The sequence below is a fragment of the Anser anser genome, assembly GCF_964211835.1.
Source record: "Anser anser genome assembly, chromosome: 12".
NCBI lineage: Eukaryota > Metazoa > Chordata > Aves > Anseriformes > Anatidae > Anser > Anser anser.
This window is the reverse complement of record NC_139733.1, coordinates 19,761,270-19,893,019: the sequence shown is the minus strand read 5'-3', so window position 1 is coordinate 19,893,019 and position 131,750 is coordinate 19,761,270. Positions and strand designations below refer to the sequence as shown.

Genomic DNA, 131,750 nt, shown 5'->3' with positions numbered 1-131,750 from the left:
TAATCATTTTTCCCCTTTCTGTGGCTGCAGAAACGGCGAAAGCTCAGTGCAGAAGATTTTAGTGAGAGCCCTTGGGAGTTCCTTCTGGTGTCTTGTGCTAACAACCTCCCACGAGTAAAATTAATAGAACTTAATTGAGGGCCTAATTATATTTTTTGTGACATAAAAATGCAGGTATTTTGTAAGCATTTTTTTTCCGCTGCTAGGAAGCAAGCTGATGTAAAATTGCTGTTCTCTTTCTAGTTCATTTGTTGTTTTCCCCACCTGAGAGGGCAGACATTTGGTGTAACTGTGCCAGTCCAAATGCCAAGCTGAAATTTGGAAACCAAGTTGATGGGTAAAATGCAAAGAAAAAGCCTTACTCCAGAGGTGTGGGTGCTGTCAATTCTCCCCCCTCTCCAACCCCCAAGGAATACGAGACAGTTACTAAACCAAAAGCAACCTGGATTTTTTCGTGTGTGCTGGGGGAAGTGTATGCTACAGCCAGAGGTCGCTTTAAAAAAAAAAAAAAACTCCATGCAAACACACTCTTAAATGCTTTTAACCTCAGCTGGAAATGAGTCAAAACGCTTGGTGCCAAGAATAAGAAGAAGCAGGAAAGGTAGCGCTTGTCGTACAGACCCGAGGAGCGCTGGCTTGCCCTGCCAGGCGAGCGCGTGGAGGAGCAGCCTGGCCGCCAGGAGCGGAGGCTCCCGGCCCTGTGGGCTGGCAGCGATGGCACGGGGAAGGCTGGGGCTGAGCCGTGGCACGGGGAAGGCTGGGGCTGAGCCGTGCTGGTGCCGCTGGCTTGGGTAGCACAGGCTGGGCCAGCCCGTCGTGGGACGACGTCTGCGTGGAGCCGTGGAAAGGCAGCAGCCGGCTGCAGCAGCGAGGGCACCGAGTCCTTAAGGTATGTGCTGAGCTTAGCGTCGTGCTCAAAGGCTTTACTTCGCTACCTGTAGGGGATGCAAACTTTAATCTGAACGTACCTCCCTTACACAAGGGGGGAAAAAAAGTCTGGAGAGGGCTGTGGCAGCGGCGGCAGGCCGGTGCCTGCTCTCGAAGCACCAGATGCACGGCCCGCGGCCCGCAGCAGCTTTGGTGTTTGTCACCGTGGGAGTTTCCAGGGGCCGAAGCGAGAGGTTTGTCTACGAAAGCCGTGACAGAGGTGACAGATGGCTGTTTCTGGCCCAGCTCTGTCGAGGCATTAGGTTAGGTGGAAGTGCTGAGTGCTGTCGGGCCAGCAAAGTGCCGTGAGACAGGGGTTGTGCTTGGATCCTGAGCGCGGGCAAGCTCCTTGCCTCCTCACAAAGAGCTGCATCAGAAGAAATCACCCTTGGCACAGTGGAGCTACTGCCCAAATTTCCTTTTTTTTTACAAGCCCCCAAAACCCCAGTTCCTCATTATTTTAATACCCACACGCCAGCTGGGAGGAGGGGCTGGGGGTGCTGCTGGCAGCAGCGCGGTGCAGCCCGGCTGGGGAACGCGGTGCTGGGTCCTGCGGGAGGGCAGGGCAGCGAGGTCCTGCTGCGCCGCTGGCCCTGGATGTGGTTCCTCTGAGGCTAAATGTGAGCCTTCAGGCAAGTGTCTTGGCTCGCACAGGGCCTGCTGCCGCCCCGCTGGTGTGGTTGGGTAGGTGGAAACCCGAGGCTCCAGTACTTCAAAGGCAGCGGTGTGAGACTTCGCCTGTGATTCACAAACTGGGAGGAAATAAAAAGAAGAAAAAGCTAGTATATAATTTTCATCCAAGAATCCATGTTTTGCAGACCTTTTTTTCTTCTTTTGTCCTGCGCTTCCTTCTCATCACCCCCATAAAAAGAAAAAAAACATGGTACGGATCACATGTAATGCATGTCTTGTTTGAGATTTTTCTTCAGTCTCCTTTTCCTTGGCATTCAGGGAAATTCAAAGAAGGTTTGGTTGACCATCTCACGTTTTTTCCTTTGGGCCTGCTGCCCGGTTCGTGGAGTCCCTGAATGGCCCCGAAGGGATGCACGGGGAGGACGGGTGCTCCCCAGCAGCTGGGTTTGGCAGCCGGGGTGCCGGGGCCGGCAGACTTTCCTTGTGTGCGATCTGCAGTGCTTCAAGCCTGTTCGTGGCTTTTGCAGCTGTAATAAGGACAGGGAAACCTCAGGTTTTTCTGCCTTTCCTTTTCTCTGTTGTTCCTTTCTGTAGTACTTAGGTACGTAAGCCCTGCTCGTTGTCTTCGCTGCTGGTTGGTGCGGTGAGGGTTTGTTGGGTTTTGGTCCTGCTGGAGGGCTGCTGGGTCCTGTAAGCAGCCCTTTTCTAGCCAGGGTTGAGGCCAGTGCTGATCCTGTCTGAACCTGTTTAACAGGAAGACTTTAGGAGCGTCTGCAGCGTTTTCTTTTTGCTTGTTTGTGTACCTCGGCAGAGAATAAGATGCGCCCAGAAATCACCAGTAACATCAAACAGCGACCTCAGAAATCCCAAACTCAAAGCATTTCAGGTCACACCAGCAATTATCCCGCTTGCAAACTCTTACAGGATAGCGTGGAAGCTTGCAGTAGCACAGAGCAATCTGTACCTAACTCTGGTCTTCATTTAATATGAAGCTAGGAACTAATTGTGTAAATCTTGTAGCACAACTCTGGCACATCTATTCTGAAGTCCCCTGTCGCTCCTCGAACAGGGACTGCTGTCCCCAGAGCAGGGACATCAGCTCCTGGCAGCGCAGGAAGCACCGAGGCATGAGAGGTGCACGCCTCTAGGTGAGGAATTGAGAGATAAATTCTTCTTCGTCTGCACACCGAAAAACAAGTCTCCACCACGCCGGTTTATTCTTTCCAGGACCCTGAAAATTTCACGACTTTCTTACACCTCCATTTTTCCCCCAACTCCTTACATTTGGAGTTGTCAAAACTGGTCCAGCTTAAAAGGATGTTCCAGCACCCGAATCACCTCCCTTTACAGAATCATTGTGAGGAGGACTTAAACGGGCAGGTTAAATACGGTTAAATACAGTTACGGTGTGAAAATCCGCATTGTTCTGCTTTCCCTGCTCTGGCAATCCTCCTTTCCTCCCGCCAGCAGGTGAGTCAGAGACGTTCAAGGCGTGTAATGCCGATAGCACTCGCTTAAACGCCGTGAAATTCTCGGTGTAACGCGCGCTCGATAACAGCACATCAAAAGCTTTTAGGAAGCATTAATTGGCCACAGCTACTGGAGCTGGCCGGAGCAGAGGGAGGAGGTTCGAGGTGTCTCATGGGCTGCTGTAAGCTCCTTGAGGAAAACGAGCCTGGGAGCTGAATTTGGGCAGAAAATACCCGCGTGGCAAGGAGCAGGCTGGTGTGCTGCAGGAACAGCACGCTGCTGCCCGGGTGAGAGGAACAGGAATGAATAAACGTGTGTCTGGTCAGCCCCGAAATGCGGTCCTGGGGCTTGAAGCGGACTTTGCAGGAGGAATTTTCAGTGTTTGCGTGTGTGTTTTGGGAGAGATTAAAGCCTGGAGCGGCGCATGGAGCCACTGAGGTTTTAATTCTACCTTCCTCTGCACGCTAATAGCTAATACGTATAATCTATTACATATAATCATATACATTAGATTTTAAATGGGCTGTAGGGGTGTTCTGCGTGGCAGGTTAATGGGGTGGTGGGTTTACAAGCATGACCTGCACCAAGCTGTCCCTGATGGGGGTTTCCCACATCCCACCCACCCTGTCTGTCCTTCGGGTGGGTCCAGCAGCGGGCGGGCTGCACCCCGCTCACCACGTGCCTTAATTCCCAGGGTGGCTTGTAAAACTGAGCAAGAAAAACACAGTTCTCGGTTAAATTCATTTCTTTCCGATCCGAGAAGGACAAAATTAGAGTCAGGAGGAACCCTGCGTGCCACTGAGGGGTGGCACATGGTGACTGGACACAGCCTGGTCAGGGCTCGATGCTGCTGCTGCTGTCGGAGAGGGTTGATTTTTTTTTTTACCATCCTGATTTGTCCCAGATGTGATGAGATGTTAATACCTTGCTGGGTACTAACTGGGGTGGAACCAGCGCTGGGAGGAGACGGGGCCGCCCTGCTCCAGCCCCAGCTCTGCTGCTGGGAGATGCTCATGGGCCACGGAGGGAGAAGATGCATTCGGCTCCAGGGCATCTTCCAAAACTTAAAATTTTCTTGCGTTTGCACGTGACTGTGGGAACCCTCTGAAATCTCCACATCTCAGCGCACAGGGAAAGGTTTTGGCATTTGCCAAGGGCTAGGGCCCCATCCAGCCACTGCAAGCTAGAGGGGCTGCACCAGCATCGGGGCTCCGTGACGGCAGCGGGAGGCAGCCGGCGGGGTGCCAGGGCTCGGGGGCAGCCCTCGTAGTGCCCTGTGGTGGCTGCCTCCGCCTCCGTGCTGCTCCCACCCAGCTGGGCCCTTCTGCTCGGGGTTCACGGCACGGAGAGGAGCCTGGGATCAGTGGCTGTGGCCTGGGGACAGCCCCGCCGGCCACCCTCGATGGTCACCGTGCCGGCCCTTACGCTCCTTTCCTGCCTCGTTTGCCCCCCAGCGCAGCACCGGCCTCAGGACCCCTAAGGGCACATCCACCCACTCGCCATCGTCCTGTAATGATGCCAGGCGGCGCTTCCCTCCTGTGCCAAGCTATAAATCCTGCAGATTTACATGCCACGAGGCTTCATAAATCAAAAGCGTCAGCGAAAGGCGATGAGTTGGAACAGCGGGGAGGCGCCCGGAGTTCCCCTGCCTGCGGAGCTGGGAGGGGGCCGGGGCAGGCAGGAGCTGTGTGCATGGTTTGGAGCCAGCAGAGCAGTGTTCGTGGGCACTGCTGGCACCCGGCGAGCCCTCTTGTCCAGACCCTGGTGCCCTGAGCAGGGTGTATGGGGCTTACCAAGCCCTCCAGCCAGCGCAGAGAAGTTCCTTGCCTGAAGGGCTGCGGACGAGGGGCCCCTTTCCTCGTGATTTTTGGCCAGTGCAAGCGACAGGCCCTGGGAGCCTTGCAGCACGTCCCGGGCTGCTCTGCCCGAGCGGGAGGCAGAGCTCAGCCCAGCAGCTCTGGTGTGTGCGATCCTGCCATTAAATGGATTTTAAAAAAAATAATAAATACAATAAACAGTGGTGCTCTTACCTCAGGCGATCCATTAGGAGTGTGATTTAGTGCAGGGAGGGCTATAAAGGCAGTTGGTAAATCTTCTGTGCAGCACAAATAACATTCCTGGTGGGGGAAAAGGGCCCCTGATGATGGAGCAGGGAGGGGGCCCCTGGCTCTAATTGTGGCATCCAGGAGAAGGTGATGTAAAATGAAAAACCCAAATCTTCTAAACCTTAGGAAGGGCCTCATCCCCTTAAATTATCAGGCGAAGCCCTCATTCAACGCTACTTTGAAGGAAATCAACTGGCAGTGCTATTCACTGCGACGGAGGGCTCAGCACTGGGCTCCGTGTGATTATGGCACCTTCTGAAGAGCTCTCTTGTATTTCCATTGAAAGCTCCTATTTTTATCCTCCTCCAGTCCCACAGGGTATTTCCAAGTGGGAGGCAGCGCGGAGAACGGCAGATCTTAGCTCTGCTCCGTGCAACGAGGACTGCAAAAAGAAGAAGGGGCAAGGACTGAAAGAGCTCCCAGCTGGTTTTGGTGCCGCAGCGGGACGCGGGGGTCCCCGGGGGGCTGCCGTGGGGCGGGTGGGACGTGTCCAACCCTGCGGGGCAGAACGTGGCAGTGGGATGGGGACAGCCAACGCTGAGGTGTGAAGAGCTTCAAGTCTTGGAGCCTAATGCCCCGTAACACCGTTGCTTTGGTTTGGGAACCAAACACGTTTGGTTTGGTTTGGATTTGTCCGTGCAGAGCTGGGTGCCACAAGGCAGCGTTTGCCTCGTGCTCGTTCCCTTCTGCAGCCCCGGGTTGCGCTCTCGTACGTGCCCACCTTCCCCAGAGCTGAGCTCGGTGCTGGCACACGCAGCGCGGTCCTGTGCCGGGCAGCAGCAGCCAGCTTTGCTCGAACACGAAATATAAATCAGAGATCAAGTGAGTTACTGTGCCATGCCGCTGCTTGGGCAATGGGGAGCCTTTAAATCAATCAGCCCCCAAATAAATAAATAAGCGTGCAGCAGACATGCTGGAGTGCGTGTCTGATTCCTATCAGAGGCAGTAATTTAAGTCAGACGGCTTCTTTGCGTTACCTGGGCTGCTGGAGTCACAGGAGAGAGAAAGCAAAAAATTTCTGCGAGCTTTCGCTATTGTTGCCAAAGAAACCACCTCATTTGGGTGCCACGTGTGCAGCAAATCCGGTTCCATCCGTCTGGATGCTGAGGGCCGAAGGAAAGGGCGCTGGGGAAGGAGGCCTGCAGAGCACAGCCGCCGCGCCGAGCACGATGCTGGCTGCAGGAGGAAGGGTCGGCGGGGCCAGGACAGGCTCTGTCTCTGCCAGGACAGGGCCTCATCCAGCTGCACATCCACACGAGCATCCCCGAGGCTGCAGGGACACCCAGGGGGGCCAAGGATGCTGCTCACCCTCAAGGGGCTGCCCAGGGGAGCAGCTACATGTGAATTGCTCCGAAAAAGCCCTGGAGCTACAGCTTAAAACATCTTATTTCTTTTCCTTTCAGCTCGCGCAGCCGCTCGGGAGGGAAGTGTTCAAAGCTTTCACCTTTCTGGGAGGCTGCTGGCTCCGGAGGGCTGCCCCAGGCTGAGGAGCTGCCGTGGGCTCTGGGACATCAGCAGCACCGGCCGGGCACCCTGTGGTGCTTGCAGGCGAGCACAGAGGGCAGGGAGCAGTCGGTGGGTGCCTGGGATGTTCTCCTGCTGCCCGGCGCTGGGGAGAGCTCCGACACCAGCCCTGAATTTGGGAGGTTGTTCTCTTTTCCAGGACAGCTTTCATCGCCCACAGGTGGGATGGGGCTCCCTGCCCAGCCTGTAAGGCTGGAGGTGCACCGTGCGTTTGGATTTCAGCAGCACTTTGAGATGCCCTGCCCTCGCGTACCTGCTACGAGGCCACCGGCGTGGCATGGCAGGGCTTCCCTTCGCACCATCCGAGCTGTCCGAGGTGGGTCTGGCAGTGTCCTGCCGGGCTGCCGTCACTGTGCTGGCAGCCTCCTCTTCCCCACGTTCCCCCAGGACCTTAATGAGGCCGAACCTTGGACCAACAAAGCCGATGTTTTCCCAGCACCTCGCGACGGAAGATAAAGTAACTGCAAAGCTGGGACTTTGCCTGCGTTCCCAAAGCTTTAGCCCTGGGCAGCACTGAGCACGGGGAGGTTTCCTTCCAAAGCTCCGTCGTGACCCCAAACAAATAAAGGCCCGTCGGTTGCATCCGGTCAGCACCTAACCCCGTGTCCTCCTGCCTTAGCACGGCCCCTGTAACAGCCAGGGCTGTGGGTACAAATTGTGGTGTGCGGAGCGCAGCGGGGCCACCTCTCAGGCCTGCAGCCCCGCTGCTCTCCTCCTGCTGCCCTGCATCCCTGCCCTGTGCCGCCGCGTAAATCCTTCCTCGCAAATCATTGACCCGAGAGGTCATAAAAGTTCCTTTACGGTCTGTCAAGACAAACTAGATTCTTTACGTGCACCCTAAGTCAGCACAGTAAAACTTTTATGATGTTTTTAATAACAAGAGCTACTGCACATGAACAGCAACTAATTTTTAAGGCCCCGGTATTTCAGCTGAGATGGGTTTTTTCCCCCTCTGAGCTGGAAAAACACTTAGGTCAGTGCTTTCAGAAGTCCATGTCTGAAGCTAACTTCTTTGCCAGAACTTCTGCAAACACCGAGCACCCTCGGAAAGCAACTTCCGAAAACCAGGCCGCGTGTCTGGGAGCATCTGTGCAAACAGAGACGTTGAGCTCCGGGTTCCCGTCTTAAAAACATTCGGGACTCGATCTGTCCTGTGATGTTAGGACTTTAAGTCTTTGCAAAAGGAAATCCTTGTGCAGTCGCAAAGTTGTTGTAGGGGCTCAGCGTGTGTTTATTTAGTAAGGCAGTCGGTGCAGGTGAGCAGCAAGCCTGCCTGCTGCGGAGCGGGGCGCAGACGGCCGGACCTCCCGGGGCACGCCGGCACCCGCCGCCGCCAGCCCTGCCGAGGCTGGGCTTTGCAGAGCAGGGGGAATTAATCTGGCTGCTCGGAGAGGTGCTGCTTCAGTGGCTGGGTTGGCTCCTGGCAGAGCAGAGCCCGTGGGATTTGCTGACCTGGCCAGGGGGAGTTGTTTGTGCTTTGGGCACGTCGGCGTGAAGCCAAGCGAGGGCGGCCAGCACGGCTTCCCAGCGTCAAGAGCAGCAGGGGACGGGGGACGTGCCGCTCGGGTTTCCTTTGCAGCAGTTCCGTCACCCGTAGATCATCTGCTTATTCTGGGTTTGTTTGTTTTAAAAACCTTTCCGGCAGCAGGTGGGAGGGAAAGCCTTCCCTTGGGTTCAGTCCCTCCCCGTGGGCAGCCAGTGTCTCTTCCAGCCCCGGGGCTTTGGGGTTTTCTGCACGGTGTCGGGAGGGTTTCTTGCTCCAGAACAACGCCAGCTTCGGCCAAATCCCGTGGGCTCAGCCAGCCCCATCAGCAGTCCCGTGTGGTTACTGCTCCAGCTCAAATCCCCCCGGGGAGCTCCCCTGCACCCTCAACAAACACAGGGGGTGTCTCAGGGGCAGCGGGGCGCTACCCAGAGCCAGGACCCTGGGATTGGGGGGGACCCTCCTGCTCCCAACCCCGCAGTTTGCTATGAGGTGATGCATTTCTCTCTGTGCTCAGCCAGGTGCAGCGGGGCTCTGGGGGAGCACTTTGGGGGCTGCAGCACGGAACTGCCCCGGGATCCGTGCAGGATTTGACCCTCCCTCCGGTGGGAGCAGCGAGGCTGCCGGCGTGGCGGCTCAGCGCTGCGAAAGCCAGCGAAGGCTGCGAATGCTCAGGGGAGCTGCAGGGAGGAACTGTTGCTGTCGATCTGTTAATTAAGATTAATGTGCTAGCTGATAAGGATGACTCTGCGCCAATTGCTATTATAAGCCAAGATCCTGCGAGGCAGCGAAGGGTGCGCGCCTGCTTCCTCAGCAGCGGGAGGCCCCAGCCGCCGCGCCTGGGGCTCGCAGCACAGAAAGGGGCCCTGGGCAGCAGAAAGAGGGGCGCTGCAGTAAAAAAAGGGGGTGCTGCAGCAGAAAGCAGGGTGCTGAGCTGCTCTCCCAGCGCTTCAGTGCCTCCTGAGCTCCCTCTCTGCTGGCGGGGTGCTCGGGGGCTTGCTCGGGTGCTGTCGTGGCAGAACAGAGTCTGTATTTTTGGATGGCGTCAAGGCAGAGCTTTGTATCCTCCTGCCCCAAAGAGCAGAGGGGAAAGGAGGTATGACATTTAAGGTGTGTGTGCGTGTTCCTGCCCTCTACCCCGGGTCTCTCGGGCTGGATGTGCCCCTGCAGGGAGGCGCCGTGGCTCAGGGTTGTTCAGCGCCGCTGTGACTGCCCGTGGTGCATCCCCGAGCTCTGGTTCTGGGCTTGCCGAGGAGCTCACTCTGGAGTCCCTTACCCACTGCTCTGGCTTAACAGCCCTCTTCTCCTTGTTTTCTGTGTCTGGCAGCAGCTGAATTCAGGGCTGGAAGCTTGTGTAGTCCCCAGCCACCCTGAGCCAACGCCAGCACAGTTGTTAGAGCCCCTGACTGACGTTTTTGCACAGCCTGGGTTTATTAACAGAAGGTAAAATTAGCGGAGGGCTGCCCGGATCCCAGCTGGGTTCCTCCCAGCACTGTCCTGGTGTTCCCCACAGAAACCCCTGGCACCAGCCCTAATGAGGAAGTGCTAATTAACCTGGAGCCTCCCCACCACCTGTAAAATTTAAGGGGGTATAAGGAAAAGCTATTTTCCTTTTTATTTTTTCTTTTTTTGTGGATTTAGGAACGTGATCTACTCCTGGAGCCTTGCTGGAGCTGAGTGCTCCCCCGCACCACCCCATGACCAGTTTCCCCATGTGGGTGCTGCTGGGCAGCCCCATCCCAAGGCGCCGCGCCGCTCCCCAGCTTCGAAGCCGAGCCGAAGCCCTCTCGACCTCCGTGGCCGAAGTCGTGTTCAGCGCAAATTCATCCCAGTCCCACATGCGGAACTAGATAACCTTATCACCGCATCCTGCACAGATCAGTAACTCTGCATGGCTGTCAGCTCCTTTCAGCCGGCCGTAATTGCCTAGCAACGTCGCGCTGTCTCTTTGGAGGCAGCCTAATTCGGTTTCTGGTCATCCATACCAGAGCCCCGCGCAGGCATCTGGCAAAGCGGGGGGCAGACGGGCACGGAGAGCGGCCGGAGCAGCGGGCACCGCGATGGGCAGGCAGCTCTAAGGTCTTCCTGAGCAGTCTGAGATCCTGGTTAAGCTGTATCCCCGCGGCTGTGCCACCATTTATCCATTTATTCCAAGGAATAAAATGGGATTTAGGCAAGGGCAGGCATCTGGCGTTGTGCCTCCCTGCCCAAACCCGACCCGCAGCGAGCGACGCCAGCTGTGGAGGGGTTTACCCGTATCTGCCGCTGCGTCTGGAGGTGCCTTACAGCAAGGGCCAGCAGCAGGCCTGGTGCTGGGAACTGTCAGCGGAAAGTCTGAGCACCGCTGTGTTGTGGGGCAGCCTTGGCTCAGGACGGGTTACAAAACCTTCCTTCTGGCATTTACTGACCAGGGAGCGTTTGGCTGCTGGATCTGAACTCTGGCCTTCAGCTGTGTTCCCATGTAGAAACCACGCGTAAGAAGCAGTGAGTCTCTTTAAGATAAATTAAATGCTAATGCTGATTTAGGAAGGGTTTATGGGAGGTAGCCCGTGGCTCGGGCTGGCAATGCAGAGGTGGAAAACCGAGGCTGGGTGAAGGAACAGGGGCCACAGCTGCTGTCCTGGCCCCCTCCCTGCGGTGTTGGGAAATGGGTGCCTGGATCTGCAGGGTGCTGAGCTTCTCCTAACAGTGCCAAGCACTGCCCAGCTCCCTGGGGGTCGGCTGGAGCTGAGCGTGAGTATCTTATGGTGCTGGGGATGTTAAAATGTAAGTACAGGTAATTACATGTAGATAGGTGAGAGCCCTGTACTGCCACGGAAATGCCGCCGTTGAGCTCGATGATTTCCGCTGGGGATGGCTGGGCTCGTGCTGCAGACTTCTGCAGGTCTGAGATTTCCCCAGAGCTGTTGGAGCCGCAGGTTCGGAGCCAGCCTCCCACCCAGCCCAGCCGTGCCTGTGAGTTTAAACCTGGACCCAGACACCAGGTCTTGGTGGGGGGCAGCGGTGGAGGCTTTTTCTTTGGGCTCATCCCAAACTGAGACCTCCAACCCCACCGGCGCAGCTGCCGCGGTTCGGTCTCGTTGCACCGGGCTCCTGCCCTGCCCCGGACCCTCACGGAGCACCCGGGGGGCATGGGGCCGGTTTTAGATCTCACCATCACAGCCTCGCCTTCAAGAATTACTACTACTATTATTTCCAAGGAAACAAGGACTCACGCTCGTATCTTTTATGTGATTTCTCACATCCGGAGGTTTTCACGTGACTTTGCTGCCTATTTTTAGCTCCTCAAACATCTCTGCCAGGATGAAAGCTTTAAAGAAAACCCACCCTCGAAACTGATGAAGCGGGCATTTGCGTTAATGCTAAATTTGTGACTGCAGCCCCCCCCCGGTCCCTAAACAAACGTGCCCATGGACAGAAAGCGCAAAGCAAGGCTGCAGCTGACTGTTGCCTTGTTTGCTCTCACCTCCTCCAGGTCCTCCTACAAGACATGTAAGAGCCTCCTACCCCCATTTCGCAGGTGAAGTGTTAGTCTAACAGGAACAGCAAGGCGGGGTTTCCCCCAGAGCTGCTCTCTGGTGGGTTCGTGGGAGGAGAAGAGCCCCAGCCCCGCTGGCTGCAGCGCTCCTGCCCTCCCTCCTGCCCCTTCGGGCACCCACGGGCTCGGCTGACGAAGCCCAGATATCCGTGCCCTGCAGAAGTCCGGTCTCCTCTGTTGCATGCCGTGCAGCTGGCAGGATGCATCCCTAATCACCTTGCTGAGCCAGGCCTGCAGGGGCCATGCTTTGGGCCAGCGGTCCCCAGATCCGCCTGGCTCGAGCAGTTGCGTCCAGCTATTAGAGCGAGTGGAAAACTCGTTCCCGTTTGCACAAACTTTCAGTTCTGCTTTTGTCAAATTCGGCTTTGTTAACGCTTTCTGAGCTGCCTCCTCAATTACCGCAGCTGGCAGTGAAACGTCGGGACAGCCTTCCGGGTGCGGGAACCTTCCCGATGCCTCTCACCGCCACCAAACGGGGCTGGGCGCGCGGCACTGACGCCCTCCCCGCTGCCACACAGCTACACACAGCTGGCGCAGCCCCGCCGCGAATATGGCAAATTTATCCCAGATGAGTCAGGGCTAAATTTGCTCTCCTTTCGCAAGCTCGTCCCCGCCACACGCAGCCCGTGGCTGCGGACAGCTGCCGCTGCGGGGCTTCATCCGAAAAATCACGTCCGCGCCGTGCCCCAGGCTGGGAGCCCCGGGGGGACCCCGGTGCTGGGGGGCATTCGGTAGCCAGGTGGGGGCTGCAGGGATCCAGGGGAGAGGATGGAGCTGCAGCAGCAGCAGGTGGAGGATTTGTGGGGCCTCTCGGTGTCTGCTTTGCTTTTAAACAGCGGTCCCCAGGGCAGAGTGCTTCTGGCAGGCAGCTCCGCGGGCTGGGGCTGAGCACAGCGGCACCCACCTGCCTCCAGCGTCTCGTTAGCGGTGCTGCTGATAAATGTGCTCCGGGCAGTCCCTGCCGAGCCCTGTCTCTGTCTCATTGCCTTTCTGCTCAGGCCGTCGGGTGGTGGGAGCTGTCTTCATCGTGGGGGGCCTGGGGTCCCCCACCCCCTTGATCGGGGCCAGCCCCTCACAGGGAAAGGGCAGCCCTATTATCCGGGCCCTGTGGATGGATTTACCTTTTCACTCCAAAGTTACGAAGCTGTGGAGACCCCGTGGCCCCATGCCACGTGCTGCCCTGCCGAGGTGACAGCTAATTGAGACGTGACAGCCGGCAAAACAAACCCAGCCGTGCCTCGGTGCGGCTGGCAGAACTGGGTAACAGCTGGAGTCCTGTGGCTGTGGGAGGCTCCGGGGAGCTGTGTTCCAACCAGGGGAGGCCGTAAATCCTCACGAGGCACCTGATCCACAGGGAGACGTGCTGAGGGACCGCTGTGTGACTGCCCCTGTCCACCCGAGAACCCGTGCACGCAGCAGCCCCCGCTGTGTGCTGCTCCCACCCCGCGGCGTGCTGTCGTGGTGCCACCGGCGACAAACGAGCCCCATCGTGGCACTTGTCCTTCTGCAATCCCCGGGGACCCCGTGCTGTGCCGGCAGCTGCTGCAGCCCCATGAGGCGGTGGCCGAGGTGCACGGCATGTCTCGCAGCGCTCGGTCCTGTGTTTGTGTCTGTGCACATGTGTGCCTGTGCACGTGGTGCCTGCAAGAGCTCTTCACTTGGTCTTGCTCTTAAAATACGTTTCTGTGCTTTGGGAGGGTGCTGAGAGCACACCACAGCGTCCCTGCCAAGAAGAAGCCCGAAGTCATGGTCTCTTGGGTTGGGAGATGGCATCTTCTGCGGCTGGGCCTCGAGGTCTCCTGCACTGCACCCCTTTTGCCAGGTCTGCATGGGATGGGCTGGCCCAGCCTGCTTTGGTTTTACGGTCGGAAAAGCAGAGATAAGCAGCAAAACACTATGGCAATGAGACGCACAACTGTTGCTCTGTTTTAATCCTTCCACCTCCTATTTGACCCGTCTTTCCTTCCTGGAGGGGAGCACAGGTGACCCATGGAGAGGAGGTCGGTGAGTGCGAAACCCCCTGCACAGCCCCCCCGTGCCCTGTGGGTGAGAAACGGCAGAAGGCATGCGGGGATTCGGGGTTGTTACCTCCAGCGTCCATCCAGCTGGAAACCTGCCTTGGGGTGAAATCCCTGCGGTGCCCAGGTGTCACAGACCTCTGGCTGTGCCCAGGACTGACGCGTGGGACTCGTTTCACCCCAGCCCTCTCGGTGTGGGTGCCCCGTCCCGGGGCTGGCAGCTCGGCGGGGTGCTCGGGGCAGCCCCGCAGATCCCGGTCGTGGGCTCAGCATGGCTGGGAGCTGCCTGCGGCGATGCTGGGCAAAGCGAGTGCTCCCACCCCGGGGCCTGGCCCGGCATCTGGAGGATGCTGAGAACTCGGGGACGTATCCAGTCATCTGAGCCGTTTAATTCTATTACTCGCAAGCTTTGAATAGCTGGTTTAAACACCCTTGACCTTCTGCTACAGAGCAGATCAAAGCAAATCTCTCTGCAGTGATACGCTTTATCTGATTCAAAAGGGAAGCATCCAATGAACTGCTTGTTTTGAAAACATTATTTTACGTTGTGCCCTATTAAATTGTTGACATGTCGCCCTCCAGCTATTTGGCATTAGTTATACTCAAAAGTTATCTACAGCATTAATCTAATTTTGCCTTTCCTCATCTTTATTCCTTGTTCTCCATATTACATTGTATAACAAATCTGTTCAAGGCCCAAATTGTTTCAAGACGGAGCTTGATAAGCCAGTGGAGAGGCCTGCAGAGTGGCATGGGACACGGGCTCCACGTCACAGGCTCCAGGATACCTGGTGGGAAAGGGCCCCCTGTTTGTCTGAACTTTCCTTTTTCCTCTTACGGGCCTGGGCTTGTCCTGGTCCTGAGCTGGACCATGAGGGATTTGAGGCTTGTACCATTGATGTATATATGACTTTTGGGGCTGGTTTTCACCCAGATGGGGCACAGTGAGTGCTGGAGCCCTGTGAGTGCCACAGGACAGCTATAGGCCTTCTACACATTTCAACAACCCCCCTGGGGCTGTGAGGTTTGGGGTTATTGGTGGTAGTTTTCCCCTCATCTGCTCTTTTCCTGAAGCCTGTAAGTGCTGCGGCCTTTCTCTACTGCTCTGAGCGTGCTGGAGATGCTTTTGGTGTGTGAGGTACGGACCCCCAGCCTCGGTTGGTATTGCCTGGCTGCAGTAGCTGCAGGGCTGGGTCAACAGCTGCCCTGAGCCCTCCAGTCCTACTCTTCAGTGACATTTTTGGGGGTTTCTTCTGAAGAAACTGTTTCTTAAGCAAGTGCTGGATCCAAATCGGCATCTTTTTTTTTTGGCGTGAACCCATTAAACCATCGACAGGGAGAAAGAAGTGTTAGTGCCTTGCAGCCATCAAACCTCCGGAGCGGAGGGAGGGCCCTTTGCTGCCACCCCTCCGAGCTGCTCCGGGCCTCGGGGGGTTTTTGTCGTGTACGGAGTCGTATTTGTTGTGTGCTCCTGTGTGATCCACTGCAGGATCTGGTGGACAGTTTGGGAGCAGCGAGGTTTGCTGTGCCAGAAGCATGCTCTCGCTCACTCCCTCGGTGGATGCTCTCACTCTTTGTTTGTGTTGCAATAGTGTCCAGATTGGAACCAGGTGAAAAAAAGTGCTCACAAAGCTCTCGGTGAAAAAAAAGGCTTGATTTAAAAAGTGTTTCATTTTGAGAAGGGAAAGAAAGCCTAAACAATCAGCGTTGTTAAAATTTTCCATCACTATCTTTTTTATGCAATGCCATTTCTTTCAGTGCGTACCAAACCCCTAGCTTTCAACAGCAGTATGGGGCTCCTGGGAAACAGTTTTCATTAGGAGAGCATGGAAAAGCCCCACAGAAACGGACCAGAGGTTTACAAAATGGAAACAACACTTCTCAAGAAGTCTTTTTTCCAAGTTTGTAGTCCTTTCTGGTGGGATTAGAGTGGATCTGCTTTGTGCTGTTCCCTGCATGAATGGAACATGCAGCAACGGAGTCGTCGTCCCCAAAGAGCCGCAGCCGATAGCATCTGTGCATGCAAGTCCCCACATGACAACCCGCTGACTCTGTCAATCCCTTCCAGAGCTTTAGACAAGCATTTGAGCAATTTTCCTAAGACTGAAATATAGATTTATACCTTCTGTTGCTATTAAATTGTCTCATGCATAAAAAAAATAACCCATGACAAGATAAGGAGACTCAAGTTTTTCTAAAACCTTTCTGTGATTTGAAAAACTGACTGAAACCACAACAAACTGAACATGTTTAGCACCATCTCATCTCCTTTTGACATGTCAGCGGTTGAAAATATAGAAGTAATTAAAAGGATTTGCAAAGCTGCTCTTATGCTACAGAGGCTTTTATATGATTTTTATAACGAACTTTGGTATTTGTAATATCGCACCCGGAATCCAAATAAATGTTTGTGGTTTGTCTCTTTTCAGCCCCCAGTATGTTGACTTTGGCCAAACATATTTATCTGTGCAATGCTGGCTATAAAAATGAAAGAAGCAAATGAACAAATATATAGCAAAGCAGAGTAGTCCGTGAGGGAGGTGGGTCCATCTACAGTTCGTAATTTTGAACGAGGGCTGGGGTGGTAATCCACATATATCGCACATAAACAATGTCATTTACCACCACGGTCTGGATCTACAAGGGTTTATAAGGCCTGAAAGCTACAGATAAGCATTTAGTAGGATTTACTGAAGAGCTTTAAATGAGACTCTCAGTTCCTCCTGACTTTCAACAGGACTTAAGTACCTTTTGTGAGTCTCGCTAAATTTTTATCTGAACATTCAGAGGTCTAAATACCTTTTGAAAATCTAGCAGGCCCTCCCCTATTACCATACACACCAAAGTATGATAGCCCGAAGGATGGTGGCAGGATTCCAACCAGCAAAACCAAAAGTGCTTCTTCCCACAGTGTGTCCTCTCTGTGTGGAAATCGCTGCCGCTAGGCTTTGAGGATGGTAAAATTTCAAATGAGTCCTAAAACAATGCCTTTCATTCAGGAAAGAAAACTGCACCAACTTCCAGAAGCACCACAGTGGTGCTCACAGTGACGGAAAGCTTGGGGCTGCTCAGCACCAGGGTTCCCTGGGGAAATCCCACCGTATGCTTGCTCCGTGCTCTGCTGCCGGACCCTGCCGGAGACGGGACACTGGGTTACTGGGGTTACTGCTCCTCCTCGTCTGGAGAGGACAGACATCGGGAGGTAACTTTGAACAGATTCCTGTGTGACCCTGTTTCCTCATGGGAAAGAACAGCACAAGGCTGCCTATACATCTGCTTTTTTAAAGATAAAATCCTTCCTCTGACGTTAAGGGGAAAAAAAATGATGCAGCAGAGACAAGGATGAAGATCAGTTCCAAAACTAACACACAAACAAACAATTAAATAACCCCCCAAACCCAGAAGCTATAGATCATAAGGAGCTGGATCCCCACGTGGCTATTAAACGTGACGGTTCAGATGGTCTCCAGCTCCCCGGGTCTCCCTACACAGCGGAGTGCCAGAAAGCGAGGAGATGCGCGGTAGGGATGGTTCTCCACTCCTCACACTGTCTGTGTTGAGATGACCCATTGCTCTGCTCATGAAGTCTGTCCAAACAGCACCGGCTCAAAGTCTGGCAATTCCTCTACCTGTGGGCTTAGAGGGTTTCCTGAAGGGTTTGCTGGAGCACATCCCCGTAGCAGGGAGCGGAGCAGAGTTTGGGCTCTTACCAGGCTGTGCAAGCAGCCAGCTGCAGGGCTTTTTGGGGAAAAAAAAAAAAAAAAGAAAAAGAAAAAGAAAAAGAAAAGGATTGTGGTAGAGTGCCTGGTTGATTTAGAAGTAAATCTTAGGAAGCGAGAGCAGAGTGCAGCTCCTTACATCTAGCTTTAAAACTAATTGATCGCCTTCCCCAAGCACACAGACCTGTCTTTATTTTGAGTCCTTAAGGAAAGGTTCCCTCAAAGTCACCAGAGACGAATAATCCTTCAGGAGTCACTGCTGACATGGAATTATATTTTCAGTCATTTTTCAGTTGTGTGCGTCTACATCCTGTCACATTAGTTTGCTAACACTTGCAATGTAACAATGAGACAAACAGAGCATTGTGCTGGTCCAAGCCAAACATTCATCTCTGCTTGGCACCGGTTCAACAGGCCTGTCAAAACTCCTTGCGAGCTGGCCAAAGCTCATTAACAGTGGTTGGATGCATATTTAGCATGGAAAAGAGCTTTACCAAGGGCTCTTAGTAATGCGGGGACTGAGCGGGGAGGAAAGAGTGGGGACATACTCCTTGCAGAGTATTTGTACCCAAAGCCGAAGTAAAGGGAAAATGTAAGTATCTGTGGAGTGAACATGTTTCAAGGCAGTGCTTTGTGTGGAGTAGAAGTGAGTTGCAAAATCCCTGGGCCCAACGCCAATCCTAAAGCTGTCTCAGAAGAGGCATCGATGTTATCACTCCTCGATGTGCACGCACGTAGGAGCTTGGTCTCCCTGGAACGGGAGCGGATCTGCTGACTCCAACTTTCCTTCCCAGCCCGCCTGTGGTGGGCTGACAGAGGTTTGGCCGCAGCCATCTCCCACTCCCACTACCCTGGGTTCACTGAAGTCAACGCAAGGATCTGATTTTTGGGTCTCGCACGAGCTCTGGTGAAGCATCCTGGGGTGCTGGCTCGGCACGAGCTCAGCCCCCGGCAGCCTCCCGTACCTGTTGGGGCTGGTGAGGCACTTCCCCAGGAGTGAGGTCATTACGGAGCCCGAACGTTTGTGCTGAGCTCAAGTCAAGAAAAGAACTATCAGGGTGCGAGCGACACTTTCCTACTCATCCAAGATGTTCTCGCGGCCTTACTTTCAGGATTGTCCAGCTTCAGCACATCTTTCCAGCGGATCCTGCAGGAATGTTGCTGATGTTCAAACACAAAATGTCAGATACTAAGGAAATTTACTTCCAAACATGCATACATGAAATGGAGAGAAGAAATCCTTTCCTATTTCATGTGCCCATTTTCATACACCAGTGTCTTAATTAGCCTGAGAGCATCTATTCCTAAATTCCTACCTCCTAAAACTCCTAGCACTGTTCCAGTAAGTTCACTCTTGGACAAGGAACAATGAGAGACAAAAAGCCTACATGCTGCAGGAGAAAAGGAGAAAAAAGAGAAAATCTATTGATCCTTAAAAAACCTTTTATTTCCTTTGCACCGAGGTGATTCTTTATGAAGGTGAATAATTAAGACGATGGAATTGAGAAGATCTTTAAAAAAAGGTGATGAAAGAAGCCATTCATGGACTAATTAACAAAATGCTAGAAGCAAATGTTAACAGTTAACTGATTGAGTATCTCAAGGTGTGGTTCATTTAAACCTAGCACCTGATTGCTTGCTTACTTTAACACTTGCATGCTTGCTTGCAAACAATTGCAGTGTTCACTCTGCTTGTTTTCTTCCTCCCATCTCCCTGGGAGCTCTTGAATGTCCTGAGAGGGAGGGAGTCCAGTAACTTGCATTTGTGCCCACCCTGAGCTGTGCAAACAATTTAGGATTCTCCTGGAGAGGGGTCTCTGCACCAGGGTCTGCCTGTGCCCAGGTGAGTGTTTCCTGAGATCTATTTGGAAGATGCTGAGAGGTTACTGGATTACTTGTTGTAAGTGTTAATCCATTATGGATTGCTGGACTTTAGTGTATATGATTTTAAAATGAAAACCACTTTAATGTCAATACTTAAAGGTGTACAGAACTATCAGAGCTGTTTGCAAAGTCTGCAAAAACTAAATACTCTTGTAAGAGCAGAGAAGGCACCCGGAGCAGGGTTTTCCTTGTCTCACCGGCCTTTGGGTGAGAGCTGTTTTCTCTGCATGCAACCTGCCTGTCCCCTGCCCTGGGGCTGGCTCCTCAGCAGAGCCTTCTCCCACAGAAGATGCCGTAGTGTACAGCTGTAGGCTCCAGCACATCTGTTAAGGATCTGGTGAATGTAGCTAACAGGATTTTTCACCTTAAATGAGGTTTCTGTGAACTAATCTGCGTGTTTTTGTTTGTGGCCCTCCAGGTGATGAGGGAAAACCTAGCTGCAAGGCTTTAATGTCTATTGCACCCTTATCCCAAGGCGCTGAGAGGCCTAATTGTGTGAGATGTTACTCTGTTAAAGCAGCGCTTAGATTTTAAGTAGATTTAGATTTGCAGTTAAAATAACAAAGCGTACCAAAAGGGAAGGTTCCAACCACGTTAGCCTGACTGTGTTGCATATCCTGTGTATTTTTTTATGATGTGAACCCTAATACACACGTTTTACCGAAACCCCCTGACTTTAATATCGGGATGCTTGTAAAAACGCGTTCCATAAAACGTGAGCGAGGCGAGCCTGGCTGGCAGGGGAGCGTGGCTCCGGCGGTGCTGCGGGTCCCCAGCTTGCATCACAGCTGCTGGGGCTCTGGCACCTTGCTTTAGGAAGCCCTGGCACCCACGGGGCTGAGGTACCATCACCCTCCAGCAGGCGGGTTTGCTGCTGCACGGATCTGTGTGCAGATATGACCTTGCTCGGGGCTGCTTCCAGCCCCCTGCAGAAGTGTACCAGAGGTGACTGGGTTTGGCACCTCAGCTCCTTGTCTGTCCTGTTTCACCGCTCTAAAGCACTGCTGGAGCACTGACCGGTGACGTAGGTGGTACTGGTGACAGTCCGATAGTGGTGACGGTAGTGGGCATTCACAGGATAAAGTAACGAGGTATAACAGCACAGGAGCAAAACTTCATCTCTGGCAATAAGATTTGTACTGGGGAAAGGGAATAGCAATATTTTGTTTTAAGAGTCACTATGAAACTTAAGAGTTTCTTAAAATAAATTACCTCGTCCTTCAAAGAGACTGACTTAATTTTATTTTTACTTTTTTAATAATGCAATAATCAATAATAGATTAAATCTCCATTCCCTTACAAATCCTCTTGCACAGTAACAACAGAGGAAAAAAATCTCTGGAGGTATATTAGGAAAAGCAATTTGAACACAAACCTGGATGGAGTGAGTTTCGTTCCAGAGGTAGCAAGAGCATCCACCTGGCCCTTTCCTTTTTACAGGCTGCGTGCTTGATGAAGCCCTGCCTGAAAAACTGTAGCCTGTGAATATTACCCACTCCATTTCTTTTTTTTTTCTTTCCTGCAATAAGCGTGAAGACACATCAGTGCCTGTGAATTAATTTTCACAGGCCCTTTAGCCGCGGAAGCCAACTTGAGGGAGATTTGCTGGCAGCGTGGCACAGCGTGGGGGTGCCCGTGTCCTACGGCAGGGTGGGGGGCAGACCTACAGCCCCGCTGCAGCCTCTGGCTCCAGGGAGCCTGGCGTGTCTTTAAAAAACGATGTGTTTCTCTCTAGCCTCTGGCCATGGCTCATTAAACAGAGAGGTGAGGTACATGGTCAAGTGAGTTATGGCTGGGAGGTGGGGGTGAGCCTGCAGTGAGCAGAGCTCCGTAGCAGGGTGCTGGGGCTGCTGCTCTGCACTGTATCCCCTGCAAGGGCTGGGTGGGATGGGGAGGGGAGCGGGGGCTTTCTGCTCAGCAGGAGGCTCTTCTGGGGTAGTTATCACCAGAACATGTAATGAGCGTGCCTGCTGGGGTGGAACGTGCTATATCTTCTGGAAGCAGAAAATTTTGCTTCTCGTGCCGTCTGACTTGCATCTCTCCTGAGCATTAAGATTAGCTCGGAGAGAAGTGTTTGGGAAGGAAAATTTAAGTGCAAAACTGCTTACTTGGTATTTTTTTTTTAAAGTGCAGGGGAAGGAGGGAGTGTATTTGTGGACCTTGAGATTCTGACACATGATGATGCTAAAGTACATGTGTGATGTTTCTTCCGTTGACATCTTAAAAATGCAAAGTCAGCACTGGCCAGGATGCAGATAAGCGTGGAGCTGATGAATGCTTGCATGGGAGAAGCTTAGCTGGAAACCATATGGGCAATAAAAAGGCTGAGAGCACCGCAAGCAGGTACTTCTGCAGCAAGATCCATGTTAAACAGGGCTCTTGCTGCTTAGCCTTGGTGCAGGGGTAGTGCAGCCTGGCCGTACCCAAAGCAGCTTGGTTAATCCTTGTCTGGCTTGGCTTCAAATTGGCATTCAGTGCTCGTGGCATCTCATAGCGATTGTGTAAGATGCACAAATGATCTGCTGTTAGCCTCTGCCTTGCACAAACCCTGAATGCCCGCTCTGCACTGGAGCAAACGAATAATTGAGAAGGTCGCCGCTGCTCTCCAGGACACGTGCGCTCTCCTGGATGCAGAGGTTGACAAGTTGCATTAAGTGCAGGATGTTTTATTAATCACCAGAGTAAACTAAGACATAAAACCTCCAGAGCTCGCTGGCAGGAAGGCAAGTCACTGCTGCCCCAAGGCTGGAATAATTTATGCTCTTTTCTTTTAATGTACTGCCTTTTCCTGCAACTCCACAAGATTTAAAGCCCTTTGGAAAAGGGTGTGTGTTTGTGCATGGACTCCCAGCTCAGACAGTTCGAGCACCTCCTCTGGAGGGGTCACTGTGGTGTGTATTTGCTGAAGGAGAAGCTGACATCCGTCCCTGGGACACACAGGTTTTATGTAGAAGTGCAGCCAGCTAAGCGCGGAGCAAGGCTGGCCACAGGAGTCAATGAGAGTTTTGCCACTGACCTTGAAGGATCCAGGATTTCACCCCTGACTATACAGTAGCTGATCCAGCCCTTTTGTTTATCCATCTCCTGGAGGAGAGCTTCCCCATAAATCGTGCCTTGAAAGAAAAGAATGGACCTGACCTCGGCGTCCTCCTGGTGCTGGGCCTAGCGAGGCCCGGAGCCTCCTCGGTGCTGAGGGGCGCCCGGTGACTCGCTGCCACCGAGACGCAGGAATTTACAGGTCAGCTTCTACTGCCCGTTTTGACCAGCAGGCCTGTCCGTACGTCGAGGCACCGCTTGACAAAGTGAGAAATTATTTTTAACACGTTTGTACAGGGAGGTAATAGATATGGTAGAGGGAGAGAGGCGTGCTGCCTGCGGGCAGCCCCAGAGCTCCTCGTGGGCAAAGGGGACATTTTGGGGTGCCGAGCCCACCAGGTGTGGGCTGCTGGGGCCGGGACAGCCGTGCCCAGCCCCTGGGGCAGGGCAGGCTCTGCAGAACACCTTACGGACAGCGATCCTCAGTGCCGAGGAGATGGAGAGAGGGCCCCAGCAGCAGGGAAGGCTGCTCCCGCTTTGCCGACGGCGTTCTCGAGCTCTCACAACATCCTCAGAGTTGCTGGAAGTTTTTCCCCCGTTGGGAGCCCCCCGCTGACTTGTGGGCCTCTCGCTGGCAATTTGGGCAGAATCTTCTTTGTTCAACGGCCTCCTGCTGCTCTTTTCTTTCCACATTCCCCCCACCCCCTTTCTCTTTTCTTTAAAAGCTTTATTGCGAAGCAATAAGTCGTTTCCCACCTCCGTGCCTCTCCATTCTCAGACCCCTCTCCTAAGTTACAGGAGCTTTTTCACCTATACATTTAGGTTGACCCCAATAACACTCACTGTTCTCAGCTTATGAAACAACTGGATTGAGAACTGGACAGTAAGGGAATCTGAAACCATAATATTTTATTTCTTTTACTTTTTAACAATCTGTGGTGGTGGGAGTGAGGGCTCTGCCGCTGCCCCTGCAGCATGGGCGCTTGCCATCAGTGCCCTGCGAGGGACTCGTGCTGCTGCATGTGATGGAGGGCTGGGGGCTCCAGTCCTGGTCACCCCTGTCAGGACTGAGAAAATGGTCAGACAGGGCTACTTGAAGTATATGTGTAAAATAAATCCAACCTTGCACATAATATTTTGTCCACTTCTCCATCCAGCAGCTTAGCTCCGTCGGCTGGGTGAGCCCGGCAGCAGTGGGGCTCTCCTGCTCCCAGCTGCTCCTGCCCACGAGTGCCTCATTTTAGAAGCAGACAATGGGTGAAATTAATGATGAAGCCAAGGCTTTCCAAAGGGATGCTTAGTCTGAAAGGAAAAAGCAGCCACACCAGGCTGTTCTCACCTCTGGGCTTTGCTGTCTGCCTAGGGTTTGGTGCAAAGGCATTTATTTCTCAAGGCCCTGGGGGTGAAGGGAAAACAGGCAAGCCATGCGTGGAGGCTGCAGAGGTGCAGGGGTGATGGGAGGTGGGAAAGGAGAGGCGTGCTTCCTCCTTCTGCCCCGTTTCAGGGAGTGCTGTAATAACAAGGTGGCCAAAGCCGACGGGATGGCAGTGGGGCTGGTGTCAGGGTTGCTCACCGTGGTGATCCACGGGTCTCTGTGCTGTGGGCGGGGAAGCACCTTGCTGTAATAGGGCTGTGTGTTAATTTGGGTGGAATAAATGGGCCAGTAGAGTCAAAATCTGAGTGAGTCTCTGCTATGGTGCAGTGCGAAGCAGTTACCTGAGGTCCAGGGCATGAAATCCTAAAAGCTTCACTTGCCTCTTTCCAGAGTAACCATTGCCATTACAAATCATTTGCTCCTTTCACTAAAGCTACAGTGAAAAGAAAATAGGCTTCAAAATTTCAGAGGTAAAGCACGTAAATTGGAGAAGCTAGCTGCAGAAGGTTACAGCAGCGCCCTTTTGGGGCAGTCTTATTAAAATCTCACAGCGTGTCACTTAGGACCAAGCCATACAAGCCTCCAAAAGCAGGAGGGAAGAACTAAGGTAGGCAATGCGGTTTGCACCTATTTAGCAGACCAGAAGCACTGTTGTTATTTCGTCCTTGGTGAGGTCCCATTGCAGACACAGGACTGATGCTCCAGTCTCCTCCAGGCACAGCTCTGGGTGCAGTTACATAGATGCTGATCTTTCTTCTTGAGCTAGTTCAGGCTCCTTCCCATTTGTAGCCTTTAAAGGCAGTTTTCTGCATCAGTCCAAGGTGCACAGATAACCTGCTCAGCGGGAGACGTGGCCCTCCTGGGAAATTTGTGCTGGCTTCAGATAGACCTTAATTTATTTGATAAAAGCAAAAGTGTAAACAACCTAATCTCCCCTTCAGGCCTCACAAGTCCTTCTAATTATTAGCACCAAAAGGAAGCTGAGTTAGGTTCCTCCTCTACCAACCTTGGGAATTATATCCATCTCTAGGTCTCTCATTTATTTATTTATTTATTTTTTTACCAGTACCATGTTTGGGTCTATTTTGGCAATCAATAACAAATCCTTGCTCTTTGCTGGATGCTCCCAATTTGCTGGGGCTGGGAACACCACCGATGACTTCTGATGCTTTGTGGAAGTGTGTCCTGGGACCAGGGATTTTTGGCTCACTGCTTACTGGTTTCTGTGCGTCTTGGGGAAAATAAAGGAGGATGCAAAGAAGGTATGCTGAGAAACTTTTTTTCTAGTGTCCTTTTATTCCTCTTCTTCATACCTCCCAGGAGAAGACTACTTTTTTCTTTCTCTTTTCTACTTTCTCCCTGGCCTCTTTTTATCTCGGAGGCTTTAATATCCAGAACTAAAAAAAAGGAAGTGAATGGAAGAGGTAAATCTCCAAAGTCTGGGCACTACAAAGCTGCTGAGTAAGATGGAGCTGTGTGCAAGTAATTGCAGGGGGATAAAGGAAGCCAGGCCTTGTAGCAGGGCACGGCTATTGGACACATGCTTCCTCTATCTTGTGACACTTCATGATATTCACAGAGTGTTTTGGTAGTCGGCTAGAGCCGTGGGGTGTATAGAAACCAGCTGTGTGAGTTTAGGAAATTCAGTTATCTGGACCCACAGGCTTGTACTTTTCCCCCGATATGAAAGGCTAAAGGTACATTTCCTATTGTACCCGTGGCCAGGCCCTTTTGTTTGCCATCTGTTTTGTCTCCAGAACTACTATGGACTCCTAAAGTCAACACTGGATCCACATTTCACATAGTAGAGGCCTTTTAAAAAGGCGCCTATGGCAAATCGGAGGCTCTTGAGCAACCCTATTGCTCAGGTAGTGACGTTCTTGCCCTGCTCCTGTGCAAAATGCTTCCTCTACAGTACTTGCAAGGACGCTTTCCCCTATCCTTCTTTTCTACTCGCTGCCTGGGCAACTTCCTGCTCTTTTCTCCTCTTTTCTTGCGTGAGCCTTCATTGCATCCCTCAGGTCTGCTTTGGATTTCTTCCTAAATAGTTCTATTTTTTTTCTTTTTAATGTCTATTTTCATCTAAAAGCCCCAATCTAGCTCTTTATAGAAAACACACAGGCAGGTTTCCGCTCTCCATCCTTCTCCAGTGCAAAGTTCAGCCCCCAAAGAGGGAAGCTGACACAAGTTCACGCTTCTCATGGAGCTCAGGGCACAGCAGCGCTCTCTGGGAAGGGTGGAGGCAGCCGTGCCCCTTCTGTGACTTTCCCCTGGTGCGCTTACAAGGCGTGCTGTGGCCTGGGCACAAGCTGAGCGCCCCAGGGGCTTCTCGGGGCCTGGAGATTCAGCATCCCACGTTACTGTCATCTTCCCCTCCCTGCCCCTTTTCTGCCAACCCCTGCTTCTAAATGCAGAGGTTGGTGAGGCAGCGGAGACTGAAGAGTTTACAGATTTTTAGGCAGGCTGAAAGATAGCAGTGATAGGCACCAAGCCTGGCTTAGGTTTAGTGACACAGCTCGGCTGGGACCAAAAGATCCCATAAAACCTAAAGGAAAGATTTCCATCAGCCTTAATGGGCTTTTGGCTTTGACCTGATGTGGAAAGGCTCCCAGTGACTCCAGTGGGATCTATGTGCTGGTTTCACACATTGACAAAGTTAATCTTTTTTTTCAAAACAATAAAAGATATCTTGAAGCACTCTTGTGCCTGGGCTCAAGGCAACTTGTGGCTGACTCCTGCTTTGGCAAAAAGGGCTCAAACTGCAAAGCTCCTTGGAGAATGTGGGTGCTTCAGACGAGGCGAGGTACAGCCCCTTGTCCTGTGCCCATCCTGGCCGGTCCTTTCAGGAGCTGCATTTGTCCGTGGCTGCTGGAAGTGGAGCATTTCCTAATATGTAACTTATTTCAGTGCTGTTCCAGAGGCTGCTGGAATGCAGGAGACTTCCAGAGTATTTTAATAAATACAAAAATTTAAAGCAAGTGCAGACATGCTGGTTCTTGCCAGCTCTCCTTCCTTTCTCATTCAGGGTGTGTGTTGCTTTTATTTTTTTCATGAAGTACCAGCTGAAGAAAGAGCAGAGCAAGATATAACGCGGGTGGGATGGCAAACTCTCTGTCCTGCTCCTAGCTTCGAGCAAGCTCCCCGAATTTTTGGTACCACGTCATTCTGCCCCGCTGCAAGTGACTGGCCGAGCTTTCCCGCAGGAAGCGCCTGTGGGATTAGAGAGCAGAGATTTTGTGCAGAGCGCGTTTGGTTCTCTGATCACCCCCGAATATAAAGGCCGGGTCAGTCACTTGTCAGCGATGCTGGGCATGAGGAGGATGCTCAGGGCCAGGTACCACATGTATGTAGGTTCTCCCTCCTGGAAGAGGGATGAAGCCACAATAACATCCCTGATCCAGAAGCTAATCCATCCCCACGAGACCAGAAACTTATGCTCCAGAGCCACAGAAAGTAGCTTTCCCCCCCCCCACCTTGTCTCAAAGTTAATCCTGCCCAGAGCTGGTTCAGCACAGTCTCGCTTCCCTGGTATCTATAGGCATGGAGACTCAGCCATTCTGACATTTCTGGCTGCGAATCCTGCCCTTAGCAAACACACTTGATGCTGATACAAGGTCTCTTGGCTGCCTGTGCTCATATCCATCTGTCGCGGTGGCACCGTGCCCGCGAGCAAGATGGTGTGCTATATTTACTGGAGCATAGGTGCCAAGCGGACCAGATGTTTCCAGCAGGAACGTGAAGCGGGGAGGCAGGGTCCCTTTTAAAAGCACTGGCTCTCTTGGCAGCGCTGTGGGGCAGCAGCTCGTGGGGGCTCCTCTCCCATCCCTAAGGGCGCTTGCCAGGGGCGAGGCGACGTCGCCCCGGCCATCGCAGCCCGATGCTGAGCCAGCCCTGCGGCTGGTGCCTGCAGCAAGCGTCCTTGGGCTGCCACGGCCTGAGGCAGGAGGGCTCCATCCTCCTGCTGCCCTTGGGAATGGCCGTGCTGGTACCGAGGTGAGGAGAGTGTGTGATGACGCTCGGGGCTGCGTTTGGCAGCCGGGAGCGCAGCCCTCAGCGAGGTCTCAGGAGAGGCAGTAAATAAGATGTTATTTTCCTCTCTGCCTGAGCGATGACTTTCTGCCAGCTGTGTGTGAGCCTTGCTGCAGTGCCTGATCACTGTCCCTTCTCCCCTTGGCTGTGCCAGGTCCAGTGGGGGCGATGGCAGCACCCCAATGGGAAGTGGCTTGTGGCAGTGGTGGCATGCAGGGTGCTGGGAAGGGCTGCTCTTCCACTGGTTGTTCTCGTTTTTCGAGCAAGCATTAAAAAAAAAAAAAAAAAGGCATCAGTATCATTTGTGAGTGTTTTGGGAACCAACTCTTTGGTATCTGCTCTCACCAGCTACAGAAAAATCAGCCCTATAGGATTACTGGCTGCTTAAACCCAGGAATCAAGAGTGTTTGAAGTTCCTCTCTATTAACAAAACCCCTGGAGTTTTTTTTTCTTGATATCATTGTCAGGGAGATGTTGAGGTTTGAGATAGCCATCCTGTAAGGACGCTGGTTCAGCTATCAGATGGGGATGTGAATGAAATTTGTATGCCTTGAGTTTTTTCCTCCTGCTCGAAGAGTTGAATAAGACAAATCCCAGGTAACTCAAAGAGCAGCTGCCTGTGGTCACTTCCCGGCAGTAATGCCACTCTGCCTCAGAAGAAATGGGAGTCTTCAGGGTTACTTACCGGCAATAGAGAAAAATGCATTTAAAGAATGAGGGAAAAAAAAAAGCTAAAAGTTTAAGCCATTTTTGCAAAAAATCTGTCGGTTCTATATTTATTGTTCTGATTGACTTAAAAACCGAACTGCATCTGTGTTATTCCAATTAAGCAGCTCGGTGCTTCTGTGGTGTCGTAGCGAGCATCTTGTCATGAAGTCGAACTCTGGAAAATAGTTTTTAAGCTCCTGGGACCAAAACCTGTATTTTTATTGCTGTTGGCTGCTGCTGTTTGTGGAAGTTGGAGCAATGACCTGATAATTTGCCAATCACCACGAAACATGCGCTGCTTAACTTTTGTTCTTGGTGTCCCAAGTGAAATCTGCGCTGCTTGAGATGCTTCATGAAATATAGCAAAGCTTTTTAAATTTATGGGGAGTTGTGATAGACCTGGGAAGCTGACGCTGCTGGCTTTCATACAGATGAAGCTGTCTTTTTCTTCAGTGCAAATAGCTGAACTTCGTGCCTCCAGTGTTAGCTAGTGCCAGGACTTATGAGGACAAAGCAAATATGCCGAGCCAACTTCAGAGCTTGCAGCATTTGTTTGTTTTTAAGTAGGGCTGGCCAGAAAACAAAGACTTTGTGATACTACTGTAGGGAGGTCTTGCGTTTTCTTACCTTAAATTTTGAAAGCCTAGGAAACTTAAAAAAAAAATTTTTTTTAATAAAAACTGTTGAGAATTAGAGACCCATCTCCTCCAGACAGCAACCAGCCGCAGAAGCAGAGGTGCTGTGGTGGGAGAGCTGTGACCGGAGCCGGGGTGAGGGTGAGCGTTTGAGCAGTGACGGGTCTTTGGGCATCTCAGCAGCTCTGCTCTGAGCCTTCGCTTCACGCCGGCTACGGGAAATCCTCACCAGAGATGCTGCTAATCTGAGCTGATGCATTCCCCCCAAAATCCCCAGTTTCAAGAGATAAAAACATCACCCGCACGCGTGACTCATCTTTTTAAATTTTTTTTTTCCCCTTTCAAATTGATCGTGGAGCCTGTGTGTACTGCTACTAAGGGAAAGCACCTCGGGCAGCCAAATTGAGGGGGCTTTTGGGGGAAGGAAGGGGCAAAAAGTCCTCAGCGAGTGAGGAGGCTGATGGGCATTGCTGGTCGGGGGCAGACAGACCCTGCTTACTGCACGGGATCCAAGTGTGACCGGCAAGGGGAGAGCTTGGGCGGGCTGGGAGGGCTCAGGAAGGTTTCTGACCTTCCCAAATAGACGAGGAAACCACTCCGTGAGGCTCGCCCCTGTCGGGGGAAGGCTGGAGAGAGGCTAAGGGTGAGAGGGGCTCCTCTCGGCCAAGCTACTGACAACCAGGTACAGCAACTCGGATCCTCGAGGTGTATTTAACGAGATTAAAGTTCCCTGTTTGCTCTCCCTTGCTCTCTTCCAGTCCTAATTAACTCCCGCTTAAGCTCCCCATACCCAGCTGTCGAGCTCCGCAGAGGCTTGGGGTCCCGCGGGTGGGTGCCTGTGGGGTGCCCCTGACCTGAGATGAGGTACAGCGGCACCGCAGCACCTGCCCCCTTGTCTGCTGCTACTGCCATCAGAAGGCAGCATTTCGGAGCAGAGGGAATATTTATGTATATAATATATATGTATATTTTTCCTCTCCCCACCCCTTTGTCTTCAGTGCCTCCCCTCCTCGGGGACTGGGCTCCTCGCTGTGGGGAGCACACCGGCTTGTTTTGGGGTACTTTCCTCTTGTGGCACGGCTGTGGGGATGATCTCTGACGGCAGAGAGGTGCTTTGTGCTGTCACCCTGTGCGCTGTGGGCACACAGGGCCCCCGGTTACCCATCGGGGTGTGGAGCAGCTGCCACACCGGTGTCCCTGGAGCGGGTGGGAGAGGAGCGGTGTCCTCAGGTCGGTGGCAGATGGAGGAGAGGAGGTGATGGAAGAGAAATCACTCGGCTGTCTGTGTCCCCTGTGTCCCTCTGTCCCTCCCAGCAGCCGCTCATCCTCCCGCGGCTGGGACGTCCTGGGCTCTGCCGAAGGAGAAGCCACCTTTGAAGGGTATTTTTAACATCACCTTCCTAAAATGTAAAGGCTAAAATCTCCTGGCAGACAGAGAGCTATTCTTCTCTCTGATGAAGAAACTATTTCCTTGTACATCTGGTTCATATTTTTCTTTAGGTTTCTGCCAGAAACAATTCTGAAAACAAAACGCAGAGCAGAGTGAATGTATACATTCCTGAAGGATTCCTTCACCGCTCCTCTCTGACCCAAACCTACAGCCCTCCTTACCAACCTTTTTCATTTCTTTTTAATTAGTTTTCCTTTCAAAATGTGAAAACATATGGCCTGATTAGCTCTGGAACACTGCTGCCTGCATCATATAAAATGATCTACGTTTAGAAAATAATTACAGTGAATACAACAAGAAAAATATCCTGGTGCAGAAACTGTTTTTTTTTCCTACTTGTTTAAGCCCATTATCTCTCCAGTCAGATTTGTCTGGAAATCCTTATTAATGGCTGCATTACATGATTCTTGCTGCTCCGAAATGTTGTGTTTTTCTCAGAAATCCAGGTTTTAGCCCCCCAGAAGGGGAAGTGGTGCTGTTTGGAGACGTGGTTAGGCTCGGTGCGCAGCCCTGCGGCACCTTTCCTGCGCTGGCTGATGCCGCTGAAGTGCTGTGGACACGGTGCCAGGGCAGCATCAAGGGCGTGCGGCTGGCTGGGTAGGGGGTCAAAAACCAAAAGTAAACCAAAAAAAAAGCAACGGGAGAGAGGTATCCCAGTTCTGCTGTACCTAAACTGCAATAACTGAGAGGGACGGGATGGGAAATGGGTGGGTCGGCACGTCGGAGTGCCGTGAGCACCTGCGCACGGGATGAGCCCCGTGGTGCTGTCACAGCACCGAAGTGCTGCCCCTGTCGCTGCTGTTGGGGAGGAAAAGCCTTTGACAGCCATTGGCCTTCCCTAATTGGGAACAGAGGTTGTGCATTAAGAAAGAAATGTGTAGTCCCAAATTATTTATGTTCCTAGCGGGAGCAGCGCGGTTGCTGCTTTGCAGTCAGCCTCTGCTAGTGTTTTTTTTGCCAAGGTATCCAGAAAATGTCTGAGCTCAGACCACTCATTCTGCAGGCAACCCGACAGCAATGTTTGCAAACATCTTATCGAGGGGGGCTTGTGTCGTTGCTGATACAGAGAAAAAAGTCTGGGTGGGGAGTAGGATCCCCTCTGGCCCCCCCAAAGAGCTCTCTAATTTCTATTGGGGAAGAAATTCGGATTTCTTCAATTTCTAGCTTAGTTTCTTTGCAAAAAGAACGAGTGCAAAACGTCTGGGGGCTTTGTGAAGGCCGTCTGGGCTGATTGCTTTACTGGGAAAAATCTGGTCCTGTTCTAACTCGACCTGAGGAGGGAAGGGTTGGCTCACACGTTGCAGGCAGCACGGCAGCTGCGGGTCCATCCACGGAGCTCAGCGATGCTGCGGGGTGCTGAGCCCAGCCCTGCGAGGACCGGGGACTGCTCCCTGCCTCTCTGCAACTGAGAACCAACTGGTCTGGGCAGTGGGAAAAGAACTAATTTGCCGTTTCGTGTAGTAGCTGGGTCTCATTAGGCTCAGCTGGGCGGACGAGAGGTCAGGGCTCGCCGTGAGAGGGCCGGGAGGACCTGAGCTGCCATCAGCGGGGCCGCGGTTTCAGGTGGGGACGGAGGAGGGCAAGTGGTGGCGGCTGGAGTGTGACCCCACCAGCACGTTTCTGGTCACTTTTTAACCCAATATAGTTGTTTATTCAAACGTGCAAGCGCAGGGAGCTGTGCTCGCAGCAGGAGCGGGGCACTCCTGGCTCGGACACGGTGTGGGGGCTGTGGGACGGGGCTGCCCTCTGCCATGGTGCTGAGCCAGAGCCCGCTGCCCTCATGCAGAGAGCTGCTGCTTTCACGCTCCTCGTCGCTGCTCCCTCGTCCTGCTAAAAAACTGAAATGACTGATTACAAAAATGGGAAAGGATTTAAATCGCTAAAAACAATGCAAAGGGAAGAAAATAGACAAGCTAGCAAGGGAACGGGCTTATCACTTCTTGAGCAAACAAACAAGTGAAAGCTAATTTTCCAAGCCAGCAATTGAATGATTAATGAACCACCTCGTGATTAACCCTTCATCACAAGCTCACCTCCTCCAGATAGCTGCTCTGCATGGCTCTTGCTCTCTTTCACATTGGAATAAAGATGCAGTTTGATGGTCATAAATCTGCAGCTCAGGTTGTATTTCAAAGGACTTTGACATAGCAGGGATATCTGGGGAAGGAAGAAAACATGTTGTAAAGATGTTCCAGATGTACAACGTGCAGCTTTGTCTCAAGCACCACCCGTTTGTATGTTTTTTTCCCAGCACGCCATCAAAATAACCTCTTTGACATAGGAACAACATTTTTAAAAATATGAACTTGTCTTTTTTACTGCATTTTGGTAAATGATTAATTTGCCTTATATTAACTTAAAATGAGCTCATTAAAAGATTTCTTTTTTTTTTCTTTGAAAGCACTGCTCATTATACTATCATTTTAAGTAATTAAATCAGAATAAATGGCTCTGTGAAGCTATTTTAATGTAACATCTAATTATATCTGACCTAGACGCTGAACTATAATCATTAACTACATGAACTGTGTAATGTTCTGCAGACTCTTTAATAATTTATACAGGCTGGATTCAGCTGCGTGGCGTTGTAAGCTGAAGTCATTAGATACCACGCACCTGTAGTCTGCGGGGGGTTGCTGGTCAGAGGCTGATTTTTGGGCTGTTTTTCCCCAGTGCAGCATCAGGCTCGCGGAGCTGCCAGCTTGGTTTGGCCAGGCTGGGTGGCTTCTCCTTTATTTTGTGTACAAGGGTGGAGCACGTGTGTCCTGGGCACGTGTGTCTTGATGTTTCCTTCTGTTGGACTCTCTAATCAAGGTAATACATTTGCACCAGGTGTATTTAAGCTACATTAGACCATAACTTAGACATTTTTCCATGCGTGGCCACAGCACTCAGTTACAAGAAGCTTTGGCTTTTGCTAACAGTACCATTGCTGGTTCCCTTCCACTGAGGCTCAGGCTGTGCCTCCATTTTAAGCAAAATTTTCTCATCTGTTTGCATCCAGACTTCTGTTCCCTGAAAGACTCGCTCTTGTAAGAAGTACTCCTTAAAATAAGCGTGTGGGGGGAAGAAAGATAGGCTTGTGGGGCTCTGAACCTCTCCCTGCCTCAAACAGAAAGAGGGGTTGGGTGCTGCCATTGCCACGGATGGCCCGTCCATCCTTCCGTGTGTCGCCGCCGGGCTGGGCGCCTTGTGGAAGGGGACCACGAGCACCATGTTGCAGCCCATCCAAAAATTGCTGGTGCCACCTATTGGTGGAAAGCTGCCGGCTATAACGTGATTAATAACGTGATTAATGCACGCGGTCGTGCCCTCTGCACCTCGTTTCCCAGCGGGCGGGTGGGTCGAGCCCGTCCTGCTGTGAGTTTTGCCATCGGTGACCGGTGGCAAACGTGGCTCGCGTCCCTCGTGTACCTGCGGCGTGACTCGCAGGGCAGCGAGGTGGTGCGTGGCCCTGGGGGAGTGAGCAGAGAGCTGGGGAGGGCACAGCGAGCAGCCAGGCTTGGAGAAATGGGTGGTTTGGGGTGCGCCCGTGAGCCTGCTTGGCCTAGAGGTGGTGGGTGTTCCTCTGACCGTGGTCAGGACGTTGGGAGAAGGCGGTGCGTTGCAACGCGGAGGTGGCGATGCTCGTGCGGGGCTCAGAGATGGGAAATCACCCCGAGATATCACCCGGAGAGGGATGCGGAGCCTGGGGGATTCTCCAGCCTCGCAACGGAGCTGAGCAAGAGCTGGATCCCTGCCTAGGGCCCTGCTTGCCGCTGCCTTGGTGCGTGAGACCTTTCGCCAAGCCCCGATAGGCAACAAAAAGGCACGCTGGCCTCCTGCCTGGTGCGCTTAAGGAGTTTTATAGCTGTCATACGGCGCAGACCTATATTAGCATCAGGTTTAATGCTCCCGGGAAACATCCAGCCACAGCACTGACATCATGGACTAAAGGCTCCAAAGGTTCACTTGCTTAAGTGGCTATTTGTAACAGAGTCTTTTAATAAAACCTCGTTAAAGGGGAGCTCCTGCCTGAGCCTGGTTTCTGAGACAGCCGGACCAGAGCACCGAGGGCCAGCCTCGCCAGACATTTTGGGAGTGTGGGGGGAGCGAGCAGGCCCTGCAGGGACCCGGTCGGGGCCGGAGAGAAGCACTGGGTATTGTGTGGGGGCTAATTCCTCTTGCTGGTGTTGGAAGGGCTGGTGGGAGGGAGACCAGAAGGGCTCAGGCTCATCCCCTGTTCCTCCTCCCCACCCTCATTGCTGATTGTTTTAGCCCCCAAGCAAGGGGCAGAGGGTGCAGGGTGCTCCCGAATTAAGCTGCAGGGATGTTGGTGCTCCCCCTACGCCGTGTCCCTGAGCCACGGCTTGCAAGGAGCAGCCCTGTGCCACCACCACCACCGATGCTCTCATGGCAGCCTGAACCTGAACCACAGACTGCACACAGGGCTTTCTTATTTTCTCTTGCAGTTTGGCTGAGTCTTTTTTACCTTGTGCTTCAAGAATAATCTGAATTCTAGGGAAGAGGTTTTTTTTAACGCCTGTCTCCTCTGTAATTTTTCTGTCATGCCATGGAGAGGAGCTGCTTGAAAGATTTCAGCAAAGAAATTATTCTCTACTTCAATCCTAGTTTTTTGTTGTTTTTTTAAATACCTAAAAAATTACTCTTTGATGTGAAAATTATATGCACTTAGAGATATGCTAATATGAAAATGATTGGAGAAATGTTGAGCATGGAGAACAGCTCGTTTCCAGGCACTCTCCTTCCCCACCTGCATCTCAGACAACCTCGGTCTCATCCTTTCCCACGCAGGTCTCTGTCTAAAGCCACGTTATTTACGTTGCACAAGCTACTCCTCTTTTAAATAGGTATAAAAGCAGATGCTTTGTGTTTGTGTTAGGGGATTTTTTCCGTTTTCCAAGTGAAGGGTATGCCAGTTTGGTGACTCTTTAGTGTGTGCCTTTGCCAGACAGATGGTGCTGAGGTACCAGCTCGGGCGATGTTTAAGGAAGGGCTGCACTTTCTGGGGGCTGCACGCCCAGCCTGAAGCCCTCATTGGTCACGGCAGAGCTAAAGCCCCTCCACCCCTGGTGCTGAGCAAGTTCAAAGTGGTCCCAAGCTCCCCCTGCTTTTCGTTTTGCATGGATAAAAGCTTGCTGCTGGCTGAGCTAACGCTGCCGGCCTCGGCTGCTGGTTTTGAGGGGCTGCAGCCTGCTCTGGTGTCCGTCTGCTTTCAGACGTGTTCTGCCTGTAGGTCTTTACATATGCAAAATGTGATAAGCTGGGAAGAGCGGGATGACGGTAGAGCAGCAGCTGGGATCGTATCTTCATGCCTTCTTCCCTTGCTGGCTTCAAAAGTAGGATTTGGAGTCCGCAAAAGCAAGGCTGGTATCATCACAGCGAAGGAGGACTTTGTTTGCAGCAGGTGCCCTGCTGGGTGCCCAGTGTGGCAGCTGAGATAGGAAGAGCTTCGCAGGAAGCCTGAGAAGTGGGAAATGCTTTTTGCCTGTGAAGCTACCGAGTCCTGAGGTTTAACGTGCCTCTGCTGGTGTCGCTCCCGTCCTTTAATGTCCCTACTGCATGGGGCCTGTTCCTTGCGGCTGCTGTCCTGGCAGCCACTCAACTCCAGCAAGTCGTGCTGGGGAGAAAACCCCCAAAGCCAGCCCAATATATCGATTTCCCAACTGTTTTGCTGAGCGGCTCCAAATCCATTGGTTACGGTGACGAACTCAAGGCTCCCCAGAGGACGAACCCGAATTCCACCGAAATTTGCCAACCACACTGTGTCACAGCTGCGTCGCCTTGGTGTATTATGTGGTTCCAGATCTGCGCTGAGAGACATTAAAAACCCACATGAAATTTAAAATACGCATTTCAAGAAGTGCAGTGCCTTCCCACGGGGATGGCACCTCAGGAGGGTCCCCAAAAATCGGAGTAGATGACGCAGGCAAGCGGGGTTTCCCTTTAACAGGTGTTAAGGGTGCAGGATACAGAGCCTCGTGGGGCTGGCAGCTTCTGCTCGGAGTTGCGTTACACGTCCATCCGAGTCCAACAAAAGCTGGAATCCAGCAGCTGGGGGTGGACCTGCTCTTCACGCCTGGTTTCCACTGGAACCTCGCTGCAGGTTGGCTGTGTTTCTGGCACGCGCTGAGGGCTCTCAGCTCGCCCCGATCCTGCAGCGTGGCTCAGATCCCCAGCCTGGAGCTTGCCCTTTGCTTTGCATCAGTGTTAAACGGACTGCCTAATCTAAAACTCGCGTGCAGGTTTGAGGGCTTGGGTATAGGCGAAGCTTTTCTGCTTTCTGTCTTAAACTTAAATAACTTGGACACACGTGGGCAGCGTTTTAGTCCTGCCAAGGGGAGGAGAAACATGATTTTTTCCTCCAGCAAGGCCAGTTCTGAACAGGCTTGGCTTATTCCAAGGGGGGAAATAATGCCCTAGGGTAAGGCACTGGAGAAACTGGCCCTATCTATGAAGCCTTATGGTAAATAAATCAATTGTAACAAGCTTTGACTTTCCCATGAACGTGCCAAAGTATGAAGCATGCTTGTACAGGGTTGCGTGAGCGGTTTTGAAAGCTTAGTGTTAGCTGTTGCGTGTAAGCAGTCCTGATCCTAGAATGCCTGGGTTTCACACGGGAATGAAGATATCCTGGCTCTTGGGAGACCATTAGAGGGAAGATATTTTAAGTGTCTAAGATGTGTGTGCTGTGAGTGTATGTAAAACTGCAGGTACTTGGAGCCTGTTACCAGCGCAGCAATGAATCAAAATAAATAAATGCAAATGTCCAGAAGAACAAAAGGAACATTAAACAGGCACTGCCTTCTTTGCTGGGAAACAGCAAAGTTTCAGAGTCCATAAATAAAACCCTTCTCCTAATCTAATAAATGTTCCTGAGGTAACTGGTAGAAATACCGAACTGGTCACTGGGTTGTAAGGGAGCATATTTCACTCCTGCCCAGCAAAAGGACCTGAAGTCTGTGCAGCTGAGCTGATTCATAGCCATTTGTAATGTCCCGGTTATCCCCAGTCGCAGCAGGTTTTGTGCAGCAAGCACTCCACTATGTCAATGTCTTGTTAATATTTTAGGGGGAGCAGAGAACAAACAGATCATAGTTCGCTGATGGTTTTTTTTCCTTTTTTTTTTTTTTTTTTTTTATGGTGAACAGGCTACTGATAACATTGGAAGCCTGCACAGAAATGACTTCTTGATGTGCTCGTCGGTGGAGGACACAAAACTTCCTTTGAACTCGAGAACAGACGAGAGCACCCAGGTGGGTCACTGCCCGCGGCGCGCCGGGATGGATGCTGGGACAACCTCCCAGCTGGTGTAAGCTGTGTTTTGCTGTGATCTGTGCAGAAAAATCAGAAAGGTTTGGTTTGAGCATCCCTGTTATGTCGGGCGTTTCTTCTCATCTTTCTGCCTATGACAAACACAACCTGCGTGACGGTACTTCACAAAATAAACCCAACAGAGAATCCTTGCAGGGTGTCAGGACAGATGATAATAGCCCGTTTCCTCTCAGGGTGTGCTGGGAGGGTCTGCTCCCTTTGCAGCTCGCCCCTTGCTCAGCATCCTTTCCGCTAGCGGGTGGCCACATCTGATGCTCCTTGGCCTGGAGGCGGTGTGTGGCCGTGGGCAACGTGGGTGCTGCTCATGGGCTTTCATCTGAAACCTGCCAGAGGCCCTGCGGGCTGGGTGCTGCTGGGGAGGAAGGATGTGAGAGGGCTTTTGTTTGGTTTGGGTTCTCTTTATGCTGACCTGAAGGAAAGAAGGCTAAATGTGGTGTACGGTCTGTGCTATCGCTCATGAGGATATCCTCTCAGTAATCCGTATCTCCACGGGCCCCGGTATTTTTCCAGGGCAGGATGGTTCCTGGAGTCTCCCTAGATGTGTTTCAGCTGTAGTATTTTAGAATACCGTTGGTGATGTAGGGTTTTTCATATCTACACAGATGAGAAAAGCCTCTTTACCTGAAAGAACCCAAGCGCACAAACAAAACGATGTGATTTCTGAACAGCCCTGCTTTTTAAGGACTTAGAGTCAAATTGTGCTCAAGTGTTGGTGGTTTGCGCTCTGGGAGCTGGGCACCTGGAAAAGGCATTGGCGTGGCGACCGGCTGCGCGAGGTGTCGGTTTTGGCAGGGGGGTCTGGTGCTCTGCGGGGCTCCTCGGAGCCTGCGTTTTCATTTTATTTGGGGAGAAACTCGGCAAATATCTTAAATCTGGAGATGCCACTTCATGTGCAGCCTGTTTTCAGAGCTATGAAGAATAGCAAGCCTGTGCACGTGAAATTTTGATCACACAGCCAGAGGGTTTAGGTGGAGGATTTTAGGAGCAGTGACAGCTCTGTGCTCCGTGCATGTCCGCAGTGCAGGGTGAGCATCCCATGTATGTTTCTCATCCAGCTGCAGCTCCTTTGTGCCATAAATGTTCCCCAGAGCCCTGGGGAGGAGAGGCATGGGTCTGCATCGTGGGCTTGGGGAGAATGGGTGCTGACAGCCTGATTTCTGCATCCGGCCAACGGTCCCTTCCCACGCCGTGCCAAGCCTTGGCGCTCTGCTTTCTCAGCCTTTCAGCACAGAAGTGGTGACATCCAGTGAAGCACTAATGGGGAACAGCATTTGTAGATCGTCAGGGAAAAGATGAAACCCCAGGACTGAGTAGGAGCCTAATTCCCTTATTTCAAATGGTATTTTCTGAGTTAGGTGATAATCAGTAGGCCTTCACCGTTTAATTAAAGGGCTTTGTGAGGCAAATGATGCAGAGAATGTGCAGCCTGGGAGAGGAGCTGGAGGTAAGGGATGCTTGGTGGTGTCCGTGTGGTTTTAAAGTCTGACTGTCTTCCTCAGTGGGAGGAAGGCCCAGTCCCTGTGAGCAAACTGGGCAGTTTCTGTAGCTCCTCTGGAAGTGGGGAGGTTCGGAAGGGGAGGAGTGGATAGGAAGCAGCATCACCAGCCAGCTGGGTAAGGTACACCTAGAGAAGCTAACGGCAGTCGTGCTGCTCCTACCAGTGCAGTGGTAAGCGCAGGCGAGGTTGTGTTGTCTTCAAATATTGATGTGTGACCTCCAGACAGCGCTTTAGAAGTGTACACTGATGCTCTTCATGTTTCATTAAAATCCAGGGGAGCTTTGTCACTACCTTCTATAGGAAAGATGATACTCCAAGATTGGCGCTTGAAGAACTTTTCAGGAGCAGTACTACAAAACAAATGTGTCTCTGTGTGTGTGTGTGTGTATATATATATATATATTTTAAACTCCAACTATTGCAATAATCAGTCGTGTTTTAGAGGAGGCTTCTTTGGTGACGCTTATCTTTCCACATTTGAAAAATGTAGCTTAGTGCAGATTAATTCTGAGTTGACTTTTCATAGTGCCTGCTATAATTTCTGCAGTTCTCCAAAGAGACTTGGCCCCTTGGATTACGAGCCTTCTTGGGTATAAGTTTAATTCTTCAAACTTCTAAGATTGCTACTAACTTTGTCTGGTAAATGGTTTTGGTCCAGATGTGAAACTGAGATAAGGAGAGCCTACATACAGGAAGATCAACCTTCATAAGAGCTTTGTCCCAGAGCTGAACCAGATTATCTGGCTTCCATTTTCTGCCCATGTTTGGGACCTAGGTGAATATAGTAATGTGGGTAATTAGTGTGTACTAGGCAAGGAGGATCATTTGACACTAAGCTTTTACATTAAGATTGCAGGAAGCATGCCTGGACTCTCAGCATGAATGTGATCAGATCCATATGAGGACAGGGATATCAAATTCCCCAGCTTCCCGCAAAAAATGTTGTGATTAATCATGCTGAGAGTTGCAATTAGACCAAATAAAAGCAGCATGTTAAAGGAGCAAAGAAGGAGGTGATGTGAGTGTTATTAATGAGCAGGAGTTTTTGGCTTTGTAGTGTTTTTCAGCAGCGCTTGCCTGAAATGTGTCAAACAAATAGAAGCGAGATAAATGTAGAATCAGCTGGCTGCACGTTACCCACGAGGATTTAAAATGAGGGTTGGGGAGAGGAAGAAAGATCATGATTACCCAAAGGAAAAGGGCTAAATCCATGGAGTGAAATAGTTATTAATGTTAATTGTGGCCATCATTGCACAGATGTGGGAGGCAGTGCCATGTGAGGCTTCGCTTGCACACCGCACTGGAGAAATGGTTGATGGGGATGAATGTTTAAGACCAGCTAAAAAGGAGATGGGTCCATCAGGTCCCCTCTGAGCACTTGTCCTGGTAGCGGTACGGACCTGTGGGAGGTGAGGAGACCGGAGAACCTTCATTAATTGGTAGAACCACACTGGCAAAAAAATATCCTGTGCTGAGCTTGGCCATTATTCATCTTCCACTGGAGCTCCTCCATCAGCAGAATGATGCATCGCTGATTGTGATCTACTGTAAGCTTAATTAAGCTATCGTACAACACCTTTTCTGAGGCTTGCCTGAACTTTGACAGCAACACTTAATCTGGCTTTCTCTTCCTCTTCTTCCGTTGGTTATAATCTTTGCAGTGGGTGGGTTTTATGTTGGTCCTTTCCAGTAAGTTTTATGGCTATACAGCTTTCCTTATCTGTTTTTGTGCTGTGTGCTTGCAGAGATTTATGGGCTGAAGTATTAGATGCGGAGCAGGAAAAGGGGAAATGGAGCTAAAGGTATTAAAATCCTGGAATTCAGGCACTGAAGGAATTAAGTCTTTTAAAGAAATGACAGGAAAACCTGAACTAGAACCAGTAAGTGAAATCCCTGTGCTCTGGCCTCTGAAAAAGAGCAGGCTGGGACTGCAGTCCTGGTCCTGCGGCTCATGCTGAGGAAATAAAGAGACTGTCAGGGAACTACGTGAGAGCTGCGTGCCCTTTGCTGACAGCTACGGCTCTACCCGTGCTTGTAGATCTGGGTTGTGTAGGGCACGGTGATGGCTGCGGGACCCGGTGATACACACAGAGCCCGGTATATCCCCGGTGCTACCGGTGGTGCAGTGTCAGCAAGCTGTACCTCTCCTCTTGCCTCTGCTCCCGTGGCCTTAGGCCACAAAGTCCTGTAACTGCTTCTGTCTCCGGGCACCGGTGAAGAAATAAGGTCGGTCTTTTGGGATGAGCTGTGCCCCCGCCTCAGCTGCAGTGCAGGGCTGGCTCTGGGAAGCGCCTGGCCTGCTTTTACATCCCTGCTGCATCAGCCATGTGAGTGGCTTCCTCCCGCTTCCCTGGCCTCAAGGTCAGGTCGGCTGTTCCTGGTCTAATGGGGTTTTTGTCATATTTATTAGGTGTTTGTGTATGTCTTGCCAGTCAGCCTTTGAAGCCGTCCTCTCCCGTACCTGCGTCTTGTTCATTCATCTGCCCAGTTATTGGCTGTATTTGGGTATTATGTGGATCAGAGTGGTGTAGTTATTAATTTAGGCTTTGGGCTTTTTCATAAGGCTTTAAAAATAAACTTGGATAGTGCAGAACACTGAAGTAAGCAAGGCCTCGGTGTGCTGGCTTGTGGCCCCTTCCCATACAGGCTGTCTTTTAAAAAAAAGTCTTTTAATTATAGAGACCAAGTCCGTGTGCTCATCTCCTGCCTCGAACGTGGGGCTCTGAGCTGTAAAGCCTGGACTTCAGTTCTTAGCTGAAGTAGGCCAACAGCTGTCATCCTCTCTATTTCAGTTAGTGAGGACTTGGGAGAGCTTTGAATATTTGGCTTTTTGTTGCAGCGATCCTATCCCGTGCTATCTGAGCCATTGCCGCTCCTCCTGTCCCCTGGCATAGCCCACGACGTGCTCTGCTGTTTACCTCTGGGGCTGAGTTACCTCTCTCGTCGAGTCCTGCGTGTCTGCCTGTTAATGAGTCTTCCTTCTGCTTAGGTGCAGCCACTTACCTGCCGAAACGCCTCCAAAACGCTCATTTTAACCAAAACAACGTTAATCTGGAGCAGATGCCTAAGTGCATCTTAGAGAAAATTGCTCATGACTGTAGACCTGTCATCGCTCCGCTCACAGGCACATTTTCGCTTGCTCATGTGGTGACCACCTGCCGCTGGTGGCAGCGCGCTGAGGGCCTCACGGCCAGAGCCCAGCCTCTGCCTTTGTTCTCCACCAGGGAGATTTCTTCCCAGGCTCCGGAGCCTCGCTCGTGTGTAGAGGCCGTACAAGCCCATCTCCCCCAAATGTCTTTGTCTGAATGTAGGCCCGAAGCACTCCTTGCTGCCTGAGAAAAGTCTTAAGGCGAGGTTTTGTCAGCTCTGTCCCCAGCGACGCTCGCTGGCTGCCTTACGGCCTCCTCTAAGGAGAGGCAGCTGGCAGCGCGTTGGCGGGCCTGACTCCCGGCCCCGAAGGAGCAGGCGGTTCTTGTGTGGTCCTCAGCTCTGTGCATCTCTCCATGTTCGGCCTCTGACACGGGCCTTCCTCGTGGGCACAGCTCCACTGGCACACACGGGATTTCACCCGGTGTCAAGGAACAGCCTCCAAGGAAGGTGGGACAGTGCAGAGCCCAATGTAATAGCTTGGGAACAGCTCTCGAAGGGTGCACGCAGTCCTCCAGGGCTGGCAACAGATGAGACATGTTGAGAGCTGCTCTTTACAAAAGGAGTTAGCTTTTTTGTTCTCATAAGTCAAGGGAAAGGCCCTGAGGTTTTAATCAATATATTGGTTTTCAGTGCAGGCCCCTCAGGAAAGTGGTACACGCTGTCCCCAGGCACTGCTCAGCTCTCTGTACCAACGGGGCTGCCGTCTCAGCGCTGATTTAGTTTTGATTCTTTCAAAAAAAAAAAAAAAGAGTAAAGAAAAAAAAAAAAGATAAAAAAGAAAAAAGAGAAAGTAAAGGCTCTATATAAAAACTCCCTTTTCCTGGTATCTTGTTAATATTCGCTGAATTCAGGGAGAAAACTGAGTACAAAAATCATTCTGGGATCATAAGAGACCGTTCCTGTGGAGGCTCCGTGTCAGAGTTAGGGTTTTGTCTTGCACAAATGGCTGTGATGTGCTTGTGGTGTGTCCCCTGGAAATCGCCTGCAGCCAAAGTTTTGTCATCCTGTGGCTTTTGTCCTGGAGGGGCTCTGTCCATCCTTGACAGGCGTATGCAACCCTGAGAAGGCAGAGAGCAGGATTTGGCCGGGCACGCCTGGTTTAATTTACCTCTGCTGGACCAGCCTGTACTTCTGGTGTGAGCCCTCCCACCCCGTGCCACTCCTCAGCAGGCTCTGAGCCCGCTCCTGGTGCTGTGCCAGCAGGATCCCGGTGCTGCGCTTCAGCCTGTGACCTCCCGCTTCCTCTGGGAAGCTGTGGGCTGCTCCAAGGAGCCCGTGACAGGCAGCGTGGTGGGGGAAGCCTGTTGCTGGGAAATCCCACATTCAGCAGCCTCTGCTGGAAAAACTGTAAGTGCCCACAAAATTACAGAGGTCAAAACCCACCTGTAATTGTAACTTCATTCTTCTTAATTCACAAGTGATAAATTCGGCTCCCTCGGACAAGCCAGCGTGGATCTGGAGTATGTTCAGCCATCTTTGTTTTTTAAATAAAACAAAAAAACACTTTAGGCTCATTTGGGGCAGAATCTTATTACACCGTCCTCTGTAGTTTTCTGATACAGCGTGCCTGGGATCCCAGGTGCATCTCCCAGACAAGTGCAGCCCCTCTGCTGGGAAGTGACGGATGATATCTGAATGCAGGAAAGAAAAAAATGCAATTGGGAAAGAAATCAGGAATGCTTCTTACCTGGGCAGCAGGCTCTGCTGTGGTTTTCTCCCCAGCTCTGAGCTTGGTCAGCATCACTCTCCAGCCCTCTCCTTTGCACGAATTTCCAGCCCTGTTGGCTCCATCCCTGCCCATACAGCCTCAAGTGGTCAGAGATCTCTACCCGCAGCAGCTTTGATTTTCTGTCCCATCGTACGGGAGAAATTTAAGACATCTCTAGTGGACTTTGTTTATTTATTCTGCACTTTGGCCAGCAGGGAAACTGCCTGTGCTGTGGTGTGAATTACAGTAAAATAAATAAATGCGCTAATTGCTGCTGCTTTGCGTTGGAAAGGATTCTCACTTATGAAAACATCCCTGTAGGTGTAGAAAAAAGATGCATAAGGGCCAGAGCAGGCAAGTCGGCTGTCTGTCCTAATGAGCCATTGGAAAAGGGTTGTTTTAAAAATAAATTACTGAGCCCCAATGAAGTTCTCGTGTTGGCTTCAGCACGCTTTAGGGTAAAGCTCGTGATGTTCATCTTTGTACAAGCACAGGAGCGGCGGTGAAATTGTGTGCAGAGAAATGGAGGAGCAGCAAAGCGAGGCCGAGGTAAATGAAGCTGGTGCTGTGAAGGAATTCGCACCCGCCAGAGCTGCGTGCGGGGCTGCAACCACGTTGTGCCGCACCGCGCGAGCCAGAAAATCGACACAAAAAGAAACGATGGCGGTGGGGGGGGGAACGCTAATCGCCATCTTTCCTTTCATATAAATGTGTTAATGGTTTAGTAAGTGTTTCCAAAAATGTGTGTGTGGGATTAAAATAGAAACCACAGCCAAGTTTAAAACGAGCTCTTGGCTGGGGAACAGACAGTAGTGCCTGTCCTTGCGCTGCGCTGGGGGGAAGGTGCGGGTGTGCCGCTGGGGCAGCGGGATGGGGACGGGTGTAGGGTTTGCACAAGGGGCGTTCTGTTGGCTGTTTGGGGACCTCGGCCCTCCTGCTTTGTGGGAACAGCGCTCTGCATAAGCAAAAAGTAACACGTACCGAAGCATGCGAGTGTTGCCATGGAAATTGGGAGTTGTTAGTGAGAGCAGGAAAAACATGAATGATCTGAAAAACCATGGGTTGTTACAGCTTCCTACCCTCTGCTATGCGTAAAAAACCCCACTGAAATAGTTTAATGAGTGGCTGGCAATCAGCTGCGCGTGCATGCTGCGGTTGGAGCTGTGCAGGGAAGCATGTACACGCTTGCACCACGCCAGCGGGACGAGTCTGGCCCATGCACAGCGTTGGTCCTCAGCCACCAGCTGGGGAAACTTTGGGCTGTGAGAGGGGTGCCCTGAAGCAGCGTGCTGGGCATGGACATCTCAGCAGGGAGCTCCGAGAGGAGTCAGAGCAGCGTGAGACCACCCCAGCAGCAGGGCGCCCAAGGCGCTCACCGGTAACCCACCCTGACGGCTTTCTCGTCCCGGTGCTGGAGGCAGGGAGCAGGATGCAGCTGGAGCACTGGGGGAACCCCTCCTGGTCCCAGCACCCGGGGGGACCCAGGGTGAGTGGGGAAGACTGAGAAATCTGCTCCAAAACCGATCAGATGGGAGCTGTGCTTAAATGGGCGCGACGATGTATGGAAGTAAAATGGTATTTTGGAACCGTGAGTTTAAATTTATATACGGGTAAGGAAGGCAGGAGGCCTGCGTTGGAAATGCCAGCACGCTTGCAGCTTCCAAGGGTTTATTTTAAAGTCAAGATGCTGGAAACGCTGCTCAGCATGTTTCCCAGGAGCTGGAGTGCCTCCTGGAAGCGCTACGGCCGTGTTTACTGAGACAGATCCCGCTGGAGGCTGTTTGGGAGCTGCTGGCAGCTCCAGGGGTTTTATCTCCAGTAGCTTGGTGACCCGACTGCGCCAAGTGCCCCAGAAGGACCAGGCCTGCAGCTTGGACCGAGCCTGTGGCTCTGCAGAGACGTGCTGTGCTGCGGGGAAGGAAATTGAATTTTCTTCTAAGGATGCTTCTGCATTCTGTGATCCCGCTGTACATTTCATCTTGCTCCTAAAAACCAACCAACCTCCAGCCACCGAGGCGTTGTTCTTCCTGGTTAAAAGGGAAAGGCCAGGGTGTGATCGGGGGATTTGGTGTGAGGTGACCCCTTGGGGTGAGCGGGGCAAGGCTGGCCCTGCCACAAGGCCCCGTGGGGCTCTGGCTGCGGGCACAGCAGTGGCCTCGCGCGTCGCACGGAGGCTCTGCGGCAGGACATGGCTGTGGGGAAGGAGCCGGTCCTCCCCCCGTGCTGCTGGGATATTTTTGGTATTGCTGTGATTAACTTTCTACTGTCGGCCTCCACCTGTGAGCGTATAAACTAGAGCCGTCCATTTATGAGAGGTCTCAGAGCATCATCTTACAAGGAGGGAAAGAATTTTCATTTATAATCCGTGCGCCCTATTCAGCAATGGGCTGTTCCCCCCTCCCACTGCCCACAGACCTCTAAGTGAACAAACAAATGTCTGGAAATACAGGCAATTTAGCTTGGAAGAGATATCATCAGTGTGGTTCAGAGGTTAATGGGCATGGAGGATTTATAACAAACCAGGCCTATAAAAAAAAAAAAAGGAAAAGAAAAAGAAAAAAAGGGGGGGGAGAGTAATCTAGTTGACATCTATTGTTCTTTGTGTAACAGCTCATCTGTATTCTATCTGGTGGAGGGCATTACAAAGGGAATTTAAAAACGTGTGCACACACGCACACGTCTCCCTCTATACATACATGTGCACACACAAACTGAAATATAATGAGGGAAAAAGCCCCTGTAAGTTTGAACCAACAACAGCAATCCATATATCTTTACTTGCTGCCAACATCCAAGCACTGAACTCTCAAGGAGCCTGGATCCCTGCCATCATCTGTCCGTGTCTGATCTCTTTGGTAAATACGACGGCTGCCAAGAATGAGGCAAACGAAAAGCGCTCGCAGATTAGAAAGAAACACATGGCAGCCACTGACCTGCTGAAATCATAAAATACATCATGAAGTAAGAAAAGAGGGGAAACAAATCATCCTCTCAGGGACTGCCCATCTGCTCGCATAAAGCCGCAATCATTATTGCAAATAAATACATTCAGACTGGAGAAGTCTGGGAATAATTTAGGGGGGGCTATTTCTTTCTTTCTTTTTTTTTTTTTTGGAACCCTTTGGAAATTTTCCTACATAAACACAGTGATATCATCAGCCAGAAATAGATATCTATCAACTGTACCCTTTTTAATTATGTAAGGAGCAAGTCTTTATTTTATAGGTGTAATTAAGGAAAGAAATTACTTCCAAGGCAGGATGGGGCTGTGGTGTTGGAAATGAAGCCCTGTGAAAATAGAAGGTCCATGTTTTTTCAATGAAGGCTGGATGTAGCAGTATTTACTTCATCCGAAAAGCTCTGCAGAGTGAATAGTGTCTGTGTTTTTGCTGCGAAATGAAGGGATAAGGGGGAATGGCTTATATTAGATAACTTTATACGCAGCACGCTTTGCTTTTTTTTTTTCCTTGGTGTTCCATAGGGATTTATCCAGGTATTAAATTCAGTGCAAAGACCCAAGTTGGGTTGGATTTTTTTCAATTTTAGGCTTACCGGATTAAATTTGACTCTTCAGGGCCTGCTAAGAGGCCTGAGTAGTACCAAGCCTTCCTAAAGCCCGGAATTAAGAGGTGAAGGAGGGAGGGCTGGTTCACGCGCGGGAGGAGAGGGCTGACAGCAGGAGCTACTTTAAGAAGTTTATCGTCTCCTTTTCTTCATTGTTTTCTTTTCCCTCGCTCTTTTCCACCAAACTGTGCTGGAAACCTTCGCTGCAGGGGTTATCCTGTATTTTATAGCACTCGGCTTCTCCGTGAGACAAAGGTGCAGTTGTGAGGCGCTTGGTAACTCGCTCTGCTGGGGAGATTTGCTGTAATACGCGGGAGCGAAACTCCAGCGCGCGGTGCGTATCGGACGGGGCTGCGGCTGCGCTCAGCCTGCCGAGGGACACACGCGGTCAAGTCACCGGCACCGAGCTGCCTTCTTAGGGTGAGAGGAAGGCCCTCGGGTGCAGGACTGTCTCTGGAGTCCCACTGGGGAACGCGCCCCGTGCCTCCATCTCCCACACGAGGTATCCCTGCGGCGCTCGTCAAAATCAGAGAAATGCCTTTTGTGTGTCACGGGTCACGCGTGTTGCTTACGAAATGGGTGTAAGTGTTTCTGAAAGAGAAAAGTAGGTTTCCAAACACACCAGAATGGGCAGAAAAAGGTGATTGTGTGGATTTATTCCCTTTCATTTGGATGCGCAGTTGAGCTTGCTCCCTGGGTACCTCTCAGCTCCCTCGGACCCGTGGGTGCATCTATCCATATGTGCTCACAAAATTGAGGGGGGTGTCCGACACTGGGCTTGGGGCACGTGGAAGCCCTTGTGTTGTCCCCGGTTGTCTTGGATCAGCCGTTTGCCTGGTGCTCACAGGCACTGTGTGAATCCTGCCCTGTCGGAGCGGACCTATTGCAGCCGGGGGCAGCCTGCGGCCACGTGTCCATCGTGGTGCGCAGCCACCTCGTAGCTGCAACCCAAGCTCCTTGCGGTGGCTTCCTTTCAGTAGGGGATCGCTTGCCCGGAGCTGTTTAAGCTAGGAGAAAAGAAATCACAAACCAGCCTGAACAGGCGTTTGGGTGACGCTGCACAAACCTTCGTGCTCAGCACGAGATCTGTGCGCTTTTAACCCTCTGCTCAATGTAGTGTTTTGCCACAAGTGATCAAAACTGCCAGCTCTGAGTGTGTTTTACCATCCGGTGACGTTAAAAACTAAGATTTTAAGAGGTTATGTTGCTGGCTCTTCGGCAGCATCTCTGGAAAGCCACAGGAAAGCTGGGCCGCTGGCTCCGGGGCAGGATCCGTCCGGATGCACCCATCCATCCTTTCCCCTGCAGCAGGGATGGGATGGAGCCGGAGACGCATCCGAAGCCTCAGGGACCAAAACCCACCACAAACTCATAACCTTCATTTTGGGGCTTCAAGAGTTAACCAAGGAAGGCTTTGCTACGAGATAATTTAGCGGAGTCAGGAAGAAAATGAGGAAAAATCCCCCAGCTCGGAAGGCAGAGAGGCTGGCTGCGTGACCCCTATTTTCTGGGGAAGCCAGCAGGGTAGTTGGATCTTGTCACGATGTGTTAATATATAGGTTCCTCCCCTATATCTCAAACTGAAGATTTCATGCCTGGTGCCAAGCAACTCTAAAAGCAGAGGGTTTTCCTGTCCCTGTGTGCTGCTGCTCTTGTTATGTTGCCATGCCTCTAAAACTGCATCAGATTCCTGGCTTTCTGGCTTCTCTGAATTTATTTTTAATATTGCTTGTCTTTTCACTCCTCTGCTTTATACACAGATTCCTCAGGGAGTCTTTTCTGTGGGTAAATCCCAATGCAGACCGCAGTGTCCTAGGCTGCAGTGTGGTACCTGCTTGATTATAAACACAGACAGCATTTTGAGCAATCCCCTGAGCATTTATTAGCACGTATTATTTCCCTTGGATTTATGAGTACCTTTACACACTTTGCAGTGGCTTTCTGATCTTTTAATTCTCAGCTTTTCTCTAGGTTTAAGTTAACACAAGAAATTGCACCTTTGCTTAACCCTTTGCCTCCTGTTGGCAAAGAAGGCTGGTGCTCCTGTGCTCTCCTCCTTTCCTCCTGTCCTGCAGGACTGGGATTTCTGGCTGGTGTTTTTAGTAGATGGCTCCTTACCAGTGCTCATTGGTTTGTGGTATGGCAGAAATTTCATTTTTCTCCTTTACTTGCTTCGTGCCAAAGTTTCTATCCTTAGTGACAATAGGAATCCAGATATATAACATGGGCTGCAGTATGTCATCTTCAGAAAATAATGATCCTGCCTATTTATCATATTTTTAGTTTCCTCTTTATGGATCCCAGGGGGTGCTCTGTTTTGTTTTCTTTTGCTTTTTTGTCTCCGTTCCAAGAACAGTGATGAAATGACATAACTTATCTTTCTTATTCCCTCAAGATACCGTGTTTGCATGCTTGCTGTGCTACAAAAGCTAAAGCTCCTCGTTCCCTCGGGGAACGTTGTCTCCCACTTGCTCGAGCCTTGGCGGGACCGCGTGCCAAACAGCGCTGCCTGAAGCGCTCAGCTCGTGTGCAGGCGTGCAGGGGGGCAGATGCTGGGGCTTTCGCCGTGCTCCTGCTGATGTTTCCCCCACGAGCTTGTACCTCCTTGTAGGAAACCCCATGGCAGATTTCCCTCTGTTGCCTCCCAAGGCATCATCTGGTGCTAATGACGGGGTGCGGGTGTGCGTAAGGACGGCAGCAGATCACCAATTTCACTTACGGCGTGGGCTCTGCAATGGGGCAGCACAAATGGGGGCAGCAAGCTTTGGTCCAAGCTTTGGCAGCACGGTTGGAGGCGCCACGGTTGCCCATTTTCCATACTGTGTGTAAGGAAGCTGGCTTCGGGGTGGTTCTTTTCCCCCAGAAATGATGATGAAGTTACTTAAGGCTGCCAACCTGAATTTTCAGGTGATGCTAGGCAGTTATTTAACCGGCGGTGCTGAAATGGTTGCTAGGATGGCTGTGTCTGGGGACAGGCTTCTTGCTGATAATGAACCAAACACAGTCAGTCCGGGGCCCCCCGGCTAGCCGCAGCGGTGCCCCCACCCCATGCCACTGCGGGCAGTGCTGAGGTGAGCCACAGTTTTGGCCCAAAGCAGGGACCACGGCCAGGTTTCGGAGCAGCACACCACAGGTGTGAATCCGTGGGGATGGAAGCGTGCCAAGGCAGGGTGCAAGAATTTGTTGAAAACCAAAACAGATCCTGTGTCTGTTTTCTCCCTCACCTCTTGCAGCCCGTCCGGATGGCTGAAAGGAAAGCTGATCACATGCCAGATCACATGCTGATGAACCATGTTGGGCTGTTAGGAAAATTATTGCATTATAAAACATAACATTGGCAAGGCTTTTCTTCTTTAATAGTGCGTCCTGGGGAAATGATGCGCCTCTCCTCAATCGAAAGCGATTGCTTGCCTCGAGCCCCCGGCTATGGAGGCAGGTTCCCGTTCCCATATGGTTGTGATTGGGGATGAGCACGGGCCAGAAACACAGAGCTGCGTTGTCCTCCCGTCCCCACGCGGGGCTGGAGCCGGGCCCTTTCCTCCTCTCTGTGGGAAAGGAGGCGACCTCGCTTCGCTCAGGAATTACGCTGACATTGAGCCCAAGTGGTGGGCTCGTGAGGACGTGATGAACCATCCCTGGTTATTGGGAGAGAACAGTTTGCACGGGGACGCACGGGTGTCCCATAGCACCCGGGGCTGCAGCTGCCTCCGTCAGCACTTTTAGGAGAAGTTTGTCGCTCCGAAAAGAAAGTCAGGCTCTGCTGGTACCATGCCGTTTCCAGCAAAGTGGAGCACGGGACCGATGTCACCTCCTGCAATGGCTTTAGCAGACATCCACAGAAGCTGGATCCAACCCCAGCTCCTGCTGCAGCACAAGACGAGGCCCAGGGAGGGCAAGGAGAGGGGAAGGGGCCGCCCCGCCGCCTGCGCCTGGGACAGAGCCTGGATCTGGCCCTTTGGGGACACAGGCTTTGCAGTGCTGTAAAAGGCCATTTTTAAAACATCACATCCCGTCCGCATTAGGGCTTTGGGCAGGTGTAAAGACCCCTAGCACAGACCTTGTGCATCTGCGTAGCGCTCCCGGCTCTGCCTGCACGGACCACCTGTCCCTCCTGTCCCTTTCCATCGAACTTTATTCTTTGCTTACCTTTTCCTAAACGCCTTGGGCAAACAAATGTAATTCTCTTAATGAAAAATGCATATATTGTTGTTAAATGGCTCCCGCTGTCACTGCGTGGCTGCGTTCCCCTCGGCCAGGGCTCGCTAACAGCCCGGGCGCCGCACATGTGCCGCATCCATCATCTGTCACCAGCGTGCACCGAGGCGTGCGAGGAGCCCAGCACTAACTCTATTTCCTAGCAACTGGAGGAAACCATTACACACCACTATTTTTCCTCTGTCAGCAGGATTGCTCCAATTTATGTAACCTACCAAATGTGTGTTATCACCACAACAAACCGTATATTCTGAGGCGTTATTTACAGCCCGGTAATCGCAGAGCTGCAGCCCCGGTGCCTAACGCTGCCTCGCTTGGGACCGCAGTCGGTCGGAAACCTGGTACAAGCGTAGTGAAGTGCTTCTTTGACAACGGCACCGACTGCTTAATTATTGAGGAAGATGGCAAACGGCGTGTTGCGTGCTGAAGCCTGGGAAAATAACAAAACCCGAGTGCTGCTGAAGCCGTCTCAGTTTCCAGGCTAGGAAGGAGCTGTACCTGTGAGTAGCTGGGTGGGACGTGCTGAAAGGGACCGCTGGCAGTAATCAGCTCTCACAAACGACAAAGCTGGAAGTATGGCGGGGGAAATTCATCCTGGGGAATGTCTGATGGGAGCAAAACCGCAGCGTGGTGCCGTGGGATGGGGCTCTGCCTTGACGGAGCAGTGAGGCTGGCATCACCGTGGGGCCTGCTCAAAGCCCCTGTGAGGCATCGCTGAGTTCCCTCCCCGCAGGAGGCAGCTGCCAGGCTCTGTCCCCAGGCTCTGTCCCCTGGTCACCATCCCCTGCTCACCCTGGTCCTGCCAGGCAGCCCCTCTGCAGGGCTGGGGTTCACCTGGGTGCCAGCTGCCAGCGAGGATCTCTGATCCAATTAACTTTTCGGGAAGAAAAAGGGCTTCTGGCTCTTTGGCGCATCTGCAAATCGCAAGAAGCAAATGATTCAATCAGCAGCTGAATATCAAGCAACCTTAGTGAGTGGCTTCTGCATCACCAGCCCGTTTAACAGCAGATTGAGCTGCAGATTAGTGAGACATTAGAGCACAGTGTGATGCATCACGGCGTAAATGGGAAGGCTGAAATCAGCGCAAGTTTCCTGGAGAGCTGCTTTATTTTTCTGTAATGCCAAGCCCATTATAGTCCAAAGGTTCTTAAATAACTCTTCTTACAATAGATAATAATACAGACTATGGCAGAAAATTAAAGAATACAAAAGAAGGCAGAGCTGCGATGAGGGAAACACCATTTGCAGAGGGTTCAATAGACTTAGGAGAGCGGTGCAGCAGGAGAGCCCTCACAAATTCATACGGGCTCATTACACGGGTGCTGCAGTGGTCGAATCCAGAGCCAGGTGCCCACGGGACCCCTGCTCAGACCAAACACCCTTACGGTGCCCTGCCCCTCCTGCCCAGTGCGAGGCCATGCACTTCAGGTGGCTGAATCCATCCCCACGGAGCTGGCACAGTGACTGCAATGACAATGATGTAGCAGGAGCGAGCACCACATCTATTTTAGGTCTGAGCCCACAGACGAAGGGCCGTGTCAGCCTGACCACAGCCCCGTGCTCGCCGCCTGCCGCCAGCCCCCGCGCTTTGGAGTTTTGGCAGTGATGCAGAAGCCGCTGGGGCTCCGAGCGTGATGGATGTGTCACCTTCGGGATGCACAAAGGCATCCGTTGCGTCACTTAAACAGGAGCGTGGTGGGCTGCGGAGTTTTTGTTTGCTCATTTGTTAGCTATTCAACTCAAAATAGTGGAGCCTGTTTACACATGTAGCTTATTATTTGCAAGTAGGCAGCATGATGCATAATGCAGCCTCCCAGTTAGAGCAGAGCATCGTGACAATGATAAACAAGCCTGGGAATGTAAGGTAGCGCTTATTTTTCTTGGCTGAAGCTGCTCCCGATTGAGGCAGTGGCTTTGCCAGCTTGAAAGAGAGGCGAAGTGCCGAAACCACCGGAATAGGTGTTTGCTGCTGGGGTTTCAAAGGGCTGCTTACCCAGCTCTGCCAGTGTTGCAGGCTTATCCCATGCTGGCTGCGACAAGCTGGTGTGCGTGGATGGCTGTGCTGAATTCAGGCAGCTGACCCCACAGGTTGGGGTACGGCAGCTGGAGCCCGAGCTCCTCGCTCGGCGGTGATGAGCAGCCCTCGCCCTTACGGTGCTCGCTTCGTTGGTGTCGGGTCCCGGGCAGGCAAAGCCAGCAGCTTAAAAATAACCCGGCAGGACCAAAACAGCCAGGGGTTATTTTTAGCTCGCAGCGTTTCCCTGTGTGATTCACCATGTGGCCTGTGTGCAGCTGAATCAGCCCTGGTGAGGATGTGACGCGGGGAGGGGACGGGATGGGGATGGTGCGGGGGCTGCTCCCTTCCTCCTGCAAGGAGCCCTGGTGCAATGAACCCTTTTAGCTTTAGCAGGCTGGCATAAGAAAGCCCATTTTTCTCTCTTTTTCTCACCCGTGTGCCCTGGGCGCTGATGCCAGGGCCAGGAGTGAGGAGGGGTGAGAGGTTGCAGCATCCCGGTGCTGAGCCCCGCACTGCAGCACAGGGTGCCACCGGGTCTCCTCGTGCCTCTGCAGGAGGCCTGGCATAAGGAGCAGAGTGGATTAACTGGCATAAGGAGCAGCAAGGATTAACTGGCTGAAGCAGCGGGTCTGAGCTCACCGGGGTCTCCAGGAGACAGGGAACAAGTGTGCGAGCAGTGCAGCCGTGGGCTCTGGGCACGGTGCTGAGCTCTGGGCTGGCACCTCCTCAGGAGCTGGGTGCACGGCCATCGCCTTGGGCGATGGAAATTAAGCCTTAAGCCCACGCAGACGGGGGAATCGCAGCCTGTCCAGCCGAAACACAGTCATATGTTATCGTAGCTGAAGCCAAAACTCAGCTGGGCCGCAGCTGAGCCTTGGTGGCTTTGTGATGTGGCATCGGGGTTTTGCTTGGGGGCAGCTGTTGATGCGGGGAAGCAAATTGCTTTGGTGGCTGTCAGGAGGCTGGGCCTGCGGATTTGCATTGGTTTCCCTCCAGGGAGTTTCAGCCCCTGCAGGAATCTCCTACGCTTGTGTTTGGAGCTAGCACTGGTCCAGCCAGGGATGTATCACCCTCGTGGCTTGGCAAAGCATCACACCGCCAGCGCTAGGATCCCTCGTACCCTTGTGAAACTGCAGGGCGTCTTCTCTAGTCGGAGCGAGGCAGAAAGCATGAGGCAAGTTGGGCAATTTCAGGGCTCCGGCAGGAACCTTGGGCAGGACACTCAGACCCTGCTGTCAAACGGGACGGCCGTGACAAGAAGCGCCTTGTGTTCTTACACAGACTTTGAATTAAAAACACGTTCGGTGTCAGCTCTGCGCTGAGCTCAGCCCTTCAAGCACGCACCAAGACTTGAGGAGTTTTTGCATCTCCTCTCACCCCCCAGTACTACATCAGACTTCTTTGGCAAAACACATTTTGTAAGCTCTCTGGGGTGGTTTGGTGTTTTTTGGAGGCTTTTTTCGCTTCTCCTTACAAAGCCCAGGTGCCGGGACCAGACTGGGTGCTGAAGAAACGAGGGGGCTCCTCCGTGCCCGCAGTGTTTTCCGCTCAGTGTTGTTTTACACCGAGCAATTTCGGCGTGTAACAGCATTACCAGGGCTCGGGGTTTGTTGAAACAGTTGCAGCAAATTAAACCTGCTCGGGGCCGCGCGAGCGTGTGCGTGCTTGGAGCGAGCGCAGGACCTGCCACCCTCTCGGGCTGCGCTCCAGCCCCTGGGAGCCGGCGGCTGTTGGACGGGTTCCCCGAAGGATTTGTTTCCCTCTATTTACAGCTCAGCCGCTCGCTGGCTCCCCCCAGTTTTTGCGGGCACGGCTCGGTTGCTGGCAGCGTGGTGGCTGCCGTGGGCAGGGGGATGCTCTCCCACCTGTTCTGCTTCGCATCCCCCTGCAGCGCGGGATTTACGCGCAGCGGTTCTGGGAACAATCATGTTTCAAATGCGGGTAATCAGGCTGGCTCACTGCGAGAGCCAGAAAATAAAGCAGGAGCTCCAGAGCGTGCTGTAATTCCACCTGTGGCCAGTTGTGTTTGCGTTTCTGGGGCAAAGTTTTGCAGAAACGGAACAGCCCGTTCCTTACAGAGATAGGCATTAATCACATCCTTTCCCCTCCCACAAGCTCAGAACAACCTGGAGTCCCCCCAAGGACTTCTGCGAGCTTTTCCAAGGAGGAAAGGATCAGTGAGGCAAAGTTTGCTGCAAGTACCACACATATTTTGAAGTGTTTCCATCTTGCACCGATACCCATCTGTGTATTTCTGTGTAAGCATCTTCAGTTCTAAGCTCTGATGTGCTAAAATATGTCCTAGACAGTTTTGATGAGACATCACTCCTAGATGTGCATGTTAATGATAGGCTGGCTGCCCAAACTGCTTCAGCATACCCCAAAGTGAGCGGTGAAGACGGTGCACAGCCAGGATGTAGAAAAGAGTCTCCCCAGGGGCCATCAGTATGGAGCTGCATCCTGCAGCTGAGCTGCTCTTCCCATCTGTGCAGGACACTAATGCAAAAATTGCTCTCTTTACTGCACTTTTCCCCAATACGACCTTTTTAGAGAAATTCTGCGTTATTATCTTTTATTCTGGATTTTTGTTTTACTAGTTCCAGGTGACCAGCTTACACGAGAGTGGTTCCCTTAAAACAGATCACTTGTTTTTCTGTCTGTACGGGGCTGTGATGTACCCAGCCAGGGCTGCTCCTGCTGCCCCTTCCCTGCCAGGCTTGTAGGAGAGCAGCGGGCAGGATGCAGGCAATAAGGACCAGACCTCCACCTTCGACAGCTACTTCATCAGGAAAAGCTTTGCCCAACATCCAAATGATCCAGAAATGGCAGTAAAAACCTTCCGATTCAATCTGTTTCCATGCAGGTATGATGGACAAGAGCCCAAAATCTCTGAGGATATTGAGGGTCCTGAATGCACCGGGGAGGATCCGGGTCCATGTATCTGACCCACAGCCCATTTTAGGAAAAAAACAGATCACCACAGTAGCTAGTTCTTAAAAACGAAATTAATTTCCATGCAACACGTGGTCTCTGCTGTGCCTGCATCCCTCACACTGCCTTTAAATGTCACGTAGGTGCCATGCAGAATTCCTGCAGCCGAGCATCTGTCGAAGCTGTTGATCAGTAGCTGGGTATTCCTGGTGCTGTCTATCCTCTGCCAACTGAAGGTGTTTCGCTGGTATTTTACCGTGATGCTTGTTCTGTGCTGTGTAAGGGAGGGGTGGAGCACGGTGCAGGATGAGGTGGTGGGGTTTGCTTGTGAAGGGCTGCAGCTGATGCTGTGCAAAGCGTTAAGGGTGCATCCGGGATGCTCGTGTATGTGTTTATTGGCAATTAATTTCCATCATCTTCCTCGTTTGGGCATTTTCCTCTGTTCTGTTGCTCCCCACTACTTTCAGAAAGGAGATGCTTATAAACAACAACGCTTGTATCCCCGCCTTGCAGAGGGGATGTAATTGAACTAGCGGATATGGTCCTGGCTGGGCTGTAAGCTGGCTGGGAGCGAGGCAGCTCTTGCAGGGACGGCTGGCGTGGGCTGGGGGCAGGATCAGGCCCCTGCGCATCCCAGTGTGATGGGGAGGTGCGAGGAGGGAGCAGGCACAGCAAGGGGGGACAGGCACTGAAGAATCCTGGGCTCCTCCTGGGCATCAGTGATGGCTCCAGGGTATAATCCCTGTCCAAACCCAAGCTAGCCTTGCCACAGGGTCTCTCTGCCTCCGCCAGTGTCGTTGCTGTTATTATTAATAAGTGGCCTGCGAAGCACTGGGAGCCAATCGACGTTTTGGTGGAGTTGGGCTGCGAGATTCTTCTTTATTTCCATGGAAACCACTCCCGGCGCTCGGAGAAGCTCAGTTCCCAGAGAGCGGGGCTGCGGGGACGGGAGGGCAGCGGGAGACAGCGCCGCGGGGCGAGCGGGCTCCGTGCCCTCGCTGCGCTGCAGGCGGTGTCCCCCCGGCCCTGCTGGCGAGCAGTCCTGCACGGCTCCTGGGGAGATCTCTGCTGCCGAGGGGTTTTAGCAGCAGCTCGAGCTGAAACAGCGCGAGCGGGGCCTGGGGAGCCTCCCGGCTGGTGGGTGGCAGGCTCAGGGAGGGCGCACGTTGTCGTCGTCGTGGTGCTTTGTGCCCTTCCCTCTGAAGGCTCACCAAAGCGTGTGCGTTTACGCGGGCTCCGTACACAATTTGGTGCTAAATGAAGTGCAGCCACCTCTTGGGTGGACCTGAACGCCTCAGAGCTGGGAGCAAAAAATAACAACGTTGGCACGTGGGAGCGCGGGGAAGCTGGAGGTGGAAGCGAGCCAGGATGCAGGGCAGGAGCATCTCGCTGCAGAGAGCAGCACAGCTCCCCCACCTGCTGCCACCCTTGTATTTAAGGGGAAACAAGAGATTTGCTTTTTGAATCCTCCGTTTCCCTTGATTGCTACGCCTTTCTATTTACCTCTCCACCTTCAGGAAATCTCCTGGTGGTCGGGAGGACCTTTCTCCCCACCCAGACCTTCTCGCACCCCATCTCAGAGGCTGGGGACCCCGCCGAGCTGTGGGTTTTCAGAGAGGGCACCCGCAGCCCTGCTCACAGCCTCTGTGTGTGTGCAAGAGCCTTGCCAGCACTGTTTGGCTCTGTGCTGAGTTACAAACGATCCTTCAAATGGAAACGTCTGGAGTCAGAGGCTTTGGAGTACGTGGGTACAGCACTTCAGCTGTAATTAAACAAGGGAGCCACGGCCTTGTGTCCTCACGACATCAGCGTGACAGGCTGAGGAAGCCCGGCCCGCTAATGGCAGCGGTGAAGGAGCCTCAGACGAGAGGGGAAGGAGCCTCGCGGCTGGCAGGGCCCAAACCACAAAGCATCGCTCCTCCTCGGCATCGCGCTGCCAGCTGAAGTGGGGCTGAAGGAAGGGAGCCCCGAGCCTGGGGGCTGCCGGTGGGCCACAGAGATGTCCCGGGTCCCCTCTGGGCACAACACTGCCATTCAAGGGTCCTTGATAAACGTGGAAAAACAGGATTGGCTTGATGAAATAATAATGGACTTTTTTTTTTTCCACTGAGAAGAACAAAAAAATGAGTCTTGTATCAGATCGAAAGTGACATCTGACCCAAAACAAAGTTTGTTCGTAATTTTCTTCTTAATTTACCTTTCCACTAAAGGCTTTTCAAATTCAGTTTCATCATAAAATGCAATTTAACTTAAAAATAAGCAATTTAGGTTAAAAAAAAATCCTGATTGTGTGTCTGTTTCCACAATCAGCCATTCCACGACTTAGCGAGGGCATTTCAGCAGTCTGGACTGAATGCAAATTCGCGAATAGCTTCAGCCCTTCTCCCTCCCTGAACACGCCGTTTAGTGCTACCACGTCTCACCCCTCCCTAACGAGACCAAGACTACGAGAAATTTCAGATCTGGTTGTCCGGAGCTCTGTCACAAGGGAGGGTTTTCTATTTTCTGCGCCTTGCTGTGCTCTCAGCCCAGCCTGGCACCACGTCGCCAGCCATGAGAAGGTTTGGAGGTGGAGCTGGGCGTGATTGAGACAGCACGTAGCCCCAGAGTGCTCATTCCTGTTCTTGGGGACCAATTCTTGCTCGCGAGGACCATTTGTGGTGAGCACGGGGTGGCTGCGGTGAGGCTGCGCTGGTGTCGTGGCTGGCCGCACGCTCAGCTCGTAGTCATGGATGTAACGCGTTGGAGCAGAGCTCCGCCCGGGCCCACGCTGCTGCGCTGGATCTGAAGAGCAGATCAGATTACTGCCAGACTCGTGAGCAGAAAGGGGAATTATCCACACGTTTCCGTGGGAAAAGTCTGTGCCGGGTCTTTACCCCGTGAATCCCAGCCTACCGCTATCGGCGAGCCAACGAGCAACTGCAGAAAGCCAGGGGCTCGTGCGCATACCAACATCTGCATGATGTTTTAATAATGCATAGATGGAAGCGTTCTGTTTTTAACAACAAAAAAGCTGCAAGTCACTCATCCATGACGGAGACTGGTGATTTGCAGAAATGCACACAGCCCCTCGAAGCGAGTGACCCCATACAAGTGCCCCAGGCCGAAGTCGGTTGGGCTGGGCTTGTGCAAGAAAGTTAGAGTAGGTGTTTGTTGCTACTCTGAGCCTTTGAAGATGTGCCTTAAACTTTAGTGTTCAGGTGGTCTGCTCTCATAAAGAAGGTAATGTTGATTAAGGGTGTGAGGAGTGAGCTCATTGAGTGCTTCTGGGCACTGTCAGCACGGCCGCCCGGCTATCCACCTGCCTGGGGAGCAGCATCCCCTTCTGGGATGCTTCACTCAGGATCTCCAGCTCCCTCATGGGCGGCTTTAATTAGATAAAATTGAAATCAAGGGATGTGATGAGGGAGCATTATCTTCCCTGCTACCCTCACAGCCCGCGCTCATGCCCCAAGGGGCTGGGTACAGCGCAGCTGCCTCCCCGCGGCAAGGGACAGCCAGACGACGCCACGGGACAGGCTGTGACACCGCGTGTGATCCGCAGGGGAGGCTTTCTGTTTGCACAGGGAAAAGCTGTCCGTCGTCGTTTCCCACCAGTGGGTAAACCGCGCCTGTTAGACCTCGTTAGGGAAAAGGCGGCTCCCGGGAGGCGGCTGTGCTGTATCCGCGCGCTGCCACCCAAAAGGGAGCCCGCAGCCCTCGCCGAGCGCCGTCACGCCTGGGCTTCAATTTCCAGGCTGTGCCCTGTGAATCGCTCCTCATTCATAAAAGGCAAAGATGACGATGCTAAAGGCAGTCAGCCTGGCTGTACGGTGGGGTTATTTTGCTGTGCTTGTATCGCTCTCAGCCAAGGTCAGGTCCTCAGCTAGTTTACACTCAGCTGTAGCAGACCAGGGCTTTCCAGAAGTGCCAGAGAGGACGTGGCTCTGGCACGCCTGCACTGCACGAGTGCTGGTGCAGTGACGTGCTGGTGAACGTGGGATGGCACAGAACCTGCTCCTGAGGGTTGGCGGCAATAGTTTTGGCAGAAAGCTGTGATTAGAAAATGCAATTCCTGTAAAAAGTTACTGGAACAGCCTGCTGGGCACCCGGAGCAGAGAGGCACTGCTTGTGTCAGTTATAGGGTGTTATGGGGCCATTGGGAAAAGACTAAATACATTTATGAATAAAGTTCCCTGTTCTTTAAAGTATCAGTAGCTCATAGAGATGGCGAGACCCTGCAAAACAAATACCCGATGTTTTGTGAAAGCCGACAACAGGAGAGCTTGTGTTTTCAAAGGTGATCAACCCTCATCCTTCTCAGCCCCCCTGCCAGCGGGAAGCCTTCACAGCTCGTTTGGCACAAGAGAGCGTTTTCCTTCGGCCACTTCCATGCAGCAGCCGGTGTCTTAAATTGTCCAGAAACATTGGCTTCAGAGGAAACTTTGGAGTTTGCAGGCAGGGTTTGCAGCATGCTGCGCTGCTCCGCTTGGTGCTGGTGTCCTCAAGGCTCCTGTAGGAGGCACACAGCAGCACGCCCCGAGGGTGCCTTCGCCGAGACCACTGCTGTCTGGTTAGGCCAGAGTAACGTGCTTTTGTCAGCCGGGTATCGCCTTTCCAGGTTTGCTCCATTAATTGTTATAATTAATGCTTATTTTATTCAAAGTGTCAGATTGCTTCACTATGAAGCACAGGAAAGCTCTTCACTCCAGAAAACAAGGCAGTATATTTAATTGGTATTGAGCTGCAGCCGCTGCTAATGGATTTTAAAAATACAGTAATCGAAAGGAATCGGCCTGACGTGACACGGAGTTAAAATGTTCTGACATATTATTATCCGGTGACCTGACCTGACATACTGTACTGCTACGACTGTTTGTGTCATGAAATAATACGGAAACAAAATTAATAATTTTCAAGCAAAATAGCCACAGAGCAAGAATAATCATTTTGGAAAGAAATTCTCTAGCTCTTCTCCTTTCAGTTGTCAAAAGCCATTTTAGTTCTCGGCTCAGCAGCAGCAGCAGCCGGGGTCAGCCCAGCAGAAGCTGTCCCCTGGCTCTTTCTGGTCTCGTGCTTCACACCAGGTCCTCTCCCCATTGCACGTGGCGTTGTCGTGACTTGTCGTGCCTTGTCACGACTTGCTGGGCTGCGTCGCCTTCGTGTGCCATCCCCGAACCTCACGGGGAGATGTTGCATTGCCGGGGGCATCGCCCCCTGCTCAGAAAGCGCAGCTGGCGGTGGGTTTGGCTGGCATCCAGCCCTGGGATCAAGGAAACCACGTTTTCAGCTGTGTTTTCTGCCACCTATTAACTCGGCGAATGCCGGGCTTGGTTTAGTCTAGTGGTAGAAACAGAAGCGAATAACAAAATCCTCTTGCTGCTTGCATGTCAGCGTGCCCTGGCGTCCTCTCCTCCAAGCCTGGCATCATTATCCCAAGTTTAATGTTTACAATCGCTTATTTTGCTAACCTGGAGTAAGAAAAATGAATATTTTTCAGCTGGCTTTAACCCTTTGTTTCACCTTACCCCACCAACGTGAGCTCCCGGTTTATGGGAGGGGTTGATCGCGTTTGCTTGCCCTTCTCAGCAGAGGAAAGGACCCTGGACTGGTGCTGGAAGCCAGAGCCTGCAGAGCTAATTTCCTCTTGGTGATTAACCTCCTCAAGGCTTTATTTATTTTTTTTTTCTCCTGTCCTCTTTATTGTGTTAAATATCACTCCCCAGCTATGTGTTACGAGCCCCGTCGGTTTTTCTCCAAAGGATTTCTCGAGGTTTTCCCAAGGCCCCTGCTGCCATCAGAAGCACCCCTCGTTGGGAGCGGGTGCTGAGCCCTGTCTCTGCAGGCAGCTGGATGAAAAGCCACGGAGGTCTCTTTGCACGTGGTCTCCGATTTAGCAAGCAAGAGCCGTCAGCCTGGGAGCAGTCGCACTGCCTGTGCCGAGCTTCGGCTCATGCTTGAACACTTCACTGAATCTGATGGACTTAAACGTGTGCTAAGTGCTTTGCTGAGCCGGGCCTTTCTCCTGATTTATGCCAGGGTAGATTAAAGTAGAATCAGCCCCTTAAGTGGTCTGTGCCGTGTTGTCAGCAGGCCGGGGCACCGCATCTGCGCTTGTGTTTTAATTAAAGGTCCCACCTACTTGCGTGGAGCCGATCAATCTCTGCAAAAAAATGTCTTTGCAGCTGATTAGCACCGTACTACAGATAAATGGCATTAAGCACAAATGGCTTTTTGGAGAAGTAATTTATCCACATGGAAATGAAAAACACCGTGATTTTAACCGATGCTGCTCCGCGATCAATCACTCTGGGCACGGGACATTGGCTCTGCATGGAGAGGCAGGCAGGGTGGGTTTTGCTGCGGTGACAGTGCCAGCGGTGATGTGATGGGTGCTGGGGGGCCCCCAGCGCGTTCCAAAACCACCTGGGTCTGCCCAGGTCAGGCTTTCAGAGCCAGGGCTGGTGCTAAAGCCCCTGTAGCCGTGTTCATTAACTCACACGTAGAGCAGAAATGAGCAGAACATAGCTTCACTGATAAATTTTTAGTGGGCTGAAGGCTAATGGGTGCTTTAATGGGAAAGTGCAGCATTCCAGCGTGTTGGAACAGCAATAAGGGAGTCTATGGGCCATCAGTAATACTCCTGGTGATTAAAATTACTCTTCTCCCAGACCCACGTCTCTCAACACACTCAAGGCATTTATTAGCGGTCCATTATATGCCCGCTTCTATCTTACTGCTTAATTTGAACGCTAATTAACATCATCATGCTTTCTAAAACACAAATGGCACTTGGTAGTATTTCATTAACTGCAGGCTGTCTGTGGGCAGTAAGAGCCCAGCTTCACCTTAAAAACTCCCTTGGTGGGCTCCCGGGGCCGCTGGTGGGAGAGGAACCTCTTGTGTGCGTGGTCCGATCCTCCAGCTCTCGCGGCTATGGGAAGCAAACCCAGGACTTCATTTCCCAAAATACTCGGGTGGTAGCCAGCAGAATTGCCTATATGTCTAAATATTCGCTTATTTATCTTGCCTAAGTGGGGCCTGGGGCTTGGCTTTGCTGCTGCTCCATGTTCGGCTCGCATTAGCAGGGCAGCCTGGAGCAGGAGAGGACAGAGCTCGCCCCAAACACCACGAACACCGTGTGCTCCTGAAGCAGCATTTTATGGACCTGGGGACTTTCACAGGCTCTTCGCTGAGACTTGCTCTCTCTCTGAACTGGATAATCCTCATTTGCCCCACATGTCCCCATGAGGCAAGCCCTGATCTTCCCTGGTGCCCCCCTCCTCTCGCCCCTTCCTGCTCTGGGCACAGTGGGGTCCTTACTGGTGTCACCCCAGCACTGGGTCCTGTTGGGATAAACGGCTCTATATTTTGCAAAACCAGAGCACGTCTGCCCCATGCTGTAATTCCCACCTCCTCTTCTGCAGGGCTGCTGCCTAACCGCTCATTTTGCATCTTGTCCTTGCACAGCCAGTTATTCAGAGCAACAGCTTCTCTTGCTGCTCGACTGCTGCCTGCTGTCTTTATCCTGCCTCTCCACTTCTCCTGCTGAACCCATCTTAGAGATCGCTTAAACCTCTCTACGTCTAATCACCTCTGTTTGTAGTCTTTCTTTTGACACAGCAATAGAAGACGGTCATTCCGATGGAGTCCCCAAAAGTCTGGACGTTGAACAGGAGCCTTAGGAGCCCTGTCCCAGCACCAGGGCTCTGACCTCCCTGCAAGCATTTTGGGCATACGAAGCACTCTTTGATTTTTCATCATGATTTTAATACGGCGGTACCTGAGGGGAGGGAATAGCGTTCTTTCTCCCCCTCCCAGCCTCGCAGGAGGCAGTTCTCTGTCTCAGAAATGCTTTTGTCGCCACCTCCTTGGCACTGCTGTAAGCGAGGAGCCGGGGGGCCGGGGAGGGAGGCCGGCAGCGTGGCGGGGACGCGGCCTGCTCTCACCGCGGCCTGCTCTCAGGGCAGCTGTACTTAACGAGGATCCCTGTCGAAATCAGCTTAGCGAGCAAGCGGGCAGGCAGAGGTTCAGGATGTTGTTTTCCCCTCCAGGCCTGCTGGTCGTTGGCCTTTGGCTCGGGCCAAGCGTGGTGTTGTCGGTTCAGTGTCTGACACGTCCCCTGTCAGGAGAGCGCCCGGTGCTTCTGTGGGGGATTTCACCCTGGATATATTTCTTCCACTGCCGGCTTGTCATGATCCTGCCCTGTCATGATCTGTTCTTTTCTTTTTTTTCCCTTCTCAGCTGATGTATAGACTGGCAGAATGGAGCAGCAGAAGAATTAAGTCCCGTTTCTCAGCAAAGATAAGCAACAGAGTGAGCGGGGAAGCAACACAAGGCTCGCCGGCGAGCAAAAGCCCTCCTGGAACGGCGCAGACAGGCAGTGCGCTGGTATGAATAAAAACTGGGTGCCAGGGAGAGGCTGTCAGTGACATTACTACCTGTCACACGTGTGTAAAGTCATCAAACAGCAGGTGGGCGGCCGTGACAGCCCCGGGAGAGACATCTCTATTAACGCGCTCAGCGCTGCGCCGGTACGAGGCTGGAGCGTGTTAAGGCAAGGCAGGCTGTTCCACTTAAGGTGGAAAATGATATATTCGGCAATCAGAGTAATTTGATTTGGCTGAGGTTCATGGTGTTTTGGAATCTGATGTGAATCTTCCTAGTATTGGATCCTGCCCCAGATTCCCAGCGCTGCAGCATATTGCATCTCCCTTTTGGGCTGCATGGAGTAAATGAGCTTCTGAGCCTGGTGGTGCGGATTTTGTACCCAGATGGGTGACTTCTCTCATCTTCTGTTATAAACTGGTTTCAGGATTGCAAGAAAATATAGTAAGAGTGGTTTTCCTGCACCCTCTGACTTACAAAAGCAATCAGTGATTGCATCTAGCCATGCTTTTTCTCTCCCCAAAGTCTCCTACCCATCTCAGATTAGACCTGCTCTCTAGAAGCAGCCTTAGCCAGGGCTGGTTTTGTGCTGGAGAGGTGTCCAGGAGTGGGATTTTTTGGTGCCCTGTGCTGGGTGCAGGCGAGGAAAGCTGGAGGTTGCGCGGGAGGTGGTGATGCTGGCTGCAGGTGGCTGTCCTGGTGCGACCACCACACACCAAACCTGCGCCGTGCAGGGACTGGTGCAGGGGCATCCAGGCTGCCTGCACCCAGGCATCTGCGTGCGCTGCTATGAATGCTCTCAGATTTTGTGCCAATTTTTAATTGCATGAATTTAATTATAGGGATTTTCTGGATGCAGTGAGGCCTGTGGGCATCCCCCCTGCAGCTGGGCATGCAAAGCCTCACTGCAGCTGAAGAAGTACCAGAGCCTGGGGAGCTCAGCACAAGGAGAGGGGCAGCCACAGCCCAGTGGTCACGGCATGCTCTGGTGATTCTCTTCTGCCTGGGACCTTGTGTATCTTTCTGCACTGGAGCAGCTTCAGCAGGGGACTGGCAGTCCTGCTTTTCTCCTGAGTGGGTTTTCTCCTGATGGTGAGGAGCCTGCTGGAGAGCCGGGTTTCACCAATGGACCCCTCTGCCCATTGATGGTGGTAGGGCCAATAGTGCTCCTGTCACTCTGCTATAGCTGTTTTCACCATGACCTGTGCCTCTCTTGGGTCTACAAGGTTTTTTAAAATCAGGCCAGCTCTCCCAGGCTGAGCACGGCTGCAAGAAGAGAGACGGCAAGCTGGGAGGAGGCTGATGAGGAGTAGCACCAATTCCTACTGCGTCACCAGGGATGAACGTTTTACTGAGCTTTAGGCAATTTTAGTAATTCCTTAGCTCCTTTAAAGTTTCACACATCGCTAGGAACATTGGCTCCCGTGCCTTGAGGCAGAGATGCAGTTTGGGGTTTTCGCTTGTTGAACTCCTCCCCGTTCCCCACGGTGCTGTGCTCTGCTACCACTTGACCCCCATTTCCCTGCAGCAAGAAGGTCAGCGTGCCGAGCAGCGCCGCCTGCCTCCCCCCAGCCCTCCCGCTGCGTCGCTCCCTGGAGCTTTCACTGCTTATTCCTTCCATTTTTCCACTTTGCACTGTTTAAAAACAAGCAAGCAAGAGCTCCCTGGAGCCAACCGCTCATTTGCTGGCAAGGACTGCCTGTTAATCAATTAAAGCTCTGCGAATGTATTTGCAGCAGGGTGGATGATTAAGATGCTTCTCTCTCTAATGCACGCCTGTTGGAGGCTGCCTGCATGGGAAGGGCAGGTGTGTTGGTCTCTGCTTCAGCCTGGAGCTCCTGTGCATTTTCTTCTTCAACCCCATTTTCTGGGCACTTACTTTAGAGAAGCACTTCTTGCAGTATTTCTGGGCTATTTCAAACCTCTAGCATTTCTTTCTTGCACAGCTGGGTTTCAAACCTGAGCTGGAATTGGAGGTTTGTGGTGGGTATGGGCTCCAAGGTGCTCCTGCCTGTGGGGACTGGCACTGCCACCCCCATGAAAGGGCCTGGAGGGTGAGGAGATCCCTTGGTCCCAGCAAACAGAAGCACCTTAAATAAGTGGGGCTGCTTTTTGAAGGTGGCAGATGTCTGTCTTGGTGTAAAGAAGGAAGAGTTTATCAGAGGAGCGGGGCTAATGATGGATGAGGGAAGGGGTGATTAGCAAATGCCGGCCTTGCTGGGCAGGGCTTATCACCTGGGCACATTCCCCAGGGCAAGGTCTCCCTGAGCGGCTCTGAAGCACCCCTCGGGGAGGGTCTCCCCAGGGACCCCTGCAGATGGGCTCCTCACTATGTCACTGCGTGCTGGAGACAGGCTGGCACTGGGGAATTCCAGGAAAAGCAGCAGAAAAGGTACCGATGATAGCAGCACTGAAGCAGCATCCGAAGTGTGCTTCGTGTTGGTGGTTTTGCACTCCCACTGGCCTGCTCTAAGAGCAAGCCTCAGCTGATCTCCAGTCCTTGTAAATGTCCCTTTGATTTCCCTCATTGCTCTGCATTTCCAGGCAGGAATTTGGTTTGTTTCAGAGCCGTAAGCAGGGCAATCAGTGACTACAAAGCAGTTCCCGTGCTTGGCTGATGGCAGGGTGCACCTCGCTGCCATGATTGCGGGCTGCAGGGTGCCCGGTGCCTGTGTTGGCTCCAGGTGTCACCCTGGGGATCACAACAGATCCATGAAACATCCTTTCATGACACTGGTGTGCCAGGAACTTTAGTGCAGTCGTCATGAAATGAAAACCGTGCTTACACTTGCAGTGATGGAAGTAACGTGACCGAGCCTGCGCTGGCCACCGGTCAGAAATCCATCAAGCCAAAAGAAGTCTTTGATGCTTTGAAGCATTTACCTAACCGCGATTTTGTAAAAAGTCTGTCGGTGCTTTTTAAAGGGCTGAGAATGACAGGAGATGAGTGAGCTGCGAGAAAGTTTCCAGGGGGGCAGATCCGCGTGTCCCAGCCGTGCTCGGTGCAGAGGTGATGTGGCACAGCCCCAAAGGGGAAGCCCTACAAGCAAATTAAATCAACACAAATAATGATTTATATATAATTTCCCTCTTTAATACTCAGAAAGCACACTGCCGCTCAGTCCATAACAGAAACTGGCAGCACAGCAGCTGGGAGCAGAGCCCTGCGCACAGAGGCAGGCAGCTACCACCAGAGAGCAACCTTGTATACTTTTTCTGGGGAAACCACTGAGCTGGGAAGGAGCACATCTTTCAAGAGTCTTGTCTCTTTTTTAAGTGCTTCCCAGTCAGTTGAGGGTACAATAATTGAAACTTGTCCATCAATCATGTTAGCAGACAAAACAACGTTGTTTCTCTTCTCTTTTTCTCCGAAGTGTTCTAGCTTGATCGGCTTAACAACAAGAACAAAGGCACTAAGTCAAAAATCCCACTTAAATGTTTTCAGGTATAAAAGCACATCATCTGCGGGGAGGGGAGGTGCAGAATTCATTGTTTAGAAGCGTTCTAGGGGAATACTCAGAAGGCGAAGAGAATACCAAGAATACAATGCGTGCGCGCAAAATAACTTAGGGATGAGCAAAAAAAATGCCAAGACATTTGCATAACGTCTGCACATCCGCAGCCCTCTCATCCGAAGCGGCTGAGGTATGTGTCCAGTGGAACATATAAAGGGATTTAGCGGTGACTCCTACTTGTGCTTTCTTCCTAAAAGCGGGCTTTGTGCTTTGTCATTCACTGTGAGTGCGGGGGCAGGAGGGCAAGGATGGTCTGCGCTCTGCAGCACCAGGTAAATGATTTTGTTGCTGTTTTCCGGAGCAGGTTTTCTCTTTTGTCACCTGCCTGTGTGAGCTGTGACATCCCTCATCCTCCAGGCCCCCCCCAAAGGTGCAGAGCTGCCCCCGAGCTGCTCCCAGCTCTCGAGGTGCACTCTGCTGCGCTCACAAACACGTTTTTCTCCAGAAATCCCTGCCAGGACCGTGGCAGGTGCTGATGTATGTGGGTGAAAACTGGGGCAGCACGGCCCCAGGATTCATGCTTCTGGGTTCTTCTTTTGCTTGTTTGTGCAGTGGCATTGCACCTGGTCTGAATTTTTATGCATACGTTTATACAGACTGATTGAGCAGAGGATTCTGGAACGGGTCTAATGTTGAAGCAGAGCAGAAGACAAATGTCTCTATGCAAACCTTTTCCCTTTCTATGTCCCTTGGGGAAAAATGACTATAAAAAAAAAAATAAATTAATAAACAGCGGGAGGCACTGGCAAGTCCATAGCTGCTTGAGCAAGAGGGGGACCAGCACGCCCTGAGCCACAGCAGTGCTGCTGCTTCCCGCGTGCCATCGACGCTCCCATCTGCAAGCGCCGACCGGTGGTTTTAGTGAGGCTTAAAATTAGTGGGCTGTTGGTTACTGCATGTGCTGCTGCCCCCACGATGACTTATGCTTTCAGCTCTAGATGAGTATAGTTGAATTAACTAAGACGTGGACGTTAACATAAACGTGGTGTTGAGGCCCTCGGTACGTCGTGCCTGTGATGCCTGCTGCCGCCTCCGGGTGCTGTGCAGCTGCACCTGGGACTTTGCTGAATGCCTCCTGGGGTGGGAGGGGATCTTCAGGCTGCTCCTTCCCGTGTGGTGCAAACTGTGAAAATGCTTTGGTTAGCGTTAGGCCAAAGGCAGGGTTTTCCTTCAGCTAAAATCCTTGAAATGTAAGACACAAGTCCATCAGGGACCAAGCACGTTTCCAGAAACTCTCATCATGCATAGTTCTGGTCAGATGGGCAACAAGATTCAACCTGCGGTTGCTAAGTTTTAGTGTTGTTGTTTTTTTTTTTTGATGTTTGTTTCTTTTTTTTTGTCCTTACAAAAGTTTTATTTTTAGATAATTTTCCAAGTTAATTCCGATCCTGTTGCAAGAAACTCATAAAGCTGTTATTGCGCACTCACTCCTGGTCTCCTCGTTAAGATAACACAACGATAAGCAAAGTTCACGGAAGCTGCCTACACGGGAGGAATGGAACAAGAAGGCATTTCTGAACACCAAGGGGTTTTAAAAGCTTCTTTGTTCAGAGATAGGGAAAACAACCTGTTAAACTTCATCCTAACAAAGAGAGCTGCGGATTTAAGGCTAGTGAAAGGAGTCATCTCTCCAGATGTAGGTTGGCATGTGGGTTCACAATCACAAATATGACTTATGATTCATCCCCAGCACACTGGTGATGGGGGGAGAGAGTCTATATTAGGACTCGTGCTGAATGGAGAGGGACAGCTCACAACTTGAAGAACGCCGAGAATGAGGTCATACAAGATGAAATGTTTCAGTATTGCCAAGCAAACATTCATTTGCTGAAAGGGAAGACATTTCAAGTGGTTTTCATAGGGGCCAATACTCATTTGCCAGCAGACGAGCATCTTTGAGGTTGTTTGAGGCTCAAGCACCGTCCTACCAGGCCGTCAGGTGCCGCTCCAGAGCACACGGCTGTTTCTGCAGCCTCGCTGCCCTCAGAGGCACCAGGAAACCACGTCTGGAAAAAACTGGTCCTGCCCAAGAGACGTCTCATGACAAGTGCACGGTAGTTTTCAGAAAAAGGGGAAAAAGCTACAAGGCTCCTGAAAAAATGCTTGTGGCGTAAATGCTAACCTTTGTGATTCAAGGAGTACAACATCCTCTAATTATTTGGGGCATAGGAAGATTTTCCTCTGATACTCTCTTTTTGCTGTGACTTGAATCTAGAAGGCTGTTGCCTTGCACAGGAGTGCCATTTTAGGGCCAGGATACAGGGTGAGGAGAGCCACTGGCTTGATCATTTTGGCATTTCCAGGGGTGCAGCACTGGGTGCTCACAACCAGCAGAGATGCTGAGCGTACTGTCCTTTGCCTTTTGCTTGAGCTGACAGTCTGAAAGTCTTTTGTTTGTTTGTTTTCCCCTTGAATCTCACAAAAAATAAACCCCCACCACCTTCAGAGGACCGTCTTGTCATGCCAGTGGCGTGGGCAAGTGGCGTCAGCCAGCTGGGGCTGGTGCCACCCGTGGGAACGGCCAACCGGAGTGACCAGGGGAAGCAGTGCTAGGGAAGGGTCTGGGGTGCCTCACCTGGGGAAAAGCAATGCAGGCGCTTCTGTTGGGGGTGATGGAAAGCGTCTGCCTCCCTTGTGTCGCTCCCGGTCCCGGGGTTGCCCTCTGCTTTGGGCAGCTCCCAGCGGTGGCCACCCCCTGCCACCCTGTGCCGCTCAGATCTCCTCTGCACCGAAGCAGAGGCGTTACGGTGCCTTTGAACACGCTTATGCAAAGCAGACAGTTAAACCCCAACTTCCATATGCTCGTAACAAGACATCTTCACTGGCTGAATTTGACTAATTTAGTGATTACTATCAGGAGAGAACAGTCTCTCCAAGCCCTCCAGCTGTTCCAGCATGGAAAGCCTCTTGCCTCCCTCTAAAGGGCTGCATTCATTTCCTCTGTGCTTTTTTATCTAATTTTGTTGCAATAATTCAGCTAGTCCACTCTGACCAGCTGTTCTTCAGGCCTCCTGGCCTGCGTTGCTTATACAAGGCTGCTGGTGATGATGTTAAATCAATCCTTCCAACAATTTTGCATCTGTCCTCGGCTCTTGGAGTTGTTCCAGCTGTTCTCAATATGCAGCTGATAATTTAACAACCCCCCTCAGTGGCTCACCAGCTTCTGAAACCTCCCAACTGTGCTCCAGTTTCACGCTCCTCAGCCTGACAATCATCATCGATAATACGTACAAGTGACACTTCCAATAAATTAGCAATAGTTTAAGCTCTCGGTAGCAATTTACAGACAAGGCGGCCTGCCTGGGCTCTCTTTGGGCTCCGGGATGGGGATCTCTCCAGGCTCAGATGTGGCGTTACTCTGAAGGTCATCTTCACTGAAAGCTGGGGGACTTCTGGTGGTGAGGGAGACTCCTCAGGGTGGGCAGGAGTCCCAGCAATAGTCCTTAGGGTCTCTGTGGGGGTACAGGATAGATCAAGAGGTCCTGGCTCCCTTTTGTTCACGCCTGGCTCCTCTCCTGGAGCCGTCTCGTGCAAGCAGGGAGAGCTCACGTGTTCTGTTCAAAATCCCCTTGATCCCACAGATCACCTCCCTTCTCTTCACTGTGTGTCAGCCCCCAGGGCAGTCCCCGTGCTCCTGGCCTGCTCCGATGCTGGCCGAGTTTTCTGCTTTCGGTGTCCTGTTGTGAGTATCCCCCTTCTCCTTCTTCTCTGCATTTGGGCTCCGCTTCACAGAGGCACTTGGCAGCCAGCGCAGCGAGGAAGCTCTGGCTTTGCTCTCCTTTTTGTTGCCAGATAGACAACTTCTGTGCTTTCCGTGCCTGAATATTCTCTTCTCGTTGATTGGAAAGATCTGGCTACGGCTTCCTGGATGCTGCACTGTCCCTTAAATCCTCCCAGAGATGCCGAGGCACTGGTCTGCACTGTAATCACTGAAGGATTACAACCAGTGTCATTCCACATTAGTGGGATTATGAAGTAAAATTGGCTTATAGGCTCCAGCGTGCTGGCAGCTTACCCCAGCTGAACAATAGCTGCCGTCCCTTCCGCGCACCCGCCCCTGCGCTGCCTCCCTGCCAGCCTTCCCATTGATTTTAAATTTTACTATTGACTTTTAAAGCACTCAGGGGCTTGGGGTTTTCCCGTGTCATTGATTTATTGCTTTCCTGGGAGCTGGGACAAGCTTCAAGATCTTCATCCATCAGCCCGCTGTCACTGTCGGGGTTTCGCCCTCGGATTTCAGCAATGACACGCTCTGGATCTGGCACTAGTGGCGCTCGCTCAAAATTTGAAGCCCATTTGTTCGTGACAAGGCGGTTGTTATAAACTGTCCTTAATGCACAGCAGACTGAGATGGTTGCTGCAGCCTGTCCAGGTCCCTGCCGCGGCCGGCACCAGGGTCACACAGAGGCACGGGACAGGTTATGGGAAGATGCTGCCCAGCGGGTCCCGAGTTTTGGAGAACTCATTAGAGACTGTTTGGCCCCTCAGTCTCCCGAGCGGTGTGCCGAGTAGCGTGGAGAGAGCCTTTTCTGAGCTCATTACTCTCATTTTTCAGACCTTTAGGAGGAAGAGGAAAAGCATCATTTTTTTCCAGCCCTCCAGTCACTGGATGAAAGACGCTTTAAAGCTTCCATCAGAGGGTGATGCTGTCAGGGATGGCTGATTGAGGATGTGCGAGGCGCGGTGCTGCAGGCAAGTGCTGTGTTGCGGTGGGTACCGAGGCAGATAGGGAAAAGCGTGGCCTCTTCCCTTCTGCAGCAAAGAAAGGGGCTTGCTGTGCCAGCTTGAGCTTACCTTTAATGAACTTCCTATTTTCCTTTTCACGTCACTGGGATGCCTAACTCTTTTTATTTTTTTTTTTTTTATTAATGACAAAGTAATTGGTTACAGCACAGGCTCTGTGCCCGTTAGCACAGTTGCTCCAAGCCATTTATACTTCCTGATGCACCCTCTGCGTACAGGCAACGTGTTTCTTCCCTGAGTACATGCGCTGTTTAATATCACACGTCTCCCTTTTGAATTTTAAAGGGAAAACTAATAAAGAAGATCATTGCATCATGACAGTAATGATGCTAATTTCTCACTGGTACAGCAATATCTTGGGGATGTTTCTGGAAGGTGCCTTGGTGAATTCTTAACCAAGTTAATGAGGGCTCTCTGTTTGAACTGAGTTCCTGTCTCGGATAAAGACCCCCTTAACTTGACCCAGCTTTGTTTCATCTTCAGTATTAGACCAAAACTTGTTAGGTTTAAGCGTAGCCCATGTTTACTCTGACTTGCCGTACCCCTGTGTAGCCATGGCTCTGTGCCTGTGCCCCAAGGCCAGACGCTGTGCCCATCCAAGCCCCAACTCGTGGCCCATGCTCGTTCCCATTCAGCCCCCTGTGCCCCAGGCCGAGCACAGGAAACGCGTGAGAGCTGTAACTCTTGGTTCTGAAAATCAGAGAGCACAGTTAACGTTAATACACTGCACAAGAGGACAGGGATGACTCAGGTCTTGCCGAAAGAATTTAATTTAAAGCTGTAACTTTGAGGAGGGTTTCGTTCTGGCCTTGTGCAAGCAGCCAGCACGAGGATTTCTGCAAGCACCAGGCTCTGCGAGGTCAGAGCTGCAGAAACCTCCTCGGTTGTGCTGGAGAGTTTCCCTGAGCTGCCTGACACCTCCTTGGGTAGAGAGGTGGCTCCATGCAGTGCCGACGAGTTGCTCGGGGCCAAGGGCATCCCCTGGGCAAGGCCGGGTGTGGTGGGGATGGCAGCGTGTCCCGCAGCTCTGAGGCTGCACCCGAGGGTGGCAGCAGGTGCCAGAGGGGACAGAAGTGCCCAAGGTCATGCTCCCAGCGCCACGGCTCTCTGGAGAGATTTTCTGAGCAAGAACAGCATCCATTAGGGTCTGTTCCTGCTCTGGTGCCCTTTTGGTGTAAATTGGGTAAGCGATGCATTTTCCAGACTTATCTCTTCTCCTAGCAGCACCACAAACAAAGAGCAGTTATTGCAGTCCAAGGGGTGAAAGCATTGCAAGACTTCCTTCATGTCATAGTATTTCTCATCAATCCATCAAGAAAATCCCAGGAAAGTCCTGAATTTCATCACAGAGATGATTGTTGTGCTTTCCTTTCCCTTGCCTGGCTCTCTCTTACCCTTCCCGCTTCTGTCCACCCCTGGGGTGCTGCTCCCTGAGGACGCCCCTTCTCTGCTTTGTCCTCTGCCAATTTTTGATGTGTCTTGTAGATCTTGTGGTCTTGGTGCTTGCCTGGGAGAAATTAGAGGCAAGGAGGTGCCATCCATCACCTGCTGTTGTGCTCCCCAAAGCCCACAGTGCACGTAGCTGCAGCAAGACTGTGCCGTGCTTGCCCTCGGACTTACAGCCTGTATGCAAAGAGTGGAATAAACGAATGAATAAATCATTGGCATTGTAACGCTGCAGACAACTGGAAACATGATACAACTACTGAAGGCTGGATCTGTGCTTCCCAGCAGTGTTTGATGTGGGACACAGAAACTTTACCCCAAGGGACTTCTGGTCCCTGGGGACCTGGTTTACGCCAGCGCTGGAGATCAAAAGCCAGGATGTGGTGTTGCACAGCTATAATAACTGCTGTCCAAATTTTGCTCAGCTCCAGGTCTGGTGAGACAATGCTAAAATGCAGCCATTGGCAGGCCAGGAATTAAACGATTTGTGTTGGCTGGCTCAGAGAGGGGATTCACTGTTTTCATCACATGCCAGTACTGGTTCAGCTGCGTATGGAGGAAGAGAAGAGGCTTTCTAAGGCTTTGCGAATTGGCTGGACACCAGAACCTGAGCCCCGCTAGATGTAGATTTTATCCTTACAAAACTCATCTTCCAGTTGTGGAAATGAGCGGGGCTGGGTTCCCGTCACGCAGTTGGGGGTTGCTGTAACCGCTGCTGAGAGCTCTGGATCCTCCGAGAGTAAAATCATTGCATGAAGCACCGAAATGCCAGATGTGCTGCTAAAGATTCCTATAATGACTTTTTAATATCTGCCTATGCCAACCATTAAGCCCAGTCCGGGCCCTCACTGGGACAGGGCGAACCTGTTTCTTCCCAGACAGGAGCACCTGGTATCTGATATTGAACCAGAGCAGTCCCAGCTCTAAGGGGACCACACCGTGGGCTCCTCCTGCAAACCGACACGAGGTTTCTGCACTCGAGACCCCCACCAGGGCCCCTCTTCACAGGGCATCTTAACGTGGGAGAACCGGGAGAGATTTCTTCCATTTGAAAACGTGTATCCCTGCATAGTCTGGATTGCGCCCTCAGGGAAACCACATCTCATCTGTAGATCACTGTATATTAGTCTACAGCTCCTACAAATATGAATTTAAATAGTCTATTATCTCAAAGTGCTGTTACTGTTATTATTCCCACTTGTTGGTTGCATGCTATAGACAGAATATGCTCCAAATTCATTACCTTCCATTTTAAGTTGCGTGAATTTGTAGTCTGCCCTTTCTAAAGAGACGAAACCTGACTGTAAAATTTATTGAACAGTTGCTCCAATGTAGCCTAATTAGTAACGTGCAAGGATTTAGAAAGCCTCTGAGATGGCTTGAAATGCTTGAGTTATTTTATTATAGGATTTGGGGTTAATATTCCAGATGAATAATACATATGAGCATTTATTAAACTCTAGACAACACAAAAAAAAAAAAGTTTATCATATTCGTAACAGCCTCAAGGGAAAGAAACTTGTAACTGGCTCAGGCTCTGCTCTCTTTAACTCTGTGCTGCGTGGTGGCTGAAGCTCGGGGGAAGGCTGAGCTCCGTGGAGCAGGACAGGCTTCATCTCATGGGCTGCTCTGTTGCTCCTGAGTTTTCTTCTGGGGACAAACAGATGACAGCCTTTAAATTGGGGTGCTCAGCTCAGGATGTAGAGAGGGGGTTTGGTATTTGGAAAGCAGCAGCTTTGTTCCTTAGAAAACGCAAATTCCTACTGATACGTTCAAGCTGGGCACTAAGTTTCCAGGCAGCAAGGAACACCCTCTGCTGAAGAAACCATCAAGCATCGTTTGACACGTGTTTTGGAGTGACGATGGTCTCAGCAGGCCTGCTCTTGACGCATCGCAGAGCCCCTGTCTGAGGGCTTTTCTGGGGCCGGGCAGGAAGGGCTGCGGGAAGAGCAGGGCACGGCACCACTGCACGTGCTTTGTCTTATTTCATTTTTGCTGTTCACAGCCCTTCTGGCTCTGTGCATTAAGACTCAGGTATATTAAGATTACCCTGTCTCTTGCTCTATCTCCTATGTAGTCCTTGGAGGCCATCGGAGCCATCTCTGATGGTTTTCACTGGGTGAAGCGGGGCCTGTGACCTGCCGAGCCAAAGCTTTAGGAGAAGGCATGGGTAAATCGGTGTTGTTGTTCTGTGGGAGAGGGGTCAAACATCTCAGCCAGCAAGAGGAGGCTTGCACCGGTAACCTCTGCAATGTAACTGGCTAAGGCAGGCACGTGGCTCATGAAAATGTGGTGTCACAGCAGCATTTCTTGATGTTTGAGGCTTCATCCAAGGCATAAAACTCATGATCATCCAAGTCCAATGAGCAAATCTGGTTTAGGTTGAAGGCTCTGTTGCGTGAAGGACTTACCTCTGCTCCTGCCCATTCAGTATCGCCAAGACAAACAGCCTCCTGCAGCCATCCAAATCAATCTAATTGTAAGCAACATAAAGCGGTGCTTTAAATATATCTCATTTGCATACTGAGAAAAATGTCTCAGCTTACTGAATATGGAAATTACCAGTGGAAAATTATTTATCATCTCAGTATCAAAATATCAGAGGTTGCCTGGTGCCTTTGGGAAAATCAATTGTGATATAGCAATATTTCTCACTTCCCCATATATAATGTGATCTGCCAAATTTAATCCAATTTTGCATTTGATGGTCCCCAGTAGGATGAAAAGGTGATGCTAATGTCATATAAACAATGCCAAGCATCATCCCCCATGAAATTCTGTGTGACAGTTGAAAGGTGCCGAATTATCCCAAAATAGTCTGGGGACTTCACAGTTCAGGCAAGCTGGCAGTTTGCAACAATGCAAATATTTTGTTCTTCACTTTGCTTCTGTTCTCTCTTTTTAATTGTAAATTGTATATCAGTATCTGAAGCTAGTGGGTGAGGGGATGAAGGGGGTGCAGTGCTCTACACCCTTCTCAGTAACCAAATGACGTATAGCAAGAATGTAGGCGCCGAAACAAGGATTTGCTAGGGCCAAATCCTTGCATCTTCGCTCACTGTTGATCAATCTAAATCTCATCTGCTGCCAGTATAGGGTAATTTTCCCTAAATGTAGCCAAAACGAGAGATTTTTCCAAGGACATGTCATGAGCCAAACTGCACTCTGTTTGCTATTCCCCTGTGTTCCCAGCTCCGAAGACACATTTTCTATTACATGGACACATCATCACTAAGGGAACTCCTTGTTTTTCTTGTCTGCAAAAGAAATCCGATGTACATGGAGGATGTTAAAAACGTGTACGTTTATGGAAAACTGCCTGAGTAAAACGAACTTCTGGTGAGGGTTTTTGAGTGCACCCGCTGAAATGCTGCTCGTTCCCAGACCAAGGGAAGGATTAGATGTGTTTTTGTGTTTTCTCCGGTCTGTCTTGGGCAGCCTTGCTATCTGCCACTCACTTTTGACAGCTGGGGTCTGTTTCACTGTGAAAGGTCCCTTTTTGCTTATATCCGTGTGCGAGCTGGCCAGTTAATTCTGGTGAAGGATGGTGGCATCAGCATTGTCCAACTGTTCAAATTTGTCAGCTGCTGCATACCTGCAGCACTCAGGGCATATTTTAGTGGACTGAAGAGCTTCCAAGTTGCCTATAATGAGGCTAATTATCAAATAAACAATATGTTGGTCTCCATCACACACACTGTGGGACCGAGGGACAGAAGAACTGGGACTTTGCACATGTACAAAGATCTCCTTATGTTTGGAGTAAGTTGGTGTCAGCACTGCATGAACATGAGACAAAAAGTTTATTTTAGGTGATGCCCAATGCTTATAAACATCTTCTTAGTGCATTTTTCTAAGGAAGGACAATGAATTTTCATAAGATCTCAGTTACCTTCTTATGGGCTTGAGTGGAGGGCAGCTTTTCTCTGAGCTGCTTGCAGTCAGGGTGGGCGTTTTGGGTGCGTTGCTTTGGGTGCAAAATGAGTGTAAAGGTAAAATCTTGTTACAGACATGAGTAATGTCTGTAATGAGTAATGAGGTTACCACAACACTTAGAGGGGGTGAAACTGGTGAGCTTCTAAACCTGTAACGTGCTGGATGCCAGCTATTCACTGCCAGATTACTGGCATTCAGCTTTGGAGCTGCCAACAAGCTGATGGAAGAGTTTCCTGTGGATTCGTTGTTCTGGAAAATATTGTGAGTTTATCTTGAAAGCAGTCCTGTACTTTGAGTTCCTTTGCAAACTGTTCATTGACAATACTCCTACATGTGTGCTTTCTTTGCTTTCTTTCATAATTGAGAGGTGCTTTTTCTAGCCTTTCACAGTTGGCAAGGGGATGGAAGGAGGGACAAGAGCTTGGCCACCCTACCTGACTGTGGGGGACACTCCTGTGGCACTGTGCTCAGGCTTCACGAGGCCTCCAGCAGGAGCTAAATGCAGGAATCTCTGCTCCAGCTGCAGCACAAGGTCTGCCCGCCCGCAGGGACTAGAGCTTGCTTGGGACCGGGATGGTGAGAGCAATGGGCCTTGTGGTGGGGAACACTTTGTAGAGCTGTGATCTTTGCATGTAGCCTTGCTCAAAACCCACAAGTTCCCTTGTAGCAGCAGTCTCTTCTCTCTGGTTAATTCATCAGCTCTCCGTGTGCGTGGAAGCTGCAGTACCATTACAGCAGAGACAGGGACGTCCCCTGTGTGGGAGCAGCGTGTCCCTCAGGCCTCCAGGGCTGGGAAATGGCAGCATGGGGAGTTTTATTTTTCACAAAGCCTAATATGCGTTTGTCATTTCAAACATCATCCTCCATCACTCTGTTTGTTCTTCTTGTCTCGGCCTCAGGAGATGACTCCCACCTTGGGCTTAAAGCTCTGGTGAAAGAGAGGAATTGTTAGTTATAAACTAAATGCCCATCCTTTTCTTGCATGGCAGCAGCTGCCCTGCTCTTTGACAGCACCAAAGACACCCCATGGCAGTGCCTCGAGAAGAAGTTTGGTTTGGTTATCCTCCAGGAGGGGTGGGTGCCTGGTCCCCCATGCCCTGGCATGTGAGGGGACGTGGCTGAGACCCCGGAGGATTCATCTTGTTGGGATTTAAGCAGCAGAGTCACAGCTCCGGCTATTCTACCGTCAAACAATTTTCATTCATCACTTTTGGCCGGCCCTGGAGCCCCGTTAAAGACCTTTTCCATTAGCTGCGATGGGCCCCAGGGTTAGCCGGGTGCCTGGGGCAGACCTGCCAGGAGGCAGGGCTCATCGCTGTGCTGCGTGCCGCTGCTCCGTCCTTGTGTGGGACTGGGACACCCTGGGGAAATCTGGAGACCTGGTCCCTGCCCCGACACAGGCAGCAGGCACTGATCCTGCCCGGGGGTCTCACCTGGGGTGGGCTGGGGCAGGAGGAGGGGGGCTGCGGAGCAGCTCGCAGCAGCTCCAGCCACCAAAAATAAAGCGTCTTCTCCCCCCTTTAATTGTGAACATCAGACAGAAAATCCTAAAGGCAAAGTTAGCGTTAGACCATTATGAGACATCTTCAGCTAAGTGAGCCAAGGATCTGTTCAGATGTAGATCTCTCATACTTTCAACATGAAATGGGAATTGCTGCATTATATGAAACATAACAAGAAGAGAAAAGCATATTACTGTTTTAACCCAACCTTTCCAAACAAATCTGTATTCACCCCGTACTGTAACAGGGAGGAAGGAAGCAGACAGAAATTTATCTTCTCCAGAGAGTGATACATCAGTGCCTGGTACACAGGAACATTTTTCAGACATCTCAAGAGCACCATGCACAAAAATATACATACCATGAATTTCCCGAGCAGACAAGGGCTAGCCGGGATGACGACAACAGTAGGAAGAGCACGGACCAATAGCAGAAGCCTGGGAGGAGAAATCAAGATTTTTCCACTGGAAACCCAGTGAAAGCAGCTAGCAAAAAGTTTGTCCACTCATTAGGCAAATGATTTGTGTTTCTGTCACCGCCTGTCCCCAGCGGCGCCCACACCGCTGCAGCCCGGTTGTGGGACCCGTGGAGCTGGGTTTGCCCCAGTGCCACCTCCAACAAGTTTTATTGAGACAAAATCAGCCAATATTGCACATCTAGAGGTGCCTGAGACCTCCTGAGAGACAAGTGGTGGAGCGAGTAAGTAGAGTCAGGTCTGGAAAAGTCGATGGGGAAGGGGAAGCACTCCAAAAATACGACGACTTTCCACTTTGCCTTTGGCCGTTCAGGAGCCTGATTATACTGATGGGGTTTAGGTCTGAAAAATGTTAACAGGGCCTTAGAAAGACCCTAGCTAAACATTTAATTCTGTTGTGGTTTTTTTTTTGCCAGTCTGCAGAAGCAGCTGGCTCCCCAGTTATTTCTCGAGAGGGTGTTTGAGGGCTGGGGAAGCTCTCCAGCAGCACAGTGCCTGAGGAGCCGGCCCAGGGCACCTCTGGGGTTAAGCTGTGGTGGAGGAGAGGACACCCCTGCGCACGATGCCCCCTTGATGCCTTATGGGCAGCGCATCCCGAACCGGTGCCTGGTTGCCACCACGTAGCTCATCGCAGCAGCCGTGTCTGCGGGCTGTAAAAAAATGGTTTTGCAGAACAGCAACGAGTCTGTGGAAAGAGTGGCCTGGGCTGGGTGATCAAAACTCAGAGCAGGGAGGAGAGTTTGCAGTCTCTTCTGGATCCCTGCGAGCAGCCAGGAGCCTGCATTTCCTCCTGGCCTGAGCCCTTGGAGGCCAGAGCTTGTCCTGGTGCGGGAGCTGCTTCCTTCCCACATGCCTCCTTGGCAATCTGGGCTGTGTTGGCTGCTGCAGCGTGACGAGAGGCACAGTTTGAGTCGGCTGGAGCATGCTGAGGCTCCTGCAGGCTCATCTGATCAGCAGCGGCTCAGCGGGGATGCTGCGATAACAAGGATGCTGTGATTTGTCGCTCCCGCTGCTCTGTGTCAGCATATTTCTCGTGCCTCGAGGACAGCGTTTGATTAGTGAGAGAATTCCAGAAATGGCAGATTGCACTCCGTTGGTGATGTAATTAGTCACGTAATTACAAATTACCTAATGCTGGAAGTATATTGTGGCTAATAACTGTCTGAGCCATGAGAACACATTTGGATCCCGGCTCTGGCCGGCTAGCCGGACCCGTGTTAGCGTGGGGACGCGTGGCGAAGGTGTGACCGCCTGCCTGGAGGTGCCTGGGGCAGGCAGGGAGGCAGCAAGGAGCTCAGCAAGTGTAGCACAAAGGGGGTGCTTAGGCCTCTTTCAGCGCCGCGATTTTATGGCAGGAGATTTATGCTTGTCCGGGAGCCCACTGACATGAACGAGCCTGGCCACGTGCCTCCCGTGGCAGGATTGCGATCTCGGTTTAAAACTCTGGCACGGAAAACATGCCTGTTTTATGGAGCTCTAAAAAAGAAAATATTTTTGGCCTTTTGAGGAGAGATTATGTGAGCGAAGATGGCAATTCCTTGCATAATTATTAAATGATCATTATCTCATAAGTATAAGCTTCTAAATAGCTTATTTGGTGTCTTTTTAAAGCAAACGTTTGCTGTAACTTACTCCAGAGTTCCCGGCACATGGCTTTAGATTTCCATAGCTTCATATTCCTCCACCAGTCAGCTGAATAATTAAATAGCTAGGCTGGAGATTTTATTATCCAGAAAATCTGCAATTGAGCATTTGTTGCCCAGAAAATGGACACATTTCTTTTCCGGATACATTTGGACAGAGTAGGAAACTGAATCTCCAGTGATTTCATTTATAGAAGTTTTCCAGGTGTTAAGTGATTTTAAATTAAGTGAAATGAAACACTTTCGGTCTAAATATTTCACATCTCTCTATAAATGGCTGCTTCTATTATTGAAGGCTATGAGTTGCAGGCTCGCCCCTACATTTTCAGCATGACGAGTGAGGATTTAGCCCTGGGACAGCTATTAAAGGTGATGAGTGTCAGAGTGCCCATGTGCTCCTTTTCCATCTGTGCAAAGTAAAATGCAGGCAAAGAGCCTTTTCACTTCCTCATCTGAGCAAAATGCCTCGCAGCTTGTTTTCTTCTGGCCTATCCGGAGCTCTGTGTTGTTGACACTGTAGGATAATTTTTCTTTCAGAAATGATTTGTGTTACAGGGCCTGGCACCACATCTTCAATAATCCAGCGAGTTACACACGGCGTTAGGAGCTGATCGCCCAGAAAGGGTTTGACACAGCCCAGCTGCCTTTGGCTTTGGAGGTGGACGTGCAGTGATAGCAGGGCGGGGAATAAGTGCTGCCCAGGACAGGGATGGATGTAAGGAGCTGGTCTCACCCGAGCTTTGCCCCAGGACGTGGCATATGTTGAATGCCACAGCTCCAGCCCACCTATACAGCACACGAAGCCCAGGGCCAGACACCTATTTGGAGCCATCAGTGCTTTTGTGCTGCGGGAGCCTTTTTGGAGCCTCTCCTTGGGAAGCTGGGGCTGCTCAGGGGTGGTGGGGAGCGGGCAGATGCCAGACCTCAGCTCCTGTCCCTGCGGTGCCATCGCCGGCTCAGCAGCGAGAGGCGAGCCCGGCTTCGTCCCCGTGCTTCTGTCACAGCGCCTGCCGGCACGCTGTGTTGTGCTTGAAATTATCATAGCTTGCATAAAGAATGCTGGCTGCACGGATATTTTTAGGGTGATAAAATTACAGAGATGAACTGGGACAATGAATTGTATCAACAGGGCTTTCAGCTCCCGTTCCCTCGCGAGCAGCTCGTGCGTTATTTATAGCTGCATGCATGTGCGTGCATGGCTGTGTGTTCACCTCTTCCCAAAAGCAGATCAAATCGTCCTGGCACAGACGATACCCAGTCTACGTTTCCTTGTTCATCAAAGGACCGTTGCGTCATGCTCCATGTCTAAGTCATACCTAGAAATGCATGAAGCGGAGCTTTTTTTGAGCTGAATTAAGATCAAATGAGGAGGCGGTGAAGCTACGAGCCTTTGATGTAGACAAACCAGGAAAGCTCTCTCCATGGCGAGGAGCTCGGAGCTACCTCTCCTTCCCAGCACAGCTCCCTATTCTTCCTACAAACTGCTTAAATAACTAAGAGCCTCAAAAGGTGCTCCCATGAGGGCTCACCTGCTTTCTGCTCAGCCAGAGCCAACATTCAACTCATAGCAAAGATCTTTGTGCTCTGCCTCCGTAACGCTGCGAAAGGAGTTGTAATAATAATTAATAACACGATAGCCAGTTGTGTTTTATGACCAGTGCTAAGGCTGGGGACAAAATTATATTTGGATTTTGGCCTGCTTGTTTCAATCAGGCTTCCAAAGCACTTTTCTCATGTTTAAATACCTGTGAGTCTTCACCTAAAGCAATTGTTTCTGTCAGTTATTAGGAGGCATTGCAGTTGTTGGTTGATCTTCAGTGCAAGCTGTATGGCTGGGGAAATGGGCCGTAAATACCCACACCACGGTGGTCAGCGATGAGCTCTGGAGGGCTCAAGACCGCCTGTAACATTTTGGTGTGTTTTAGAGAGAAACAGGAAAGGAAAAGAGAAGCTCGGAGTGGTAGAGATGGAGAGGAGCAGCTCGGGGGTGGTTTGCTTGCAGGGTTTGGGGTCAGGGCTGGCCTGCAAGAGGGGCAGGGAACAGCGCCGTGAGGTTGGTCAGGCACAAGGCTCTCTGCTGCTCCTAAGCAATGCAGGCATATTGAAATGAAATGCTAAATGCTGCCCGTGGAGCTGCTTGCTTGACTATCATGTTGAACGCTTCATCTGCCCATGTGCAAATGCAGCAGATAAGCAGAGTCCCACTCTTTGGACTCTTTCAGAAGGCTTTTTTTTTCTTTTCTTTTCTTTTCTTTTTAAATAATAAAAAAAAGAAGACAACCAGCAACAAAAAAAAAAAAACCCACAATGCGCTCTGACCTGCAAAAAGGTTATTTTGCTGTTTATCTCCTTCCTGGAAGAGGTGTCCTTGCCCGTCCCAGCGCTCCCTGAAGCCCGCAGGCTCTGCCTCCCGGCCCGCCATGCACAGGCTGCTTCGCCTCTCTCCTTTTTGCTCGTCTCGTAAAGCAAATGGGACTGGGTAACCGCTAGCAGGAAGGCGAGGCAGCCTTATTTATATGCTGCTTCTCTGTCTCAGTTGCCCAGAGCGCTGTGCAATTATAGAACTCAGACACTTAAAATAACATCTGGGTAAGGAAACAAAACAAAGTGTAACTCACGGTTCACAACCAGTTCCCCCCCAAAAAAGAAAGAAGATTAGCAGGTAATGGCTTGTCTGAAGAAATCCATCTGTTTAATTGCTTTGAGACCTCAAAAAGGCAAGACTAAGCGAATGCTCTGAGATGACCTCTTCTGCCAGAGGTGCTGCAGTTCCGATGTATGTTGAATTATTTATTTTTTTTATTTCTATTTATTTATTTATTTTTAATCGTGAAAGTAAGAGCTCTCCTTTTGGCCCAGTGGAACTTTTCTGAAGGACTGGCTTTTGTTTTCAGGCTGGTCGTCACAGCTAGGTTTGGAGAGGAAAAATCTGGGAGGATGATGAAGAGAGAGGCAGATCCCCTACATAAAACTGAAGGCCAGTTGCCCGGAGTCTGTCCTCTGCTTGACTTCCCTGGGGGTGAGGGGACAACAGCAGGAGAGTAAACATTACGGGAACAGAAAGCAAGTCTTCCAGTCCCACCTATGGGCTTGTCTTTACTGTATACCAAATGGTGACTGGTTGCAAAGAAACTGGGGAGATGGAGGCCGGGAGGAACATGAGGGTCTGGCCACTCTTTCTGCTGGGAATCGTGTGCTGGCCTCAGCAAGCGTTGCCTAACGGCAGTGGTCTGATTTTGGCTTGATCCCCGCCACGCCGCAGGGCAGGGAGAGCGGCGATGTGTCAGGCACCTGAACCGGCCCCAGGGCTGTGCTGCCCCAAATCGCCGTGGTTTCAGCTCGCCCACAGGGTGTCTGCGCCACGCAGAGCGGGAAGGCTGCGGCTGGAAGCACTGACAGCACCTGGTTTGTCGGGAAGCACAGGGCTGTAAGGAAACAGCCCCAGAGGGTGAATGTTCAGGGGTGAGAACTGAGAGTCTGCACGGGGCTCCCGGCTGCTGGGCAGGTCTGAAGCCAGCAGGAACTGGGAAGCTGAGAGCAAAAGAGCTTTAGGCTGAAAGGAGCTTTGGGAAGGTAACAGTGGCGGCAGAGACTGCAGGTCAGCGTTCCTTGGACAGGAACTAAAACAAGAACCCTAACTGGACAGACGCTCCATGAGCGACCCACTGTGTGGAAGAGATGTCAGCTCCACGGAGGTCAAGATCTGGTGGGCAGCTCACAGACTTGGGGCTCAGTTTGGGAAGTTTAATATATTTCAGTTAATGGCAAGTCAGTGAGTTTTCTGTCTTAATTTTTTAGGATAAACCAAAGCCTATTTAGCTCTCTCACCCTGTCATCCCTGTTTCCTACTATCAAGATTTTGCAATAATTTTAACCAAATGGATAGAAGATAAAAAAACCACCAGATTTTAAAAATGGGCCCCATCTAATTTCCCTAGAAGTGGCAAATATTTGTCACGGTACTCAGGTCAGCAGTACAGCAAGCTGAGAAATATCATCTTTTCACGTTCTTTGAATAAAAGAGCTTTTTCGGGGGTAGGATGCGTTGCTAAAGGAAGTGTGAAGCTAATTTTGATATAAGCCCCTGTTGTTTGTTATTGAGCAGGAGATAAGCCCAGGCAACAAAGCTGAAATCTCCGCGCAGCGTTTCTGATAGCTCAGGGTTGCTGTGCCACCGGTTCAAGCCAGCCACAAGAGGTGGATCCCATCCTTCCCCGTACGGTTTGCATTCACCTGTATTTCCCAGCTCTGGCTGCCCCAGCCCTACCACAGAGGAGGATGCTCAAGTCCAGGCTGCCGAGTGAAACGCCTCTCTGTACCCCTCTACCAGCAGAAGTTTCCTTGATCTCCGTGTTCCTGCTGTTTCTCAGGCTCTGATGTTAGCGGCGTGAGCTGCCTGTAAAGTGCCGTGAGGCAGGGCAGCATCCCCTCTCCTCCGAGCAGCCCTTCCAGGCTCCTCGCCTTCGTTGCCAGGAGGAGCTCGGTGATCTTTTGCAGCACCGCTTGAAATGACGAATTATAAATGAGTCAATCTTTCAAACTTTAGATGCTGCAACGATTCAACACAAACAAATGCAATGAAGATAATTAAAGGTCAAATGGAAACTCGATATCGTTAAAGATCTGCCATCATATCCACGCAGACCCCTCGTAATTATGATGCATGCACAGTAATAGAAGCCTAATGGTTGCAAAATGTTCTTAGGATTAATTGGCTTTGGCAGCTTACACACTCACATGATTTTCTACATTTTTGCCCATCCTGACAATCATTCTGTGCTCTAGGCAATCTTTGCCTGAGCTGTCTGTCTTTATAACCATCACATTATTCTGGCTTTTTGAACTTCATAGTGCGGTAGTTTGCCTCTCAGCACCCAGCATGGTTTAATCATGTTCTTATTTGTGCACTATTGTGTGGCGGATAGCTGTTTCTTTCCTTTACGGGGAAGGCAGTTTGCCCAGGGAAGGCAATGGTGACCCTGGAGCCATGAAAAGTGAGTTGACGGGACCTGTGGGACTGCAGACAGCGACTATGAGGGGGCCAGCGTGTGGGGATCACTACAGGAATAGCGGGAGATCTCAGCATGGGCTAGGGAATGAATGCCACACCACAAGTATTTCTGTGGGAATATTTAACGCAAATAATCACGGAGCAAGAGCTGGGAGAACGGCCTCCAAACCCGCTTCAGTTTGATAGACTCATTCCAGAGTCTGCAGAAACGTGGTTGCAGCTAGGCAGCATCCGTCCCCCGCTCCCCAGAAACCCACTGTGCTCGGAAGGTGGCCCCAAGTCAGCGAGACCGTAATGCAGTGACAGCGCCTTCCCCTTGGAGGGGACACCACGCCACGTCCAGTCCTGTCCACATGGCAGCAGCAGGATTTTACAGCACCGGAACCCTGACTCTGCAAGTGCTACAGCAATGCATGCGGTGAGGTGACACTGAAGCATGTGCTGAAGTGCCGTGCTTGCAGTAAAGAAAGATAACGTGCAACAGGCAGGCCGCAGTATGGCAGATAATGCCTGCCTTCCAAAGGTAAAGCTATTCAAATAAATTGGCAGCAGTGTCAGCACTGAACTAAGCCTTCGGTAGGGTGAAGTGTTTCAAGAGACTGGTGAAAGCGATGCTTTTTGAAGCTGTTGGCTGCGAGTTTCTCAAATGCTGCGGTATGTCCTACCAGTAAGACGCTATCGTGTCAGACAAGAAGCACAGCACTGCTGGTATCTTGCAACACATCTTGAGAGAAATGAGAAAAATGTCCCCAAACCCATGTTCACGCTAGTCTTCGCCAGCCCTGCTCCTGCAGGTGAGGGTTTTAGTTATGGCACTATTTAGCTCTGCAGCACACGGGATCAGGCAGGATCGTCCAGGGCTGAGCTTCACTGGAAGCTGTGGGGAAGCTCTTTGCCCTGCATGCTCACAAAGCGTGCTGATGGAGCCAGCTGAACTTTGAAATCTGGGCTTGACTGAAGGGAAAATTTGAAAGCAAACCTCCAGGGAGGAACTAAGGCAAACTCTTACACATTACTTTTTTTTTAATTGAAAACTCTGCAAACTCAGAGCACTGTCTGCTCACAGCTCTAGATGAAGCCTAGTAGATAGGAAAATCTCAGAAAAGTCCCTGCAATGAGCATTAGTTCACTCATCTGGGTGCCCTCCTGCACACAAGCACAGGGGTACGACTGGAGCTGCATCCTCCCTTTGTGGGGCAGAGCAGCATTGCTCCCAGCATTGCTAATCACAGAATCACAGAATCGTTTAGGCTGGAAAAGACTTTCATCAACTACAACCATAACGTTTGTGGAAACTTAAACATCTTAAAATTCAAATTAAATTCTATTCCATCTAAAACTTAGGCTGGCATGCCCCAGAATACCCCTGTGCCATCTGAGCTTCTCCCAGCTGCAGTCCCTAGCCCAGCACAGACAGTTTTGGGAAGGCGATGATGGTGGGAAGGCGATGCTGCAGCCCATCGGTGTGCACCCAGCAGGCACCGCCACGGGAGGGAGGGGAGCTCTGTAACCGGTGCTGTTTGGGTTGTGAGTAGCTCAGCGGGGCCCTGCTACCTGGAAACCTCCGGGCCGTGACCCAAATACCTCACCCAGTCGCCTTGAGAGATGCAGATGCCTTCTAAGAAACACGTTCATTTCCAAACAGCAGAGCTGAAGGCAAGGTCACGTTTCCGACGCGCCCGTACGGTGCGGCCTGCTGCCTGTTTGCGACAGCCCTTTGAGGAATGATTAACCAAACCGAACAGGCAGGCACGGGTACAGAGGCCCCATCTGTCTGAGGAAGAGTCAGAAGTTAATTTAAGTGACTTCTACAACATGTCGCCTAATTCCAGTGGCAGCACAGCTAATTAAGATGGAGCTGGTCCAAGAGCACAGAGGTGCAGCAGTGGCACGGGGGAAGCGCTGCCACAAAGGCACAATCAAAGCGCGGTTGCGCTAACGAGCAAGTCGGGCGCGGGGTACTCGGAGCCTGCGAGGAGGTGCTGAGCAGCATAATTAGCTGGGTATCTTGGTGCCATTGATAACTTCATGAATATTTCATACTCTTTTCCCACCAATCTGTACTGACAACTTGTGACACAGAACTAGCTGGGGTAAAATGCACTTAATATGCAGTTGCCGTAGCTGTAAATTTATCCTCAGACGTTATTTTCTTAAAGATGCTCCTCCAGGAGCCTGGCCGGCTACTCAGCAGCTCATCCGAGCTCCGTAGGCCAAAGAGCAAACAGCCCTTCTCTAATGAGTGCTTTAATGGTCTGATAACATCAAGCGAGTCAGCCACGTGGGGCTGTGGCCCTCGTTAGGGAATGCTAAATTAGTGGGTCTGGGAGGATGGGAGCTGCAGCTTGAAGGGGTCGCTCCTGGAGAGTGGGTGCAGCTGTGCCGCCTCTTGCTCTGATAAGAGTTAGCAATTTTGTGCAAAATTTGCTTGGTTTTGTAGGGGTGAGGGTGGGTCGGTCGGTGGGTGGAGGGTTTGGGATTGATGAGTTTTCTTTTCCTAACACCTAGTTTACTAAAACTCCCCTCTACAAACCACCCCATTTGGGGAGGACGTGCTATAGCAAGCAGGGCAGCAGGGGCTCAGCTGCAGCAGTCTCTCTGAGCAATAAAACCGCCCATGGGGCTTTTGTGGGCTGCCCCAGGGGAAAAAAACTGGGGAAGGCTGAGGTCTGGGTGAGATGTGCGGGACGGCACAGCGGCTGCAGGTGGGTCAGAGCTGCCTGGCTGGGGGTGCTGCGGCTGCACCACCCGCGGCCATGCCAAGCAGCACGTCCAGCATGGGCCCGCTTCCCCAGGAGTGACTAACAGGGTGGTATTTTCCTCTGGTTTGTTTTCATGAGTCAAAGGTAGGACTGAGACTTGCTTCAGTGAGGCTGCCCCACGTGCTCGGGGTCCCAGGGGGCTGCTGCAGTGGGTGCCATCGGGCACATGTGGGTGCATCGAGCACAGTGGGTGCATCGAGCACAGGGGCACCAGTTGGGACTGCGTTTGCCTGGAGAAACGCCAGAGCTGTGAGGTGTGGGACCCGCACCAGCGTGGTTACAGACGGGACGGAGGGTTTCAGCACCAGTCAAGAAATAAGGAGTGTTGCTTGGTCCCCCGCAAGCGCCGCCCTAAGGGCTGGCTGTCTGGAACAGCAGGCTCTGGGTCTGTGAGTTGCATGGAAAAAAAAAAAAAAAAGGCTTTTAGTAGAGAGGAAGGAATTGTGCACTTTGAATTGAAAGCGAGCTATATGTTTACATAAACCTCCTGTTCGTAAGCCAAGGCTGTGATTCAAGGGGAGGGTTTGGGTTAGCAGGAGTGAAAGCGGATGCTTTCCTGTCGCGTCTGAGCGCCGGGGTTCCTCCGTCCAGTGAACGTGCTCCCTCCCCACGCCCCAGTGCGCCCGTCCCAGGCAGAGCTCCTGGGGCTTCCTGCATCTGCTGTGCCCTGAAAAGACAGAGTGAGAGCACGGGGTGGTGGGGGGAGAGGAGAGGTCCCTGTCCTGCATGCAGGGTGGATGGAGTGAGCTGCCCCGAAGGCTCTGTGCCTCTGGGTGTGCCGCAGCCCTCCTCCTCGGGGTGTTTTGGGTAGAGGGTCAATGATGGGGGAAGCAGGAGGGTGGAGGGGTGCCGGGTGGGATGCAGAGGCTGAGAGCAGCAGGCTGGGGACTCACAGAGGTGGGTCTGGGGACGTGGCTGGCGAGGATGCTCCTTCTTTGAAGACAAACTTGAGCCTTCCTGGCTGGCATGCACCTTGCCTTCCTGTACAGGGCGATCGATTTAAAACTCGATGCGTGTTTAAGCAGCACTTAATCAGAAGGGCCAAACGTTAGTACTACATAATTCATTTTGTCTTAGTTAACTTTCAAGCGCCATGCTGAGAGATTAATTTTGCATCTCTCCGTATCATCTGTGCAGTAGGAGCAGCAGCAGCAGCAGCCTTGCCACAGATATTGCAAGTATGCTCTTACATTTTATTCAGTTGAGTTCATTTTTATCTCTTTAATCGTAAAACTATAAAAACAAGATGATATTGGCACTGGTAATTATGTAACAAGCCATTGGGCAAGAAAGAGCACATTCGAAGTTGTGATATAAGCAAAGGATATCTGGGGGTATTAACGACCTTGAGTATTGAAGCTGAGAGAGTGAAACAAATGTATGGGGTTACAATGCATTTAAAATACAGGAGGGAAATAATAAATCAGATGAATAGTTGTGAGGAAATTGAAAATTGTGGAGAGAGAGTAGCAAAACTACGTAGAGATTGAAGGACTTATGCCTCTTGCTAAGAATGGTAATGAGAGTATGCGATTTGAATAGGTCTAAACTGCCCTTGAAATATCATTATAACTTCTTTGAAAAGGCATTTACCGTTTGTATGATTTTCCCAAATGTAATATATTTCCTTGCATCTTTGTTCATTGAAAGCTTCTGAAATATGTCTGACATAAACCCGTATTGGAGTAGAAAATAACATAATGTTCCAGGAAGTCAAATCAAAAGCATTTTCTAATCAGTAGGGCTTCCACAGGAAAGTATCACTGCGCAGAGAGCAAAAGCATCCAGGTTAATTTTCTTTTCTCTTCTTTTCTTCCTCCTATAAACAAATGACCAAACAGAACAAAAGGCTTTACAAAGTGAACCATCACAGCGGTATGCCACTAACAGCAAAATGCCACGTATTAACTTCGTTAGTGCTACTTATTTCTCTCTTTCTTGCAGTTATCTGTGACCGAATGCCTGGAAACACGCATTGTTGTGTCTGCTGCCGTTACACGAGGGCTGTCAGCGCGGAGCCTGCGAGTGCTGGGCAGGCAGCAGGGAAGCCGGAGCGGTGCAGGACTCGATCCAAAGGCTATCCAAGTCATCGGGAAGCATCACGTTGGCTCCTGCAGCCTTCGGCGAAGACACAACTCCTTTCACTGTAACCGCATCTGAGCCCCTGCAACAGGCGTTACTTAATAACCCTGAGTAGCGAAACAGAAGAAAATTTCTTTGAAAGTATGTGCCAATCTCCCAAATAGCATTTCCAGCAAAAAAGGCCGCTTAACAGCTACTACCGCTGCAGACAGAAAAGGAAAATGAGGCCTTCCTCACCTCTCCAGTGCCACGGCGCAACTAGTGCCGGGAAATGGCTCTGAAATCGAGGCACAGGCTTTCGCCACTGCTTGTTCCAGCTACAAAGAATGTGTGCGTTTCGGTGAGCTTCGAACCGGTGTTGTAAGCATCTCCCAGATGGGGTTGGCTGTGTCTTAGAGGTTATTGCAAGGCCCTTACAATGCAGACAGGGCAGAGAATTTGTTTTAAAAGGTGGCTGCAAACACCGTTTTGTAAATAAAACTCACTTAGAAGGCTTTAGCGTTTTTAATGCAGCCTCCCTAACAAGGTCCTGTAAGGGCTGGGCCTGTATGCAGAGATGTTGCCTCTTCCAAAGAAGCCACGGGTTGCTTCCTTTTAACAACTATCCCTCTTTGTGTATGTAAAATCCATAGTTTTACTTCTTACTGGGGCCTGCAGAGGCAGAGGGCAAGAAGAGAAAGTGGGAATGAAGGCAAAAGGAGAGAGACATTCGCTACCACCCAAACAGGTGGCTTTTTTCCCTTTCTTAAAGATTCAGTGCACCAAAGTCAGGAAAATCAAACTTATGGTTCCCCCAACAGCCATAACTCTGCCCCTGGCAGAGAAGGAGCGAGGCATAAATATAAGCTCGTACCCAGCAGTACATGCTACATATGTGCAGGGAGCTAAGTTATGGGTGCTGCGGGAGCCATGATTTTGAATGTCCTGACTTGTGAGTTTAAATTCTCCAGTCCAATATTCTGGGTAGTTTCTTTCTCTCCTTTTTGCACTTTGTAGTTATAAATTATATTACAGCTCTTGGTCTCTTTTATGCTGGCACAGCAATTTGGATTATGTGATTGGCTGAAGACTCTCTTCTTCACAAGAAAGTGATTGCAGTCATTATTCGTAGATTATTCAAGGCTGGATCCAGCTTCCTTTGTGGCACAAACCCTTTAGCTGATCTGTGTCACTCACCACTAGCATTAAAGGTGAGACAGGGAAGCGCATGGCATTAGTAGTCTGCATGGGATGCTCTGATGGCCTTCAACACCCTCTGCCTAGGTGCACCTCCGGTGGGGCAGGGCTGCGTTTCGTTGTCCCACCAATTTGCTCTGCCAGCTTCGTGACAACAAACTTGCATGTCTCTTTTGAACTCTTACTTTGTATTCCCAGATGAGGCTTTCAGACATTGGGAAGATACTCATTAAGAGGGTGAAATCCAGAGCAGAGGCTGTACAGCGCCTTGGGCAGCACCTGGGAGGTAAGGAGGACTTTGCAGACCTGTTTTGGCACCCCCTTGGTACACGGGTGGTAATTCTGACTGCGCAGTGGGTATGTGAAGGTGATATATGTACATGGATGTATGAAGTGGACTTAGGAAGGCAGAATACCACCCTAAATGCCTCAATTGTTTCCTTTTGCTGTTGTTCAGAATGCCAGGTAAGTCCCTCCTGTAGGCAACTGGGTGTGTTTTGCTTGTGGAGGCAAAACCCAAGCCCATACTGCAGCTAAGAAAACATCTTTATCCTGTCAGTTCAAAGCTGGTCTTTTCGAGTCTCTTTGTGGTTCCAGGACTGTGTCAACCACCTTTCTGTTGCGTGTTCGCTCCTAGTCAGAGCCAGTTTGTGCAAGCAGAGGTTAGGAAACTTTGGGGTTAATGTTAAAAATAAGTTTCAGTTGAAGTTCAGAGCTCTTTAATTATTTCAAAGTCCATCCCTAAGAAGGACAGTGCCTCAGATTCACATGTAAGTGCTTTGATAAATAGAGATAGGTTCAGATATGCTTTTTGTTGATTTGTAATCATGGTTTGTAAGGTTGAGCTGGTGATGTATCACTGCCTTAAAAACACGTCCAAATAGCAAACCACCATCTATATATCCTGGCTGACTGCAAATCTTCAGTGTTGAACTCTGCGAACATTTTGCTGCACCAGATTCTGCGAAGGCCTACGTAAGAAGGAATAATGTGGTATAAATAAACTCCATCTGACTTTTTTTATAATGCTTCGTGCAAACTTAACATGCAAGTCAGGTGTCACAGTAGCTGTTGGAAATATGTAATGCTGACAGTATTTGGTAATAAAATAATAATCGCTGCATGTATCTCTGATGGAAAGAGATTCACGTCCTTTTGAATCCCTAATTGTGTGCCACACTACATTAGAGACAGATAGCTCCATTGTCTCCACCTTTCAGAGATGGGAAATTCAGAGCAACAGCAAGATGTTCTAGAAATAAGCCGGTTTAATGAAGCAGCAAATTAGACCCTTCTATCTCTTTATTTAACATGTAGTCCCTTGAATTTATCAGAGTTCATTACAGAGGTGCAAAATAGAAAAGAAGCCACAAAATTCATTTGCGATTAGAGCTAATGATTTTGAAAATGGCTTTTCAAATTTTTATAGATAACGGCTATTATTCATTATTAAATTTATGTCACGTTTACTCTAATGAAATTACATTCTCTCCCTTCCCCTGTTTCTATTGTTTATGGTCTGGGTTTTGTAAAAGGAAGAATCATAAAGATGCTATATGTTTCTTGCCAGCTACAGTGCCTTTGACACGGCTCCTGATAGCTTACTCCTGTGACTCACATTAGAAGAATGGTTTTAAAATTTCCTTCCCAATTTAATACTTGACACATAATGGTTCCAAGTAAATGCACTGATCCATTTTTCTCCATAATTTCAATCTCATAGGAGGAGTAATGGACTCAGGGCTGTAAAGTTAAGGGAGGAAAAAAACATTCCAACAGCAAAATACAAACAGTTCGAGCTGCTGCCCCTTCCAAGGTCTGCTCTCCACCCAGACCGACAGCCCCTTGCTGCTCAGCTGTCTGCAAAGGGCTGTCGCCTCCCCTCCTGTCTTCGCCCTGTTGTTCTTTGGCTGACTTTCTTTTGGACAATTTGAGATTTATTTTGGCAGCTATTGAGTCAGGGATGGGCGGGCAGAACAGAGCAGTGGCTGAATTTGAAACAAGAGAGGGAGTTTGAAATACGAGGGGTGTCTCTTGGAAGTTGTGGCCAGCCCTGCACAGCACACCTGCCCACCCTGACCAGTGCCCCTGAGCATCTGCCCTGAGCAAAATTGGGTTTTGTCATAGGTACAATCACAGCTTGCTGCAGGAGGGCTTGTCCTGGCACAAGCCTGACAAAGCACGCTTTAAATGCCTAACAGTAATCAAATTTGCTTAAGATAATGTATCGTCAGTCCTCTAGCTCCCTTATTCACGTGATATCTTTCCTCTGCTTTCTTTAATATCTGTATGTATTATTAACAGTTCCCAGTCCTTGCTCTAGAATAACAGATATGGAATCGCCCTTTCTGACGTAGGAGGTTAAGTGAGCTGCTAATGTTATTTTTGAAGAGGATCTCCTGAAGTGTTATTTCTAATGACTAACGTTACTTTGCTCTGTTCTTTGTTTCTTTCCATCCCCTCCCCAGTTCCAGTGTTTCTTCTGTTTCTTCTTAATGTGACGAAACCTGAGCATGAATGGGAAGAGTTCATTCGTAATGCGGCCAGCCCCTGCGGTGTCGAGCTGAGAAAGTCTGCGGTTGTTATTTCCTCCTGTGGGGTGTTTGTGGATGACCATCGCTGTCCCGAGAGCACCAGCCTGCGCAGCAGACAGCACGGTGTGTCCGGGCAGACAGCAGGCAGTGTCTGGGCAAACGTCGTGGTGTGTCCTGCTCGTGGCCATGCCCAGGTGAGGAGGGCTCAGGGCACCGTTTCCTGCTGGCACTGTCTGGCAGGGGGGGTTTTACGGCAGGGATGGGTGCTCGTGCTCTTTGGCTTCCAGTTCTCAGTGGAAAAAGACGAGCGTGGGTCTCCCCCAGCTGATGTGCCCCAAGGGGCCTCACTTGTGAGCTTGTCAGACATGCGGCTAGGAATCAGCTGTAGCAATCCACCCACACAACTCAAGCAACATGAGGAAAAACTCATTATTCAATACCTTATTTCATGCTCTGGAAACAAGAGCAACAACCCCAGCACTTCCTCCCCTTACAGCAGTGCGGTTTCCATCAGTCTTTTCAAGTCCTAATGAGATTTAGCACTGGGGGGAGAGGTTTGTGCCGGGAAGACCAGGGTGGGAGCTTTCTGACCAAAAGGTTTGCAGAAAAGCTCCTACAAGCTTTGGACTAAGCTTTATTTCTATGTGGAACAACAGAGCAAATGTCACCTTTTTGAAGGTTTTAGGAGTTGTCTCCTGACTCCTGCTATGTCAGGAATTTGTTTGTGGAAAGTCTGCGAGATCTTACCGAGCAAACTTGTCAGAGATTTGCTGTTTGCCAAAAGAAACGTCACCCCGTGGTGCTTGCACCGGCTGCGGCCGGCGAGAAGGGCAGCACGCAGCCCTGCTGCTGGAGCAGAGGCTCGGTTCAGAGCGCTCAGCATCGCACTGCAAAGCAGAAGGAGCAAAGACCTCCCTGGCTGTGCTCCTCCCGCAGGAGATTCGAGCTGAAGGGGGTGCAGTGAAGGTACCCTTCCTGCTAATAAACTGAGCAGAAGTGACAGGGACGTCAGGCTGCGACACACACAGCGTGCACCTTACCTTTTGCCAATTTCCTGATGATCTAGTCTTACCCGAGGCGTTTTGCAGTTGAGTGCAGTTACCTCTTATTCCCGGTAAGGATGCAACGTGAAATGCAAATACCTGAAAGGTTAGGCTGCTGCAAAGCCATAATTACTCACGGACTTCGCATCTATGCAGGAATAGAACAGTAATAAATCTTTGATTTTATTATACAGCGATCTTAAAAATACCCTGGCTGAAATCAAATATTTCATATGTGAATCATTTTCCCCCAGCTGTGACTAGATAATGCGTCAGGAAGGGCCCACGTGTGCCTCGGGGCACTTCGTGTGTCCCACGTGCAGCATCCCACAGCCTGGACCCAGACCTGCCCCTGCCTGGATGCAGCCTCGTGCCCAAGGCAGTGCCTGCCACCGTCCAGCTTGCGAATGGATCAGCAGCCTCCAGATTTTCGACAGCTGACCAGGCCAGTGCATCCTATCTGCTGCCTCAACAATCCCATCCTGGCCATTACAGAGAAGCACCAGCTGTGGGGACCGGGACCAAAAATACCCACAAGTGAGATTACAACTGCAGCAGCAGTGGTTCAGTGCTTTCCTTTTAATTAATCTGCTTCAGTCACTATTAAAACAGCCCAAGGGCTGCAGAGGAGATAACACAGGCACCTCGGGGCTTGCTGCAGACTGGCGTGGCCAGGAGCTGGGCACCAGCTTTGCCTCGGTGTCCCCCGAGGGCCAGCCTGCAGGGCCGCACAGGAGCCGCCATCAAAGCTCAGCCCTGTGCCTCCAGATGATTAATTTCTGTACTAGCACAGCCTTCACAAACACACCCGGGGCTCTGATCTTAATGAATCACGTAAAATGTTATGCCCTTTGGAGAGGCAACACAACCAAAGTAATTACAAGCTGCTTTCTTTTTTGTGTGTGTGTTTCTCGACGCCCAGCTTTGCCTATTCGATGTGCTGTCCGTCCCTACATGCACATTTCCTGAATGGCCCTTTACCTCTGGAGCTGCAGCGGGCCGTGGAGCGAGCTGTGGTGCCAGGGTCACCCTCTGCACCCTGACCACCAGTGGGTGCAGAAGCAGATGCTGGAGGGGCGACGCAGCGACAGCAATCACTCGCTTCCCGAAGGAGCAGAGAGGTGGTCCCGACCCGCACCCAGCGCTGCTGTGAGTGCACCCCGAGGGGAGCAGCGTGGCCGGGCTGGGGGACAAGGCTGGGTGCTGGGGCGGCCTCGTGCTCACCTCCAGCTCCTCGGTGGCACAGCCCGGCCTTTGAAGCTGCTGAAGCTGGTCCCACCCAGGGGAATGGCTGAGGATGGGATTTGTTCTTTTTCAAAGGCTTTGTTCCCCTGACAGCCGAGCTTGAGTCCAACCTGACTGTCCGCTGAATCCAGCCTTTTCATTTTCCCCTCTTTAAGTTTCGAGCTCGCACTTCACATGCAGTGAGGGCAGGCTTAAGCTTGACTGTCAGAATAAAAGCCTTTTCTTTCTATATCGCTTCCCCTCTGCAGCTCAAACCAGCTCCAACCCTGACAATGTCAACTTCAAAGGCTTCCCCACACTGCAGCCACACTTTTGCCTGCGGAGACAATTTCGGCATCTCCTGAAGGCACGAGGATGTTGGGACGCTGCGTGGCATTTGGCGGCTCCAAGGGGAGAGAGCAGGGCTGCAGGCCCTGCTGTGCTGGCAGCGAGAGGGGTGCTGAGCTTGCCCTTGTGCACAGAAACCCTCCAGAGCTCCCCCGGCTGACGTCGGATCAGAGACAAACATAAATAAACGCAGCCCTCCCAAGGCCAAAGGAAAGCCCCAGCTCCCCGGGGAGGCAGAGTTAATTCCAGGATGCTGCTGGATGAGCTCTAGTGAGGGCTTGGCTGTGGCAAAGCTCTCGCTTCCCGTCTTCATTCTGGGCAACTTTTCTGGTAGGGGAAGTTGTCTAAGATGCCGATAAAGATAATAATGTATGAAGTGATTTCATTAAGTTCCTGATTTATTGAAACGTACGCTTGTGTTTCCCTGGGTTAGTGTTTAAGCAAGCAAAGAGCACCATTCGGTTGGAGAAAATTACGTGCACGATTGGCTATGTGGCTCCATTTAGCTGTATTTTAAGCAGAATATCCTGTTTATGCAGTTAAGGAAAAGTAAAATCCACATCTATGAAAACCGCCGGTGCTTCTTTCCGATCCATGCAAACTGTTGGCCATGTCGTAGCGGGCTGCGCTCAGGAAGGGCAGAACAAGGAGCAGACGTGGGGAAGTTTCAGCTAATAGCCTCCATTCTCATATGGGAAGGAAACAGCAGGAAAAGGTCAGTGTAGGCCAGCAGTTATGCATTTTCTTCAATGGAAGATGCACAATGGAAGATCTTTTCTCCCAGGCAATTACCGTAATTATGTGAACAAGCCGTTTAGCAGGTTTCTGACTGAGTAAGTGATCGGCATGAGCGATGAGAGGTAAGTTGCTTGACGTGGTGCCAGGTAAATGCAAAGCACTTTCAGCTTAAAATGTCATCTCCGACAGGGTAACAAAACGAGCTGGAAGCGTCCCAGAGCTGACTGCTCCCCTTGGCGAGACGAAGCGTGCAAGGACTGTGACGGCAGATGACAACGGGGGCTGAAATAGGCAGAAGAGAAAAGGTTTCACAGGGGGATCTGAACGTCGCAGAGGCCCATTGAGAACCCAGGCCTCCTGCTTGTCGCAGCATCCAGCAGTGCAAAAACGAAGGGAATTGCTGCTTACAGCACTGGCTGGGATTTAGGGTAAACTGAAGGAAATATTTCTTCATCTGGAGTGTGGTCACTCTTCATTGCTGCAGGAAGTTGAGTAACTGGGTTTAGAAAGAGCTGGTTTTAGAAAGAGCCGGGGCACTGCCTGCCCGCTGCGCTCTGTGCATCCGCAGGTCTGGAGGCAACTGCACGGCGAGGGCCACGAGCAGATGTCCCAGTGCCTCTCAGGAAAGGACTCTTGAACCTCCAGTCCTGCACAAAAAGCCTGGCTGAGCAATGGTCCTCTCGTGACACTCATAAGAAAACCCATTTCTGATTTATCTGCTGCTTGGGCCAGCCACGGGAAGAGCAGATTTAGGAAATGAGGCTGTCCCCGGGGGCAGCGCAGTGGCGTGAGTTTAGGAACCTGCGACGGACTGGTTCCGAGCTGCTGCACGCGACCGTCACGGTACTGAAATGTATTGGTCACCAAGGGATTCCCAAATTAGATGGGCCATGATTTGAGTTAATAGTAATGTAAAGGAAACACCGCTGGCAAAATGTGACTTACAGCCCTCTGCTAGCAGCAACCTGCCGGTTGCTCGTGCTGCACCCGGGGAAGTCAGCTGCAGGCCATCTTTGGACTCAGCAGATTTTGCATGAAGCTCTATTTAAAGAACGTGAGCATCTTGAATGTTTTGGATTATTTTTGTATATTCAAACCATATTTAAAAAAAAAAAAAAAGGCAGTGTACCAGGAAGGGATTTGCTATGTAATGTTTGAAAATCCATCCTTTAGAGTGAGAGTGCAGATGTTTCCTGCCCCTACACCCAGCCCCTCTCCTGGGGCAAAAGGCTGCTTACTCTAACGATGTACCGCATGTGTGAAAACTTGTTTTTGCAAGTATAGTGGCTTGCCTGGTTTCCAGCAGTGTTTCATCAGCTGGTATTACCCCAGCACAGGGTTAAAATAGAGCTCTAGAGTGCAAGTATATTGTCAAGGCAACAAGAAAGTACGTTGTGGTCTTGTTCAGCCATTGCCCACAACCACTTTACCCTTGGGCAGAGCTCTTTCTGTGGGACACGGGTCACAGGAGTTTGTGTCCTTCAGTGATAGGGGATGTTGTCTTTTGGCGAGCAGGGTGGCATGGAAAACCTCATGGCCATGGGCCCCTGGGCTTGCTTTGCTCTTTGGGCATAGCTAGTAAAAGGGGAAAATGTACCGAGTGAACCTGGGCAGTGAAATGGGTCTGACTGTGGCTGAATGACCCTCACCCCTGCTCCCTGTGCTCCTGCCCATCTGTGGCCCAGCCCCAGCTCCCCAGACAGCGAGCTGTTCGGGGCACGAAGGGCGTCTTCCCAGCACGGCGCTCGTCACTGCGGCAGGGAGCCAACGCCAGCCCGCATTGCTGGGGTTTTCTTTTCATTTGATCTTCACCATAAAAGCAACCCATACGAATTCCTGCAACAATGAACTGCCCTTTGCACTAGTGGCTGTGGAAATGTGAGCTGGCAGAAGATCAGAGCCGGGAGCGGGAGGGCGAGCTGGGTAATTTGTCCTTTGTAGCATCTTGCCCGGAGAAGGTGATGCAGGAGGTCACGCTCTTCCCTCGAAAGCCGGGCAGGTGCGTGGAGCTGCGCTCACAGCTGGGGCTTCCCCGCTGCCACCTTCTCCCAGCTGGTCCCGGTGTCCCCTGGAGCCTCTGGACCCCAGCATCATCAGCAGGACCGTGTCCGCAGGGGGGCAGCCCAGCAGAGCCCACCTTATCTCTGCAGTGCCTGCTCCAGCACTGCTGCTTGCCCTGAAATTTGGGTGAGAGAGGAGAGCAGGATGCTGACCTCTTGATGGTGAGGAAGACACCGTTGCTTTCCCTCAGAATAGTGCCAATACTCCCAGAACATCTAAGCTCCATATTAGTGCTTTATTTTCTGCATCCTAATGGCAACAACAGAAAGGAAACAACCAAAAACCAACCACCGCCAAGCTAAGGGAAGATTTTTTCTTTTCTCGTCCAAAGCTGTTCTTTGCTGCGGGCCTGGGAAGTGACACAGGTGCCAGTTGTCACCCCAGCCACAGCTGAAGTAATTCAGGAGAATGCAATTTCCCCCAATTTAAGGGCTCTGGGGGTTTTCAGAGAGGTGTGTCACTAGAAGGAGGTTAACATTTCTGAAGTTCATGTTAGGAGAACAGGGAGTGAAGTTTCCATGTTGGAGATGGCTCTGGTGAGGTGAAGCAGTTTGCAGCCATCCCCACAGGGCTTTTAATGCATGCTTTTTGCTAATGTGCCATTTCGCTGGAATTCTCGCTTCTCATAGCGATCTGGCTTATGGATGAAAAGGAGAGAAAGGGATTCGTGGTGCTGGAGGCCCCTCAGCTGTGCCGAGCTGGGAATCCCGGCATTTTAGTGGTGGTGGCAGTGAAAGACAAAGCAGCACAAGGTGCAGGGGAGAGAGAAAAAGGACAGAAATGAGAAAAATGAGGGAAAAAGTGAGTGGAAAACAAACAAAGAAAACCCTTGTGGTGGAGGTGAAGGGAGAAACAGGACAGGCAGAGACGTGGTCCCAGCAGCGCTACTGCCTCTGCCCTCGGTGCAGGTGACTCCACGGCCTGAGGCCTGCTCTAACCACCCCGGATCACAGGAGAAAAGCTACAGCCGTGAGGAGCTTCGTGAAGACAGCAGGACACCTCAGAGGTGCCGGACGAGGTGTGAAATGTCAGGTTGTTGTGTCCTGCCCGTGGTGCCTGTGAGCAGAGCTGGCTGGGGGGTGTCAGCGTGGCCAGGCCTACGCAAGGCTCGTGCGAGCAGGGCCAGCAGCACGACCCAGGCCGTGCCCTGGCAGAGACCGAGCTCCGGCAGGGCCCAGCGAAATCTAAGCAGCAGAACCCAAACAGAAACTAAGCTGTGTGCTAAGGAGAAAAAACGTTTCTGCTTGCTCCCTGCAGGCAATCAGAGGAAGCCATGCCGCCTGAGTAAAGTACAGTAAATAAAACGTGAACAAGTGACCTCTTCTTGGTCCCCTCGGAGATGGGGGGCAGCCAGGTGCTAGCAGCATTCCTAGCGCTGCGGCCAGCTCGCACGGTGAGGGCACAGCGGACGCTTGTGCAGGGCAGCAGGCAGGGGCCTGCACGTTGCTGCAGCCCTGTGATACGCAGCCAGTCCTCGGCATCCACAGCAGTGCCCTCCTGCACAGCCCGCCCACAGCCCTTGCCTTCGGTGCAGTTTTCTGGCTACAGAAGCATTCCCAGCGCCTTCCCCGACAGCCTCGTGTGTCCATCACAGCCAGCGAGGGCTCTCCCTGCACCATGAGGCCACGCGGCTCCGCCAGCCGGGTCCCTACCCGCAGCTCACAGCGCCGAGCCCGCGCTGGCGTGCGTTCAGAGGAGAGAAATTTCCTACCAAAAGCAATCAATAGGAAGAACAGAGGCTGAAAGAATGTTTCCCCGAAGCCCAGCAAACTCCCCAAACCAACACTGCATCTTCTTGGCAAAAATTCGACATTTTTTTTCAAGACGTATCTGAAAATTACGGAAAGACATTGAGTCCCTGCCCGTCATATAAATCCAGAGTTCCCGCTGAATCATTCGGAGTTGTGCTGCCCTGGAATGTGCAAATGCAGTCACAAAAACATGTAAAAGTCTAAAGAAAATCTGGGTATAAGTCAAAGGAGTAATATTTCATGAGAAACTAGAAATTGTTAGTTTTGTTTGTATGATTGCAGCTTTTTTTTTTGGTCTGCTGATGCCATGGTTTCACGAGTAGACTGTAATATTCCACTTTAATCTCTCCGAGCTGATGAGGGAATGTGTACTTTGCAATCACAATGATTCACGCAGTTACATGGTCCAGTGCAGGGTGAGGGAGCAAGAATCCCTAATCTAGAACATTAGCACTTATCTGATAAATGCTCTTTTTTAACATTGTGCAGAACCATCACCTTATTTCTTACATAAGGTTCTTTGTAGACTACTATGACAACGGCGCTGAAAAGCAGCATAATAAGACACGAGGAACACTAGGAACATACTGCTAGAACAGCGGCTCGCTGCAACTATTCTTACCTGACCCCAGAAATGAAAACGTTTTTAGATGCTTTTTTGTTGCTAATGATTTTTTCAACTCTCATTTCACTCGTGTATCCACAAGGCTGTTTCTGTTTATATGCTCAGTTTGCTTTGTCTGCAAGAATATATCACTAAGAATAGAGCTGTGTGGCTCTTCTCATGGAGTGAGGAGATTCCTGACACAATGCCAGAAACTTTAGAAAGTTTGTGGATATATTGGGACAGATTTGGAGATGAGCTATCAGAATAATCTGATGGTGACAAAAATGTGGCTTCAAAGCGAGAGAAAAGAGAGGGCTTGATATCAATACACAGGCGTTGTGGAATTTCTTCCCACCTTATAATTACTTGCAGAAGGTGGAATTCCCTGATATTCGAGGGCATGGTACCATCCACTGGTCCAAATCAGTGAAATTCAGCCAGAATATGAGGTTTTAAGAGTTGGAGCAGTTTGCCAAAGGACGTGGCGAATTCTTCGTTGTTTTAAGTCAAGGCTTGATTTTCTCTCGAGATATGTTCTAGTTCAAAAAACAAGCTCTGTCTCTATATTTAGGATTCACTAATGAAATTTATGGCTTGCTTTGGTAGGAATTGAGACCACAGCACCCCTTCTAATCCTAAAATTTGCAAATCTCATGAGACTTTTTTTGTAATCAGTTAGTTCATTTGAAGTCAGAAGAGGCCAGAAGTGAGCCTGTGGTGCAGGAATCACAAAAAAGACGGTCGTGGCTCGCGCTGACCTGCGGATGGCAAGCTGTCCCATTCCTGGAAACCAGTTTCTCGTTCCCGGTAAGCTGGCGGACGTGCTGCTGCCCTCCACCCCTGCTCTCACCTATGGCCCATACCCCGTATGGGCTGCTACGCCTGACCGCGCAGACCTGCACGCAAGTTCATGCAGGCAGCAGCCTTTGTGGACGTATCCAAAGGTGACTCCAATGTAGATGCGAGACGGTCTCCCTGCGTCACGGCAGGTTGCGTATAGGAGCCTAAATTGCCTTTCATTCTCTTTATGTTGCACCATTACGCAAATGGCTGTGTATATAATCTAAAATCACACCTGTGGGTGCCCAGACTTGCTAAGCAGTTTACTGCAGATCCAGCTGGGTTTTAGAGCCTCAGCGAGAGCTGCAGGCATGAAGCCTTCGTTTAGTGCCCACACCAGCAGGAGAGGGCCTCTTCCACCCTCTGTGCAGTTCCCAGGACTGAGGACCGAAGACTGAGAAGGGTTTTGGGCCGGTTGCCTGTGAAGGGGATGAGCTGGGTGAGCCCCTGTTCCACTGGACATTAATTATTGACATTAAACAGAAATGTTGGGTGAGAGGAGGACGGCATCCCAACCTGGCTTACAGCTTAGAAATGAGGCTCTTGAATGAACTGTGTGTTGAGGTTACTCCAGGTACTGGAAACAAGTGACTTGAGGTCTTCCATTCCCTGTGGGTGTATGCATTAAGCCCTAAGTTGCTGAGAAACAAGGAGGGCTTCTCAGCTTCCCAGCCCTTCATTTTCCCTGTCTTAAAAGAATTTTTGCTTCATTTTGTTTGAACACGTTTTTCAATTTTCTAGTTTACTAAGAAACATTTATGGCAGAAGGGAGTCGTTTTGTCTCAATTAATTGTGACAGCACTGCCTATTCATGGGGCTCTATTTAAATGAAACCAAGGATGGGCTGAAAAACTCATGGTAACAAAAGTGCAGCTGCACCTCTCGGCATCAATGTGCCCCGCTGGAGTGTCTTTCTCTGGAAAAAAAAAAAAAACAAAAACTGAGCATGTAGTTATAGGGAATGCTGGTCATAGCCCTGTGCTGATCCATAGAATTTGTGATACAAACGATGATATTCATCTCGTACCAGAGTTAGCAAACTTGCACTGCTTTGCTGACTTCAGACCGTTGTTTGATACATAGCGGGGAAGATTAAACAAATTAGATACTGTTGTTATTAAGAGAGTTTTTAGGACAAGTTAATTCTCCTGTCTCGCATTATATGCTTTTTCTCATTTCTTTTATGAGAAAATTGTCTTTTTAGATAGCTGATTTATTCACATTCTTAGTCTTCAAAAATCTGTAAACTCTGTAGTGCATTATCACTTGAATAGGCCAAATAATTATTTGAATGCCTACTCACAGACAGTTAGCTTTCAGTAAAATTGCGGCTCCGAGAAGAATTAGAGAGAGCTACCAACCTCATTGAAAGCTATAAATAGGCATTTCACTCCGGGTTCTTACAGCAACGAGGACTTTAACGTGATCGTTAACTTACTGTGTCAAACCCAAGTGTCGTGGTTAATTTAGAATGATATTTCCTGATTCTGATGTTTGAGTTTTTACAGTAGAAGATGTTCAGTGGGTTTGTGAAGGCGATCTGAAAGTGGGATTTCCTGGGTCCCTTCTAGGAGAAACCTCGCCCTTGCCAACCACAGCCAGAGGTGTAGCTCCCCTGAAGCCCTGCATCCTGCAGGGATGGAGCGTGTGTAGGGAAATGTATTTATGGGGTAGATTCACTTACACTGGGAAAACATCGCAGACACCAATTGGACAAGTACCTGCACAGAGGAATGGGGAAGGTGGCTGTGTTAGTTGCGATAATGTTAGCGGGTTACACACCGCCCGGTCTGTCATGCGTGTCCCCCGTGCATACTGGGGCATTTTTGGTGCTGCTCCAGCAAAGTTAGAAGGAAATATTGGGAGAAATGTTACAGGTTTCAGAATGAAGTAGTTCAGTAAAAAACAGCTATATAAAACTTTGACATTAAGAAAACTAATATGAGGTTGTCCTTCAAAGAGGATCAAAAGAAATGAAATGAGTTCTGAAAATCAGGTGTATTTGTGAGATGGGCAATGTAAAGATTAACAGGTAAGATTTTTTTTTGTGGTGCATTTTCATTACTTTTGTAATTGGAAAACTGTCTAGGAAGTAATGACACTGAAATTTGGAGATTTACCTCCTATGCTTTGTTTTTTTTTTTAGAACATCAAATTTTTGGTTGGTTAATTTAGTTTTCATTACAATTTTACAATCACCTAAAGGCCTTATAGATGTAAGGGGTAAATTTCACTTTTCTAATAACAGATCAGCTCTAGTGCATGTTGGTGGTAAGAACACTGGTGTTAGGGTGGATGTTAGTAAGTCCATAGTGTGCCCATCTTGGGGTACACTACTGACCTTCTGGGCTGGCAACTGGCAACCTTTCATGAGTCATACCTTTCATGTAAAATGGCTTTTACAAGAATTTACTGCATCCATGTAAAACTGCACAAAATCCTTCAATTCCCCCCTTTCAACTCACCCAAATTCTGCAGCATTTTGGAAGGATATGGGGGTTTAGAGCTGAAAATGGTTATTTGTTTGTTGTTGTTGTTTAACTTCTGGGCACCTGGGGATTATGAAAGTAATAATTCATGTTTTATGTTTAATTTTTTTGTTTCTAGGATACAAATAAGAATTAAAACATGTTAGTCCCTTCAGCTGGCTTAAGCTGGCGACAGTTCAAGCCAGCCATGCGGGTTTACAACAGCTAAGGATCCGGCCCAGTTATTTTTAATACTTGTGCGTCAAAATTGGCCCATCCCAACTTGCTTTTAAAGCATCCTTGGAGTAAGACACTATTTACTCAGACCGTATTTGTCTTGAGTGCGCTTTTATGGAATAGCCACGAGCACCAAAAAGGCCACGTCTGTAATGAAAACCGTGCCAGACAGACCGACCCCCTCGGGGGATGCCGTCCAGCAAATCGATCCGACAGCTCCTGACTGAGAGCTGAGCGGAGCGGGGCTTCGCGGAGACAATACGTGCGTTATATGCTCCCCTTCAGCTGCGCTCAGCCTCACTTCAGCCAAAGAATGAGACTGTTTCAGGAATCGTGTAAATATGGGCTCTGCAAAGACTCAGCCTTCCTGTTTGGAAAAAAAAAAAAAAAGAGAATTTGAAATATCTGAGAAAACAGGGACCTACATGTGAGAACGGGGCAAACCGGAGCTGGGGGGCAGCAGGGAGGAAAAGGGAAGATGGAGCAAGGTGGTGGCACAACGGCAGAAAAAGGGACAGAAATGGAGTTCTGAGAGAGGAAAGGTGAAAGGAAATAAGTACAGAGAGCTGGAAAAGTAAGAAGGAAATGGAGACAAAGAAAACCTGAGGCAGGGAAGGGGGCTCTGCACGTTTCAGTGATTCTGGAGGTTTTACCGACCCTCACTGGGCTCTGATGCCCTCTCTCCAGCAGGGACAGAGGTTCCCAAAGGTGGCACCATCGGTCCTTAAACTTTGGGAGCCCACTGTGCTGCTCAGACCACAGCCTGGTGCTAGGGCTGGAAGGAGTGAACGGTGTGAGGGAGAAGCTGCCCCCTCCCCATGTCCCTGGGGCTGCGGCAGCCCGGAGGGTTGGGAAGGGGCAGGGGCTCCAGGGGGGAAGCACAGGCAGCAGGGGTGCAGGACTTTGAGGGGATTTGGGCAGCAGAGCGCCCTGATGCTCACACAGGTCCACAAAGGGCTAAGGCAAAGTGCACAGAAGAGCTTCTTTTTTTCTCAGCGCTGGCACTCGTTGGGCCGGCTGGTGTTGGTTCCGTTCCTAGAGGGCCAGCGGGGTGAATTTGGGCCAACGCTCCTCTTCCTCAGCCCAAGTGGGGTGCAGCCTGCGCATCCCCAAAACGGGCACGTCCACTGCATTGCCGGTGCTCGGCAGAGGCTGGACAGGGGGCTGCAGCTCCCGTTCGTGGAGGGGAGCGGGGGGGAGTTTGGGGTTGGGGCTGGCAGGAGAACTGCAGAGCCTGCTCCGGGACGGGGACAGGGCCCCAGGACAGGGCCCCAGGACGAGGACAGAGCCCCGGGCTGGCACCAGCCGCTGCGGGCTGCCCCCGACTTGCTGCGGGATGTGCCCCCACCTGCCGCAGGGTGCCCCCCACCCGCGTGTGGTGCCCCCAGCCCCCCGCAGGACACCACCCCAGACCTGCTGCGGGACGCCCCCCGCATTTACCAGGCCGCTCCCGGAGGCTGCCCCCGCAGCCCCCCCTGGGCGCTGCCCCCGGCGCTTTGCGGGATGCTCTTCGCCAGCCCCGGGACGCCCCCCCCCAGCCCCTCCGCGGGCTGCCCCCCGAGCCGTGGCGAGCCCCCGTTGCCTCGGGTGCTCCCCCCCCGGGCTCCACCAAGCCCCGTGGCTCGGAGGGGTGCGCGCAGCATCCCGCTGCCGGGGCGGGGGTGACTCACGGCGCGGCGCACGGCAGCCCCCAGCTTTATAACGGCCGGGGCGGCACCGAGCACCGAGCCCGGCTCCTCTGCGCCTCTCTCCGAGCCCGAGGGGGAGCGAGGGGGGCCGCGGCCGAGGGCCGGCACCATGCGGAGCCTGCGCGGAGCCCCGCCGCCCCTGCCCGTGCTGCTGCTGCTGCTGGGGCTGGGGCTGGCGGCGGGGCGCGGAGCCGTCATCACCGGGGTGAGCGGCTCGGCACGGCTCGGCACGGCTCGGCACGGCTCGGCACGGCACCGACGGCACCGACGGGACGGGCCGGTGCCGCCGCGGGGGCTCTGCCGGGGAGCGGGGATGGAGGGGGGGGTCTCCCTGCCGGAGGGATGCTCCGAGCGCCGGGGGATGAACGGGACGGGGGTGGCGGGGCTCTGCCGTGCCGGGGGGGGGACACGGAGGGTGTCCCTGCGGCACGGGGTGTGCGGAGATGGGGGGGGTCCTTGGGGTGGGGGACAGGAGAGCTGGGGGGTTCTTTGCGGTGGCTGGGGCCACTGGAAGGGGGTCTCGGTGCGGCGGGTGGTGCTGGGGCTGGCGGCTACCTGGGGCTGTGGGGGCTGTCCTGGGGCCTGTGGGGGCTGTCTCGGGGGTACGGGGTCTGGCCCGGGGTACCCAGCCGCCCCGTGCCCCCCCCACCCCCAGCCCCGGCTGCCCCCCCCCATCCCGGGCCGGTCTTGGGGTCCCCCCCTGCCTGCAGCCCCGCTCCTGCAGCCCTGCCTGCGCGCAAGGCAGGCGCCGGTATTGCAAGCACCACCAAACGCTGCTTTTCGCCTCTTTGCCTTTTATTTCTCCCCCCCAAGTATGACCGTGCTGCTGCTTTCCCTCAACAGCCGCCCGTCGCAGATGAGCCCTCTGTTGTTGTTGTTGTTGTCGGGCTCGAGATTTACTTTGCCTGTGAAAATATTTTTTTTTTTCCAAAGACGTTATTTAACCCGAAGCGTTGCATCACTCTTAAGTAAAATGATTTTTTTTTTTTTTTGTTCGTGTTTGCTTTGGATTAATAACCCGGCGCTTGCATTCTTGTGAGAGCTCACATGTCTTTTGTAACCCTCCGAAGTTGTACTCGCAGCAGCGGGGGCTCCGTGGCAGCCCGTGCTCCCGGTGCCGAGCTCCCTGAAGCCCGTGAAAGAGCTCGTGGGCATTTCTCTGGCTGGCAGATCTGCTCCCGGACTGACAGGGTTTACAGAGGAGAGAGCACGAAGGAATCTTTTAAAGTTTGAGAATCGGAGGTTCCTTTTATATGGAAATATTTCGAGCAATGGAGGAGCGGTTTATATAAGTCTTGTTAAAGTTGTGGCTACGCCTTTAAAACATAATTAATAAATTAAATGAAGTAATTGTGAGGCACTGAATAAAAGATTAGAGACAATGTGTTCAAAAAGTAAAAATAGGTTAGAAATAGCAAATGTGACTTTGTTAACTGCTGCAGTGTATTTCTGCTTAAGCCACTGGGATGCACGCTGGGCTCCTGAACGAGCAGGCAGATCTCAGGTGAGAGCTGACGTAGGTGCTCCCGTCCGCATTCCCCGAGCCTGAAAGTGCTTTTCCTCTGCAATTTAAGGACTCGATTCAAACCTTCCTTACTTCTGTGGCTGCCCATGTTCTGACTTCAGCTGGCTTTGGAGCCAGCATTTCAGCAGGGACTTTTCCCTCGAGCCGCGTTTTCCGCAAAGCCGTGTTAAATGGGGTGCTGAGGAGGAATGTCCTTCGTGTTGCGTCCTGTGCACGTTAGGAGGCTCGGTGTGAATTACACATTGGAGTTAAGGTGTGGGCAGCAGCGTTTGGGATGAATATTTTACTAGCCTGTCATACATTTTTGGAAGGGGAACCTGAAAACTCCTGCCAGATGTGTGTATGTGCGTGCGGGAGCGTGAGCTTTAAAACGAAACGTCGCCCAGCGCGGGGCTTTAGGTGCCCTGCGGGTGCTGCTTGCCGCTTGCCTCTCTCCCTGATGGTTTTGACCGCCGAGCCCCAAATCACTGACCTGCAGCGTTTGTGACCAGGGCGAAAATTAGAACATCAGAAGGACATTTTTTTTTTTTTTGAGAGAGAGGTTAGAAAGTAAACACTATCTACCTGGAAGGCTGCACGGGCAGTTTTGCGGACATATTACTCTTTTAAGTAAATACTCTGTGTGTTTGGGCTCACTTGTAGCACAGAGCTCTTCACTTCGCTAAATGTGTGTCCAGGAGGAGTGCTGGCCCTTTGGGCTACACGCACTATTTAGTGGCTTGACACTAATGCAACAGCTTTTTCCTAAATTACTAGCTGATCTGTAAATACATATTTTGGTCTGGTTTTGCTGTTTGAAATAGTGTAATATTTACCCAGCAGACTACAGTCTAGTGGCATTTATTATGTAAATCCCAAGGTAAGACCTGTAAGCGTTTTTCCTCAAGTGAGTATTTGTTCTGATACGCAGCCTTCCCCAGAGCCCTTATCGTCTGTTACGTACATTTTTAGAAATTGCCTGTTTACGTACTGCTGACCAGAGCCTTCGGTCTACCAGTCCTGCTGCCAGCCACGAGGAGGGCAGCGAGTTAATTAAACTCACTTTTGGGGTGTAATCAGAGCGTTTAACTTACGGGATTTCTCACTGAAGAAAGGAGACCAGCTTTAGCACTAAAGCCATATAATAAAAAGTCTGGTAATCGTTTTGGTTAAAAAAAAATAAGCAAAAGACGTATAAGAACCTTTTCCAAATCCTAATATATCAATTGCTCTTCATGGTTTCTGGTTTTTGAAATATCCCTAATAGTTTGTGTTTTGGTTGGTGCTTAACGAAGCCACGAAGTGTATTGGATAAGTGGCTGAAATTTTTATTTCCCTCTTGCAGGGAAATTTTTATTTCCCTCTTGCAGGGTGAGTGCCTCCACTGTAGCTTTTTCTTGGGTGTGGACGCTTACACAAAGCTTTTTCTGCTACACGTTTGAGACCTCACGTAATTCCAAATAACCACAAAATCCTTATTTAAACTTTTATTTTGTCTACCTCCACTGGGAGTTTGCTGATGAAACTATCGAGCATTCTTGCATTTGAAAGGCACTCAGCCATAAGATACTGTCATAAGAAGGTAGATGGAATAGTTACCTAAGAGTCCTTAAGTTCGCAGATCATTTTGTTTCTTAGCTTCTCTGCAAGACTTCTTTGCAATCGGTGCCCTCGGTCCTTGCTCCCATTTGGGGAAGCATGGTGGCACGGGCCATGATCACCGCAAATCAGTGACAGTCCCGGGGCTGATCCTGTCTCTGGGGTCTGGCTTTAAACACAGCTGTGCACCCTGCAAGGTGCCAGGAGCTCACACGTCCTCCTCAGACCTCGTTGTTCTGCCTTGAGGAGCTGCGATAACTCATGGGGTGTCGAGGTAGCTGTCAGGCACCTGACCTGTCCTATCTGTAGAAGGCACTTATTATTAATTTTGTCTGCCTTGTCGAACTGCAGGCCTGCGACAGAGACCAGCAGTGCGGAGGAGGGATGTGCTGTGCGGTCAGCCTGTGGATCCGCAGCCTGCGAATGTGCACGCCGATGGGGAATTTGGGAGAGGAGTGCCATCCTTTGAGTCACCGCGTGAGTACCTCCCCGGGGCTGCGGGCTGCCGTGGGCAGGGCAGGGACAGATGCAGATACGCTGCCCTGGGAGTCGCGTCGCATGAAGGCTATACGTGGCGGAAACGTGGGGAAGCATCACGTGCATTGCAATGCCCAGCCATCTGCATCTGTATGGAAATAGTGCTGAGGGTACATACTTCAGGAAATGTATTGCTGTCAGAATTATTCTGAAGACGATACTACGCGCTGTTCGGTTTGTTTCCTCATTAGTTAGTTCTTGCTGATTTGCTCCGTTACGTGACCTGAAACATCCCGAGCAGCTCCCGAGCCCAGCCCTGCTCTCGCACGCGAGCTGCTGAGCTCCGTGGATCCGAACGAGATCCCATCACGGCCACAGACGTGTCACCAGGCGGTGCTGGGACACCTGGTGCGGCACTGCAGCGCTGTCCCTGCCATCGAGCAGCAATGGCACGCTGTGCCCCGGGGCCAACAGCCGCTGGTGCCTTTGGAGGCGGTAGGGAAGGTGCGGAGACCAGATGAAGAAGAGCACGGCCCAAGAGCCATCACAAGTGAGAGACACCAAGGCAATGCATTTAGTTTAGAACCGTACAGGTAGTCAGCTGCCTCTTTCACAGTTTCCTTCACTGCCTGGCTTCTCAGCTCTGTTTCTCTAGTTAATTTTCTCAGTTTTAGGAAGTGCAAAACTCTGTTCTATCACAATCAAATTTTTTTTTAATCTTCTACTGTGGCATTGGGGACCAAATTCTCATTTTTACTGTGAAATGTAGCAGGTTTTTCTTGTAAGGCCTCTTTACATTAACAGGAATCTCAGGATAAAAGAAACTATCCTCTATTATTTTTTTTTAAATGGGCTTATTGCTATTGCAAGATAATTTATACTGTCTGATATGTTTTAGGCTAATTACAGTCAGGGAAGATGCCTGACACCCTGGGCTTACGGTAGCAGTCATGGGTGTTATGAGCTTTATGAGGTTAATCTCAGATTCAGATCCCTCATCGCGCTGCTCTTCATGGCAAACACAAGGAAAACTGATTTCCCGTAGCACGTCAAACCACGTATTTTTAAGGGTGGAGAGCTCGCTCAGCAGTTTCTCTCCCCTAAATACCTGGGAGGGGGCTGCTGGGGACCAGTAGCCCTGACCACCAGCGCCTTTCCTTGGCCTGCAGGCCAGGCATGGAGCAGCAGCACCGGGTCGGCCTCAGCCCATGTTGCCGTGCCATCGTTGTGTTTGCACTGCCCCGCTGACGGCTGTGTAAATGAATGCAATTAGTGGTGGTGGGAGGCCAGCCTTGTGCTCCCCTGTGGCGGCTGTCCCGCCGGTGGTGGCCCCACGGCCGCACCACCTCCTGGGGGACCTCCAGAGAGATGCCCGGAGGAGATGGCTGGTGGATGGCTTTCCACCTCCTGGTTTCCTCCTCAGCAACTAGATGGCGTCGGCTCGATGCTGTTAGCAGCCCCTCCTGGCGCCGCGGAGGCAGGCTTTGCAGCAGGTGAGGGTTGGCAGGACCGCAGGCAGAGCTGGCAGCGTGGGGGAGCTTCGCTGCCGTTGTGCACCTCGCACACAGCCCCCGTGTCCCTCCCTTGTCACCTCCAGACTCCTGTCACCCCCTTGCTCATCAAAACCTGGGGCTGGGCTCGTGGTGGGGCGATGCTCCCCATCCCCATAGCACTGCCACCCACCCCCTGTCCCCAGCCAGGTGTGTCCGTCCCCCCAGCTCCAGCGTGGGCGTCCCTCCGAAAGAGCTGTTTCCTTGCTGAGCGTAAGGCTTTGAATAAACCCCTTCAGCTGTCGGAGGCACCTCTGAGTCAGCCGTGCCAGCACGAGAAGCTGAGATTTTAGGTTTTTCTGCAGCGTTGTGCGTGGGCACCCGCAAGGTGTGATCCCCGCGGGGAGCTCCCGGCTCCGCGCCTGGTGACCTCTGTGCTCGTGCGGAGGCACCGGGGCGGGGGGCGGGGGGAAGCCCGCGGCATCCCTCGCACTGGGCTCCTCTCCAGGGGGTGCTGGGCACCGGCCGGTGCTGGCCTGAGGACCTTGGTGTGATAAACAGGGAGCCTGCGGGCCTTCCTCCCTTCGTCTTTCTTAAAGAGAGAAATTGCACAGCAAAGCAATGTCAGAATGTTAAAATTCGGGGCTCAAAACGCCCAGAAATTGGGAAATGAGGGAATTAGGGCCGCGTGCCCGGCTGGCAGGTGGTGGCTTCACACCTCTCACGACATCCCGCTGAGCACGGGCACGGCAGTGCAGATCCCAGCCCATCTCGTGCTGGCGGGGGCAAAGCTCCTGCACAAGGCAGAGCCTACGATCGAGTCGTTACCCACCATCAGTGCGGTGCCGTGGCACTGCTATGCTCAGTGTGTGCTCCCTGCGATGCTGCGTGCCCCGAGCCCACCCCAGCACGGCCGCTGCCCCGTGCCCCCCACCCTGACGCCCGCTCTCTCTGTGCCCAGGTGCCCTTCCCGGGGCGGAGGATGCACCACACCTGCCCCTGCCTCCCCAGCCTGGCGTGCGCACGGACTTCTCCCAGCAAGTTCAGGTGTTTGCCGGACTTCAGGAAAGAGGACGTCTTCTTCTAGCAGGAGCTGCTCGGCGCGAGGAAGGGCCGCTCGATGTGTTCCTGTTCTTGTTGTCGTGGTGAACAAGGTACTTACCGGGGAACCCCCCATCTCACACACTGTCCTGCCTCGCCACCATTCGAACCGACGATGCGATGCTGTGCTGTAGTGGCCAAGGTTTTCTGAGGGGCTGGCGGTGATGGGGTGGGTGAAGCGAGACGTGCTAATGTGACGCTGCTTTCTGAGGGCAGGAGCTCAATCACAGGACGGTCCTGCTGTCCCCGTGGTTCCAGCACAGCCCCAGAGCGAGAACATCCAAGATTATTGTCACCTTTGGAAAATTTTGGCCATGTTTTTACACTTTGGGATGCCTGAATCGAACTGAGATTTGAGTAATTCTATGGTGTGAAGCATACGATGATTGCCAAAAACCTGTATTTACGTTACATTTCATTTCTTTATTAATATAACTGTACTTGTAAGTTAGGCGCACCTCTACATTAAAAGATTAACCAATAGATGTAGATTTTACACTTTTAAAAAGTGGGAGATGGAACCAAAGCATTTCAGTATTCAAAGCATTAAATATTTTGTTATTTTAGTATTCTAAGATGAGGAAAAGTCGTTGTTACTTGAGTTGGTGTAAAACTACCTGATCATCTCAAACTATGTATTAAGATGTAGTTTATATTAAAAAAGGAACCCTGAAGTTTCTTGTAATGGGCTGCCTGACTTCTTGTATATGTATGGATTTGCTGTGTAAAAATTCTGTATCAGAATAATGGCAGTATGTTATTTGATTTATTTTAATATTATAACATTATTTTGTCACTGTGGTTTTCAATTTTTATTCAGTGTATTCTGTTATCACGTACTCGATTCACCCAAGCTAGCAGAGCTCCTTAAAGGTAGCTTAGGAGAAGACGGTGTGCCTCTGCCTGCTGTTAGGGAAGCTCAGCAGTTTACAAGGCACGAACGCCTCAGCCGAGCTGCGCTCTTGGATGGAGATGAGGGGGAATGTTGGTGGAGCTCACACGAGAGGTTTTTCTTGGCACGTGCCTCAAAGGATCAACTTTAGCCTGTCGAACATGTAATTTGTGGGTTTTCTATGAAATACCGTGCGACTTCATGTTTACTCGCCAGTCCCTGTAGCTGGAATCCTAATAGTTTGTGTGAGCTTCGCACATTTTTTGCTCTCAGACATGCAAACATACGCTGAAACTGGAAAAGTGAAGTCATTCATCCTCCAACAATCAGTGCTTTTGCTGCTGGTGGCGGTGGGGGATTGGGAAGTTAGCACGCCTGTATGAAAGCAAACACCTGCACTACTTAGAGAAGATGAGAACATCCCAGTGAGTTTACCAGGCACCTGACACTGGGCTCCAGAGACAGAAAGGAACCACCGGAGCAGCTGTTTTGCCAGATCCTTCTTCATCTTGCACGCATTAGAAAAGTAGGTGTCTAGAGAGCTAGGATTGCATCTTCCTGCCTCAAAGTGGCCCAAACCCAGGGCTCCTGTTCTGAAGCATACACGTTTTGCTTTATCCTTTGCACTGGGGATAGAGCAGCTGTGCAGGGGGCAGCAGGCTCCAGTTCTGTAAATTTAAAAAAAAAAAAAATGGTTTGCATTCGTGTGGTCACGAATGGAAACTCTGGAAAGCTGCCCTGCCCTGACCTGGAGATCACAGACATTGCTGTGAGGCGATGATTAGGAGGGGGGGAGTTGCTCTTAACCCAAAGGGCTGGCTTTGTCGATGGAAAAACAGCTTGTTCCAATCCTAATGCAGAAACCTGGGAGCACTGCAGAGAGCCTTGACCTGGATTTAAAATCAAAACTAAAACCTGATCCTACTGCTGTCACTCAGTGGGCTCCCCAGAGAGTGAGTCTGAAGAGGAGGAACCCAGCAGGAGCCTGCTGTTGCTTTTCTGTCCTCTTCTACCAGCACAAAGCTTGCTTAGTATCACCGCGGGCTTCAGTTCACACCCAAGGGAAAATCAGGAACGAAAACAGAAGCAGCCCAAATGTGTGTGTCCCGTCTCTTATTCCATTCATCTCCACCAAAGCACACTGTCCTGGTGTTCGAAACGATGAGACACAGCAGGAACCACCAGCCCTGCTCCTCGTCTTCCACGGGTGTAAATCACCAGTGACCCCAGTGAAGGTAATCATCCTGGTTTATATCAGCGCAAGCGAGCAGGCAATTACATCTGATGACTGCCTTAGACCTGCCAAGCAGGGCTGCTAGGAGAGTTTATCACACAAGAGCAGAGCAACTTTGTAGTTGTAATTCATGCCAATTAACTTGTGGGATCAGGCATTTATCTGGGTAATGAGAAGAGCCCCCATTACGCTAGAGAAAAATTCACTCCATGGTCAGGAGGTTGGAGTGCTCGTGCCCTGCAGCCCGTCCCGGTGAGGGCATTAGGAAGGGTTTTTTTTGAGAGATGCCACCCCCTTGCTGTCCTCGAGGGGCTTCTCCTGCCCTCCCTGCCTCAGCTGCCCTGCCTGCAGCTGCTGAGCAGGAGAGCTAAAGGCAAAACCTGCCTGTCCTTTACTTTTTTTTCTGCAGTGGAGTGAGCAAAAAAAAAAAATAATTAACTTTGCTTTACAGTGATAAACCAGTGACTACCAGAGTTATTTCAGAACATAAATGGCCATGTGTGTCCCTCTGCTTTTCCCTTGAGCAAGCTTTTGCCTTGAGGGGCACTTTACCCAAGGTGACGGATGGAAAAGGTGGCCAGCCCCAAGCCAGCCCTGCTATTAGAGGCTTTTTTCGGAGGGTTGTGCTACTCAGTTTGCCTCTACATCACCCCAGCGCTACCCCCAGGCCAGGAGCAGCCTCCTCACATGCCTGCAAGGAAGGGAAGGGGGAAGGCCTTTGCAGCAGAAATCAGACAAGAAAAGAGTGCAAAACTCCCACAGCCCCAGAAACACCTTTGAGGAAAGGAGAAGTCTCATTCTGCAGCACACACAGCTTGTCAGGTGTTAGAGAGCCTGGTGTTAATGCCTGGCTTTATTCGCTCTGCTTAGGAGATCTGTGCTAATGCTCAGCTTAATTTGATTAATACTGGAGCAATATTATTAATTATTAACACAAACATGTGTATTAATTTTTAATGTTATATTAATATTGATATTACAGATATGTTACAGAATAGTGATATCACACCAAACTGGAGGAATTTCCATGTTTTTCACTAGATTTTGGCTCAGCAGAAAGCCATTGCAGGAGAGGACACTACCATACACGGCCTTCATTTGATTACATGCTTATTAGGAAGGGTGAAGGGAGGTGCTTTGTCTGCGGGTGCACAGGTGGGAGGGCAGGTGTGCACCTGTAAGCCCCGGGGGCAGGAGAGCAGGAGAAAACCCAGCTGAAGCTCAGCCTCATCTGCATCCTCCTGCCCACAATTCCCCCCCTGGAAAATGCTGTCACTGCTTAAAAAAGGTTGCAAAGTTTTTGGGTGCAGGGGTGGCACAAAATAAATCCTGGTTATTTGGCAAGTGGGACTCAGCTCTGAGCAGGTCCTTAGCATGGAGGCAGGTCACCCTAACTGCACAGGCTATGCAGGAGGGGTAACTGAAGGGAGAGCAGCTAGTATAGGGGTAGAGGTCATCCTGTAGGTTTGGAAAGCTCTAAAGAAGAGTATGTACCTGTGTGAGGCACCTCTAAGGTAAGTGGAATGGATGCTTGTGGTTTTGTTCATGTGCCTGTGTAGATAACCTGGAAATCCTGCACTTCCCATTATCTTGTAACTGTAGCACGTAGGGTGATCTCATAATATACCTCATAAAAAGGCCCTTTGCTGGCCTGCCTTGTCAGCATAACGAGCCGTAATGATATACATAATGATATACAGCACCAGCGAGTGGGACTGCAGCCTGAGGTCCTCGCGGGTGCCCTCCCACCCCAGTAGCTCTCTGATTTGTTATTACTGCACAGATGGAAATTCAAAAGAAACAGAAGGTGCTAAGAGTCCCTTGATTTAAACAAGATGTCTCAGGAATTTGATCTTGACAATGTGTAACATGTTTTCCAGAAGGAATTAGAAAATTGCAGGAAGAGAAAAGACTGTGCAAATACAGGAGGATTTTGATAATAGCAAAATCAATGTGCCTCTCTCTATTAGATAGAAACGAAATGCCAAAGCAGCAGGGGTGCAGCTGTTAGACTGATCAATGCTCTGAGCACGGGAAGGGAGATGAGTTTAATGCACATCAAACTTACAGCAGATCATCTGCTGCTTGTCAGGGAGAGCCGTGACTGCGTGTGGAGCCAGCCCAGGGCAGGAGGCTGCTTTTTGCCGGTTTGGTGGGGAGAAATTCCCTGTGATCCAGCTGCCTGGGAGGACGGCAGCCTTTGGGCCCCCGGGGGCTGTGGGGGAGCCTCCAGGTGCAGGAGGCTGGAGCCGAGCGAGCCCAGCGTGCAGGCAGGAGGGCGGCGTGCCCCGCTTCGTGGTGCAGGCCTCCGGGGCCTCCCCGCCGCTGAGCCTCCGCCACCAGCTCACAACACGTGGAAGGGATTAGATGTGGCTTTAAATGTAAGGCAGCTTTGTAAACCCCACGGCTGTAAGGCTGCTCAGCGGCAGACTTGGAAATGTGGCCGGGTTCCAGCGAAGCGAGCAGGACCCAGCCCGCCTTATTTACTCTTGCCCTCGCACACGTGAGCGTGCTGTGTGCCGCTTCGTGCGGGTGGACGCGGTCTTGCTGTGAGGAGCTCACGGACGAGCAGAGCTGGTGTTTGCTTCAGGGGGTGCCTACTGGGGCCGCTCTCCATTTACTCCTCCGTTAGGCTACGGCAGAGCCCATCTCTGGAACGGCCAGCCCAAGGGGAGGCCCTGCTGAGGCAGCTGCAAGAGTGCTCGGCCTTTCCAAAAATTTCTCTGCCTCCTGTCAAGTCAGCAGATTTTTCCCCCAAAATTTCTTCTCTCACGTGGCTGAAACCTTGATAGGAAGGCACGTACCCCTGCTCCTTTCAATTCCATGGCAAAGCTTCCTTGGTGCTGCGTTGTCATAATCTCACCTCCACCCCGGTTTCATTGAACTCCCTGATGTTGCTAACAAACCTTTCACGTATTGCCACAGAGCCCTCCGTTACCCGGGTTTGGTTTCCAGCAGCACTTATGCTCAGATACTGCATAAACGGAGCAAGGAAAAGTCCTCCTGGCTGAGTGTTTGAGATCTACTGGGAAGAATCGCAAGGACCTCGGTGCCTGGCTATGGGCAGGTCCTGCGGGGCCTGGTTTCTGCAGCCTCCACCATCTTGGTGCCGGGAGGCAGCGGTGGTGTCGGCCTGGTCGTGCCCTCCTCCCTGCCATGCTGCGGCTCCGAGCTATGCCCCCACGGGCGGCGCTGCCGGCTCCTTGGCTCGGGTGCCCGCCTTCTCCCCCTTGAGTCACCGTGAGGCATGGCTGAACAGATTGCACGGCCGTCCGCCTTCCTCCACACCCAGATGTCTCCTGCGGGGCCCGCTGCCGGGGCGGCTCGCCCCACGGGGACGTCCCCTCTGCACCCTCCCCTGGTTCTGGTGCTGGTGTGCGAGGCCTGTGGGGGGGGGGGGGGGGAAGGAGCAGAAAGAGCCCGGCTGATTTACTCGGCTATCGAGCTCGTCAACTGCTTCCTTTCCATCACCCTCCTTCGAGCGCTCGGGTGACAGATGGGAACAGATTGAGCGGTTCGACGGAGGGAGGTAATACTCCACTAAATCATTCCTCTCTCTCTCACTGTCTGAAAGCGCCCAGACCTCGGCCCTGGCTTCTGAGCCTGGTGTGTTTCCCCCCTCCGGATTTTTTTCATGACAAAGCCGTTTGAGCTCTACCTCTGCTAAAATTTCCAAGAGAAGCCAGTGCTGGTATTTATAAGATAAAAGGGGCGTTGTAACACAGCGAAAGGAAGGACGCTGATGCTGTTTGCTGGCGTTCCTGAATTTTGCCACCCCATGTGCCCAGGCTGAGCCCCGGGCACAGCCCCGGCTCCCAGGCAGGCTGGCCGTGGGCTGGCGTGCAGGCTCCTGCTGCACAGCTCACAGATGGAGCATCCATTTCTTCCCTGGATGACTTGTTCCAACAGTTAATCATTCTCACACAAACACAGGGTTTTATTTTTTAATGACACATCAGCCAATAACATTGAGAAGCTTTAGGAAGGGGTTTCTCTTCACCGGGAGATCTCTTTTTTTTTTTTTTTTTTCTTCCTACTCCATTAGCGCTGTGATGGCTGCCTAAAATTAGCTGGGACTTCACAGCTTCCCCTTGCCCTTGCAAGACTAGCTTTGAACTTGAAAGCCTCCTACACGAAGTGCTCTCTGGTATCAACCTGGTCACAGCAGAGGTGAAAAATGTGGCACCGAAGAAAGTGGCTTTCCGATAAATACATCCACAGTAAAACCATGCATGACTCACAAGATCAAAGACACAGTGCAAGTACCAAGGTCATTAAACATGAATAGAAATACAGAAATGCAACAGCTTGCATTAAAGGCTTAGCTTGACTTTAAAGTGAAGCGATGAAAGCTTATGTAGTCAGTGATTGTTCACCCCTGATAATGCTCTGCTTTTGCCACCAGTAGTTCTGGGCTTTACAAAGGTGAGTAGGAATAATTAATCATTTGTCGGATAAAGCACCGGGGCATGGGGCAATCAATGATTCGTACCAAGTGAAAACAGGCTCAGGGCTGCTCAGCATCATCAGCCCTAGGGGAAAGTCAGAGTGGTGCAGACATCAGTCCCATCTGAAATTCAGCCTGAGGTTGCCAGCTCTACAACTGACAGGTGAGTAAGGATTTAATCCACACAAGGTGCTTTGAATGACATAGTGCTGGAGGTCACCGGCATGGAAAGGGACTTGGGGTAAGGCTTCCATCAGCACGGCCTCAGCCCAACGTGACTCTGTGCCAGCTTTTTAGAGCCCATCTGCACTGCTGGTCTTTGGCTCCATTCCTTGGGTGGCTGTACGTGTTATGATACTCTGAAGCCTACCAACCCCACCGCATGGGAGATGCTTCCTGGTTCATGTCACAGCAGAGTTAATTGTAGCATGTGTAGCGTTTTGAGCAACTATAAAAGAAGCTGTGCTAAAGCTGCAGATTTTAGCAGACCCCTGTCAGAAAATAGCCCCCTGCTGTGTTTCTGGTAATACTTTGATTTGAGGCGTGGCTAACTAATAAGGTTTCTGGGGTGTTCTGCTATCACAGAATCACCTAATCTGCAGCCTAAATTGGTGCAGTGCCTTGAGATGACATCCCCTTCTGCCAGTACGTCTGTGTCACTGTCCGAGCCACTGCTCTGCTGGGGTGGTTTGCTGGCAACTCTGAGCAAGTGCAGGCGCTGCATTGAGCAAGGTAACTGTGTGCAACCGCGTGGGCAAGTGGCAGAGATCCAGCCAAGCCCCGCGCATCCTTTGCTGGGAAGGGAGGGACGATGCCAGCTCTGCTCTCCTCTGAGCTCAGCACAACGTGTCCTAGGGCAGTCCCGCAGCATATGGCAGAGCAGCCTTCTGGAGGTGTAGCTGTATCACATCCAGGTAGAGCCCTAGGAAGGAATTGTTGCTACCGGAATAAGCCAAAATCCTGCCCTTTTCCTTAAGGCTACTGATTTCACACCATTCTGGGAAGCAGCTCTGTCTCCCCTGGTGCAGACCTGGCACTGGCAAAGCAAACAGAGAGCTCGTGGGCTACGCATCCCCTGCTCGTCCTCCAACGCTGAATATGTGACATTTACCCAACATCATAATTTGGCTGAGGTCAAATATTTCAGCCCCTTTCCCAGAAAACTTTCCATATCTGAACAGCAGAGACAGCGGCACCCTGCAGTACTTCAAGCTTCGAGTGTTGCAAAGCAGAGATCCCCATAGCCAGTACTCGTTGAGATTTCAGATCAGTGTCATTTTTCACGCTGGTCTGACATGTAAGTTTATGCTAAAACCTCCACTGACTTCAGCACAGCAAGATTTCTACTGGGAGTGTTTGCAAGGAATGTGTTAAATACCTGGTGAGTGAGTGAAGATGCCAGCAGCGATCAAGATTTTCCAGTGCGGCACAGCTCACGGCGCAACTGCAATTCTTCACCACAGATATGCAAAAGCAAGCGTGCTGTGACCTCTGAGCCAGACAGTGGAAAGTCTCCAGGGGAGATGATGATGGTATTTCCCGTGATACTGACTACTCCTATTGCCCAGAAGAGAGAACTATCATGTATATGTCCTGTACAGGAGGGGTACAGAGAGGACTCGATCTGCGTCTACCACAGGCAGGTGGAGGAGGTGAGAGCCCTGCAGCTCACCAAGCCCCCAAGGACTTTGCGTTTCGGTCAGAGGGGCTGGGGATGGGTTCAGAGCATCTGAGTTTTTGCAGATGAGCTCAGCACTTGCACAACAGGCTGCAATAGCTTCCCATGTGGATGTGGGAAGTAATTGTTAACACCCAGCTCCTGCCGAGTCTCATCCATTAGCACTTTGAGCCAGACCAGCAGCACTCGTGTTTTGGTGGGCAGCTGAGGACACGGAGGCTCGCAGCTGCTCCTCAGAGGTCCCAGCAGCATCAGGGAGGGCTCCCTGTGCTCAGCCCGTTCTCGTTCACTTTATTTCTCTACTGCTGTTATTCAGAGCAGGTTTGCAGTCCCTCTGACACCCCTTCTCTGATCTTGGCCAAAGCAGTTAATCTCTGACCCACTTTCCCCACATGCAGATGCTGCGAGAACGTGTCGGTGCTGTGCTTTGGAAGTGCTGGCTTTTTCCACAAGTTCCTTATCTCTTCTCAGATTCCAGAAGGAATACTTAGCCTCTGGTGTCCCTCCAGCCCTCCCTGGCTTGGCATGCTCTCTTGGTGCATGCTCAGCCAGCAGGCTAGACTAGCAGTGGTGATTGTTGGTGTGTCTGTGCCGAGCACTGTTTCATTTTCCACCATCTATCTGTCCCTGATATTTAGTTTCACATTTTCTGGAGTGCAGCTCTGTTGTACAACACCCGCCTGAGCCTTGAATTAAAGCTACTGGAGTTCCTTCTCGTTTGTACTAGTGTAGCCAGGATCACAACCTGCCTTTTATTAAAAGTACTGAAAATATCAAATTAACCTCAAACAGCACTGATTCTGCCCTCAGAGTATGTCAGAATGCCTGGGACAGCCCGGAATGCTACATGCAAGAAAAAGGTACGGTAGAGATACGCATCCTAAACTTCTTGGCATCCTGTCACTGCAGCAAGGCCAGGTCCGGTTGCCACCGATGGTGACAGCAAAGCATCTCTTCTTTTTGGCAGGTAAGAACCAGCCTCATGCCCCTGCGAGGGCACTGCTGAGGTGGGGGTGTCTAAAAGCAGAGGCAGGCACTCAATTCGGCAGCGTGGCTTCAGTTCCCCAAGTCTAAATACACCCAGCAGGTCACCCAAAGGCAACTTGTCATCCCGCGTCTAGGATTGACTGTACAACTTGTGCCTAATCTTTCTAGAAGTGAAAATCATGCAGCTTTTAAGGATGTTTTAAAATAACTATTCTCCCATCTCTGTGGTTTAAATAGAATCATAACCATACTACTTATAGCTCGAATGCCAAAACATCTGACACTTCTAATAGACTAAGAGGAAAAAAAAATGAAAAACGTGGACTGTTTCCTAATCCTGCTGGTACCAGAAGGCAAGACTTTACTTGGAGATCACAGTTCTAGCCCCCTGATAGATACATTTATCTGCATAAGAAGTTTCTTAAATTTTAAGAAAATACGACTCTGCAAAAGTTGGAATTCCACTGAAAAGACCTAAAACAGGCATGAAAGGGATACTTGGAATACAGTTCCCTGTAACAGCACTGATGCCTTGCATGTACATCTCCATAATGCAACTCTACCTGATTACTCATCAAGATTTACTAAGCTGTGATCCAGCTTCTGAGGATGAAAATTTAATTAGCACCGAGAGCCAACTGCTGCTGTGATCTGAAGGTATTGACAGCTTTCCTTCGATACCCAGATGCATTTTCACTAACAGCTTTGGAAATTATCATTACGACTGCTGCTCCTGGCCCCTGCCCACCTTCTCTGCGGTACCACCGAAAGCTCGAACCGCGAACTTCTCCTTCAAGAAACGTTGCCTCTGCGGTGTTCGAATCTGAGTTACAGGCGGTAAGGAGAAAAGGCAGGACAGCAAACCACAGGCCGTGCCTGGTCTTATTCCCTGCAGCTGCCACCTTGCCCCCTCTTGCTCCAGCTGTCGCGCACATCTCTGCTGCGCTCGCGCCGCAGTCACTACAGCTATGTCTCCGCTGACGTCTAACGACTTTGGACTACTCTCTGCAGAAATGCTCTCAGCACAGATGCAATTTCTTCATGGAAATTGAGCTCATCTCTGTCATTTTGTGTGCGACTGGCTACAGAACTGCGATGATCGATGTTTGTTAAATGTTACATGATACATCTGAAAGCAAGCACGTCAGGCACGGCTTCCTCTGAGACGGCTAAAAAAGTTGTGTCAGGATCCTGCCATCAGGCTGCCAGTTAAAGTGCTTTCAAACAAGTTTTTCTAGAACGATGAAGCAAGTCAAACTGCCATGCTTATTAAACTTAAATTACCCGTTAAGAGCTGACAAATGAATACAGCACCGACCAAGCCACCATGTTACGGAACTGCTTTGCCAACTAAAATTAGTGATCCACAATTACCTGCTCTTGTCTATCATTAACAGAGAAGCAATTACCTAAAACAGAAGTTTGCTTTCAGTAGACAGAGAGAATTGCGCTATTTAAACCTGTTGCCCATCATGAACTTAAGTCTCCTTAAAAATAGCATCAGTCACTTTTATTGGTATAAACACCTAAATTGAGATCTAACAGCAAATAAGGATTGTGCTTGTCCATAATAACTTCGGCTGTGAAATCTACTCAGACACAAGACATACAACCTTCCATATACATAAGTTATTTGTCAGCAAAAGCAGAATGCTGCCATTCTGAAACAATTACATACAGTAAAAGTTTTCAATATTTTATTAAAGAAAACAGTCAAAATGTACAAGTATTACCCAGGTTTGTAGATAACTTCCTATAAAGGCAGTAAAATATGAATTTCAATCTAGGTTTTAAAAACTGCTATAGTTGGTTATTTTTAAAGTTGGTATTTTAAAATCACATTTCACAAATAGTTCTGAAATATTACCAAATGAATAGTGCAACAAGAAAATTTAAATTAGTTCTACGCTGTTTGCATGTCAAGCAAAAGTTATAACTGCTTCAAATACTCAAACCATTTGAGAATGAATGAACCCAAAGCTCCCACCAAAAACTGACTTCTGACCACGTTAGGAATGTCCTCTTCTTGTTCTTCACTGGAAGTCAAATAATAATAAAACAACACCTCTTGAGGTCATCAAAAATAACTTTAGTATAAAATTGTCTTGGCCTTTATCAAATATTACATGAGTAAAATTGTTAAGCCTTTATCAAAACAGACAGGAATAGGAAAAAAAAATGTCATGGCCTTAATCCATATCTGTTGGAATCATGTCTAGAAACATTAGAAGCAAGACCAGAAACTTGGAGCCCTGTTTTGTTTTTAAAAACCACACAATCACAAAGAAAAACAGCTTCTTACAGCCTAAGGTTTGGGGGTGTTCTGCTCGAGTACCTGTTCCCACAGACAGCAATCTTTATGTTCTGAAGAGAGCATACGCAAAATATAGAAAAATAAATAAAATAGCTTCTTACAGCCTAAGGTTTGGGTGCTGGGTGGTGGTTTAGTACGTCCCCCACAGGTAACACTCTCTCGAGACCATATGCAAAAACACGGAAAATGATGTCCACCTTTCTTTTTTAGACTGAGAAAAGCCCCCCTACATCCCAAAGCTCTTGAGATCGCAAAGGATTGTGCCCTGGGTGCTCTGGATGCTTTGGCAGCACGGGAAGTGGGCTCGGAGACAGACCCTGAGCTCCTTGTTGAAGATGAAGCAAAGGATGGGGTTGACCCCAGCCTGGGCAAACGTCATCCAGACGGAGGTGGTCAGGTAGACCTGGGGGATGGAGCTGGCCTTAATGAAGACCCGCAGGTAGCAGGCCACGATGTAGGGGGACCAGAGGAGCAGGAAGAGCAAGGTGATCATGTAGAACATCTTACAGAGCCTTTTCTCCATCTTGAACTCCTCCAGCACCAGCAGCCTCTTGATCTGGCTGTGGGTGGCCTGCCTTATGCCCACGAGGGTGGGCGGCGTGGGCCCCCTGCCAAAGCCAGCCGTCCAGTTCGCAGCCGCTTGGCCCGTGGCCCCCGGCCCGTGGAAGGTCCAGTTCTGGCTGATGGCCGGTACCAGCTGGGCCGGCTTCATCTTGCGGTGGCTGTGGATGAAGAAGAGCAGCTTGATGTAGACCAGGTGGGTGGCGGCGATGACGGCCGCCAGCATGAGCATGAAGCCCAGCGTGTCGTTAGCCTTGACGTAGCGGTGCTCGAAGATGCACTGCTCCTCCTCCCGGATGAACTTGTAGGTGCCCACGTCGAAGACGGGCGGGAAGGCCATGGCCATGGAGAGAGTCCACACCATGCACACCACGGCCAGGCAGGTCCAGCCCGTCATGCGCTTGGCGTAGAAGCGGTGGTGGGCGATGGCCATGTAGCGCGTGACCCCCACGCAGAAGAGCAGGAAGGCGGCGTGGAAGCAGAAGAGCACGGCCAGGAAGGCCAGCACCTTGCAGCTGAGGGGCCCGTGGGGCCAGGCGGCCCCGCTGCGCACCGACAGCATGACGAAGGGGAAGCAGGCCAGCGAGCGGAGCCCGTCGGCCAGGCAGAGGTCCAGCAGCAGGTAGTACGGGGCGCGGTGCAGGTGCCGGTCCTTGAGGATGAGCCAGGCGAAGAGCACGTTGCCCGCCAGGCTCACGCACAGGATCAAGCCCAGCGTGGCCAGCTTCAGCCCGGAGGCGCTCAGCAGGCCGCCGGCGCTGGGCAGGTGCGGGCTGCTGCTGCTCCCCAGCTCGCTGCTGTTCGCCATCGGGTCCTTCCTCCTCCTCCTCCTCCTCCTCCTCCTCCTCGCAGCAGGGCCGGGGGCTCAGCGCCGCGGCAGCGCACCGAGACCCCCCCCGCCGCCCGGCGCCCCCATGCCCGCCGCCGCCGGCCTCCTCCCCGGCCTCCCTCCTCTTCCTCCTCCTCCTCCTCCTCCTCCTCCGCCGCCCCCCGGGCGAGGAGCGGCGCTGCCGCCGGGCTCCCCCCGGGCCATGCGGCTCCGCCGCCCCCTCAGGGCCGCGCCCGGCGCCGCCGCCGCCGCCCCATGCAGGGGGGCGCTGGGGGCCGGGAGCGGTGCGGAGCGGTGCGGAGCGGTGCGGAGCTCCCCCCCCCCCCGCCCCTTTACCGCCGCCCAGCCAGCTGCTGCGGGGCCGGGGGGCGGCCGAGCCTGCTCGCGGCGGCGGTGCCCGGCTCCCGGCGAGGACAATGGGGTAAAGCCCCCTCCCTCCGTCCGTCCGTCCGCCCGCCCGCCCGTCCGTCTGTCCGCCCGGCCCTCCCTCCTCTCCTCCCTCCCTCCCTCCCTCCGCCTTCCCTCCGCCCCCTGCGCAGCGCGGGGCTCCGGCGGGCGCGCAGCGGCGCGGAGCGGTGCGGAGGTCCCGCTGCTGCGGAGGGGCTGGGGAGGGAGGGAGGGGAGGGACGGGGTGGGACGGGATGGGATGGGATGGATGGGATGGGATGGGATGGGATGTATGGGATGGGACAGGATGGGGTGGGATGTATGGTGTGGTATGGGATCGGATGGGATGTATGGGACGGGGTGGGATGGGATGGGATGGGACGGGATGGGATGGGATGGATGGGACGGGGTGAGGTTGGGTGGGGCTGGGTGGGATCTATGGGATGGCGATGTCTCCGCCCTCCAGGTGGTCCCCAGGAGCCGCCTGGGAGGGTGCACCCAGGGGCGAAGTGATGGGTGTAGGTCGGCACATGGCTGCACCCACGGACGTGCCCGCCGGGACCCGCCGTCTATGCGGGCTGCTGCAGCGTGCCTGTGAGGCAGGGGGATGCACACCTTGCCCGTGCCGCAGCCACGAGCGTGCTTTGGCCGGATTTAGGTAGCCCCAAGGGTGGTGCGCAGGGGAAGCGAGCCCAGGAGTCGGAGCCTGTTGCAGCTGAGTGCCCAGGCACGCTGTGCTGGGGGGCTGAAGGGGACGGAGCTCTGCAGCGAGCTCCCGTGCAGACATCTCGGCGTGCACGCCAAGAAAAAGCCGCCTCTGCAAGTCAGAACGCTGACATTTGGGGTCTGACACGGGTTCCTAAACAGAAAGGGAGGGGAGACGGCAAAGGGAGGGGAGGCAGCAAAATGTCACTAAGCCACATCGATGCTTTCTGTGTTTCTGCGCTGTGCAGGGGCCCGCCCAGCTCCTGGGCTGAGTTTTGTGATTGCGCAATGCTGTATGGGGCACGGGGAGAGCTGGGGGTGGGTTCTGTGCACCGGGTAGATGCCTTTGGCCTGACTTGCACGGCGCTGGTGCCCCTGCACTCGTGGTGCGGGTTCAAAATGAGCAGTTTAATTAGCACAGGCCAGTGAGATGCAGGCGCTTGTCCTCTCTCACCCACTTTGCCATCTTTGTGTATTTAGGGCGAGGCCTCTCCGTGCGCCCTGCAAGGCACACACCGCCCCGCGGCCCTGGGCGCTGGAGATGCTAATGCAATTATTGCACTGCTACTGAATTTCCTTCATGGCCTCCTGTGAAGGGCAAGTCTGAAACGCTTTCAAGCGTTCTATTAAAAGCCATCAGTAAATTCAGCATTATTCCAGAAACGATAGCAATTAAATCGTCTGCATCAGCCCCAAAAGCTACATCAGCCCCAGAGCTTGCTGGCTGGTTGCAGAAAGTCTCCATTGGGCCTGCCAGGGGCCAGGCGCTGGCCTCAGGGGTGCCACCGGCTGCCCAGAGCTCAGCTCGGTGTCCAGACGCTGGTGGGACCAACAGCAGACTTTGGCCCAAAGTTTGGCTGAGATCTCCATCACATGCAGGACTTCGCTCGCCCATGGGTCAGGTTTTTATCTGCTCTTTATTGCTAGCATTCAGAGAGCAAAGAAATCCTGAAAGGGGAAAAAAAAAATAAAAAAGGCAGATAATTGAGGCTGCTTTTTGCTTCCTACCAGCACATCTGAGCTGTTCTCACTTGTTAGGTTTCTCATTTGCACCGAGGTTGTACTGTGACAGGGAATTGCCCACGGGTTGTTCAGTGCTCTGTGCGATTTCCCAGGCGTTTCTCACATTGCTGCGGCAGGCAGTGACGAGCGTCGGGTGCGCGGTGTCCCCTCGGCAGCTGGCACCGGGAGCAGCCTTTCTGGAGGACACGGGGAACCTCGAGCCTGGGCTGTCCCCAGCGCGAGGCAGGGCCAGGTTACAGGACGCTCCCACATCGGGGTGCCAGCAGCCCGAGCGCTTTGCCAAGCCCAAGCACCAGGAGCAGTTGTCCTTGGGGTGCGTGGCTCTTTGGAGGAGCAGAGGAGACCTTATGGCCTCCGAGAGCTCTGCCATCTCTGAGATCAAGCGAGCGAAAGGGCGCAGCACACCTGCTTCCCTCCTCCGTGCCCGAGGGAGGGCTTCTCCTCTTGCTGAACGCCCGCCAGCGCAGCTGAGCTGGCTCGGGAGCTGCCGTAATTCACTGCTCTCCTGCCAGGTCGGCAGCAAATTGCTAGCTCATCTTTCTCCCACCTGTAGCAAGGGGAGGGCTGGTGGGGATCCGTGGTTCATCCATCTCCCCCGGCTGCTCCTGTGACGGTGCTGCTGTACGGCGCTGTAGGGTGCGAGCCAGGGACCTGGCGTTTCCTCGTGCAGCTTGCGGAGAGGTGCAGTGCTATAGGAACAGCTAAAAGGAACGGGAAAATAAGGGGCAGCTAGGGGGCTAACAGTCCTCGTAGGAGCAGGGAAGTTGGGGGGCTAACAGTCCTCGTAGGAGCAGGCTCCTCACGTCCCCAAGGGGCTGAGGTCGGGCAGAGCAGCCACAGTAACCACCCGTTACACCCCAGAGCCCAGCCAGGTGCTCGGTGCTGATGTGGACAGGACATGCCCACACCTTGGGGCGCCCCACGTCCTCTGTGTCAGACCCTCCGGGCTCCAGCAAGTGCCTCGCCCAGGCTCCGTCTCTGTTCAGACGTTTGGGCAGTGTCACGTTTACAGTACCTGCAGTTCAGAACTGGCTGCGTGGCCCAAAAATGAGAGCTGGGATATTTAGTGACCCCTTCGCAAAGCTGCTTGTGGAGCTCTTCCAGCAGGCAGCGGGATGCCTGGGGAGGCGTGAGGGGTTGGCATGGCCTGGACACAGCACGGCACCGAAACCCCGGCTCTCACTTCGCTGTGCCCAGGCAGGGATGGACAATACAAGGCGTACATTGATTTGGGCACAGCCAGACACGAGCCAAATCCATCGCAGCAGTCATGGGGAACAGTTAATTTCCAGAGATTGTAATGAGCGTGTTAAGCTATTTCCCTTGCTCACTCCAATCTCTTCCACAGAACGAGTTTGATGAAGAGCTATTCT

At 51.5% G+C, this 131,750-nt stretch overlaps 2 protein-coding genes and 1 long non-coding RNA gene across 13 annotated transcripts; 2 read left to right on the top strand and 1 right to left on the bottom strand.

The window, feature by feature from the left end:
• Positions 1-7,383: 7,383 nt before the first annotated feature.
• Positions 7,384-16,121, top strand: LOC310880230. Of its 2 annotated transcripts, none has more exons than XR_014571559.1 (2): positions 7,384-9,238; positions 9,784-16,121. It is a non-coding gene; the product is annotated as an uncharacterized lncRNA (long non-coding RNA). The 2 variants fall into 2 exon arrangements; XR_014571560.1 differs by having other exon boundaries at positions 7,384-9,252.
• A 2,944-nt stretch (positions 16,122-19,065) lies between these two features.
• On the top strand, positions 19,066-116,115 carry PROK2 (prokineticin 2). Of its 10 annotated transcripts, XM_083795653.1 has the most exons (9): positions 19,066-19,260; positions 37,686-37,790; positions 65,176-65,322; positions 92,297-92,774; positions 93,809-93,896; positions 96,079-96,338; positions 104,592-104,723; positions 112,604-112,729; positions 115,181-116,115. In XM_083795653.1, exons 4-9 carry the CDS (start codon positions 92,706-92,708, stop codon positions 115,304-115,306), a joined length of 801 nt encoding a protein of 266 aa, XP_083651779.1. In that variant the 5' UTR covers positions 19,066-19,260; positions 37,686-37,790; positions 65,176-65,322; positions 92,297-92,705; the 3' UTR covers positions 115,307-116,115. The 10 variants fall into 10 exon arrangements, 9 of the variants coding, with proteins under 9 accessions (XP_083651779.1, XP_083651780.1, XP_083651778.1 ...); XM_083795654.1 differs by lacking the exon at positions 65,176-65,322; XR_014571521.1 differs by lacking the exons at positions 19,066-19,260; positions 37,686-37,790; positions 65,176-65,322 and adding an exon at positions 90,015-90,295 and having other exon boundaries at positions 115,181-115,373; positions 115,537-116,115.
• A 10,125-nt stretch (positions 116,116-126,240) lies between these two features.
• Positions 126,241-128,381, bottom strand: GPR27 (G protein-coupled receptor 27). Its single transcript, XM_083795649.1, has one exon. It carries the CDS (start codon positions 128,239-128,241, stop codon positions 127,099-127,101), a length of 1,143 nt encoding a protein of 380 aa, XP_083651775.1. The 5' UTR covers positions 128,242-128,381; the 3' UTR covers positions 126,241-127,098.
• Positions 128,382-131,750: the final 3,369 nt, after the last annotated feature.

Bases quoted from the DNA above. Each gene is read 5' to 3' on its own strand.
- GPR27 (XM_083795649.1), bottom strand. From the start codon at position 128,241: ATGGCGAACAGCAGCGAGCTGGGGAGCAGCAGCAGCCCGCACCTGCCC.
- PROK2 (XM_083795654.1), top strand. From the start codon at position 92,706: ATGGCTCTGAAATCGAGGCACAGGCTTTCGCCACTGCTTGTTCCAGCT. The intron at 92,775-93,808 runs GTGAGCTTCGAA...TTGTATTCCCAG, and splicing joins CAAAGAATGTGTGCGTTTCG to ATGAGGCTTTCAGACATTGG. The intron at 96,339-104,591 runs GTGAGGAGGGCT...TTTTGTAATCAG, and splicing joins CTGCTCGTGGCCATGCCCAG to TTAGTTCATTTGAAGTCAGA.